The 144,179-nt window shown below is 38.7% G+C and overlaps 2 protein-coding genes across 2 annotated transcripts; both read right to left on the bottom strand.

Moving 5' to 3' along the window:
* Positions 1-274: 274 nt before the first annotated feature.
* Positions 275-43,585, bottom strand: COPB1 (COPI coat complex subunit beta 1). Its single transcript, XM_049890491.1, has 22 exons — positions 43,468-43,585; positions 42,626-42,768; positions 40,348-40,577; positions 39,732-39,901; positions 37,401-37,515; positions 35,907-35,999; positions 33,962-34,099; positions 27,790-27,909; positions 26,457-26,564; positions 26,228-26,374; positions 25,630-25,775; positions 24,384-24,480; positions 17,653-17,813; positions 16,631-16,751; positions 13,273-13,500; positions 12,948-13,127; positions 7,571-7,715; positions 7,006-7,125; positions 2,887-3,032; positions 2,185-2,274; positions 1,114-1,269; positions 275-614 (listed from the first exon to the last, which is right to left on the bottom strand). The coding sequence occupies exons 2-22, from the start codon at positions 42,714-42,716 to the stop codon at positions 555-557; spliced, it is 2,862 nt and encodes a 953-aa protein (XP_049746448.1). The 5' UTR covers positions 42,717-42,768; positions 43,468-43,585; the 3' UTR covers positions 275-554.
* A 4,539-nt stretch (positions 43,586-48,124) lies between these two features.
* PSMA1 (proteasome 20S subunit alpha 1) lies at positions 48,125-61,879 on the bottom strand. The gene is made up of 10 exons (XM_049890517.1): positions 61,770-61,879; positions 60,372-60,416; positions 59,998-60,099; positions 59,528-59,631; positions 56,864-56,952; positions 55,515-55,585; positions 55,272-55,401; positions 52,939-53,018; positions 49,899-50,009; positions 48,125-48,496 (listed from the first exon to the last, which is right to left on the bottom strand). The coding sequence occupies exons 1-10, from the start codon at positions 61,770-61,772 to the stop codon at positions 48,440-48,442; spliced, it is 792 nt and encodes a 263-aa protein (XP_049746474.1). The 5' UTR covers positions 61,773-61,879; the 3' UTR covers positions 48,125-48,439.
* Between the last annotated feature and the right edge of the window lie 82,300 nt (positions 61,880-144,179).

Consider the following 144,179-nt stretch of genomic DNA (forward strand, 5'->3'; position numbering starts at 1 on the left):
TTTCCCTGGGGCTAAATTCCAGAGAAAAGCTCTTTAGAATTTGATAAGCTGTTTTTAGATACTGATGTTGGAGTATTAAATAAGTAAAAATCAATCAAGTTAAATCAAGGCCTGTCTCATGTTATATCACTGAGTTTACATTAATAAAACTGCATATAGTCATAACTCATAGTAATTTAAATTTATAACAAACCTATAACCCAATTAAATAAATCATTGCTATATAACTGAAGTTATGTAATTATACATTTATGTATAAAATAACAAAAAATTTAGGAATAGATTTGTTTATTGTATTGTGAAAATGGTCTTGGTACATGTGAGACATTGTATACTTTGAGGTCAGCATTCAGAGCTGTTAAGACAAAAGATAAACTATAAATTTAAACTCAATCTTGATTTAAAGGAAAGACTATAAATTATTGGCTGGAATGCATTCAGCATGAACTCACATTCTACATAACGTAAATCATGTAAGAGTATAAAAGATGTTGGAGCTCAATAAGCCCATACCTAAATTTTAACTGTAAAGCTGCAAGGACTTTTTGTTTATTTTATATACTGGTTTTCTTCTGAGACAAGTTGATTTTATCTCCAAGACTTAAGGCCATTCCCTGTAAAGAAGAATGAAGATATTTACAACTCTCAAAATTATGTACAACTGATAGGTTATTCAAACTTAACTAAGCCTCCATTCAATGACATCATATGAACAGCAAAACCAAGGATCTACAAAACAAACTCACCAAAACTTTACTGGGTTAAGTACTTTTAGGGCTATATTTACAAATGCTCACTAGATTTGTACGCTGGATTAAAAAAATCTCTGGGGAATCCATTTCACAAATATCCCACAAGAATCAATCTATGTTAAGCAAATAAGTGCAAAAGATAAGCCATTTTAGTGAAGCAAAAGCTGTATTTCTATTCAGAGACTATTATATACACACATATATACACACACACACACAACGTATGTATCATACATACATACACATCTAACGCACAAAACGCTAGTATGGCAAAGGATACTACAGGCAGATATAAGAACGGCATAAATTCTTCCTCCCTTTGTTCAGATCAGAGATAATCTTCGAGAAGAACAACTGTTACCTGACTCTTTGCACGAATTCTTATATGGCCAGTAACAGGGGCCTCTGGTCCTTGGTGAATTGGCTTCTCAATGCTGACATTTGCAAGTGCGTCTTCTCCAAATATGGAGCGAGCGTAGAGGTTGGCTGCCATAAAGCCACAGTAACCAGAGAGGGCCTACAAGAAATTTGTGATAAATGTAATACTTTATTAAAGAACTACACATAGGCAAATAACACAGGCAAATTATGACTTAGAATAGTACTTATTGCAGTGGTAGTTACTCAACTGTATGAGTCTGTCAAAACTCACAGAGCTACGTGTGTAAAAAGTGTGAATTTTACTGTGTGTATACGCTTCAACAAGCCTGACTTTAAAAAAATAGTACTTATTTCAATTCATATATTGTTTGTTTGCCTCTTGCAACAGACCTTAAACTCCACAAAGGATGAGGCTTTTTATTTTGATCATTACTATGTATCTAACAGTTCACACAGTGCTTGGTACACAACAGGGGCTCAGCATTTACTGAATAAATTAATACATGAAATAAAACCTACTTGTCTGGGAGCAGACATTCTTTTATTGATAAAATTAATACTATAATATTAACAGAAATTTTACAAGGAAAAAAAATCCCTTAGAGCCCCACTTTCATTTCTTTCTAGTGTTCTTCATAATGCATATATACAGCACAAAATCAAATTACATCAACAATTCTGTATTTGAGAAGATACATTATGACCTACAACTAGAGGCAACAAAAGAGGTCATGCACATTTTCTAATCCAGTATTACAAATAAACTATCTTGGAATAACCCTCTAGCTAAAAAGGCAGGAAGATTAAAAAGAAAAAATTAGGCTGATTATTCAATTAGATAACTGCACTAGGAACAAGCTGGCTGGTGTTGGGTAGAGGGAGGTACGCAGATTTTTATATTCTATGGGAGAACCTTTTTTAGCTACTTCAGAATGACAGTGCTTTTCCCATGCTGAGTAACAGCAAAAATACACCAGAGAAAACACAAGAAAGACAGGAAGCTACCATAGTACTCTTTATCAGATTTAAGACGTTCCCAATCAAATCTTACCTTCTCTGGGGTAAGGCATTTCATATTGGTTGACTTTAATATGTGCTGTAAGTATTCATTTAAATCAATTATATTTGTGTTAACCGTCACCTGCAGAGAGGGAGAAAAAAAGTCAAGGCAATCAAAATTCTTACAAGGACAAAGTTGTGAATTTCTTAGTTTGGGATTGAGGAAACACTGGTATTTCATACTAGAACCTCCTTCCAACTGTCTGGTGGGAAGGGTAGACAACAAAAAAGTTAGTGACATCTTCTACCCGATGCAACGGCCTGCAGGATGGTATCAGTATTCTCAGATATAGATGACTTCACAGAAGAGCAACATGCATGTAGGCTATTTCTAATAAAACATCAAGGATAGAAGTAACGAAGTTCCTCAGCAGGTCCCTGACTTTCGTAGCCTCTTTTAGACATGAGATTCGATAGTAAATTATTATTCATACCTAGAAGGGACGGGATATTGTCTATACTGTTTTGATCAATCAGATTAATTACAGAAATGCTACTCTCCCCAATATACAATAGCAACTTACAAAACTACTTGCCTGGTTTCCACTTATGGCTAATTTACAAGAACAGATATCGAAGGTCTTTTTGCTTCTCACATCTGCCACTTTTTAACAGGACTAATTTTACATGAGAACTCCTCAACACTAGGCAAAAGCAAGAAAGAGAAGTACAAGAAAATCTGTTAGGGACTAACTTTGTTTTCCCATTCAAATTCAGCCCACATTTGACGGAACTCAGCATCAGTGCAAGTCGCAGGCTGGATATAGTCCATGATGTCAATGTGGATATCACTGAGGACCACACAATTTCTGTCACTTGCTGCTCCAGAGACATCATAAACTGCAACACAAATACACAAAAAGATTCCCAATCGTGAGAGTCAAATTTTAATTTTTAAAAGTTTTAATATTTCCAAATAATAATAATGACATTAACAAATATTTATATAATACTTATTCGGTGCTGGACTCTATTCTATAAGCTTTATAAATATTACCTGTTTAATACTCCCATCAATCCTATGTGACAGTATTATTATTTTCCATCTTCAAGATGAGGAAACTAAGGCACAGAAAAGTTAATTAAGTCCCTCAAGGCTAAGCAACTGATCAGTGGTGGGGCCAGGATTCAAACTCAGGCACATTTTGTTTTTTCTTTGTTTTTAAAATTCAGTAAGTACTTATATAGTAGTTGCAATGTGCTAGGCACTGCAGGGAATACAAGTAGTACAGCAGGTGTTTAATATTTTCGAATGAATATTGCTGAGGCATAGCACTTAATGATGTAAGATTATTTGTTTATATGACTCTCTCTTCCACAGTAGAAAACACACAATGACGAAAAAAAAACAAGTTGGCATCAAGTCAACTTCAACTCATGGAGACCCCATGCGTTTCAGAGTAGAACTGCACTCCACAGGACTTTCATAGCTGTGACCTTCGGAAGCAGATCACCAGGCCTTTCTTCTGAGGCCCCTCTGGGTAGGTTTGAACTGCCAACCTTTTGGTTAGTAGCCCAGGGCTTAAGCGTTTGCACCACCCAGAGACTCCACAGTAGAAAGGCCCTTCATAATCTGACTGAAGACTACCTTTCTCTTTCTAGCTTCCTCTCCTGATATCCCCCCACCCTATCTACTTTCAGAGAAAACTGAGGTTACCAAGAATAAGCTCCTTTAATTTTCAGTCCCACATTCAACCATAAATGTCTCTCTCTCTGAATTCCCTCTCACCACCTTCCCTTTCGTGTCAGAGAAGTGCTGTCTCTTCTCTTCAAGGTTAGTAATTCCTGCCATCTATGATCCCTGCTTTGACCCAGGACCTCACTCCATTAATCATTACCTCTTTCACTCTTAAGTCTTTACCTTCCCATTCTCTACTGACTTTCTTCCCTCGTAGTCTATAAACATACTCAAGGCTCTTTCATTTAAAAAAAAATAAATCTTTCTTCATCCTTGTCTTTTCTTCTGGCTACTGTCCTCTCTCATTCCTATCAAAGCCAAGGTTCTAGAAAGAAGTTTGTCTACACTCACTATCTTTATTTCCCCATCTCCTAGTCTTCAACTGATCACCCTTGCCTGAGACATGCCACAAATGTTTTAAGACCACCAATTGCTAAATCCAAAGGACTTCTCTTTCAGAGTTCATGTTACTTGATCTTTGCAACTTCAGATACTTCTTGAGGTTTATTCCTTACTTCTCTAATCACGCTTTACTCTGTTGGTTCCTCCTTCTCTGACCACACTTTAAATATTGCTGTTCTCTTTGATTTTGTGTTCAATCTTCCCTTTTTCTCACTCTTTAGCCCCCTTTAGGTAGTTTCTTCCACTCCTATGGCTTCAACTATTACCTGCATACTAAAGATTTAAACCAATATTTACCCCTAGTTGAGACCTCCTGTTCAAGTTCCAGGTGCACATCAAACTGCCCTTGGGTATCTGGACACTTTATTTTTTAATTAATTTTTACTGTGCTTTCAGTGAAAAAGTTTACAAATCAGCTCTCTCATACAAAAATTTACATACTTTGCTATACACTCCTAACTGCTCTCCCTCTAATGAGATAGCACAGCTCTCCCCTCCACTTTCTCTCCTTGTGTCCAGTCGGGTAGCTTCTGGCCCCCTCTGCTCTCTCATCTCCCCTTCAGACAGGAGATGCCAACATAGTCTCATGTAGGGTCCTTCTAGTCCCAGTCTGACAATTAAGTCTGGTCTTTTTATGAGAATTTGGGGTCTGCATCCCACTGCTCTCTTGCTCCCTCAGGGGTTCTCTGTTGTGTTCCCTGTCAGGGCAGTCATTGGTCATGGCTGGGTACCATCTAGTTCTTCTGGGCTCAGGCTGAGGTAGTCTCTGGTTTATGTGGCCCTTTCTGTCTCTTGGGCTCATAATTACCTTGCGTTATTGGTGTTCTTCATTCTTCCTTGCTCCAGGTGGGCTGAGACCAATTGACACATCTTAGATGGCCACCTGCTAGCGTTTAAGACCCCAGACGCCACTCTCCAAAGTGGAATGCAGGGTGTTTTCTTAATAGATTTTATCATGCCAACTGACTTAGATGTCCCCTGAAACCATGTTCCTCAAACCCCCAACCCTGCTACGCTGGCCTTTGAAGCATTCGGTTTATTCAGAAAACGTATCTAGACACTTTAATATTCAACCTGCCCAAGGTTTAACTTATTATTTGTCTCTCTCAAATCTGTTCTTCTTTCCTATATTTTTTGGTGACTGATACAAACAATAACGCAATAAACTCAATCCAGAAATCCTTGGGTTACTCTAGATACCTCCTCTTTAATCAGTAACCATGTTCTGGGCATTCTATCTCCTTAACATCTATTATATTCAGCCCATCTCTCCAATTTAACAACTACTGAGTTGGTTCAAGCCCTCTGTTATATTTCACCTAGGCTATGCAACAGTCTCCTACTATATTTTCCTGCTTCTTCCAGTTAATTTTCTATAGTGCTGCCACAGAAATATTTAATCATGTCACTCAATTCCTCAATGGCTCCCCTTTACATCAGGATAAAGCTCAAATATGGCTGCTGCTAATCTTAACTTCATTTTTTTTTTCTACCACCACCTCCAGCCCAGTCTAAACTCCAGGTATATTACACTGCTTGTTTTTGTTCTAGCTACATCCTCATCTATCTGGAGAATACCTCCTGATCTTTCAAAACCCTACTCAAGCATTACCTCCTCCATGAGTAAAAGCTTTCCCTGTGCTGCCCCAAGAAAAACGACCAAAAGTCTTCATAGATTCCCACTTCACCTGGAACAGGCTTTCATACTTGTTGTTGTTTGGTGCCATCAAGTCGGTTCTGACTCACAGCAACCCTATGTACAACAGAACGAAACACTGCCTGGTCCTGCGCCATGCTCACAATCACTGCTGTGTTTGAGCTTATTGTTGCAGCCACTGTGTCAATCCATCTCATTGAGGGTATTCCTCTTTTTTGCTGACCCTCTACTTCACCAAGCATTAACTCTCTACTTTACCAAGCATGATGTCCTTCTCCAAGGACTGGTCCCTCCTGATAACATGTCCAAAGTAACTGAGATAAAGCCTCACCATCCTTGCTTCTAAGGGGCACTGTGGTTGTACGTCTTCCAAGACAGATTTGTTTGTTCTTCTGGCAGTTCACAGTATATTCAATATTCCTCACCAAAACCATGCTTCAAAGGCATCAATTCTTCTGTCTTCTTTATTGTCCAGCTTTTGCATGCATACGAGGCCATGAAAATGCCACATATTGCACATATTTGTGTTTCCTTATGTGACTGTAATCTGAGGACAGAAATCTTGTTCTTCTTACCATGAAAGCTCTATCCCTAATCACAGAAGTAGCTAAAAAAATGCCTACTGACTGAAGGCCTCTGTACAAGCTAATCCCTACATCTGGGATAGCCTTGTGTGCCTGGCAGTAAATGCCTATACAAAGTTTTAGACTCAGTTCAAATGTTATCCTTGGATGATAACGTACCTTTCTTCTGTATAAAGTTTTCACTTTTTTCTCTCTATGATCCCAAAGCACTTAGTATATATAAACCAGCCGTTAACACATTGTATTGTAATGATCTATTTACTAACCTATCTTCTCCTTCTGCCAGATCATTTCTTGAGCACAGTGACCCTATCTGTTTCATTCTGTACATCCAGTACCTAGTACAATGCCTGGTACCAATGACCCCATACATGATGAATGAATGAATGAATGTATTAACTTCCTGTCCTCAAGCAATGTCACACAAGTATTCATCACAAGAAATTCTTCAATAAAATTATTCAAACGTCAGACACTATAAAAGTTTCTTACCTATATTACCAAAAATTATTCCATTTTCTGTTGATGCTACTTTGACATTAGCTTTAATATTTGCAAAATCATGAGGAGCCAGAGTCAAAGGAGATGGCTTTTCCACAAGTTTCAGATCCCCTGAAAGAAAGAGTTTGGACATGGTTAAAAAAAAATACATATATTAACCTCTTAAATCATAAAATCTTGGCCACACATCGTATGTTATGAGTTATGGACTCAGAAAATACCTAGCTCTGTTCTAAGCCAATTAAAAATTTAACTATGTGAGCTACTGGGTAAATCTGTTACCTTAAACAGCTCTTTTTTACATCTAGAAAAACTGACATTCGCTTGATCAAGCTCAGTGAATGACCCACCTAAGTGTACCAAGGACCTAAGTATGACAAAGGTTCAGAAAACTGAAGTTGAAGGGACTAAATGTTAAATGTAAAACTAAGCCTTGATTCAAAATCTCACAAATGTCTCAACATAATTATTACTCTGAAATTTGTGTACTTCTCTTAATAGTCTGTAATAAAGATCTACTATGCAACAATCTTTCCTTTATGGTACACGTCCTCACCTAGAGTAGCTAACTCTAATGTGCAGTTCTGCAAAGTATCACTGGTTTGGTTCACAACAAGTACATCCAGGACGATATCATACTGGTTGACATGAACATAAGCTTCTGCATATACAGGATCTGAGAAGCCCGTCAGTTGGGTGACCTGTCAAGCAAAAACAAAGAGCTAATCAAACAACGGCTGAGACACTTTAACCAAACATATCCTGGTCAAAGGACTAAGTATGCTAGGTAATTAACAGACGTGCTTAGACAAGCCATTTTGAAATAGATAAAATAAAATTGTTCCGTAATGCAGAAGTGGAAACTGAAACTGCGATATTAGAAAGATCGTAGAGTTAAAAAAAGAGTTCTTAAAAGAATATGGAATTCAAGATTTTAAATTAAAAACTGATACCCAGGGCTTCTATTGGTTTTGAAGCTCTGTATATAGATATCACATATGTTGGCTTCACGCTCAACAGCAGAAAGATGTTAAGTATGCTTAGTAAATATATTAACATTATCCCAGTTTCGTAAGTGAACAGATTTGGATATATTTTCAGATGAATCCATCAGTATCTAAACTCACTATCTGCTCTCCAAAACTCAGGAATCAAATAATTTTAGATTTTATGGTAGCCCCTATTATCCAAGCTCAAGAACCAAATTGATAATTTAAAAAGAGATGCTTGTAATGTGAAAAACATAAAATTTTAAATGTTTAAAACACTCAAAGTATAGCACTTTAAAAAATGTAATGTTGTTGATATCGATTCCTAATTTTAAGGGCAAGAAAGTGTTTTAGCAGTTCCAATTCTGCCACTAACTTTATCCTATACAATAAAATCAATTTGGGAGTGTTTATTCATCTAACAGATAAGAGGAATAAATTAGATAATTTCTTTTTTTTCTGGTAAGTATAAATAGTATATACATATATATATTAGAAAACGTTCATCACGTCAACATTTTTTATATGTATAATTCAGGAACATTAATTACATTCCTCATGTTGTGCAACCATCACCACTATCCACTTCCAAATTATTTCATCACCCTTAACAGAAGCTTGACGACCTCTAAGCAATGACTCCGCCTTTCCCCCCTCCCCCCTGGTAAGCACTATTAAATTTTGGTCCCTACATTGTTGTTAGGTGCCGCAGAGTCACTTCTGACTCATAGCGATCTTACGTACAACAGAACAGAACACTGCCCAGTTCTGCAACATCCTCACAACTCTTGCTATGTTTGAGCCCACTGTTGCAGCCACTGTGTGAATTCATCTCATTGAGGGTCTTCCTCTTTTTCCCTGATCCTCTACGTTACCAAGCATTATGCCCTTCTCCAGGGACTGGTCTCTCCTGATAACATGTCCAAAGCATGTAAGACGAAGTCTCGTCATCCTCTCTTCCAAGGAACATTCTGGCTGTACTTCTTCCAAGACAGATTTGCTTGTTCTTCTGGCAGTTCATGGTATATTCAACATTCTTTGCCGACACCCAAACTGAGAGATGTCAGTTCTTCTCTGGTCTTCCTTATTCACTGTCCAGCTTTCACATGGGTATGAGGTGACTGAAAGCACCATGGCTTGAGCCTGGTGCACCTTAGTCCTCAAAGTGAGACCTCTACTTTTTTAACACTTCAAAGAGGTCTTTTGCAGCAGATTTGCCCAATGCAATATTTCCTTTGATTTTTGACTGCTGCTTCCATGGGCACTGATTGTGGATCCAACTAAACTGAAATCCTGGACAGCCTCAATGTCTTCTATGTTTGAGGCTGTTTATCATGATGTTGCCTATTGGTGCAGCTGTGAGGATTTGTCTTCTTTATGTTGAGGTGTAATCCTTGAAGCCTGTAGTCTTTGACCTTCATCAGTAAGTGCTTCAAGTCCTCTTCACTTTCAGCAAGCAAGGTTCTGTCATCTGCATATAACAGGTTGTTAGTGTTGGTCCAATCCCGACGCCACCTTCTTCTCTACATAGTTCAGGTTTTGTTTTGTTTCGTTTGTTTTTTTTTATATACAGAATGAACAAGTATGGTTAAAGGACACAATCCTGATGCATACCTTTCTTGATTTTAAACAATGCTGTACCCCTCCCCCTTGCTCTGTTCCAACAATTGCCTCTTGGTCTATGCACAGGTTCCACATGAGTCCAATTAAGTGTCCTGGAATTCCTATTCTTCATAATGTTATCCATAATTTTTTATGATCTACAATGTCCAATGCCTTTGCACAGTCAATAAAACACAGGTAAACATCTTTCTAGTATTCTCTGGGTTCAGCCAAGATCCATCTGATATCAGCAAAGCTATCCCTTGTTCAATGTTCTCTTCTGAATCCGGCTTGAACTTCTGGCAGTTCCCTGTCAATGCACTGCTGCAATTGTTTTTAAATTATCTTCGGCAAAACTTTACTTGTCTGTGAAATCACTGATATTGTTCAATACTTTCCACATCCTGTTGGATCACCTTTGTTTGGAATGCACACAAATACGGATCTCTTCCAGTTGGCTGGCCAGGTAGTTGTCTTCCAAACTTCTTGGCATAGACGAGGGAAGCACTTCCAGTGCTGTGTTTGTTGAAACATCTCAATTGGCATTCTGTCAATTCCTGAAGCCTTGTTTGTTGCCAATGCCTTCAGTGCAACTTGGACTTTTTCCCTCAATACCACTGGTTCTTGATAATATGCTACCTCCTTAAATGGCTCAACGTTGACCAATTCTTTTTGGTACAGTGACTCAGCATATTTCTTCTGTCTTCTTTTGATGCTTCCTGCATTAGTCAATATTTTGCTCATAGAATCCTTCAAAATTGCAACTCGAGGCTTGAATTTTTTCTTTGGTTCTTTCAGCTTTAGAAATGCCAAGAGTGTTCTTCCCTTCTGGTTTTCTAACTCCAAGTCTTTGCACATTTCATTATAATACTTTACTCTGTCTTTTTGACCCACCCTTTGAAATCGTTTGTTCAGCTCTTTTACTTCATTTTCTTCCTTTTGCTTCAGTTGCTCTATGTTCAAGAGCAAATTTCAGAGTCCCTCCTCACATTCATTTTGGTCTTTTCTTTCTTTCCTGTCTTTTTTAATGACCTTTTGCTTTCTCATTTATGAGGTCCTTGATGTCATCCCTCAACTATCTAGTTTTTGGTCACTAGTGTTCAATGAATCAAATTGTATTCTTGCATTGGTCCCTAAATTCAGGTGGGATATACTCAAGGTTGTACTTTGGCTCTTGTGGACTTGTTTTAATTTTCTTCAGCTTTGACTTGGACGTGCATATGGGCAGTTGATGGCCTGCTACGCAGCTGGTCCCTAGCCTTGTTCTGACTGATGGTATTGAGCTTCTCCATTGTCTCTTTCCACAGATGTAGTCAACATGATTCCTGTGTATTCCACCTGGCAAGGTCCATGTGTACAGTCGCCATTTTTGTTGAAAAAAAGTATTTGCAATCAATAGGCCATTGGTCTTGCAAAATTTTTTCATGTGATCTCCAGCATCTTTATCACCAAGGCCATATTTTCCAACTACTGATCCATCTTTGTTTCCAACTTCAGCATTCCAATCATCAGTAATTATCAATGCATCTTGATTGCATGTCTGACCAATTTCAGACTCCAAAAGTTGCTAAAATCTTCAATTTCTTCATTTTTGGCATTAGTAGTTGGTGCATAAATTTGAATTAATAGTCGTATTACTAGGTGTATGAATATTATTCCATCACTCACAGCATTGTACTCAGGATGGATCTTGAAATGTTCTATTGACAATGAATGCGATGCTGTTGCTCTTCAATTTGTCATTCCCAGCATTGTGGACCATACGATTGTCTGATTCATACTGGTCCATACCAGCCCATTTCAGCTCACTAATGCCTAGGATATCTACCTCCAAGCATTCCATTTCACTTCTGACAACTTCCAATTTTCCTGGGTTCATACTTTGTACACTCACATTCCAATTACTAATGGATGTCTGCAGTTGTTTCTTCTCATTTTTAGTTATGCCACATCAGCAAATAAAGGTCCCAAAATCTTAACTCCATCCGTGCCATTAAGCTCTTTCCCAGTCATATTTTGAGTGCCTTTCAACCTGTGGGCTCATCTTCTGGCACTGTATCAGATAATGTTTTGCTCTTATCCCTAAAGGTTTTCACTGGCCTATTTTTCCAGAAGTAGATTGCCACATCTTCCTAGTCTGTAAGCTCTGTTAAAACCTGTCTGCCATGGGTGACCTCGCTGGCATATGAAATACCAGTGGCATAGCTTGCAACACCACAGTAAGACACAAACCACCACAGTATGACAAGCTGACAGATGAGTGGTGGGTCGTCTCCATACATTTGCCTATTCTAGATATTTAAAGTGGGATCACACAATATTTATCCTTTTGTGATTGATTTATTTAACTCAGCATGTTTTCAAGCTTCATCCATGTTGTACTGTGTATCAGGACTTCATTTCTCTTTACAACAGAGTAATACTCCACTGTATTATGTACCATTTTGTTTAGTTACTCATCTCTTGATGGGCATTTAGGTTGTTTCCACCTTTTGGCTATTGTGAATACTGCTGCAGTGAACATTGCTGTACATGTATCTGTTTTGTGTTCCTGCCTTCAATTCTTTTGGATATATGCCTAGGAGTGGAATTGCTGGATCATATAAGTCTATGTTTAACTTTTCAAGGAACCTCCTAACTGTTTTTCACAGTGGCTGTACAATTTTACAGTCCCACCATCAACGGATAAAGGTTCCAATTTCTCCACATCCTCAACACTTTTTTTTTTTGGTAGAGCATAAATTTTTTTAATTGTGGTAAATATACAGATAACAAAACATATGCTACTTCAACAATTTTTAAATTCACATTTTTAAAGAGTAGAATAGTTTTCCCAATAGAATCCTATAAGGAATTCAATGTATTTGGAACATAAGAGTAGAGTTGCTCTGTTTAAAGTAGAAGACAAAAGAACATGAAGTCAGGGTGTGGGGGAAGAAGTCAAACCTTAAAAATTAAAAACCACTGTTAGCCTCTGAGGAATCCCCAGCTCTATTTATTAGTCTAGTCTATGACTCCACAAGGTGCCCTAGTGCAACAGAAAAGCACTCAGCTGTTAACCCAAGGGTTGGTGGTTCTAACCCACCCAGTGGCTCCATGGGAGGAAGACCTGGAGATCTGCTTCTGTAAAGATTACAACCAAGGAAACCCTATGGGGCAATTCTACTCTGTCCTATATGGTTGCTATGAGTTGGAATCGACTCCACGATTTGACAAAAAATAATGCTATATAACTAGTTATTTGCCTTTTTAAAAACAACAGCAGATCAGCAACTTCCAGATTACCGCTTTTCTTAAATAGTCAATTTAAATAACCTACCAGTGTATTGGACATTTCATTACCTTGTTAAGTTTCGATGCCAGAGGATCTGCTGCCTCTTTCCTCTGTGTGTTACCCATTGCTGCCAGCAAACTTAGCTGAAACTGATCTTCCTTGCAGTTCATTTCATTCTTAGCAGTTAGTTGCATGAAGGAAATGGGGTCATCAGGCTGTACTGTCACATTCCTCTTTTCAGATTCTTTCTGTTTTGAGAAAACAGTACATCTTTTCAATATAGAAAGCTTTTTGTGGGCCGTTAATAGGGATAGTCCTCACCTAAGAGGCCTGAAAAATCAACAAAATAAAAACACAAAGCACTTTTATGACCTTATCATATATATACTTTACCTTCTGGGATAGTTTCTCTTCTTCAAGTTTAGCAGATAACATGTGAGAAAGGGACTGTCTGCATTCTTTATTAAAAATGTCATTCATTAAAGGTGAACATTCAGATAAGACCTTGAGGCACAGGGAAATTCGATCTACATCATCATCTGTAATCGGCTTCTTAGGAAGTGAGGATTTGCCCAAATGAAGGATAGTAGCCATGAGCAACATAGCCTCAGCAACAAAAGACTAGAAAAGTAGAGAAATGAGTTATTTATTGTCATGATTCTCCAATTGTAATGTCACTCACAATCCAAGAAATAAATCTAATTTTTCATTTCACCTGAATAAGATTTTAAATCCTTTAGATTGTATCTCCATAATATCTTTTTGCACCCTTCTCCTTTCTTTCTCTTCTGCCACTTTCTAAGACCTTCATTAACCCTCAGCAGAAATATAGCAATGGCTTTTTAACTGTCCTTACTTTAGTTTCTCACTTTAACCCCTTATATGCTGATGCTATCTTTTAAAATTCCAACTGCAGAAGAGTTAAAAGAACTGACACACTTCATCATTTGTTAACATTTTGCTTTGTTTGCTTTCTTATTCTACCTACACATATATACTTATTTTTTTTGGCTGAACGTATGAAATTAAGATTCTTCAACTCATAAATACTACAGCATCCATCTCCTAAGAATAGGGACAATTTTCTATATAATCACAGTATCATTATCTCACCTGAGAAACTTAATTTCAAAACACATTTAATATACACTCAGATTTTTAATTGTTCCAAAATACTTCTTACTTAAAATCCAGGATTAGTTTCATGCATTTTATTGGCTGTTATTGCCTTTGGTTCCTTTAATCTAAACTAGCCCCTCAGCCTTTTGCTTTGTTTTTTTATGACATTGACTTTCTTAAGCGTTCAAGCCAGTTGTTTTATATAATGTCTCATATTTCAGGCTAGAATACCATATAAGTGATATTTTCTCACTGTACTGCATTAGGAAGCAAATAATGTCAGGTTGTCCCATTATTGGTGATGCTAAGTTTGATCACCTGCTGCTGCTATCTCAATCGCCAACTGACTTCTTTAGTCTCATTTAGAATCATCCTGATACATATACTCTTGCCAAACTGTCTTTAGCTGAGTACTGATCTACACACATTTATTAAAAAACTACCAGAGGCCTGGGAAAGAACCAGAGGAAGAGTAGGTACAATAATCCCCTGAGCTTTGATACAGTCTCTAGAAAGAGAGGACAGAGAGGAGGGGATGGAAAAAATATGTGAAGAAATAATGATAATGGCCAAAATTTTCTGAAGTTTGATGGAAACTATAAACCCATAAATCCAAGATGTTTAATGAATCACAATAAAAGAAACACAAAAAAAACCACATCAAGGCATATTAAAATAAAGCTACTGAACCTGAGTGATAAGCAGAAAATAAAAAACCAGTCAGTGAAAAAAAGACACTTTCCACAAAAAGGCACAAGAATGACAGTAGATTTCTCATCAGGAAGGAAGAAAACAAAAAGAGTTATAACTTTACAGTAATGGAAGAAAAAAATTTTACACCTAGAATTCTACAGTCACAAAAATAGCTTTCAAAATGAAGGAGAAAAAAGACTTTTTCAGGCAAAAACCAAGAGAATTAATTACTAACTAGACCTGCACCAGAAGCAAGTTAAAGTAAGTTGTTTTAGGCAAAAGACATAATACCAGAGAGAAACTCAGACCAACATAAAGAAATGAAGAGTGCTCCAAATGGCTGATGAGGTGATAAACAACCAAACTGCCTTCTCCCTTGGACCAAATGTGAAAAACCTTATGAGCAAGATATGTTAAAAAAAAAAAAAAAAAAAAAGGCTCTTAAACATTATCAGCAAACGTTCTCCCAACTTCGAGGTGTAAAACAGCTATTTTATGAAGGGAAATCAAATTGGACTCTTGAGACACAAAAACGTTGAAGATTTTTTAAAAACATCATTAAAAAAAAGATAACACCACGAAAAAACCTGAATAAATAAGTAATGGTCACAGGAGAGTTACAAAATAAATTATTAGTCATAAAGAAAAATAAATCAGTAAAGTAAGAGATAATACGCTTTGTAAATTAATCAGTGCTCTAACTTTCACTTATGACTTTTTATGCTGGAAGTAAAAACGAAAATACTCTGAAAACTCCAAATCTTAAATGGAAATGTCCAAGGCCTAATGAAATGAAGGAATCATACACCTAATGGACTATAATGCAGCTATTAAATATTATGATTTTTATGGTCAAGAAGCGTTTAGAATAACATGGGGAAATGTTTGCTAAAACATGAAGTGAAAAGGCAGTATCGTAAAACACAGAATAATTACTACTGGGGAAAAAACTGTTTCATAGATAAGACCCACCTTAATTTTTTTCTGGAGGAAGGAGGAACAATGTTATTATATCTGGTAATGTAATAGTATTTCTATGATTTGATGTATTTCAGCACATTAACAGGATCCGTACTTAAGTGCTGTAAACATCAGCAATTTTTTTTAAGTATTTATTATATCACTCCTTGCTCATATTATTAAAAAAATATTAAATATTAAAAAAAGAAAAATAAAATATTCACAACTCTAAGACAGAGAATTTTTTTTACAAATGAAGGTCAAATAACCTTTTCAGGCAAACGAAAGTTGAAAGAATTTATCACCAGCAGACCTGCTTTAAAAAGACCAAGTTCTTCAAGCAAAGAGAAAATATCAGATAGAAATCTGGATTCACACAAAGGAACGAAGAGCATCATAAATGGTAAATATCTGGGTAAATATAAGACTTCTTTCTCATTTAAAAAAAATCATTAAAATATAATTGGCTACTAAAAGCAAAAATAACAACAATGTATCATGGCATTTAAAACCATGACATACAGAAGTAAAATGTAGGACAACAAGAGTACAAAGGATGGGGGTAAGGGAACGGAAGTATACTATTGTAAATGAATGTACAGTCAGAACGGTCAGAAGCCATGATGAAAATATGAGCCATAGAAGGGAATACACTTAAGAGATATTTCTGGGATAAAACAGGTAACAACTGACAGGATGAAGATGCTGGAGAGGCATTTCCTTCATCAGGCCCTGGCTAATCTGAGCAAACAGAAGTGACTTCATAAACCCTTATTTCTCTTCCACTTGACGAGTCACACTGTTATTACTTTGTCAACTTCACACACGTATTGTACCGCTGTGACCATCTCCCCTACTAAACCATAAGCTTTTCCATGACAGGAACTCTAGTATTCATTTTTGGGTCCCTCACTGTTGACTACCTACAGTAGGCACTCATCATTCATTTGTTGAGTAAACGTAGAATAAATGACCTTACATTTTGCTTCTTCTTCTCCTGAACCAAAGCTACATAGCGCAAGGCGACCTTGGTCAGAGTTGTGGCAAGAGAGGCAGCAACAAAGAAATCTCCATCCAGAAGGAATCCTCTCAGGGGAGGTCTGCAAAGAAATCAAGGAAAATGAAATTTACCAGCTTCTTAAGCAGCATGCAGCTTCTGTAGAAATGATTCAAATAAGCCTATTTAACACTCTCCCTTCCATCTGTCAGTGAAGGAGCTCAATTAGCCCCTTTTAGTTCTCAGAAGGAAAAAGAAAAAGAATATAGAGCTTTAAAATTTGTCTTTAAATGATACAAGAGCCAACTGAATACAATAAAAGAAAATGGTTAAAGGTGTATATACTGGAGCCAATGAAGTACATTCAAATCTCAAACTGTATATTTACTGTATCCCCTTGAGTAAGTTACAAACCTCTCTAAGTCTCAAATTCCTCTTCTATAAAATGAGGATAATACAGACTCTCTCAAAGGGTCGTTTTCAAGATTATATGAGACAAACTACTGAGCACAATGCCTACCAAATAGTAAGTATTCAGTAAAATTTTAGGCATTATTTTCTTCATCTTCACCATAAAAAATGGAGAGCAAAATCAAGAGCAAAATAACAAAATTTTATTCATCAATTAGAAATGGAAAGTCATCAAAACTTTGTAAATGCCTTCAAGTTAAAGCTATTTGTATTACCTAGATGCTAATAGGCAACAAAACTCAAATATCAAAGTTACTTCCACTTATCGTTTTACATGTGATTAAAATAATTTTATTTTAAACAGGACATGGCTATTTCAATTAAAACAGGTGTAAAGGCAGAGGATTGTATCTATCAACATAATTGGTAGGGGAAAGAACTTAAACACCTTCCTTCTTTAAAGTACCTCAAATGACAGAGACTTTCATTTTAGCCATAAAAGCAAACTGACAAAAGAAATCATTTCACCATTTTATACACAAGAATAATAATTAAAACAGTACAGCTGGAAGGGCACAGGTGCATTATGTTACCTGTCTTCCTCCTTCTTGGTGGGTCTAGAACTGCTAAGGGCACTCTGAGTTGCGTAGGTGCCCATCTCAGTTACCAATTTCTGAACTGGCCCCACAGTTATTTCTTCTTCAGGTTTTAATTCACCTGCTTCTTTCTTTATTTCTGATTCTACAATTGGGATCTAAAAGTCAATTGGAAACATCAATTTAGTATTAATATCAACAGTGTCATAGATTGTATTATGTCTCCCAAAAAGTGTGTGTGTATCAACTTGGTTAGGCCATGATTCCCAGTATTCTGTGGTTTTCCTCTATTTTGTGACTGTAATTTTATGTTAAAGAGGATTAGGGTGGAACTGTAACACTCTTACCACGTCACATCCCTGATCCAATGTAAAGGGAGCTTCCCTGGAGTATGGCCTGTACCACCTTTTATCTTCCAAGAGATAAATGGAAAGGGAAGCAGGCAAAAAGTGGGGGACCTCAAACCATCAAAAAAGCAGCAGCAGGAGCAGAGCGTGTCCTCTGGACAGCCAGGGGAAGATTGAGGACAAGGTCCTTCCTCCTGAGCCGACAGAGAGAGAAAGCCTTCCCCTGGAGCTAAAGCCCTGAATTTCGACTTTTAGCCTACTTTACTGTGAGAAAATAAACTTCTCTTTGTTAAAGACATCCATTTGTAGGTATTTCTGGTTATAGCAGCACTAGATGACTAAGACAGAATTTGGTACTGGGAGTGGGGTGCTGCTCTAACAGACACCTAAAATGTGGAAGGAGTTCTGAAACTGAATGGATAGAGGAGCAGCAGCGACAGAGGGCCAGCAGAAGCAGAGAACCTGCAGCGGAAGAGAAGCGGTAGCGACAGAACCAGCTGCAGCAGAACCAGGAGACCACCACGAAATGGCGCTAGAGGTGACCCATGCAGCAAGAGAGCTGAGTGCCTGTGCACAGGAGGCTTCCTAGTGGAGTGGGGTGCCTTCATTACTTACCAGTGGAGCTACAGAGCTGTGGAACACTTGCCCCAGCAGGGCAGAAGTGGGCGTGAGGCCTGAGAGCCCAGACAAGAAACAGAAGTTGAAGAGACAAGGAACACAAGAAGCCAAGCTGCCTCAGTCTCAAAAGGTATGGCCATGACCTCAAGGGTTCAAAGGTGGAGCCATGGCCTCTGGTGTTTCTAAGGGTGGAGTCGCCCTCAGATGGACTAGGATAATGATGCACTTAAAGCTTAGGGAGCATAGTTGCTGTCCCAGTGAGCCTGGAAGGTGGAGCTGAAGCCCAGGGCCAAGGGGCCTCCACTCAGAATCTGGAGAGTATGGCTAATACCTAGAGTCTGGAGGGCAAAGCCATTGTGTAAATTTCTCAGAGAACAGAGGATTATTTTCAAAGCTTTGAGGGCTAATGTAATGTGTTCTGCTGCCTTGCTTGGTGCCTGTTATGCCTTCTTTCCCTCCAATTTCTCTGGTATGTAATGGAAATGTCTAGCTTGTGCCTGTTCTGCCGTTATACCTTTAGAAGCAGATAACTTGTATTCTAGATTTCACAGATGAAGAGGAATTTTTGGATTTTGGACGTGGAGTTAAGACTTTTGCTATGATATGATGGAATGAACACATTTTGCATGTTGCAAGGATATGATTTTTTGGGGGCCAAAGGGTGGAATGTCATGGATTGAATTATGTCCCCCCAAAAATGTGTGTATCAACTTGGTTACGCCACGATTCCAAGTATTCTGTGGTTGTCCTCCATTTTGTGATTGTAATTTTATGTTACAGAGGATTAGGGTGGGATTGTAACACCCTTACCAGGTCATATCCCTGATCCAATGTAAAGGGAATTTCCCTGGGGTGTGGCCTGTACCACCTTTTATCTTACAAGAGATAAAAGGAAAGGGAGGCAAGCAGGAAGTGGGGGAATGCATACCACTAAAAAGCAGCACCAGGAGCAGAGCACGTCCTTTGGACCCGGGGTCCCTGTGCCTGAGAAGCTCCTCAACCAGGGAAAGGTTGAGGATAAGGTCCTTCCTCTAGAGCCAACAGAGAGAGAAAGCCTTCCCCTGGAGCTGAGGCCCTGAATTTGGACTTCCAGTCTACTTTACTGTGAGGAAATAAACTTCTCTTTGTTAAAGCCATCCACTTGTGGGTATTTCTATTATAGCAGCACTAGAGGACTAAGACAAATAGTAAGCAAAATCATATTTAAATAATTCAATCATTTCTATAGAGAAGGCAATCCCCCAATGGGGTTTTTGGAACCTGGAATTCTGCTTCCAATTCTTTTCTTTGCAGGATGACGAAGTGGAAGAACAGATTTTGGACTTGGATGTTCTTGGGTTGAATTCTTCCTTTGCCACTGACTAGTTGTATGGCCATGGGCAAGTTAAATAAAGCATGCTGAGCCTCAGTTTCTTTTTGGGGGTTAGATTAAGGTTTACGGAGCAAATTAGTTTCCCATTAAACAATTAATACACATATTGTCACATAGGTTGCCAACCCCATGACCTGTCAACACTCTCCCCTTCTCGACCTTGGGTTCCCCATTTAGTCTTGCTTTGTTTTATGGAGCCTCAGTTTCTTAATTTGGGTTAATGGGAAATATTAATTCTACACAAGTTACTTAATAGGGAAATATTAAGGGGAGTGCCTAACACCAAATAGACACTAAATTGTATTTTTTCTTCTCCATCCCTCCCTTGAAATACTAATGAAAAACAGCATTCATTCTTCAAAACTGAAATAAACATGACTCATTTGTACACAATAACCTAATCAACTATCTTAAAAAAAAAAAATGGCTGTTATGTACTGATTCCCTAATACCAGTCTATCATGTAATTCAAGAGCTCTAAGAGTCTTCAATCACTATCTATTCCAATGCCTTCATATTAAAGATTAAAAAACAAACAAAAAGAAAGCAAACAAACACAAAAGACAAAACTGGTATCCAGTCTGGTTAAGGAACTTATATCCAAGATCGTGGAGCTAATTACTGACAGAACCAAGATTAAAACTCAGTCTCCTGACAAGAAATCCACTGTTCTTCCTGTTCTACTACAAGTATAAGGAAATACTATTAGTTTTAAGACACAGACATTCTAAAGTCAGCCTTGTTCTTAAAATATTTACATTTTCCTTTCAGAACATATAGACTAAAACTGAGTTTTTTTGTACCTATCAACAATCAAACTAAATGTAAACGGTTTAAATGCTCTAGTCAAGAGACAGAGTGGCAGAACAGATTAAAAAAAAAAACCCAGACCCATCAATATGTTGCCTACCTGAGACACAAAGACATAAACATGCTAAAAATCAATGGATGGAAAAAAATATATCAAGCAAACAATAACCAAAAAGAGAGCAGGAATGGCAATATTAATTTAGTAAAATAGACTTTAAGTCAAAATCCATCAAAAGAGACAAAGAAGGACATTGTATAAAGATTAAAGGGTCAACCCACCAAGAGGACATAACCATGATAAATATCTATGCACTCAATGACAGGGCTCCAAAATACATCAAACTCCAACAGTATTGAAAAGAGAAACAGACAGTTCCACAATAATAGCTGGAGACTTTAACATACCATTAACGGTGAAGGAACGAACTAGGAAGAAACTCAATAAACATACAGAAGATCTAAATAACCCAACCAACCAACTTGACATCATAGACATATACAAACACTCCAACCAACAGCAGCACAGTAGGCATTCTTCTCTAACGCACATGGATCATTCTCCAGAACAGACCGTATTTTAGGCCATAAAGCAAGCCCCAATAAATTAAAAAACATCAGTAAAATGCAAAGCATCTTCTCTGATCACAACGCAAAAAACCAAAAAACCAAACGCAGTGCCGTTGAGTCTATTCCGACTCATAGCAACCCTATAGGACAGAGTAGAACTGCCCTATAGAGTTTCCAAGGAACGCCTGGCAGATTCAAACTGCTGACCCTTTGGTTAGCAGCCGTAGCACTTAACCACTACGCCATCACAACTCTATCAGACTATAAATCAATAACAGGAAGAACAAGGAAAAAAATGAAATGCATGGAAAATGAACAATACCTTAAAAACCACTGTGTAGCAGAAAAAATTACAAATGAAATTTAAAAATTCCTAGAATTAAATGAGAATGAAAACACAACATACCAAAACCTTTGGGACACAGCAAAAGCAGTGTTCAGAGGAAAACTTACAGCAATAAATGCACACATCAAAAAAGAAGGGCCAGAATCAACAGCTTAACTCTACAACTCAAACAAACATAAAAAAAAGCAGCAAAAGAAACCCAGGGTCACCAGAAGAAAGGAAATAATAAAAATATTAGGACAAAAATAAAAGAAACAAAACAGAATCAATGAGACTAGAAGTTGGTTCTTTGAGTGGATCAATAAAATTGACTAACCACTGGCCAAACTAACAAAGGAAAAGAGTGAAAAGATGCAAATAACCAAAATAAGAAATGGGAAGAGTGACGTTACAACTGGATAAAAAGGATCATAACAGAACATTATGAAAAAATTGTACTCCAACAAAGACTGGAGAAAAAAATTTGGCAATGACATATCTAACAAGGGTCTAATCTCTAAAGCATACAGAAAATTTCAACAGCTCAACAACAAAAAGGCAATCTAATTAAAAAATGGACAAAGGACATGATCAGACATTTCACCAAAGATGACATTCAGGCGGCTAACAAACACATGAACAGATGCCCACAAACATTAGCCATTAGAGAGATGTAAACCAAAATCACAATGAGATACCACCTCACCTCGGCAACAATGGCACTGACAGAAAAAACAGAAAACGACCAATGGTGGTGAGGATGTGGGGAGACTGGAACTCTTACACAATGCTGATGGAACTGTAAAATGCTACAACCACTAAGAAAAACAATATTGCACTTCCTTAAAAAGCTAGAAATAGAAATACCATATGATCCAGCAATCCCACTCCTTCATATATATCCTAGAGAAATAAAAGCTGTGACACGCCCACACCCATGTTCACTGCTACATTACTGACAATAGCAAAAAGATGCAAACAACCTAAATGACTGTAAATGGATGAATCGATAAACAAACTGTGGTACATGCAATGGAACACTTCACAATGATAAAAAATAATGATGAGTCTGCAAAAAATCTCACAACATGGGTGAATTTGGAGGACATTATGCTAAGTGAAATAAGTCAATCATGAAAGGACAAATATTGTATGATACCACTATTACAAAAGGTAAGAAAAAAAAAAGCTTACACACAGAAAGAAACATTCTTTGATGGTTACCAGAAACAGAAGGGGGAGGAAGGGAGAATCAGTAAAGAGTAGACATGTGTTAACTGTGGTGAAGGGGAAGTCAGCACAGTGTGACAAGGCAAAAGAAGATGCTGTGCAGTACCCAAGAATAAAGGACAACTAACATAAACACTACAGCATATACAATCCTGCAAAAAAAATAACAAACAATAATTTGTGCGATGATACAAAGGTAGATATGTATGCTAAATAGGTGTGGGAAGTCACACAGGAGTATACCTGCGTGCATATATAGGTATGACTATAGATATTTCTATGTACGTATTTGTATGTACTGCACATGTATTCATATACATAGTAGAGCACACAGAGGACACAGTTATGGAAACTTAGACAAAACCAAACAGCTTATAACTGAGTTAACTGGGCTGTAAGGCTAAGGACCATAATCTCAGGGACATCTAGGTCAATTGGTATAATGTAGTTCATAAAGATAATGTTCTACATCTTAGGTTGGTGAATACCATCTGGGGTCTTCTTAAAGGTTTGTGAGCAGCCATCTAAGATACAACTATTGGTCTCTTCCTGTCTGGGGCAAAGGAGAGTGAAGAAAAACTAAAGACTCAAAGCAGCAATTAGTCCAAAGGACTAATGGCATATATGAACAACAAACAACCTCTTCTTGCCTGAGATTAGAAGAACTGGATGGTCCCTGGCTACTACTTCTGAACTGCTCTGACCAGGAACACAATAGAAGGTCCCAGTTACAATGGGTGAAAAATGTAGGACAAAATTCAAATTCATAAAAAAGACCAGACTTACTGGTTTGAAGAGACTAGATGAATCCCTGGAACTATGGCCCTAGGACCCTTCAAACTTGTAACTGAAGCCACTTCTGGGGCCTACCTTTCAACCAAATGATAAACTAGACTTTAAAATAAACAGTAACACCCATGAGGAAATGTGGTCCATAGAACAGTCAACTATACGTGACCAAAAGGGCAACATTTGCCTAAAAGCAAAGACGAGAAGGTAGGCAGTGGCAGGGAAACAGGACTAATGGAAACAGGGAACCCTGGGTGGAAATGGGGACAGTGCTGACACATTGTAGGGATTGCAACCAATGTCACGGAACAATCTGTGCATGAATTATTGAATCAAAAACTAATTTGCTGTGTAAACTTTCACCTAAAGCACAATAAAATGTCAAAAAACAAAACAATTTTATGAGCTTTTTTCTTTTTTTTTTTTTAAAACACAGTACCCTTTGTTCAAACAAAATCTTATCCTGAAAGGTAAACGATATAAATACAAGAGCTGTGATGGTTCAACAGATGATGGGGGGGGTACTCCCTCTAATTGCCCACATCTTCTAGGGCTTAATTATCTTAATGTATTAAAATGCATTTTTCAGGGTTCATTAGCCCAGATACTACTAAATAAAAACACAAAGCAAGCCATTCCAAAAAGTAGGATTTATTAAAGTAAAACATACCTCCCCTAGGGACCTTCGGACCTCGGTCATCACACTCTGAATGTCTTCCTTGGTACTACAGTATTCTCCCAAGATCCATAATGCTCCTCGGTAAATCCTAGAACAAGAATACAAATTCTGAAACATTGACCTATCAAACAAATATTGACACAGAGATCTTTGTGAATTCAAGCTCAAGCAAGAAACTAAGATTCTGGATTATAAAGAACTATGCATGAAAATTTAAGAAAACATAGCAAATATATTATTAGTTTCTTTGACTCTTTCCAGAAAGAAAATAACTGCTCTCATTCATTGTTCCTAGGAACATTCTAAAATTGGGTAAACCCAGCAGTAAAAATAATACCAAAATGTTTCCCAGGAAGGGGTTATCTTCCATTTATGACAGTTTTAATGTAAAAAGTAATTTACTTTTTATCTGTCATCACTAAAAAGAGGCAAAGTGCTGAACAGACAATGGACAAAAAAGGAGTGTAAGGGATCAGTAAAAAACAAAACAGAAACTCCCAGAAGTAAAGAAAGCAACAAATTTCTAGTTTGAAATGTTAAACTTAATAAAAGCTTTAGTCATGTTTTTTCTAAGATTTTCATTAAACTTACGCAGGAAAATGTTAACTACAGAAACTGAAGCTCTAAGAGATTATGACCATCAGAGCAAAACCTTAATAGGATTTTATTTTTCCTCACGAAGGAAGCAAATCTTGTTCACTTATATAAACACAATTTCATACTGTAAAAATAATTTTGTATTGGCCATTTCCTTCCTATCTAGGCAAACTATAAGTCTGTTAGAGTCTATCAATCAGATGCTGTAAATGAAGCAAAATGTGGCTGCAACACTCCTTTTGCATTAGCAAAGACTATTTGAAAGGACACATCATGTCAGATTTAGGCTGCATTTTCAATCCTTCTCTTTAAATTGCTAAAGAAGGATATAAATGATAATGATATCCAAAAAGTGATGCCACCTAAATATGCGCTCCTTAGTCACTTAGGATTCAGATCTTTTGAGGAAATCAGAATAAAGAAAACTAGCCAAATTACTCCTGCTTAAAAAAAGCCTTCTGCCCATACAGTAGGAATCAACCAAGGGTGAGGTGACATTTATTACCATGCTTATTTTATTTTATTTTGGCTTGACTGTCTTGAATCTCCCTCCATTATATTTTCTATCAACTGACCCTTTAAAGACAGAAACTGATAAAATGCTTACTTGACCTTGTATTTTAAAGTACTGTAAACTTACTTGACAGATTTAATAGCATGAAAGACTTCAAGCATCTTTTCAACAATAAGCATTCTCAAGTTATCGAAGCGCTGAATGGCTTCACGAACAAACTCCAGGACATCAGCAGCTGCTGCTTCATTATTGTCACTGAGAAATTCCATTAACTAAACAAAGAATGAAAAAAAGTGGTGGGGGGAGGGAGGTAAATAGAACAACTGCATGATTTTCAGGAAGAAATTATGTAAGGCCAAAACTAAACTCACAAATCTACAAAGAATGTAATTTTCAAATACATAACAAAATCTGAGTTCAGAGACAGCATTATCACCTAAACTAAGCCACAATGGCTTTTTTTATGTTATATGCAGCAAAGTTTATTATAAAACTCACAATAAAGAGCAGGTGGAAATCCACAACTCACAATAAGTTGAATAATCGTAAATTATAACTAAAAGTAAATGACTTTAGAGAAAATTCAGAGCTGAAAGGCAAAATCTGGACCATGAAATTGAGTGATTTTGGACAGCTGAGATTTCTGGAGCTTAACTGGTGAATAACTAGATTTTTAAAAATTCTTGTAGAGAATTTCAAAATTAAGGCAGTAAGAATTACATACCACAGGAATGACATTTGCAGCCATATCTGGAAATCGGACAGAACAGGAATGCAATGTTCGCACAAGGAGTTGTCTGTATTTGTCAGTATCTTCATGCTCAGATACGTTATTGGTTTTAATCACTTCCTTTTTCAGGACAATAACGAGCTATAGAACAATGTAAAAATCAATCAGAATTACATCACATTTGGCCCAACAGCTTGTAAGTACTGTGAGAGTTTTCTTTTACCTCTTCAACATTCCTAGAAGACACAAGATCCAGTGCTAACTGTAGAGTTTTCTTGCGTACTTCTAAGTCCGGTGTGCTCAATACTCTTAGGATGTCCATAACCAGATCCTGTAAAAAGAGCAAAAAATCCAGAAGTTACACCAATCTTTCTGGTCCCAAGAAGAAAAACTTAACTGTAGAATAGAGTTCTGTCCATCGTCACCTTAATCTTTAGATCAATCATAAAATCACCAGTAGTGGAATAATCAGATATTTTGGGTCATCTGATGTGACGCAATCCAAGGTATACGGTATCATATATGGTCCGTTCAAGCTGAAAACGTTTACACTGAATTAAGCTTCAGATCCAACTTACAGTTTACAGAGATACAGAGGTTAGAAGAACAAGCTACACACCACCACAAGAAAGTAACCACACATATCCAAAAGGAGGGGCATTTTAGAGGACATTTGGCTTGGTCTCAACAAATCAGAATCATGAAAAAAGACACTATTCAGACTTAAGAGAGATACCAACCATACATGTTATCTGGCCATGAACTGAACAAACCACCCACGTAAAAGCAATTTTGGGACAAATGAGAAAATCTGAAACTGGACTTGGTAATTAGAGAATATTAGGAAATTTTTAACAATTTCGTTAAGTGTGGTAATGCTATTTTGGATCTGTAGGGAGGAATACTTTAAAAAATCTATGGCAGATAAGTATTTTCAAAACAGCAAAACTCTAACTTACAACTGGTTTTATTTTTTAAATTTTATATTTTAAAATAATTTGAAATCATTTTAAAGTAACAAAAATAGTAATTGTAAACACCTGCATACCTTTTCGTCTACAATCACCAATTGTTAGTATTCTGCCACATTTGCTTTATCATACTCTCTCTCTAATCCTGAACATCTCAGCCTATTTCCCAAGAATAAGGATACCTTCTTACATAACCGTAATACCATTATTAAACTCAGAATTTAATATCAGTAACACTATTAACTAATATACTGTCTATACTGACATTTCTCCAATCGTCCCAAAAGTCCCCTGTATAGCTATAATCTTGTTCTGATTCAGGATTCAATCCATGATCAGCATTGCATTTAGTGGTCATGAAGTTTCATCTGTTAACAATCTTTCTCATGGATTAAACAGGCATTTTTACAGCAAAGGCCATACTTCAAAAAAAATATGGTAATTCAAGAGTTACACTTTAACTGACCAAAATTTAAACTGCTTAGTTGCCAAACCTTCAAGTTAATCAAGATGGCAAGGCTTGGGAATTACCTCAATCGAAAAATAGATTATTTAGGATCGATCTCTCTTTTAGACAACACTTACCTGTAGTACTCGCTCATGAGCAGGATGTTCTTTTAATTCTATCAAACGATCCAGAACTATGAGCTTTACATTGTTATCACTCTCCTTAATAATTAAATCAATGTAACACTGAGCAGCAGCCTATATTAAAAACAGAAATACAATATAAGAACACATTGTTGTTGGGTTCCCAATAAAAATAAAATTTAAAAAACTAAAAAGCCAAAAATAAGGATTGAAACAAAGGAACAAGGCAGAAAAAAAGTAGACAAAGAATCTCAAAAAGCATCACTTTGCCCCAAAACCAGTTGTTTTGGGGCAAAGTCTAACACACCTGCATTACAACACAGAACAATTAACAATATAAAAATAACCACGGTTCTTAAATGCTAGCAAGTGGCTATCTAAGCTGCATCAATTGGTCTCAACCCACCTGGAGCAAAGGAGAATGAAGAACACCAAAGACACATGGTAATTATGAGCCCAAGAGACAGAAAACCAAAAAACCAAACAAAATCCAGTGCAGTCGAGTTGATTCTGACTCATAGCGACCCTAAAGGCAGAGTAGAATTGCCCCATAGAGTTTCCAAGGAGCACCTGGTGGATTCGAACTGCCGACCCTTTGGTTAGCAGCTGTAGCACTTAATCACTACATCAGCAGGATTTCCAAGACACAGAAAGGGCCATGTAAATCAGAGATTACATCAGTCTGAGACCAGAAGAACTAGATGGTGCCCGGCTACAACCAATGACTGCCCTGACAGGGAACACAACAGAGAATCCCTAATGAAACAGGAGAGCAGCGGGATGCAGACCTTAAATTCTTACGTCTGAGACTAGAAGGACCCCAGAGGCCACGGTCCTCAGACCTTCTGTTAGCCCAAGACTGGTATACCATTCCCAAAGCCAACTCTTCAGACAGGGACTGGACTGGACTATAACACAGAATGATACTGGTAAGGAATAAGCTTCTTGGTTCAAGTAGACACATGAGGCTATGTGTGCAGCTCCTGTGTGGAGGGGAGATGAGAAAGCAGAGGGGAGCAGAAGCTGGCTGAATGGACACAGGGAATACAGGGTAGAGAGAAGGAGTGTGCTGTCTCATTAGGGGAATATCAACCAGGAGTACATAGCAAATAGCAAGGTATATATAAATTTTTGTATGAGACACTGACTTGATTTGTAAACTTTCACTTAAACCACAATAAAAATTAAAAAAAAAAAAAAAAAAGACCGTGGTGATATCCTCCCACAAAGACTGTTGTTGTTAGGTGCCCACCAGTCAGTTCTGACTCACAGCGACCCTCTGGACAACCGAACAGATGCCCAGGCCTGTGCCATCCTCACAATTATTGCTGTTTGAGCCCACTAGTACAGCCACTGTGTCAGTTCATCTCATTGAGGGTTTTCCTCTTTTTCAGTGACCCGCTACTTTATCAAGCACGATGTCCTTCTCCAGGGACTGGTCCCTCCTGAGTACATGTCCAAAGAACATGAAAGGAAGTCTCGCCATCCTCGCTACTAAGCAGCATTCTGGCTATACTTCTTTCGAGACAGATTTGTTTGTTCTTCTGGCAGTTCATAGCATATTCAATATTCTTTGTCAACACCATAATTCAAAGGCATCAATTCTTCTTCAGTCTTCCTTATTCGTTGTCCAGCTTTCACATGCATATGAGGTGATTCAAACTACCATGCGTGGTAAGGGACACTTTAGTCCTCAAAGTGACATTTTTGCTTTTTGACACCTTAAAGAGCTCTTTTGCAGCAGATTTGCCCAATGAAATACATTGTTTGATTTCTTGATTGCTGCTTCCAGGGGTGCTAATTGTGGATACAAGTAAAAGGAAATTCTTGACAACTTCCATCTTTTCTCTGCTTATTATGATGTTGCTTCTTGGTCTGGTTGTGAGGATTTTTGTTTTATGTTGAGGTATAATCCATACTGAAGGCTGTTGTCTTTGTCTTCATCAGTAAGTGTTTCAAGTTCTCTTCACTTTCAGCAAGCAAGCTTGTGTCATCTGCATATTGCAGGTTGTTAATGAGTCTTCCTCTAATCCTGAGGCTGAGTTCTTCTTCATGTACTCCAGTTTCTCAGATTATTTGCTCAGCATACAGATAGAATTTAAGTATGATGAAAGGATACAACCCTGAGGCACACCTTTCTTGACTTTAAACCACTCTGTATCCCCTTGTTATGTTCAAACAGCTGCCTCTTGGTCTATGTATTTGGTAGTATCTATGTACAGGTTCCTCATGAGCACAATTCAGTGTTCTGGAATTTCCATTCTTCGCAGTGTTATCCATAATTTGTTATGATCCACACAGTCAAATACCTTTGCATAGTCAATAAAACACAGGTAAGCATCTTTCTAGCATTCTCTGCTCACAGCCCAGATCCATCTGACGTCAGCAATGACAGCCCTTGTTTCACATTCTCTTCTGAATCTGGCTTGAATTTCTGGAAGTTCCCTGTGGATGTATTGTTAAAACTGTTTTTGAATCATCTCCAGAAAAATTTACTTGGGTGTGATGGTACTGACATTGTTTGATAATTTCTGTATTTTGCTGAATTACCTTTCCTTGGAATGGGCACAAATATGGATCTCTTCCAGTTGGTGTCCAGGAGGTAGCTGTTTTGCAAATTTCTGGGCATAGACAAGCGAGCACTTTTTTGCAGTGTTGCATCTGTTTATTGAAACACCTCAATTGGTATTCTGTCAATTCTTGAATCCTTATTTTCAACAATTCCTTCAGTGCAGCTTAGACTTCTTCCTTCAATACCATCAGCTCTTGATCATATGCTACCTCTTGAAATGGTTGAACATCAACAAATTCTTTTTGGTACGGTAACTCTGTGTATTCTTTCTGTCTTCTTTTGATGCTTCCTGTGTCATTCAATATTTTGCCCTCAGACTTCTTCAATACTGCAACTTAAGGCTTGAATTTTTTTCTTCAGTTTTTCAGCTTGAGAAATGCTGAGCGTGTTCTTCCCTTTTGGTTTTCTAACTCCAGGTCTTTGCACATTTCATTTAATACTAATTTGTCTTCTCTGTTCAGCCCTTTTACTTCATTTCTTCCTTTTTCTTTAGTTACTCTATGTTCAAGAGCCAAGTTCCAGAGTCTCTTCTGACACACATTTTGGTCTTTCCTGTCTTTTTAATGAGCTCTTGCTTTCTTCTTGTATGATGTCCTTGATGTCATCCCACAACTCATCTGGTCTTTGGTCATTAGTGTTCAGTATGTCAAACGTATTCTTAAGATGGTCTTCAAATTCAAGTGGGATATACTCAAGGTCATATTTTGGCTCTCGTGGACTTGTTTTAATTTTCTTCAGTTTCAATTTGAACCTGCATATGAGCAATTGATGGTATGTTCGACAGTCGGCCCTTGGCCTTGTTCCGACGATGTATTGAGCTTTTACCATTGTCTCTTTCCACAAATGTAGTCGATTTGATTCCTGTTTGTTCCATTTAGCAAGGTCCACATGTACAGCTGCCATTTATATTGTTGGAAATGGGTATTCCCAATGAATAGGTCATTGGCCTTGCAAAATTCTATCGTGTGATCACTGGCACTGTTTCTGTCACTAAGGCCATAATTTCCAACTACCAATCTTTCTTGTTTCCAACTTTTGCATTCTAATCATCAGTAATTAATCTTTATTAATTTAATTAATCAATATATCTTTATTGCATATTTGATCAATTTCAGACTGTGAAAGTTGGTAAAGATCAATTTCTTCATCTCTGGTGTCAGCAGTTGGTGCATAAATTTGAGAATTAGTTGTGTTTACTTGTCTTCCTTATAGGGATATAGATATTATCCTATCACTGACAGCATTGTACTTTAGATCTTGAAATGTTCTTTTTAACAATGAAGGCGACGCCATTCCTCTTCAATTTGTAATTCCCAGCATTGTAGACCATATTAATTGTCCTATTCAAAATGGCTAATACCAGTCCATTCCAGCTCATGAATCCCTAGGAAAGTAACCTTCAAGTATTCCATTTCATTTTTGACAAAGTCCAACTTTCCTAGATTCATACTTTGTATATTCCACATTCCCATTATAATGGATGTTTGCAGCTGTTTCTTCTCATTTTGAGTCGTGCCACATCAGCAAATTAAAGTCCTGAAAGCTTGACTCCGTTCACGTCATTAAAGTTGACTCTACTTTGAGGAGATGGCTCTTCCCCACTGGTATTTTAAGTGCCTTCCAACTTGAGGGACTCATCTTTTGGCACTGTATCAGACAATGTTCTGCTGCTGTTCATAAAGTTTTCACTGGCCAATTTTTTAGAAGTAGATCACCAGGTCCTTCCTAGTTTGTCTTAGTCTAGAAGCTCTGCTGAAACCTGTCCACCAGGGGTGACCCTGCTGGTATTTGAAATTCCGGTGGCAGAGCTTCCAGCATCATAGCAACATACAAGCCACCACAGCAGGACAAACTGACAGATGAGCAGTGGCCATGAAGACTGTATCACTGAAAATCCTATGGGACAGTTCTATTTTGTTCCATGGGGTCTCTATGAATCGAAACCTACTCAACAGCACCTAACAACAACATTTAAAAGCAACAGACAAAGGCACAGATCTGAAAGAGTTTCCAATGGTCAAAACTGGAATGATGTGATCAGTAAAATAAATAATAACAGGATTAAAACTCATAGAATAAAATATCCATACTGAATATTAACAAAGTTGGAAGGGAAGGAGGGGAGAAAAAAAGGACAGCTTTTCCTTACAGAATAATTCCAATTAGTAAATGTAAAAAGAATGAGGGAGAGAAAATCATAATTAGAATACCACAGTAGTAACTGTTGTAGAGAAGATCTACCATGGATGCTAAAATTAGTGGATATAAGTTTGAGGAGAAACAGGTTATTTGCATAGTCTCAAAGTTATCTCTCCCACAATACTGATTGATTAGGGAGGGAAAAACAGTAACTCAGTAGTGGAGAAACCTGGCATATGTCACCTTAACGTAATGACCAAGGTTAACATTACCAGTAATTATAAGTAATGAGATATATCGACATTATGTACTCTGATATGATACGCTGAGAACAGCACATCACTTCTGTGGCATTCTTCCCCCCAAAATTGCATAATCTCAATTTAATCGTAAGAAAACACCAGACAAACCCAAACTGGGTAATATTTTATAAAATAACTGACCAGTACTCGTCAGAAGTGTCAAGATCATGAAGAACAAAACAAAACAAAAAAACCTGTGGAACTGTTATGGATTGGAGGAGACTAAGAAGATAATTAAATGTAGTTTAGGATCCTGGATTGGTTACTAAAACAGAAAAGGGCATTAAATGGGAAAACTGGTGAAATCTAAATAAAATCTGTAGTTTAGTTAATAGTATTGTACTAATATTGGAGTTGATTTCTTAGTTTTGACAATTATATATTGGTTGTGAAAGACATTAATATTAGAGGAAACTAGGTGAAGGGTACTTGGGAACTTTGCCCCTATTTTTATAACTTTTCTTTAAGTCTAAAATCATTTCAAAATAAAACCCATTGCTATCGAGTAGATTCCGATTCATAGTGACTCTAGAAGACAGACTAGAACTGTCCCATACAGTTTCCAAGGAGTGGCTGGTGGATTTGAACTGCTGACATTTTGGTTAGGAGGTGAGCTCTTAACCACTGTGCCACCAGGGCTCCCACTTCAAAATAAGAAGTTATAAAAAATCTTTTTAGGTATTGGTGGGTAAAGCAATAAATTCCCCTGTGTATAAAATGTTGGCTTTCTAGAACAATTCATTCTCTGAATATATTAGGGGTTCCTGATATGGTCTATACAGAATAAACTAAAGAAGGAAAATATTCCATTACTGAAAATACCAACTAGGACCTTTTTAGGATTCATCATTTAGAATACAGAACTCATTTTCCCAGATCTTGTTTTTAATGAAATTAAAGTTCAGGGAGAGATCTTAAAATGCCAGTATCATTTTCCAGAAACTAGAAATATCGGAATTCTCTGAAAATACATATACACATACACAAAAGGAGAAAGGATACAAGGACAGAAGGAAGAAATGAAAAACTTTAACAATCTGTAGTTGTTCCCTCTATGCCACCTAATGCCATGTAACACAGAGTGATCTGCAATGTCATAAATCATAAGTGATAAGAAAATATTTAATCTGGTCTCCAGAGAAATAAGCAGTACCTTGATTGCAGTTGGTGCACTAGAGAGTGTCACTAAGGTTCCAGCAGCTTCATATTTTACAGCAGGGCTAGATGACTGTAATAAGTTATAGATGCAGCGAATGAAACGAGCCCTTTCTGATGGATTAGCATGACAGACCTGAAGAAAAAAACAACTGACTTCAGGGACATTCGCTTTCAAAATGAAATTTTTTTACAGATGTCAGCTTATGGGATGCTGGCTTTCTTAAATTGAAAGCTAAGAGTATTCTTACTCAAGGACCCTTGAAAATGTCGGCCAACACTGGTGAGACACTGTGACACAACACTCGTAATTCCTGAAGTAGATTTTATTTATATTTATAATACTCACTTAATCATTCAATCACAATTTATATTTCCCCTCCTTCACAAAAGGTTTTTATATGGCTTATAATAAGATATACTTACTATACACAAGTCAAATAAGAAACAAAAATATAAGGTAACAAGAGCATAGACAGCAAAACACTTGCCAAGTACACTTAATATAGGTACTATGATACGATATTAAATTTGGTCCTAAATTTCCTGGATGCCATGCCAAAAAGGGAAACACCGTGGATTACACAAACTCAGTAACCAACAAAAGGGAAACATCACTTCATCAAGTGAGAATAAAAGCCTTTCATTCAAGTACTACTTGCTATTATTTGGCACCATTTTTAATATTGGATATGCAACTAAAATTTTCCATCCCGTTCTATATGCATCCTGATACCTTCACTTGTGAAGAAAAAGACCTTTATTTTTTCTCTCTTGAAGTTAGTATTTATATTAGATTTTCCTAAAATACATACAGTCAAATCTCTATTACTTGGGCATGACCAAAAGCTATTCACTCTTACTATAACCTGGACCCTAGAAGAAGTCAACGGATGGCAGAAAATCTTACTTTTGAGAACTTCAGTGACATTCCTAAATGATACACATGAATTAAAAGAAACTATCTTTACTTTCCTGGTTTCATCTTAATGCCAATTCAAAATGATTGGTACCCTTTTCTGCAGTAGCAAAGACTGCCGTGATCAGTTACCAGTGTCAACTATGGGTATTTTGGCCATATAAACCTGTTTAAGATAGCTATTCCTAATATGTATCTTTGCTGGTGTACAACTCTATCAGTAGCAAAACTAGATGTTACTGCATCTTTTATCTTATCAGAGTATTAAGATGCTACCAATTCTTTCGAAGGATATTATCTCATTAAAATGTTGGCAATAAAGTATTTCATTTTAAAATCCCAATTTCTAGCTGGTTTTAGGCTTCCCATTAATTAATGATCTACAATGTCACATCAACACATTTAATATGTATCTATTCTATTTTACAAACAAGGCGCATAAAAAATATTTAAGGCTTTTTTATTTGTTTTTAGGTTTCCAAACTAGTGTGGTGTATATATATATATATATACCCATTGCCGCTGAGTCAATTCCAACTCATAGTGACCCTACAGGACAGAGCAGAACTGCCCCATAGGGTTTCCATGGATCGGCTGGTGGATTCCAACTGCTAACCTTTTGGTTAGCAGCTGAATGCTTAACCACTGCACCACCAGGGCTCTGTGCGGTGTACACCCAAGAAAAGATCTTGAATTTTACTCCAAATCCTAATTCACAATCTAGTAAGTGACTAGGAGGAATACAATGATTTCTTTGCAACTCTAACGGGTCAAGGCATGAATTTTTACAGAATTTCTTATAGAGGTTTAGAAAGAATGGAAGCAACTACTTGGAAAATACAATAAACCAAGGGAAAAACAAAAAGAAAAAAAATAATGGGTCATGCTATAAAATATTTCTACTGCTACAACATATTATCCTGGCAATTAAACAGCATTCCAGAAAGAGTTATCTAACTACTTAACTTTGTTTTAAAGTAAAAGTTTAAAGTTTATTTTAGCCATCATCAATTAACATTCTTACCTTATAAATTAGTTCAACAATAACTAACTGAAGAATGTCTCCAAATGTTTGAACTTGATCAATACAAGTACTCAGGTAATCCAAAGCTCGGTCCTAAAAAAGGGAGAATATATTTATCAATCTCCAGTTCATTCAATAAAAGAACTTAAGGCAGCTTAAAAGAATACACACATTAACACTAAATATGAAACAAACCAGGAAATAACAGCAAATCAAAAATAAAGGAAAAAACAAAGAAACCAAGAATAAGGTTCAAAAAAAAAAAAAAAAACTCATTGCTGTCAAGTCAATTCTGACTCATAGCAACCCCAGAGGACAGAGAGGACCTGCCCCACAGGTTTCCAAGGAACGCCTGGTGGATCTGAACTGCTGACCTTCTGATTAGCAGCTGTAGTACTTAACCACTATACCACCAGGGTTTCCAGAGTAAGGTTAACACATAAAATAAAAGATACAAAATCAAACACATTTTCTAGAAATGAGCAAAAAACCTGGGTCTGAATTTTCTAGCAACTACACCAAAGAGAGAAACACTGTGTGTTACTTAATTTGGTGTATCAATACAACCAAAACAAACCAGCTGCTTCAGAGAGTAGTTATTCCTTATTACTGAGACCTGAAGGAAAAATCTCCTGAGTCCTCATAAACTGGACACTGTGATATACAGAACTTCAACAACATCTTCAGTAAAAGCTTCAGTATAGCTTCAACAACATCTCTACAGTAAAAATACCAGAAAATTTTATCGGACTATTTCTTATTATGCCCCTTAAGGTAGGCTGACAGCACAACACCAAAGCACAGTTCAGTAAAACCAATTCTAGCAGAGGACAAAACATTGTGATCTAAGTAAACAGCTTTCTCATAATCTTTTTTAATAAAATGACAGTATCAGGTTTTAGAAGAATGGAGACTCCATATTTTTCAGTCTTCATGTATATTATTTCCCACATTTTGATAATGTTGGACAAAATATTCAAGATTATGCGCCACCAAGGCGTGCAGGGTAGCTGCTAACCAAAAGCAGATCTATATTTGAAGAGACTAAAAAGAACATGTTATCTATATTGTCAGTCTACTTCTGCAGACAAGACTAAGATAGATCTCCATACAAAGCTACTATTTTCACTATGAAACCATTTTAGATCTAGATCAACATAAAGAAAAACAGGCAATCAAAGCCCCAAAGTTGGGTACCACACATAGCCACAATAATTTCAATCTTGAGAAACTGTAAAGTGGCCAATATTGAGTTTTCAATGTTTACTTTTTAGAAAGAATATATGCATAAGCTACATTTCACAGAAAGGTTAAGAAAAAAACTGTAGGTTTATACAAATGAAGTTCAGTATCTAAAAAACTCAAAATAAAATATACAAATCACATTATAATAAAATTACTGACTAAATTGCTAAAAACATGACTAGGCCTATGTAATACTTTTAATTTTCATTTAAATGCACCTATAAATGTATTTTTAAAAAAGTACTTCACCTGATCTGCATGAATTAGCATCATAAATGCATTCCTTTTGCAACTTGCATCCTTCTCATTCACCAGAAAATCATGTATCAGTTCAGGAGCATCAGGTATAAGATGTTCAAAATTCCTTTAAATAAAAACAGGTAATATCCATATTTAGTTAACAACCTACTTTGCTATTTTAGTAACTCTTTGGACAATACCAAAATTAAACCCTAACAAACTTTTTTGTGTGTGTGTATGCTTTAGGTGAAAGTTTACAGCTCAAATTAGTTTCTCGTACAAAATTTATACACACACAGTTATGTGATCTTAGGTGCTATTCCTAAAACATGGCAACACACTCATCCTTTCCACCTCAGATCTCCTGTCCATTCAAACAGCTCCCGTCCCTTTCTACCTTCTCATCTTGCCTCCTGACAGGAGCTGCCCATTTAGTCTCACTTATCTACCTGAACTAAGAAAGCAGCACACTCTTCATGAGTATCATTTTATGTCTTGTAGTCCAGTCTAATCTTTGTCTGAAGAGTTGGCTTCAGGAATGGTTTTAATTCTGGGTTAACAGAGAGTCCAGGGGCCATGTCTTCTGGGGTTTCTCCAGTCTCAGTCAGACTATTAAGTCTGAAAACTTCAACAACCTTTATAACACTACTGATTGTTTGCTTTTTAAAACTTTATAAACCAATTAAAGTTGTGCGCAGGAATCACAAGCTTCCACCCTCATCTACGAAATTATCAAATCAGATGTCTTCCAGTTCAACAGAGAAAAAGGTGGTCTATTCAACATACTATCAACTAAAAAAAGTCTAATAATTATCTTTCACATACTTGAAGAATAGCGATTCTCATGAAGATGACCTCAAGACACTGGAAGATCTTTCATTAAGGATCACCAGAGAAGAAAATATCATCTTTTGAATTTTATTAATTGTGTATTGCACTTTTATTTATTTATTTACTTATTGTGGAAACTTTTAAATATCTGTGGTACACAGAATAATGAACACCAGCTTCATAAAAACCACCACCTACCTTCAACAATTACTAATTTATAGCCAATTCTGTTTCATCTATACCCCTGCCCATTTACCCTTCTCCCACGTTACTTTGAAGCAAATCCCAGACAATTTACCATTGCATCTATAAATATATCAGCATGTTTCCCTAAAATTAAGAATTCTTTCTTTTTAAGTTAATAACAATACCAGTATCATACCTTAAAAAATTAACTATATCTTAATATCAACATATAGCCAGTGTTCAGATTTCCAATTGTCTTATAAATGTCAGGAAGCACTGGTGGCGTAGTGGTTAAGTGCTACGGCTGCTAACCAAAGGGCTGGCAGTTCGAATCCGCCAGGCGCTCCTTGGAAACATTATGGGGCAGTTCTACTCTGTCCTTTAGGGTCGCTATGAGTCAGAATCAACTTGACGGCACTGGGTTTTTGGCTTTTATGAATGTCCTAATTTGTGTGTGTACACTGTAGTTTAAATTCTGAAATTTGTGTAGTCTATATGGTAACTTTCAAAGAACTTCACTACATTAGTAACCAGAATGCTACTTTCCCTAACAGAAAATAAAATCTAACAGAACAGTAAGAGAACCATAAAATTATATATAAACCAGCTAACATATTAAACTACAAAGATGCTTATAAGAATTCCACCCTACTTCAACATGGTCTGACACAAGCAACTATAAAAATCAAGCAATCTAGCCTCACCTAACTGGTTCTCTGAACTGTTTTTAAAGTCCAAAATTTTCAGCTTTCCAAGAATAGGAATCACTGAGAAAAAACACGGCCCACATTTCACATAAAGAATTCTAAAACAGGGTCAAAAACTCAAAGCCTATAGGGGCTAAGCAAGAAAATAAATGAATTAAGTGGGCTGGAGTAATGACTAAGGAGCCCTGGCGGCACAGTGGTTAAAATGCTCGGCTGTTAACCAAAAGATCAGTGGTTCGAACCCACCAGCTGCTCCGTGGGAGAATGATGTGGCAGTCTGATTCCGAACAGATTTATAGCCTTTGAAAACCTTTGGGGCACTTCTACTTTGTCCTATAGGGTCACTATGAGTCGGAGTTGAAATCGAACCCACAGCTGGTTTTAGTTGGTCACGCAATTCCAGCAGACTGTTGTCATGCAAAAACTAGGGCCCGGTGTTTCCAAGTCTTTTGACCTTTCAATGTTAACAACTTAACTATAATAAAAACATACTGTGTAGGCCAAACGAAACATATCTGCAAGCTGCATATAGCTTACGAGCAGTAACTCTGGAACCCCTGGTCTAAAAGACTAAACGGTCCTCACAAAGCAAAGTCAAGGGAATACCTTCATTTACCTGTAGATAGTATAGATGGCCAAAACAGCATTTCTTCTAACATAGCTGTGTCGATGCTCCAAACAAGCACGAATAGCTGGCATTAAAGGTTCTAACAACTCTGCTTCTTTCAATTTGCAGAGAAAACGAAGAGTAGATCCTCTAATAAACTCATTAGGATGCTGAAGATCCTGATATAAAAATTTAAATATGAAATGGTGAGTTTTGGCTTTTTACAAAATAAAACTCCACTTTTTAAATAGAAAAATTTCCATTGAAAAAATCAGAACATAGGTTTGAGGAAAAAGACCTACATTATCAGACAGCTTCCTTCAGATTCCTGTCGATTAAAGCGGTTTTTACCTATGTTATCAATGTCTTCTATTCTATGTGTCACTGTTTTTTATTAATAACACATATACATAAAAATACATAGAAAAAACAATTAGAACATTTTACAGTAACTATAACTTTCATATATAAAAACATTTTAAACAATTTCGATTATCTGCAACTTACCATTTTATTCAAGATTTAATTTTAAAAATTAAAACAAAGTATATTTGATTTTAGATAATTTTATAATTATCTAAAATCAAAGCAATATTCAGAAATAATTATACATTGGCTGGTTTACCTTTCTATATGCATCACAAACAAGGATCATTTCATGTAAAAGTCTCCCATCTGGAGTTGTTTTAGGAACAATTTCCCAAAACACCAGGAGTAATTTTTTGATGGTGTGATCCTGAAGTGGGAGCACAAAACGAATGATTGTCATCAGAAGTCCAGGAAGCTTTTCACCATTCAGAATCATTATGATTACTTTCTTCAAAGCTTCAGTCTTTGACTTCACATCTCCTTTTTCTAATTCAAAAATTAAAAATGAAACAAAAAACACAATTATTTTGAAAGAAAATTCCTCAAATAATTTTAAAAGCAATTAAGAAAACATTTTACTTTGTTAGAGACAACGGTCATAAAGGTACTGACCCAAGGGATATGGGTTATCTACCTTGCTTTGCCACGAATAGGCTGTGTATCTCGGCACAAGTTATTTATCTCTGAACCTCAGATTCTTTAAATAAAATATGAAGACACTGATCAGCTCTCTAGTCCCTAATCAATGGGCCATGCAGAGTCCATGAATCTACAGGAATACCGGGAATATATGTCTCAAACACACATGTGGTTATTTTTCAAAATGTATATAGATGCTGTTATGTTAAGTGCTTCTGAATTCAACGCAGTTTTTTTACCAGTGTACTATCTCAAAGTTGCAACCATTACTAACAGGGGAAAATAATACATACGGATTAAAAGTAATGAGATTCAAAGTAAAAGGTAAATAGTTAAAGCAACCCAATATTTCACCAAACAAAAATATATTTGTTACTCAATACTAGAAACTTGCCCTAAAATTCTTTCTCATCTCAATTATCTGAGCTAAAGGAAATAAAAAACACAAAATTTGAGACTACTTATTTATTTATGGGTTGGGGAGGGTAGTTAAGGCAGATGGAATTAAGGATATTATTCCAATTCCAAGCAAGATTTTGTTCTTTACCAGTCCAGCTATAACTTTAAGCATTCTAGGCATCTAGTGATGAAAACTTTTACTACCAAACGTGAATGGTTAAAAAAAAAAAAAAAATGTGACTTTTGTGTATAATGGTATCAGTTTAAGTGTCATAAAAGACGGTTTCTTTTCCCGAAAAATAACCCAAAAAACCAAACCCAGTGCCGTCGAGTCAATTCTGACTCACAGCGACCCTATAGGACAAAGTAGAACTGCCCCATAGTTTCCAAGGAGCACCTGGCGGATCTGAACTGCCGACCTTTGGTTAGCAGCTATAGCACTTAACCACTATGCCACCAGGGTTTCCTCCCTAAAAACAGACTGCAATTAAAGAAAAAAAAAAACACTGCCCTCGAGTGGATTTCAACTCATAGTGACCCTACGGGACAGAGCAGGACTGTCCTGTAGAGTTTCCAGTGAGTGTCTGGTGGATTTGAACTGCCAACCTTTTGGTTAGCAGCTGTAGCTCTTAACCAGTATACGCCACGAGGATATCCAGATTGCAACAGAAATCTAATATAAAGTAGCCTAAAATTAGGAGATATTCCACTACTGCTGAGTAAAAGGTGGAAATAAGCCAGTAAAATATTAAGTCTTTTATCAAACTGCAAACTACATTCTGAAAGATACCTTCAGGTTTTGAAATATAATTTTCACTCTACTGTTTGGTAGTTATCAGTTTAAGATATATGTGTTTAGTAGTTCAATTAAACAAGGATCATTACCTTAGAATGTGCATTACTTCTCAAAATTTTTTTTCTTTATGGACTCACTCACAAATAGGAAACAGTATATACTTTTAGGTTTGTGTTTTCTTCTGTGCAGAATACTTTTTAAAAGGAAAAGCTTAACCTTTCTGGGAAATACATTTTTATTCCATTATTGACTTTATTGGTTCAGCAAGTGGGAAACCCACAGAATAAAGTCCTTTTGGTTTTATAATTCAAGTGACGTGTAGTTTAATTTCCCAAAGGAATTAAGACATTCAAATACACATTATCAGCCTATTATCTACAGACCACTGCCTGATACATTTAAGTATAATATGCTTAACTGCATAAGGCTATTATGTTATTTTGAGGAATATCTAACAACTAAACCATTATGTTTCTTTAGCTTTTACTAAACTGAAATGTTCTACTTCAAAATCCAATATTGCAAGTCTAAAGGTCACAACTTTTCATTTTAAATAAGACAAAAGGTCTACCAAAGAGATTCTACAACGAAATATTCAGACAAAATTAAGCATTTCTAATTATAAAGGAACTTAGAACGCAAATTAGTTTTCACTATCCTTTCTTTTCCATTTCATTTTCAAAATATTACTAAAATTCACCTAGATCATTCTTTAAGCTAATTTCCGATGGTGGTTCTGAATCCATTGGCACGTTAATTAACGTATAGCACACGTTCTCAGCAGCTGTCATGATTTCAGGTTATAATCGACCCTCGATACAAAATTTAAAGAAGGTAGAAAATCTAGAAAAATAAATACAGGATATCATTACACTGTAAAAAACAAAAACAATAACTACTGTGATCTTTACTGTCTAAAGTTCATTTAGTTTGGCTTATAACTTTAAAATATTAAAAGGGGAAGTCAATCTATACTGTGTTTCCATAAAACAAGTCCTAATATAATACAAAACGCACCTGTCAGCCCCAGCCTGTTTATTATCCCCCCCCCCCCCCCCACGGCTTGAGAATGCTGTACTGCAGAATTAAGGTCCACAATATATTGCCAGTCCTCTAGTTCCATCTCACCAACTCACAAACAGTGATTTTTTACATTTTATACAATAGACCTGTTCACGTTAAGAGCCCCTGTACACGAACACTACATCAAAATCTTAAAGCACTTAATCGCTTCTGTCGGTCCCTCAATCCCTGCGCTGCACCCCCGCCCCCACCCCACGCCCCCTTTTTCTTTTCCTCCTGCAAAGCAGATTCTGGCTTGAAAGGGCGAACTTCGGGGTCCTAGGGAGAAGACCCCCGGCCAGTAAGCAAACCGGGATGAGGCGTTCGGTCCAGAGCTCCCCAGCCCCCCGTTCCCCTTCGCAAGGCCCCGACCCGAGCGGCCTAGTCGCTCCCCTTCCGCATCTTCCTGCTAGAAAGCCAGTTCTTCCAGCTCTGTCCGGCCCTCCACGCCTCCAGGGTTGGGGGCCAGTGGCCTGCTACCTGGCTTTGAGGGGCAGCAGCTGGGGCAACGGCGGGACCGTCTATTCCGGTTCCAAACCGCGGCAGCGGCGGCAGCTCCCGAGTCCTTGGCTGACGTGGAAGAGGGCGGGGAGGCGGTCCAGGCCGCAGCCACCTAGCACCTACGGCAGCCCAGAGAGGACATGCCTTCTCCGTCCTGCAGATGCGCGCCGCAAGTGGGTCCGGCTCTAGCCCCCGCCCCTTGTCCGCGGATGATTCAGGTCGCCGAGAGTGGTAGCAGATACTTTGAGTTTTCCCTACAAGCAAAGCTAAACCGAGCGCTATGGTCACTTAAACGCTACTTGGAAATTGTTTCTTTTTCCGGGAAGTGTAATAGCCAAGTGCTAGATAGGGGAGATATTTTACAAGGTTTTGTGGTCCGGTGGATAAAGCTCTGAACTGGGAACTGGAAGCCCAAGAGTCTTTTCTAACTCACCCATTAATTAGAGGGAAACTAATTACTATTTGGGATAGTAACTCCAGTTCTTCTAATAAGAAACACTAGATTTTCTCGAAAATCCATTTCGGCTCTTAAAATGTACTCTGGATCTTAGCCTCTGCATTTGGGCTAGAGTAGCTTGAACATCAAAATCCCATTGATAATGTTTCTGCTCTCTTTATTTAGTAATAGTCCTTTTCGTAATCCCTTCCAAGCATCCAGTAGATTAAAATTATGGAAACTATGTATAACGTGGGACTGACAGTCAATATTTTAAAAATATTTTACCAATCTCCACAGATTGGTAGAGCTACGATCAGCCACAGCACTTTTGGTTTTGCTCGTTTGAGGTTCCTTTTTTTTTTTTACCCCGCCCCCCCCAAAAATTTTTCCCCGCAAATTGTTAACAAGTAAACATTGAGAGGCTTTTACAAAACATTCAAAGAGATTTGACAGAACCTGTCCTTGTAGTGCTGCATCTATCTAGAATCTGTCTATTTTGAGATTTCTCCTTTTGGAAACATTAAGCAAAAAATAAATTCTTTGAGCACCCAAAATATGTCACGAAGTCTATGTGTTCACTGCACTTTAATTACGAGTGCCCTCTGATGCTGTGTATTCATTTTTTTTTTTTAAGCTCTTTATCTTGAGATGATCCACATGTGGCTGTAAAATAACAGAGATCCCATATACCCTTCACCCGAATCCAGGAAGTTGGCTTTGATACAATCTACCCATCCTTATTGATTTCACCAGCTTTACATGCACTCATTTGTGTATTTAGTTCTATACACTTTTATCAAGTTTAGATTCATTTAACCACTACCACAGTCAAGATAGAGGAAAGTTCCATGACAAGGATCCCTCTTGGTACCCTTTCACAGCCAGTCACCTCCCCCTCTACCTTTGTCCCTAACCCGTCACAGCCACTAACATGTTCTCTATCTCTATAATTGTCATTTCAAGGATGTTATATAAATGGAATCATACAGTGTAACCTTTTGAGTCTATTTTGACTCAGCATAATTCCTTTGAGCTCCATCCAAGATGTATCAATAGTCCTTTCCTTTTCTGTGTATTTAACATAGAATCCTTACAAATGCAGTTATTTTGTCCCCAATCCTATTTGATTTGGCAACAAGTGACAGTCTGTCAGCAGAAAATTAGTGCTCCCCCCAAAAAACAAAACAAAACAAAACAAAAAACTAGACTCAGCAATAAGAAAGCTCAGGAGTTTGAAGCCACCTATAGTACAGAACCAACCATACCCACTTCAGATGCCCAAGGCTCATTTTGTTACAGAATAAAGCATGACATTTATCGAGGTGAGCCCTAGTCATTAAGGAAACTAAATATGAAAAGGCAAGAAAATGTAATATATCTTATAAAACTTTATTTTAGGTCTACACCTAAAGTTGGCTTGGACAGTGCATTTTTTTTTCCTTGAATACAGCCCTTGTCGAAGTTATCAGGACCTTATATGGCCTCGCTAATTCTTTTCCTGATACAACATGCACTTTGTTTTGAGACTTTTTATCCTAGCAAGTAATTACAGGATTTTGAATGCTTTTCTAGTTACAAATTATTTGAGAGCAAAGATCTTGTCATATTTCAAAAATCGTAATAATTTAGATGTCTAGGAAATTGACGCTTAGAGAGAAGTGACTCTCCCAAAAATCACAGTGGTTAAACACTGAAAAAGCTAGACCCAGAACCTGACCCTATTACCTACTTTAGTGCCTTTTATTTTTAACCATGCCAGTTCTTCAGAGCTGCACATATAAATGTTCACCAAATTCTTGGTGAACTGATTATCTTTACATCAAGGGGATAGGTTTTATGTATCATCTAATTGTTGACAGAGGGGACATTATCAGGAATTTTATTGTTTATAATTACTCAATACAGATTAAATAGAATAACTTTGAGTATTAACAGACTAGACACACAACACGAAAGGGCACCACAATGAATTTTGTACATATGGTATAGCTGAATATTATTGGGGTGGGGAGGATTTTAAGTTCTAGAGTCACTGGATAAGAACAAAATCACGTAGTATAAAAGATTACTAAAACTGCCCCTGAAGTACAATACAGATCACTGTTTTTTTTTTTTTTGTATTGTTTTCTTTTCAGCTGAGCACCGAAAAGTACAAAAAAAAAAAAAAAAACACAAAAGATGCACACACATATAGTCTTTATCTTTAAAAATAGAATCACTCAGCAAAGGCAGACACTCTCACAATGAAAGGCACAAGGGACATGAGACCTTGCTAAGGAAAAGAGATTATTAAACTTCCCACTTATACTCTTCTCCAGGCTGTAATCTCATTTTGGCAATGATGGCGGTGGAAAGAGTCCCTTTCCTTCACTAGTTATTTCTGTGTGTGTGTGTGAAAGTTGCACATGCTTGATGTTGGTTGTAGATCAAATGGCCACATGGTACCTGTGGCCTAGTCCCAAGCTTAAGTGGCAGACTGATAACCCTTGAGGCTACTTCTAGAGTAGAGGCCAACATCTCACCAATTCCAGTATAGTAAGAGGTCTTTCTCTCAGCAAGGCAGCCACTGATTCTCTCACCACACTCCCTTTAAGAAGTCAGAGACTTAAACTCACTAAAGTTTTTAAAATTTTGAGCAACCTGAAAAAAAAATTTAACATTTTACTAACTTTAGAGTTCACAAAACATTTTCACATAAATTCTCCTGTCTAATCTTCACAACCGAAACCCTTGTGGCATAGTGGTTAAGTGCTACCACTGCTTACCAAGAGGTCAGCAGTCAAATCCACCAGGTACTCCTTGGAAACTATGGGGCAGTTCTACTCTGTTCTATAGGATCTCTATGAGTTAGAATCGACTCGACAGCAGTGGGTTTTTTGTTTTAATCTTCGCAGTAATTCTCCAGGGTTTCCTTAAAATAGGGCTAAGTAACCTGCCCAAAGCCAATAGCAGCTAATTGGTAGAATTGGGATTAAAATCCAGGTTCCTATCTATAAACAAACATCTCCTCTCTAAAAAATGTAATATCTCAGAAAAAATAACTCCTCTATGCCTCTTGGCACAGTGGTTAAAGTGCTTGGCTGCTAACTAAAGGGTGGGTGGCTTGAAACCACCATTGGCTCAGTAGGAGAAAGATGTGGCAGTTTGCTTCCATAGAGACTTACAGCCTTGGAAACCCTATGGAGTTGGTATGAGTGGAATCTACTTGATGGCAGTGGGCAGTGGGTATGCCTCTTAGCCAGAGGCCTAATTGGGGGGGCGGTGGTCACAGGTAGGGTATGTGCCCTGGGTGGCCTGTGCTTGCCCTGGGCACCCGTTGAGGCAGAGGGACAGTTAGCAGTTTCTATTGGCCATCACAGATTCCATCGCAAGCTGAGAGATCATTCAGCAATTTAACACTAATTACCCTAGGTCCTATTTTTTGTAACTTTGCTTTTAGCAGCAAAAGTTTTGTATCGTTGATTTTTTCACAAAAGTCACATTTCCTCTAATTTGCAAAAAATATAAGTTATTCTGCAATATCTGGGTATGTAGCTCATAGGCAGGGATGGAGTACCTGATAAGCAAGGTTTAATTGTGCTTCTTTACTAATCTGTAGTGTACAATGTCACCTGGCTTTTGAAAACCAGTGAAACTGTGCACTACAGATTAGTAAGCACAATTAAGCCCCTGCATACCTTGCTTAATGTCCCTTGCTTACCGCAAGCTGGTGCATACCGTGCTTACTGGTTAATCTGCCCTGCTCATGGGAATGATGGGAAGGCAGTCCGAATACTATGCTGGAGTGGGGCTAGAAGGATGAGGAAATGATGGTTTTAGATTAAAATTTCCATTTTATTTTTGTACTAGTTGGCTACACTGAAATCAGAGCTATCACTACTGCCATCTGCTGGTTGAAAAGAAAAGCAGCTCATATGTTAATAATCTTGGTACATTTGTTAGGAAGTGGTAGTTTCTTAGGCTTTAATTAAGAATTTGTATTATGAACCATATATCCAGAGATTCTCATGCAGCCAGTCCATACATTGGGAAATTGTTTTAAGTCTGTGATAGATAGGAAGTATTATTTTTCCACATCACTAAAAAGAAGGTAATTTAATTTGGCAAACATGGCAAATACCAGTTGTAATCCCAGACTACTATTTACAGTTGAAGCTACTTAAAAAATAAACAAACAAAAATAAAATACCCAATACACCAGAAAGTGAAACAATTTTATTTCATAGTTGTCTTTGAAACCACAAAGACACTATGTTCTTCATATAAAAACATTAGTACAGGTACCCTATACTTTCTAGAAAATGATTATATAGGCCCTCTCAAAGAAAAAATGAACCCCATCACATGGTTTCAATTAGGTTGTTTGCAAAAAGCTCACATCTGGACTGATTCCTAAAACATACCATTCTACAACTCTGCATCTTTTGATTCTTAAAGTACAGATTACTGTCACCCAGTTCTCTTCCTGCATTCTTACATATTTGATGATACATATATAGACTGCTTTATCACTTAATGTTCCATCGGTTCATCAGCCTTTTCTGCAGGTTCATCAGAAGGTTGAGCAGGCTTAAGAGGGGAAGAAAAAAGAAAATATGTTAAAACAAACAAACAAAAAATACTTGCATGATCAACAGGTACTTCTAATCACAAATATTATAAGAATTATATAAAAATTATTTCTTAAATACTTTTTTTAAAAGGGGGTTGGGGATATTTCGGATATGCGATTTCAGTTCATTATCCTGCAAAATTTCTGAACAAAGGCTTTTCAAAATAGATATAATTACAGCTCTGAAAATCTAAATATCGTTGAATAATTCCAGCATTTTATCACACTTCACTCTTGCTCAAGAGTAGAGGCCTTCCTTATAGTATCACTATTAGCACTAAAATACAATCAGCACTTTTTGGATATTCTTACGCCCTCCACCACCAATCAACACAGCACAAATACCATCAAGTAAATCAGCTGTGTGGCACTCAACACCCTTCACAAACAACGATAGTTCACATAACCAACAGCAATTTAAATAATCCAAATAATACCAACAACATCCTTTTCAAGTTGAAAAAACTCATGCTGTAGAAGAAATTTCTGCACAGTATACTTTTTTATTTTCAATTATACAACTATCAAGTAAGCACCTATAAGTAGCAAGTGTGTATTCTAAACATCCACCAAGACCCCTATTTAACCTGAAGTTCACAAACACTTCCTGAACCTTTTTCTCAGTTTTTATGAAGAGCCAACTTAAGCATCCAAAGCTGGTTCTCAGCTAATCATTTCTCGTCTCCACCCAAATCAAATCTGGGCTAGCCCTGTGACTAGCTTTAGCCAAGAGAATGTGCAGAAGTGATGCTGTGCTAGTCCTCAGCCTCACATGAAAAAAGCCTGGCAGCTTTCACTTTTGAACTTTTGCAAGCCCTGAGCTGTCATGTAAGACCAGCTACCCTGCTATAGAAAAAAAAAAAAAAAAAAAACCTGGTGAAAGAGAGGTCCTGAGATGAGGCCCAGCCACTTACAGCTGAGGTCTCAGCCTTCTAGCTGCCCCTTTAAGGCACCAGACATGTAAGTAAAGCTGTCTTGGACATTCTAGTCTCATCCCCCAATCTGTCGGCAACATTTGAGACCCCAAGTGGGACCAGCAAAAAAAGCCATCCAACTGAGCCCCAGTCAACCCACAGAACTGTGAGAAATAATGTTTGCTGTTTTAAGCCCCGAAGTTTTGGGGTAGCTTATGATATAGCAATAGCTAACCAAATCAACTCCTTTCCCCTTTTTGTATTTATGGATATCACTGCCCCCTCAATGTTTTACTTTACTCAGTTCTTAATTTTCCTACTACCAGTTGAATGATGGACTTATCTTAATAGTTAAAGACAAAAATGGTAGCTTTACACAGTTGTTATGGGAACAGTAGCCTAAGAAGAAAGGGCTCTGGTATTTCCGGTTAGTTATTGTATGTACCTGGGCCTTTCTCTGTGGTCTTTCTTCAAGCCCTTCCAGGAATGGGGACACATCATCATCATCATAGATTGTAAACTCCAAGTCTTTACCAACAATACCAATGGAGACATTCTGAGGAGAAAAAAAGGGCGAAAGAAAAAAAAAAATCAAGAGAACTTAGGTTGGGAAAATATTTATGATAAAATTTTGGGTAAAAAAAAAGCAGAATAAAAATTTACATAGCATTTGAATAAGACCTGAAAAATACTTAAGTGCAGGAGACAAAAGCTAGAAGGAAAATAGTAAACCCATGTCATTTGCACATTTAATATCCAATTGTGATTATCATAAGTAACCTCTACAAGTTAGCAACCTGGCTCATAATGGGAACGTGCTAGAGATCACTGTGAGGGAGCAAGTCGCGCTAGGAAATAAGCTTAAGTCCTAAGAAATCATCTAATTTGTTTTCGTTTAAGCTAAGAAATAACTGATTCTTAACTAGGAAATAAGTTTTGGGTTACAGCGTGTTAAATTTGGTTGGGGGTGTGGAACTATATTATACACGGAAAAACTAAGGAGCAATTTTTTTTAAATGTTCAGTGAACACTAACCAGTACATGCGGTATTAAAATTTTCGTGAAAGCTTGAGGTATAAGGACATATAAGCCATTCCCCATGATTCAGTAAAATATGAAATCAGGAAGCCAGATGCTTGAACAAACTTTTCCAAATTGTAAATGTCACCAGTTAACTGTGTACCCAAATTTAAAAGCTAGTCGCCATGGGATAATTGCATTATAGGTACTTTGAACAAATAAAAGCAACAAAATTTTCCTAATTTCTTGAAAAGGATAGTTATTATTTTTATAATAGGAACAATAAAAAAAGATTATACAGGCTATAAATCATCACATAGATGGTAAGTAATAGTTCTCCAATAAAAAACTGAATTCATAATGCTGACTGATCTCACTTTAATGATCATTAACCTCAAGTAGGCCCTTAGTGGTTCCTGGGTCAAACTACGAAGTTCTCCAGCTCATTTAATTTCCCACTCTCCTGGACAACTCTAACATTCTCCATTCTCCTTTCAGCTCAGAACCTTGCTCCTATTTCACTAAACAAACAGAAGCAATTCGAAGAGAACTTTAATGAGCTCCCAGTGTATCTACTCTCTTTCCTGTACCTATGCCCTTAGACACCCTCCCTTCCTGTTATTCTGAATGAATAGTCTAAGTTCCTCAGGCCAAACCCTCCACCTGTATACTATTCAAGGACATGGGTCCAGCAATTTTTCACCATAGTGTTCCTATATAAATGCTTCCTTTTATACTGTATCATTCTTACAACCACACAGCAAACACACTGTTAAATTTCTCCCCTTTTAAAAAAACCCAAACAAAAAGCCCTTAGGACATCCTTTCCCAGCTGCCACCCTATTTCTCTGGATTCCCAACAGAAAATTTTCTCCAAAGAGTTTTCTTCACTTCTCTTCTCCCATTCTCTCCTGATTCCACCTCTATCAGGCTTTTGCTTCACCACTCCATTAAAACTGTCTTGTCAAGTCCCCAGTGACTACATCATTCTAATAAAATGGTTAATCCTCAATCTGCATCCTCCTTGATTAGCAGTTTTTCACATAGTTGAACATTCCCTCCTGCCCAAAATAGTTTCTATGGATGCCTCATTTTCCAAGTTTTCCTCCTACTTGGCCATCAGTCTCTTTTGCTGTTACTTATCTCCCAACCTCTAACAGTTAGTGTGCCCATGGCCCAGTCCTCAAACTTTGTCTTGTCCAATTCAGTCTCATGGCTCTAAATACCATTTCTACATTAAAAAACAAAAATCAGAAAACCAAACCCATTGCCTTTGAGTAGATTCCAAATCATAGAGACCCTATGGGACTGAGTAGAACTGCCCCATAGGGTTTCTAAGGAGCAGCTGGTGGATTCAAACTGCCAATCTCTCAGTTAGCAGCTGAACTCTTAACCACTACACCACCAGGGTTTCCATAAAGATTCCAAAATTTCTCTCTCTAGGCTAGACCATTCTCCCCTGAAAACCAGGGGGTACATGTCCAACTGCTTACCCTACATCTCCAATTAGACAACCAGACATTTCAACCTTTCATGTCCAAAACTGATATTCCCCCATAAGCCCTAAGCCAAAACCTGTTCCTCCCACCATCCTGCCCATCTCAGTAATCATGTATCTCTCCTCCTGGTTAATCAGGTCAGAAACTTGGGAGACATCTCCCCTGCACCCCAACACCACACAACCAATTTGTTAGCAAATCTTTTTGGCTCTAATTTCAAAACATCCAAAATTGAACCACTTCTCATTATCTCCAACTCTATCACTCTGCTGTAATCCACCATCATCTCTCACCTGAATTATTGCTAACAGTCTTAAAACTATTTCCATCCACTAACCCACTACAATCTGTTCTCAAAACACTCTTATAACCTAAAAATCAAATCATGCTATTCCTCTGCTCAAACCCCTCTAACAGCCCACTCAGTAAAATCCCACCTACCTACCTACACCCAACTGGTCATTTTTTCTCTTCTTAACTGCTTTCTTTCTTCTCGCTATAGTATTTATCACCTTCTTATATACTGTGTAATTTACTTATGTGTATATTGTCTATCTTCCCCTACTAGAATTAGAATGTATGCTCCACGAGGGCCAAGATGTTTGCCTATTGTGTTTACCAAATGCTTAATGCCTAGAAATTGCCCAGCACATGGTAGGTGGCTCAACATATATCTTTGTTGACGGAATTAATAATATCAAGATATACCTATCTGCTGAAGAAATGACGAACCTTCTGTATCACCTACAGGTTTTATTGTTTTATACCAAAAAGAAAGTTAAAAAAAAAAAAATTAGATTTCAAATCAGATCACTTAGTGAATAGCTTACAGGGAAGTAATGAGCCAAAGCAACCATCTACCAAATTAAAGAACTCTTAGTATACACTCTTTTCTATTACTTACATTATGGAATAAAGGGCTAAACTGTAATGTTAACATCTATTACTGGGAAATGTAATATTTACCTTTGTAGTTAGGTCCTGCTCGGCAGGAAGCGTCTCTCTTAAGGCACGCAGACCATGTTTAACCAGTTCATTCAAATTGCCTACATGTAATAAATTAACAATTATTTTTTAATTTCATCTTCAGTCTGAAGTCTTGGTTTTACCCACATACTAAGTATCACAACAAAAACAGCCAAAAGTTTAATGTCCAGTCATACACAACCTTTTAATAGCCATCAGTAACATTGCTGTTATTTTATTTAATGAGAAGATACATGATTTCCATCATTAAACTGAACCTTTTCTTATGCTAGGTTAAATCGAAGTACTGATTTACAAATAACGCAGCTCAGAATGATAGTTCTTGTATCTGCTCTTTAAAAATGCAGTCTCCAACTCATTCTCTGTGGCCAATATCACCCTGATACCAAAACCTGACAAAGACATCACAAGAAAACTATAAACCAATATCCCTTGTGAATACAGATGCAAAAATCCTCAACAAAATACTAGCAAACTGAATCCAGTAACATATAAAAAAGATTTTACACCATGACCAAGTGAGATTAATCCCAGAAATGCAGGGTTGGCTTAGTATCTGAAAATCAATCAATGTAATACACTACATTAATAAAATGAAGGAAGAAAAAAAACCCATACGGTCGTCTCAATAGACACAAAGAGAGTATCTGATAAAATCCAACACTCTTGCATAATAAAAATACTCAACAAACTAGTGATAGAAGGAAACTTTAACTTGAAAAAGGGCATATATGAAAAACCCACAGCTAAGGTCAGATTTAATAGTGAATGACTGTTTTCCCCCAAAGATCAGGATCAAGATAAGGATGTTCACTCTCACCACTTCTATTCAACATTGTAGAGGAGGTTCTAGTAACATTAGGTAAAAAAACAAGTATATAAAAGGTATCCAGATTGGAAAGGAAGAAGCAAAACTATCTGTTTGCAGGATATGATCTTGGGTCTAAGGAATCCACAAAAAAGCTATTAGAACTAATACACGAGTTCAGCAAGATTGCACCATACAAGACCAACACACAAAAGCCAATTTTATTTCTATACACTTGCTTGTACTAGAAACTACAAAATATCACTGAAAGAAATTAAAGACCACCTAAATACATGGAAAGACACCCATGCCCATAGATCGTTAAGACTTACATTGTTAAGATGGCAATACTCCCCAAATTGATCTACAGATCCAACACAATCCTTATTAATTTCACCTCCAGATTGACATATTAGGCAGAGGGTTCTCACATGACTAGCCCCCAATCAAAACCCTGGATGCTGAGTCTTTAATGTACTTCCTTGGACATAAATACCACACACACTGCTGCATTTTGTTGCTGAGTGTGCTCTGTGTGACCACTTATGGGAAAAAGAGAGCATATGGAAGACTGCACGTGGATTCCCCTAGACTCTGCCCTTTTGCCTAATGATCCAGGTCTGTATCTTGACTATATTACTATAATACATTTTAGTTACAAGTAAAGTTATATGCCAAGAAAAATCTCCAAATGTGGGGTGATCTTGGGGACTTCTGAACCAATTACCACAATTAAAAATGTTTAACCAGGCATCTTCCAAGCTTATCAGGCCAAGAAACCATTTTCCCCAAAGTTGAACCTATTATAAACCTACAAGAATTTGCTTTGAGTAATGGTTATGAATCAATTATTTCCATTAAATTCACTAAACTCCAAATATTTCCTCCACAGAATGTTGTATACTGTATTAAGGTGTCCTAATGCCACAAGAAAACAGATAAAAAGCCAAAGAGAAATATTAAAGCTCTAATACTAAAAAAAGTTTTTTTTGTGTGTGTGTTTTAATACTATACCCTCTTCCAATGTGAAGCAAAACCTGCCTTATCAGCACATCTTACATCTTCTACCTTTCTTTCCCACAGTTACATTGCCTTTTTACTTTTGGTTTATGGACTACTTGCTGCAGAAATGTCTGTGTGGTTAAAAAGAAGAGAATGGCAGAAAACTTAAAGTTATAAACAGAACTTACAATCGGTAGCTAGTAGGGTGGTGCTCAACTCTGGCTGGGGCATACTGCAAACTAACTGAATCAAGACATCTTTAAGGTTGAGGTAACACATTTGTATTTTGAAAAAGTTCGCTGCTGACCGAAACTGCTGTGGTAGCTGGAAGGGGGAAAACTAGTATGTGTGACAGCAACAATAAACACTTCATAGCTTAATTAAAAAAAAAAAACTCTGTAGGGCTGATCATTTTCTTTGTTTAGGATGATACTATTTATTCACTATATAAAAACTGGAAGGCAAAAAAAAAGAAACAAACAAACAAAAGGCTATCGCTTACACTCCATAAACTCAGACATATGTCTCTCCAAGTAAGTACGAGCTGATTGAGAGCGGGCTCCAATGGACATAGCTCTGCAGTCAAAATAGTTAGCAGATGGACAGGTTTGGAAAATGTGAGGGCCCATATCCTACAAACAGAAAAAAAATACATCACATAATTTTTTACTTTAGCTAAAAATTACAAAAATTTTTAGGTAGTTTTTTTAAAATCAAAAAATGTAATGATACTCTATGAACTTACATCATAACCAGCAATGAGCAGCCCCACCCCATATGGTCTCCGGCCATATCGCTGCGTTGGTATCTGGGTCTCTTAACTAGTTAAAGAGCCTGTTTTTAACGAGGAATAAAGTTCTACCTTTGTTTTCAATATAGCTCAAACTAATCAAACATTTTTTGCTTTTAATGGTTTTTTTTTTATAGCTTCTTTTTTAATTGCCGTATAATCTACCACATATTACACACAGGAAAAACAAAATAAAATACAGCAGTATTTCTTTGGCTTAATATTAAAATATACTTGACCCTCCACCAAATCCAAGAATGAATGCTAGTAAAATGATCTGTTTCCATGTAGTACCTCAATCGTTTTGGATATAAGAGGTCCAGGACATAGAACCACCAATGAGAAACCTTAAATTGTCTCGAAAAATGCTTGAATAGTTTTCTGGAAACAGGCCCACTGGTTTCCCCAGCTATCCGAAACTAGAGCGTGACTATGAAAACTTTTGTAAGCTAAATTGGTGTAAAGAGAAGAAGCAATTACCATTAATTTATATGAGAAAATTTTTTGAGTGTTCCCAGACCCAAAAAACAACCTACCAAATCATACCAAATAACACATAAAACGTAAAATAACACTAACATATAGTCAGAGTACGAATGATATAAAAAGGAGCTTGGCCATGCCACTCTCGCTGCTCCGGGTGTACGTTCCCTCTCTAACGGTTCGCTGCAAAACAAAGGCTGAATGCCATTTCCATTTTTCACCTTTTTCTGTAAAAGCTAAAATCCTCTTTGGCTTTCAGTTAGCAAAAACAGGTACCAATATAGGTCTTTCATAAAAGTGAAGTGGCATAAAGTGAACCTTCAAAAAGAGGGGGTACCTGTAGCTATACCTGGAAAATACAAATTGCTTACAAGGGCTGATGAAAGAGTCAACCCAATTCCTTACTTAGTACCCATTCTTCCAAGGGAAAATTTCCAAATCCTACACCCACACCCACACACACACTTAACATAACATTATGTGGAAATCCAGTTCTAAATTTAAATGAAAAATACCTGGCTTTAACATTTTCCCAAGCTTACTTATGTTAGGAAACCCTGGTGGTGTAGTGGTTAAGGGCTACGGATGCTAACCAAAGGGTCGGCAGTTCGAATCCGCCAGGTGCTCCTTGCAAACTCTATGGGGCAGTTCTACTCTGTCCTATAGGGTCACTATGAGTCAGAATCGACTCAACGGCACTGGGTTTGGTTTGGTTTTGGTACCTATGTTATGTATTATCAAATTCCTAATAACTAACACAAGGATTAAGTATCGAAATACTTTAAAGTTCACATCCATAAATGTTAACAAAAAAAGGATACTGCTTCCAATTAGAGATACAAGACGAGACACAGGAAGAGGTCTGTCAAACACAAATCTCGAATCCAAACACTCTTGGCGCATGAAATTACTAAAAAAGAAACAAGAAAAATTAGTAATTTCAAATCACATAGAGCAAGTCCATTCTAAATAAAATAGTTTAATTTCATTTTGCTTTCTTTCAGGCATTTACATGTATTACATCCACATAGGAAAATCAGAAAGGTTAAAAAAAAGACACGGCTACAGGGCTATATTTTTGAACCAAACTCTGGGGCCACAGGAGGTTTTTCTAAGACTGAAATATTCTGTAGCTTTAGAAAACTTCTGTCTCAGAGCACTTTACAGAACGGACAGAAGGCTGATCAAGGGAAGAGAAGCAATCTTCTCTTATCCTCCCTACCATCAGCAATCGTTTATCTTAATTCTAGGTCTTGAATAAGCAAAAGAGCACCTATGGTACTCTGCTTGTTTCTTGAGGACAGACTAAAATTTCCCCAATAAAGTAACTGCAAGAAATAGAATTCATACCAGAGAACATAATTATGAGTTCCTGCCAATGTTATTTCTATTCATAAGCACTATTGAGTCTCATTGTTAAAAATAATAAAATTCAAGTGAGTATAACTATTAAAGTCAAAAGGATAAACAACAAGAAATGGATATGTGCCTTTCTTTCCCGGTTACTTGGTCCAGCTTACTGTTTGTCATATCTGATCAAATTTCGACTGTAGGCACCAAGCTGTTTGTTCAATACATTTAATTAAGTCCACTTCCCAGTGATGCCTAAAACTGCACCGTCCAACACACCATTTACATGTGGCTACTGAGCACTTGAAAAGTGACTAGTCTGAACTGAGATGTGCTGTAAGTGCAAAACACACACCAAAGCTCAAAGCCTTAGCTTTGAACGTAAAATATCTTAATTTTTATTTTGGTTACATGCTGACATAGTAACATTTTACACAGATCAGTTTAAATAAAATAGATCATTAATTTCTCCTGTATCTTTAGATGTTTTTTAATGTGGCTACTAGAAAACATTAAATTACATATGTAGCTTGCATTATATTACTTTTTAGGGAGTGCTGGCCCAGAGGGCTGTGCCCAAGTCTCTGTAGTACCTGAAAATGTTTTCCATTTTCAAGAGCTGATACAAACCAACAATGCTGCCACTATATGGCTAACCTAAGAGAGGAAGTCTGGCTGGATAACTTGAAAATCTTAAACATCGGCACTACTATTTTTCTCTTAGTGTTTATATTCTTTCCTTCCCAATCAGATCATGGACTTAAAAGATAAGTGTGGGCTAATCACCTCCCACCTCCCAATACAACTCTCACATGCTACCTGAAAGGTACCATGTTTAGTGCTCTACATGTTAGACTATTTAAAACCCTTTCATAGTCTCTGGGGTATACATGTTCCAGTTACATTTTCTGCCCCTGGAGGTTTACTGGCAGGCATTTGAGCCACTTTAGTACATTCCGGTGTCACGGCAGACACTGGTGCAACTGCCTAAAAAAACAAAGAAGTTGGTCTGTGCCACATTTGACTGTTGAGAGCCATTCATATGAGAAGATGCTTCCTGGAGGAGTGATTGTGTGAAACTTCTGTATCTTTTGGCTTCTGCACAGCAAGAAATTGCTTGCAAGTGTGTTTACTATTTCCTTTGTCTAAGTGGGAAGGTACGGTTACCGGCATTTGGAAATATTCAAGTAAATGTGTTATTTTGGGGGTGAAACAGTTTATGATGCATTACTTGGGCCATGGGATACGTCCTGCATGTGTGATATGCTTCATGGCACATGGGACCAATATGTCCTGGTTGTAATTGGTACCCCAATTTTTCAAATAATAAAAAACTACCAATAAACAATGATTCTGCATCCGTTCCATTAGTGAAAAAATATGGCATCACCACAAAATTCCAAACAGAAAATAACTCACCCATGAAAAGGTTACCAATAACCTTTAAGAAAGAAAATATTATGGAAATTCAGAGTTGTAAGTAACTAGCCCCGTCTCAAAGTGGTGAAGGTAGGAACTGATCTCAATTTATGTGATTTCAGAGCCCCAGCTCTTCACTTACATATTGCCTCTCAACGAGAAATAATCTCTATTTCCTCCAGACTTTCACAGAAATTTACATGTTACTTTTTGAAAACTCTCCTCTTTCTACTTTGTATTCTATTAGGCTCGTTATATACAACTAGATTTTAAGTTCTTTGAAATCAAGATTCACGTATGATTCACCTCTGTATACTCCACAGTATCCAGGGTTGAGGTTTGCAAAAAATAAATGTCTAATATGGTAAATACTTATGAAAGGAAGCAAGGTGGTTCAGCTCATCCTTAGAAACCAGACAAGCGTCTAGCTCTTCTCAGACACGGACTCAAACAATATACATTGAATCAACAAGTATCATGTTATTCAACTTTTTCTCAACAGTGTTAATACGGTTTATCCTATTAGTTACCACACAGGGACCAAGCAATGGAACAGTTAGTAACTGAGCCCAAATCCACTAAGCCCACAATTTTAATTTATAAACATTCTGGCAAACAACTTCCTAAAATACTTTACCTAGATCTTTTCTAAAATGTAGACTAGTCAAATATGAATTAAAAAGGGTATTTCTTTTGTTCTTCATAATCATACTCACCATAACAGTCTAGCATCAGCAGTAAGGCCCGCAATTGAAATACCAATATGGTTATCAACATGGAGAATTTTTTTCTGATGAGCTGCAAGCTCTGACTGTGCCCTCTAGAGACATTATAAGACAAAAAGGCAAGTTTATGATGAAATAAGCAAACATACAGAAATAAAAGATTATTAATGGTTACAAGGGTAGGAAGGAGAGGGAAAGGAGGCACTTTGGTTTTGGGGGGGCACTGAGTTTATATTAAGGGTGGTGGAATTCTTCAGAAAAGGGTAGTGATGATGGTGGCACAATGTAATCAATGTCACTAAATTGTACATGGGGAAGCTGTTGTATTGGCAGATGTTTTGGTGTGCATATTTTACCACAACAATGAAAAAAAAATTTATGACTTTATTGTCTATACAGTGAAACTTATGTTTGGTAGTTCTGTTTCTAAAGGAGAAGGACATATTTATTGTTTTATTCACCTTCAATGCTACCAACACTGCATGGGTTTTTGATTTCAGACCAACTGTGGCTGAACCTTGTTTGACAGCTTCCATTGCATACTCAATTTGATGAATCCTGCCCTGAAGAGAAAAAAACGACACATCTTAGAGTCATGTTAGAAGACTATTACAAAGTAGAAGTTATTGTGGAGCTTCCAATCTTCAGGTGAGCATTGTTAAATCTCAAATGATTTTTTTTTTTAAACCAGGAAATATTTAACGAAAATTTTAAGTTCCAGAAATATCTAAAATGATTATATTCCATGTTCTCACAGCATACAATCTCATAACTTTCTAAACATATTGTAGCCACCAAAAGCCACTTCATAGAAACGGCACATGACTTATTTTACCTGAGGGCTCCAAACAGTGACATCATTGTCATACTGGTTGCGAAACTGAAAGTAAAAGAAAAAAGATTTATTAATTAAGAACATTACAAATCCCAATTCTCAATATGCTGTATCATTAAGAAATGTTCACAGATACGTTTCCATTCAACACAAACACAATGTTGTTAATACAACCTTATTGTAAGATTACTACTCTACTCAGTTGCAAGTCAATTTTACATACATTTGTCTTGGAGGGGAGTGTGTAAATCTGGATGGGTCATGGTTTCCCAACTTCCTATTCTACCACTCTCCATAGCACTCCCTTTCCAAGCCAAACCAAGCCCGCTATTATCAAGTTGATTCCAACTCATGGCAACCCCACAGGTTCAGTCAATTATTAAAGTTCATACAACTTTTTGGGAAGCGTCCAAGTCAGATCCCTATTTTCTCTTCTCTCTTCCCCATATATCTTTGTGTATGCTGTCCCCTTATACTGGACTCTAAGATATGGCCCATACCCTTCCTCTTCTTTAAACTAGCTCAAAGTCTCTTCCTTGAAGTCTTCTCCATCTTTTCTCCAAAAATCTTTCCAATGCAGACTCTCATAATTCTTTACCTACACTTCCCTTTTTACCTTATATTCTGATTAGGGACATACCTGATTTATATTTGAACCATCACGGCACTTAAAACAGTGTAGTGTGCATACATTCATATTGAATAAACAGAAAACTGTCCTCAGAAGTTGGAGGTGGATGCAAATAAGTGCAATAACAGAATTATTACTGCTGTAATGACAGTATTGACAAATTTATCAGCACAGTCCTTGACAGAATAACCATGGGGTGAGAAGGCTGAGCGCTGGAAAGGCAAACATAGTACTGTAACCCTGATTCCATCACTTTCCCTCTCATTTATTGAACTAGGTGATTAGAAAAGTGACTGAAAAGGGCATTTTCTGACTGAGTCGCAGGGGAGAGTAAATCACACAGGCCTACCAGGAAAATGGGCGCAGTCCTGGAACCCAAATCCTGGGGTCAAGTCCTCACTGGAGGTACTGGAAAGCCTCCAAATTAAATCCCTATTTTCTCCTCTCTCTTCCACAAACAGCATAAAGGGCCACTCTGGATTACTCGGAATCTACACCAGCGAAGGACTCTGAGGGGCAGACTCGGGTAGGAGGTGTTCAAAGTCCCGCGGGAAACGAAATAAACGCCCCGGAGTAAAGGCCGCACCGACTACCGACAGCTCCTCGCCCGGCCTGGCCGGAGATGCTGAATCACTGTCTAGGCTCTCCCGTCGGCTGAGGCTCCCGAGACCCCGGGGTGCTCAAAGCGTGACAGGAGAAGCGACTTGCCATCCCCCAAGATATCGGACCTCTACCCCAACCCTGCAGCGGCACGGGACCCAACGTACCATGGTTCCAGCTCGGGCTTTGCGGCGGCCTCTGGTAAAACGGCGGATCAAACAGCGCGGCCGAAACTATCGCTCGGCAATCGACAGAGAAGACTACGGGATTTGGGTGCTACGGCGCAGGGCAGGGCAGGGCAGGGCAGTCTATTCCAGAGACATCGATAGGTTCCTGATGCGTGCGGGCCCTCAAAGCCTGCAGCCTCCCTGGGGTGGGCGGGGCCTTAGAAGACAGAGGAACCGAGATTGGCGGGAAACCCTCAATCGAAAGTGCCCCGGGCGGCTAAGAGCAGCGAAGCGACCTTCACAACCTGGGCCTTCCTGGTGCCTTGGTGAAAATTTTCTGTGTTGCCGATTCCCTCCAGTTTCACCCGCCCGAGCGAATACACATGAAACCTCTGGAAACGACTGCTGCAATTCCTCTAGATCCTCTCATTCAGCCTCCACAGAGATTGGGTGTTGTGTGACTGTGAGAAGAATGAGGCTGCCAGAAGGACCACAAAACAATGGTCCCTTTGTGTGTGTTAGCCACGGCCTCCCTCTAGTGTCTTGTGTATGTACGGGGCTTTTCTTTCTCTTTAGAATACTCTACCCTATTCTCTGGAGAACTCATCTTTCAAGCCCTGTTGTCAGTTATCACTTTTTATTTTAAGTATTGATTTCTCCCACCAGGCTTTGAACTCTATGAGGGCACTAAAGTCTTTCTGAGCCCTCAGAACCAGGCACGTTGCCTGGTAGAGTAGGCTGCTGAGAAAACGTGGATGTTTTCTCTTTTGAGATCGTTTTTTGATAAATCTTTAAATGAAGTGGGTTAAATAGCTTTGGAAATACCTAACATGTGCACTGATAAAGGGGACTTTTACTTTCTTCCTTAAGGTTGAGCCCCGAGACTCAGGAAAGGTGAGTTGAAAGGGACCTTAAGGATCCTACAGGCCACTCTGAAGTTCACGGATGAAGTAACAGGTTCAGAATATTTAAATGATCCCCTCAAGTTCACAGCAATTTAGTGTCAGAACCTAGGTCCCATGCCCTTTCCTAGGTCAGCAAGTTTGTCTTCATTTTGTTTAAGTGCTTTCAAGTGTCCTTTCTTTAAACAGTCTCACTGCTGTTAAGAATTTCAGTATACTTTTAAATGTTTTCTTATTTCGAAAATAAAACAAGATCATTGTAGAAAATCTAAAATAAAATGAAAACTTCTGAATTCCACCACTCAAAAATAAGCACTGTGAATTTTCAATATTATTTGAGGTTTCGTTTTTAATTCTTTTTATGTACATATATTTATTATATTTTACAGCATGTGATAACACTGAACACACTCCTTTAAAACTTTTTCCACTTATATATTGTGGCTTTTAACATGGGAACATGTTAAACATGACTCCGGAGTCATTCTGCATTACGCTATTTTATTTATCAAAATCCCTAGAGTTGAATATTTAATTTTCCCCCTCTCTTCCATAAGCAACTCATCTATGGGTTGCTGTATACATATATATATATATATTTGTGTACATCCATGCTCTTTTCTTTAGAATAAGTTCCTAAAAATAGAATTGTATGATCAAATGAAATAGACATTTTTAAGGCTTTTAATAAAAGCTCTAAATTGCCCTCCAAAAATGTTTTCCCAGTCTATACCCTCGACATAGTGCATGACATTGCCTTCCTCCTTAACTCACCAATACTAGTTGTCATTAAAAAAAAAAAAATACTGTTAATTTAATGGATTAAAGTAAGATTTTAACTCATAGTTCTTTGATTTGTAGTGAAGCTAGCCATTTTTTTCTTGCTTATTTGTAATTTTTTGCAACTTTCTCATCATGGTCTTTACCTGTTTTTCAAGGTGTTTGTCTTTTTCTTTTCAATTTGCAAGAATTTTTTAAAATATTAATGACACTAACTCTGTCATATGTGCTGCATATATACATTTTTCCAAAAGATGAGTTTTTTCCCCTAAATGAAAATATCTTTTTCCTGATGAAAGTATGGTTTCCATTAGACCATAAGCTTTATGAGAGCTTCTTCTCTATTGTTTCCCCAGCACCCAGCATCATACCTAGAATATACCAAAAATCCAGTGCCATCAAGTTGATCCTGACTCATAGTGACCTTATAAACCTAAAACCCATTGCCATCTAGTAAAACTGGCCTATAGGGTTTCCAAGGCTGTAATCTTTATGAGAGGGGACTTCCACATCTCTCTCCCATGGAACGACTGATGGGTTCAAAACACTGACCTTTCAGTTAGCAGCTAAGCACTTAACCACTGCACCATCAGGGCTTCTTGCCTAGAATATACTACATGCTTAATAAATATTTGCTGAATGGATAGATAATAATATCAAATGCATGATTAAATAAATGCTCATTTTAAAATTGACTTACAGTACAGAAACATTTTGAAAATCATTTTTCACTTACCTATGTATACTTATGACTCACACAGAGATATAATAAACATACAATTTTTTTCACAGACAAGATCATACTAAGCTCTTCCATACTAAAAAAAAATAGCACACTTAAAAAGTTATGGCCATCTTTTATGTCTATATTATTTTCAATAGTCGTATAGTATTACACCGAGTGGAAATGCAGTAATTTACTTTACCTACTGGTGAGTAGATTATTTCCAAACTTTTGCTGTTATAGATAATGCTATAATTCTTGTACATTCACACATTTTGAGTACTTTCCTGAGTACTCAAGATGTCATCGAGTCGGTTCCAACACATAGCGACCCTAGGTACAACAGAAGAGAACGCTGCCCGGCCCTGTGCCATTCTCACAATCATTGCTGTTTCAGCCCGTTGTTGCAGCCACTGTGTCTGTCTATCTCCTTGAGGGTCTTCCTCTTTTTCGCCAACCCTCTACCAAGCATGATGAACTTCTCCAAGGACTGGTCCCTGCTGATAATATGTCCAAAGTATGTGAGATGAAGTCTTGTCATCCTCGCTACTAAGGAGCATTCTGGCTGTAATTCTTCCAAAACAGATTTGTCTGTATAAACCCATTGCTGTCAAGTCGATTCCCACTCATAGCGACCCTATAGTACAGAGTAGAACTGCCCCATAGGGTTTCCAAGGAGTGGCTGGTGGATTCAAACTGCCGACCTTTTGCTTAGCAGCCAGCTTTTAATCAGCAGTCCGTGGTGTACTCAATACTGTTTGCCAACACCATAATTTAAAGGCATCAATTCTTCTTCAGTCATTCTTACTCATTGTCCAGCTTTCACATGGATATGAAGAGATGGAAAATATCAGGGCTTGGATCAGAACCGCCTTAGTTTTCAAAGTGACATCTTTGGTTTTTTTTTTTTACACTTTAAAGCGATCTTTCGCAGCAGATCTGCCTGGTACAATATGTTGTTTGATTTCTTGACTGCTGCTTCCATGGGTGTTGATAATGGATACAAGTAAAATGAAATCCTTGACAACTTCAATCTTTTTCTGTTTATTATGATATTGCGTATTGGTTCAGTTGTGAAGATTTTCGTTTTCTTTATGTTGAAGTATAATCCGTACTGAAGGCTATAGTCTTTGATCTTCATCAGTAAGTGCTTCAAGTCCTTCTCACTTCCAGCAAGCAAGGTTTTGTCATTTGCATAATGCAGGTTGTTAACGAGTCTTCCTCCAATCCTGATGCCCCATTTTTTTTCTTCATACAGTCCAGCTTCTTGGATTATTTGCTCAGCATACAAATTGAATAATTATGGTGAAAGTATACAAACCTGACTCACACCTTTCCTGATTTTAAACCAAGCGGTATCCCCTTGTTCTGTTCGAATGATTGCCTGTTAGTCTGTGTATAGGTTCTGCATGAGCACAATTAAGTGTACTGGAATTTCCATTCTTCGCAATGTTATCCATAATTTATTATGGTCCACACAGATGAATGTCTTTGCAATAAAACACAGGTAAACATCTTTCTGGTATTCTCTACTTTCACCCAAGATCCATCTGACATCAGCAGTGATATCCCTTGTTTCAAGTCCTTTTCTGAAACTGGCTTGAATTTCTGGCAGTTCCCTGTCAATGTACTGCTGCAACCATTTTTGAATAATCTTCAGCAAAATTAACATTTGCATGTGATATTAATGAAATTTTTCTGTAATTTCCACATTCTGATGGATCCACCTTTTTTGGAGTGGGCACAAATATGGATCTCTTCCAGATGGTTGGCCAGGTAGCCGTCTTCCAAATTTTTTTAGCATAGATGAATGAGCACTTCCAGCGTTGCATCCAGCTGTTGAAACATCTCACTTGGTATTCCGTCAATTCCTGGAGCCTTGTTTTTCGACAATTCCTTCGGTGCAGCTTGGACTTCTTCTTTCAAGTTTTTGATCATATGCTACATCCTGAAATGGTTGAACATTGACCAATTTTTTTTGGTACAGTGACTGGATATTCCTTCCTTTTTTTTTTTTTTTTTGTTGCTTCCTGTGTTGTTCAGTATTTTACCCAACCAAAAACCAAACCTGTTACCATCAGGTCGATTGTAACTCATAGTGACCCTATAGGACCGAGTAGAAATGCCTCATAGGGTTTCCAAGGCAGTAGTCTTTAAGGAAGCAGGTAGCCAGGTCTTTTCTCCTGTGGAGCAGCGAGTGGGTTTGAACTGCCGACCTTTCAGTTGGCAGCCAAGCCCTTAATCACTGCAGCCACCAGGGCTCCTATTTTGCCCATAGAATCCTTCAATACTGCAACTTGAGGCTTGAATTTTTTCTTCAGTTCTTTCAGCTTGAGAAATACTGAGCTTTTAAATCAGGTGGGATATAGTCAAGGTCATACTTTGGCTCTCATGGACTTGTTTTAATTTTCTTCAGCTTCAACTTGAATATGAGCAATTGATGGACTCTTCCGCAGCCAGCCTCTGGCCTAGTTCTTATGGATGATATTGAGCTTCTCTATTGTTTCTTTCCACAGATGTAGTTGTTTTGATGCCTGTATATTCTATCTGGTGAGATCTGTGCGTATAGTCACCATTTATGCCATTGAAAAAAGGAATTTCCTATGAATAGCTCATTGATCTTGCAAAATTCCATCATGTGTATATGGCACCAATTCTATCACCAAGGCCATATTTACCAACTACCAATCCTTCTTCTTTGATTCCAACTTCACATTCCAGTCACTAGTAATTATCAATGCATCTGGATTGCATGTTTAATGAATTTCAGACTACAGAAGTTGATAAAAATCTTCAATGTCTTTACCTTTGGTGTTAGTGGTTGGTGTGTAAATTTGAATAATAGTCACATTAGCTGGTCTTCCTTCTACAAAAAAAAAAAACAAAACCCAGTGCTGTCGAGTCGATTCCGACTCATAGCAACCCTATAGGATAGAGTAGACTTATGGATATTATCCTATCACTGACAGTGTTGTACTTCAGGATGTTGTTGTTATTGTTAGGTACCAACAAGACAGTTCAACTCACAGTGACCCTATGTACAACAGTGTTGTGACACCCTCACAATGGTTGTTATGCTTGAGCCCGCTGTTGCAGCCACTGTGTCAATCCATTTCATTGAGGGTCTTCCTCTTTTTCACTGACCCTCTACTTTGCTAAGCTTGACGTCCTTCCCTAGGGACTGATCCCTCCTGATAACATGTACAAAGTATATGAGACGTAGTCTCGCCATTCTTGCTTCTAAGAAGCATTCTGGTTGTACTTTTTCCGAAAGAGATTTGTTAGTTCTTTTGGCAGCTCATGGTATATTCAATGTTCAGTACAAGTATCCCCTTGTTCTGTTCGAATGACTGTCTCTTGATCTATGTACAGGTTCCTCATGAGGACAATTAAGTGTTCTCGTATTCCCATTCTTTGCAAAGTTATCCATAATTTGTTATGATCCACACAGTCGAATGCCTTTGTGCAGTCAATAATACATGAGTAAATGTCTTTCTGGTATTCTCTGCTTTCAGCCAGGATCCATCTGACATTAGCAATGATATCTCTAGTTCCATGTCCTCTTCTGAAACTGGCTTAAACTTCTGGCAGTTCTCTGTCGATGTACTGCTGCAGCCACTTTTGAATGATCTGCAGCAAAACTTTACAAGTGTGTGATATTAATGATATTGTGTGATAATTTCTGCATTTGGTTGTATCACCTTTCTTGGAAATAGGCACAAATACGGATCTTTTCCAGTTGGTTGGCCAGGTAGCTGTTGTCCAAATTTCTTGGCATAGACAAGTGAGCATTTCCAGTGCTGCATCCATTTGTTGAAACATCTCAATTAGTATTTTGTCAGTTCCTGGAGACTTGTTTTTCACCAATGCCTTCAGTCAGCTTGGACTTCTCTCTTCAGTACCAGCGGTTCCTGATCTTATGTTACCTCCCGAAATGGTTGAATGTTGACCAATTCTTTTTGGTATAGTGGCTCTGCATATTCTTTCCATCTTCTTTTGATGATTCCTGTGTTGTTTAATATTTTCCCTGTAGAATCCTTCAGTATTACAACTCGAGGCTTGAACTTTTTCTTCAGTTCTTTCAGCTTGAGAAAGAGTATGTTCTTTCCTTTTGGTTTTCTATCTTCAGTTCTTTTCTCATGTCATCATAATACTTTACTTTGTCTTTTTGAGCCACCCTTTGAAATCTTCTGTTCAGCTCTTATATTTCATCATTTCTTCCTTTCGCCTTCACTACTCGATGTTCAAGAGCAAGTTGCAGAGTCTCTTCTGACATCCATTTAGGTCTTCTCTTTCTCTCCTGTCTTTTTAATGACCTCTTGCTTTCTTCGTGTATGATATCCTTGATGTCATTTCACAACTTGTCTGGTCTTCAGTCATTAGTGTTCAATGCGTCAAATATATTTTTGAGATGGTCTCTAAATTCAGGTGGGATATACTCAAGGTCATACTTTGGCTCTTGTGGACTTGTTCCAATTTTCTTCAGTTTCAACTTCCGAAGAGATCTTTAAATGTTGTTTTTGACCAAGAACATAACACTGTTCATCTTCAAGTTGTCATTCCTGGCACAGTAGGCCATTGATTGTCTGATTCAAATGGCCAGTACCAGTCCATTTCAGCTCTCTAATGCCTAGGATTTTGATCTTCAAGTGTTCCATTTCATTTCTGAGAACTTCCAATTTTCCTAGATTCATACTTTGTGCATTCCACGTTCTGACTATTAACGAATGTTTGCAGCTGTTTCTTCTCATTTTGAGTTGTGTGACATCAGCAAATGAAGTTCCTGGAAGCTTTACTCCATCCATGTCACTAAGAATGATTCTTTTTTGTAATCCCAGACAGAGCTGGAGAAAAATGTAGAACAAAATTCTAACTCAAAAAGAAAGACCAGACTTGCTGGCCTGACAGAGATTGGAGAAACCCTGAGAGTATGGCTCCTGGACACCCTTTCAGCTCAGTAATGAAGCCACTCCTGAGGTTCCCCTCTCAGCCAAAGACTGGACAGGCCCATAAAAAAAAGGAGACTAAAGGGGTACACCAGCCCTGGGGCAAGGACTAGAGGGCAGGAAGGGACAGGAAAGCTGGTAATAGGGAAACTAAGGTTGAGAAGGGAGAGTGTTAACATGTCTGGGGTGGTTAACCAATGTCATAATGCAGTATGTGTATGAACTGTTTAATGAGAAACCAATTTGTTCTGTAAACCTTCATTTAAAGTACGATTAAAAAAAAAAAAAAGATTAACTCTACTTGGAGGAGGCAGCTCTTCCCCAGTCATCTTTTGAGTGCTTTCCAACCTGAGATGCTCATCTTCCAGCAGTATATCAGACAATGTTCTGCTGCTATTCGTAAGATTTTCATTGGTCAATTTTTTTAGAAGTGGATCGCAAGGTCCTTTCTAGTCTGTCTTAGTCTGGAAGCTCTGCAGTGCCTGGAAGTTCACTTGTTTTGTACCTTCACCAACTCTGGATATGCTAAGTATTTTTACCTTTACCAAGTCCATAGGTGGAAAACCCCTCTTGTTTTAATTTTATTTGTATTTTTTTTATTACTAGTACAAATACCTTTTGAGATAGTTCTCGACTATTTATATTACTTTGAAGAATTTCCACTTCATTCCTTTTCTCAATTGTTAATTTTTATGTTAATCATTTTCTCATTGCTTTGTAAGAGCTTCCTACCGTTAGGGATGGCAACCTTGTATTGCTTGTTACTTGTATAAGAAGGAGCCTTTAGATACAAAGAAAAGAAATCTTCTGAAGTTAGTGCAAGTTAAATTTAAGGGAGAGGGAATATTATGAATAGATACTAGGGAAACACATAAACAAAAAAAGAAAACCGAAAACCAAACCCGTTGCTGTTGATTCCAACTCATAGTGTGATCCCATAGGACAGAGTAGCACTGCCACATAGGGTTTCCAAGGAGGGCCTGGTGGATTACAACCACTGACCTTTTGATTAGTAGCCATAGCTCTTAACCGCTATGCCACTAGGGTTTCCATAAACATAAAAAGAAAGGAATTTTAAACATTTTTATCTGATCGACAACAGGTTTGGTTTTTGGTAAGGTATCTTGTAGATCTGGTGGCATAGTGGGTAAGAGCTCAGGCTGCTAACCAAAAGGTCAGCAGTTCAAACCCACCAGCTGCTCCTTGGAACACTGTGGGGCAGTTCTACTCTGTCCTGTAGCGTCACTATGACTCAGAATGGACTCGATGGCAACGGGCGTGGTTTTGGTTTAAGGTATCTGTCTTAGTCATCTAGTGCTCTATAACAGCAATACCACAAGCAAATAACTTTATCAAACAGAAGTTTGTTCTCTCATAGTCTAGTAGGCTAGAAGTCAGAATTCAGGATGCCAACTTCAGAGGAAGGCTTTCTGTCTTTGATGGCTCTGGAGGAAGGTCCTTGTCATCTATCTTCCCCTGGTCTAGGAGCTTCTCTGCACAGGAACCCCAGGTCCAAAGGACACTCTCTGCTCTGGGTGCTGTTTTCTCGGTGGTATTATGTTCCTCTGTTTCTCTGCTCTCTTTTCTCTTTTGTACCTCAAAGAGATTGGCTTAAGAGGGAATCTAACATTATAGATTGAGTTCTGACTCATTAACATAAGTGCCACTAATCCTGCCTAAATAACATCATAGAGGTAGGATTTACAACACATAGGAAAATCACATCAAAGACAAAATATCACAATACTAAGAATCATGGCCTAGCCAAGTTGACACACATTTTTTGGGGGACATAATTCAGTCCATAACAGTATCCTAGTGCCTGGAAAACACACACGTGCACACACACACACGTATGTGCCTGGAACCCCCTCCCCCCCACGTGTCTGTCAGTTTGTCGTACTGTGGGGGTTTGTGTGTTGCTTTGATGCTGGAAGCTATGCCACCAGTATTCAAATACCATCAGGGTCATCTATGGTGGAAAAGCTTCAGCTGAGCTTCTAGACTGAGACTAGGAAGAAGGGCCCGGTGGTCTACTTTTGAAAAGAATTAGCCAGTGAAAACCTTATGAATAGCAGTGGAACATTGTCTGATATAGTGCCGGAAGATGAGCCCCTCAGGTTGGAAGGCACTCAAAACACGACTAGGGAAGAGCTGCTTCCTCAAAGTAAAGTTGACTGGAGTCAAGCTTTCGAGACCTTCATTTGCTGGTGTGGCATGACTCAAAATGAGAAGAAACAGCTGCAAACATCTGTTAATAATCAGAACCTGGAATGTATGAAGTATGAGTCCAGGAAAATTGGAAATTGTCAAAAATGAAATGGAACACATAAACATGGATATATTAGGCATTGTGAGCAGAAATGGACTGGTATTGGTCATTTTGAATCAGGCAATCGTATGGTCTACTATGCCAGGAATGACAACTTGAAGAGGAATGGCATTGAGTTCATCGTCAAAAAAACATTTCGAGATCTATCCTGAAGTACAATGCTGTCAGTGATAGGATAATATCCATACGCCTACAAGGAAGACCAGTTAATACGACTAATAATCAAATTTACACACCAACCACTAAGGTCAAAGATGAAGAAACTGAAGGTTTTTACCAACTTCTCAGTCTGAAGTTGATTGAACATGCAATCAGGATGCACTGATAATTACTAGTGATTGGAATGTGAAAGTTGGAAACAAGAAGGACTGGTAGCTGGAAAATATGGTCTTGGTAATAGAAATGATGCTGGAGATCACATGATTGGATTTTGCAAGACCAACAACTTTTTTATTGCAAATAACTTTTTTCACCAGAATAAACAGGCTATACACATGGACCTCACCAGATGGAATATACAAGAATCAAATTGAGGCGGAGCCAAGATGGCGGACTAGGCAGACGCTACCTCGGATCCCTCTTACAACAAAGACACGGAAAAACAAGTGAATCGATCACATACATAACAATCTACGAACCCTGAACAACAAACACAGATTTAGAGACGGAGAACGAACTAATACGGGGAAGCAGCGATTGTTTCCAGAGCCTGGAGCCAGCATACCAGTCAGGTACGGCACAAGCACAGAGACCTGCTCCACCCCCCTGAACTAACCCCGGGAGGGGGACTAGCCGGTTCCACGGGCGGCGTGGGACGCAGCCGTTAGGAGAAGTCCCCGGGAGGCAGTGACTGATCTTGGAGCAGAAAGAGTAGCATCCGAGCTGGGGAACCGTCCCACAGGGATTTGGACTGCACGCAGGTACGCCATAAACACGGAGAGTTGCTCCACCCCCTGAACTAACCCCGGGAAGGTGACCATCCGGGTCGCGTGGGCGGCGTGGGACGCAGCCGGTAGGAGAAGTCCCCGGGAGGCAGCGACTGGTATTGGAGCGGGGAGAACAGCGTTCCAGCCGGGACACTCGGTCGCGGCACAAGCACGGGGAGCTACTCCACCCATCTGAACTAACCCCGGGAGGGGGCCCACCTGGTTCACGGGGGCGGCACGGCCACGCGGCTGGAGGGACGAGAAGTCCCCGGGAGGCAGCGACTGATTTTGGAGTCGAGAGTGCACCGTCCCAGTAGGGGAGCCTTGACGCTGGGCGTGGGGCTGGAAGCGGAGGATCTGACCGTGACTCCAGCGGGCCAGACCCCCCGGGGGCAATCTCCACACAGACAGCACACATAGGCGACGCGCCCGCGGGAATCTCAGATATAAGAGTCATTCCAAGCAAGACAAGCAACTCTGGCTATATTCTGAGGTGCTACTCTCCTATCTCTCTGTTCCCTCCCCCACCCTCCCCAGGCGGCTTCATTAACATCTGAATAGCCTGAGCCAGAGGGAGAACTCTGATAGGGATCTGACTGCAGTTTTTTTTTAGCGGATTTTCTGGAAAAACTAGTTTCCCAGTGATGGCTCGGAGACAACAATCCATATCAAACCACTTAAAGAAGCAGACCGTGACAGCTTCTCCAACTCCCCAAACAAAAGAATCAAAATCTTTCCCAAATGAAGATACAATTTTGGAATTATCAGATACAGAATATAAAAAACTAATTTACAGAATGCTTAATGATATCACAAATGAAATTAGGATATCTGCAGAAAAAGCCAAGGAACACACTGATAAAACTGTTGAAGAACTCAAAAAGATTATTCAAGAACATACTGGAAAAATTAATAAGTTGCAAGAATCCATAGAGAGACAACATGTAGAAATCCAAAAGATTAACAATAAAATAACAGAATTAGACAACACACTAGGAAGTCAGAGGAGCAGACTCGAGCAATTAGAATGCAGACTGGGACATCTGGAGGACCAGGGAATCAACACCAACATAGCTGAAAAAAAATCAGATAAAAGAATTAAAAAAAATGAAGAAACCCTAAGAATTATGTGGGACTCTATCAAGAAGGATAACCTGCGGGTGATTGGAGTCCCAGAACAGGGAGGGGGGACAGAAAACACAGAGAAAATAGTTGAAGAACTTCTGACAGAAAACTTCCCTGACATCATGAAAGACGAAAGGATATCTATCCAAGATGCTCATCGAACCCCATTTAAGATTGATCCAAAAAGAAAAACACCAAGACATATTATCATCAAACTCACCAAAACCAAAGATAAACAGAAAATTTTAAAAGCAGCCAGGGAGAAAAGAAAGGTTTCCTTCAAGGGAGAATCAATAAGAATATGTTCTGACTACTCAGCAGAAACCATGCAGGCAAGAAGGGAATGGGACGACATATACAGAACACTGAAGGAGAAGAACTGCCAACCAAGGATCATATATCCAGCAAAACTCTCTCTGAAATATGAAGGCGAAATTAAGATATTTACAGACAAACACAAGTTTAGAGAATTTGCAAAAACCAAACCAAAGCTACAAGAAATACTAAAGGATATTGTTTGGTCAGAGAACCAATAATATCAGATATCAGCACAACACAAGGTCACAAAACAGAACGTCCTGATATCAACTCAAATAGGGAAATCACAAAAACAAACAAATTAAGATTAATTAAAAAAAAAATACACATAACAGGGAATCATGGAAGTCAATAGGTAAAAGATCACAATAATCAAAAAGAGGGACTAAATACAGGAGGCATTGAACTGCCATATGGAGAGTGATACAAGGCGATATAGAACAATACAAGTTAGGTTTATACTTAGAAAAATAGGGGTATATAATGAGGTAACCACAAAAAGGTATAACAACTCTATAACTCAAGACAAAAACCAAGAAAAACGTAACGACTCAACTAACATAAAGTCAAACACTATGAAAGTGAGGATCTCACAATTTACTAAGAAAAACGCCTCAGCACAAAAAAGTATGTGGAAAAATGAAATTGTCAACAACACACATAAAAAGGCATCAAAATGACAGCACTAAAAACTTATTTATCTATAATTACCCTGAATGTAAATGGACTAAATGCACCAATAAAGAGACAGAGAGTCACAGACTGGATAAAGAAACACGATCCATCTATATGCTGCCTACAAGAGACACACCTTAGACTTAGAGACACAAACAAACTAAAACTCAAAGGATGGAAAAAAGTATATCAAGCAAACAATAAGCAAAAAAGAAGAGGAGTAGCAATATTAATTTCTGACAAAATAGACTTTAGACTTAAATCCACCACAAAGGATAAAGAAGGACACTATATAATGATAAAAGGGACAATTGATCAGGAAGACATAACCATATTAAATATTTACGCACCCAATGACAGGGCTGCAAGATATATAAATCAAATTTTAACAGAACTGAAAAGCGAGATAGATACCTCCACAATTATAGTAGGAGACTTCAACACACCCCTTTCGGAGAAGGACAGGACATCCAGTAAGAAGCTCAACAGAGACACGGAAGATCTAATTACAACAATCAACCAACTTGACCTCATTGACTTATACAGAACTCTCCACCCAACTGCTGCAAAATATACTTTTTTTTCTAGCGCACATGGAACATTCTCTAGAATAGACCACATATTAGGTCATAAAACAAACCTTTGCAGAGTCCAAAACATCGAAATATTACAAAGCATCTTCTCAGACCACAAGGCAATAAAACTAGAGATCAATAACAGAAGAACGAGGGAAAAGAAATCAAATACTTGGAAAATGAACAATACCCTCCTGAAAAAAGACTGGGTTATAGAAGACATCAAGGAGGGAATAAGGAAATTCATAGAAAGCAACGAGAATGAAAATACTTCCTATCAAAACCTCTGGGACACAGCAAAAGCAGTGCTCAGAGGCCAATTTATATCAATAAATGCACACATACAAAAAGAAGAAAGAGCCAAAATCAGAGAACTGTCCCTACAACTTGAACAAATAGAAAGTGAGCAACAAAAGAATCCATCAGGCACCAGAAGAAAACAAATAATAAAAATTAGAGCTGAACTAAATGAATTAGAGAACAGAAAAACAATTGAAAGAATTAACAAAGCCAAAAGCTGGTTCTTTGAAAAAATTAACAAAATTGATAAACCATTGGCTAGACTGACTAAAGAAATACAGGAAAGGAAACAAATAACCCGAATAAGAAATGAGAAGGACCACATCACAACAGAACCAAATGAAATTAAAAGAATCATTTCAGATTATTATGAAAAATTGTACTCTAACAAATTTGAAAACCTAGAAGAAATGGATGAATTCCTTGAAAAACACTACCTACCTAAACTAACACATTCAGAAGCAGAACAACTAAATAGACCCATAACAAAAAAAGAGATTGAAACGGTAATCAAAAAACTCCCAACAAAAAAAAGTCCTGGCCCGGACGGCTTCACTGCAGAGTTCTACCAAATTTTCAGAGAAGAGTTAACACCACTACTACTAAAGGTATTCCAAAGCATAGAAAATGACGGAATACTACCCAACTCATTCTATGAAGCCACCATCTCCCTGATACCAAAACCAGGTAAAGACATTACAAAAAAAGAAAATTATAGACCTATATCCCTCATGAACATTGATGCAAAAATCCTCAACAAAATTCTAGCCAATAGAATCCAACAACACATCAAAAAAATAATTCACCCTGATCAAGTGGGATTTATACCAGGTATGCAAGGCTGGTTTAATATCAGAAAAACCATTAATGTAATCCATCACATAAATAAAACAAAAGACAAAAACCACATGATCTTATCAATTGATGCAGAAAAGGCATTTGACAAAGTCCAACACCCATTTATGATAAAAACTCTTACCAAAATAGGAATTGAAGGAAAATTCCTCAACATAATAAAGGGCATCTATGCAAAGCCAACAGCCAATATCACTCTAAATGGAGAGAACCTGAAAGCATTTCCCTTGAGAACGGGAACCAGACAAGGATGCCCTTTATCACCGCTCTTATTCAACATCGTGTTGGAAGTCTTAGCCAGGGCAATCAGGCTAGACAAAGAAATAAAAGGTATCCGGATTGGCAAGGAAGAAGTAAAGTTATCACTATTTGCAGATGACATGATTATATACACAGAAAACCCTAAGGAATCCTCCAGAAAACTACTGAAACTAATAGAAGAGTTTGGCAGAGTCTCAGGTTATAAAATAAACATACAAAAATCACTTGGATTCCTCTACATCAACAAAAAGAACACCGAAGAGGAAATAACCAAATCAATACCATTCACGGTAGCCCCCAAGAAGATAAGATACTTAGGAATAAATCTTACCAAGGATGTAAAAGACCTATACAAAGAAAACTACAAAGCTCTACTACAAGAAATTCAAAAGGACATACTTAAGTGGAAAAACATACCTTGCTCATGGATAGGAAGACTTAACATAGTAAAAATGTCTATTCTACCAAAAGCCATCTATACATTTAACGCACTTCCGATCCAAATTCCAATGTCATATTTTAAGGGGATAGAGAAACAAATCACCAATTTCATATGGAAGGGAAAGAAGCCCCGGATAAGCAAAGCACTACTGAAAAAGAAGAAGAAAGTGGGAGGCCTCACCTTACCTGACTTCAGAACCTATTATACAGCCACAGTAGTCAAAACAGCCTGGTATTGGTACAACAACAGACACATAGACCAATGGAACAGAATTGAGAACCCAGACATAGATCCATCCACGTATGAGCAGCTGATATTTGACAAAGGACCAGTGTCAATTAACTGGGGAAAAGACAGCCTTTTTAACAAATGGTGCTGGCATAACTGGATATCCATTTGCAAAAAACTGAAACAGGACCCATACCTCACACCATGCACAAAAACTAACTCCAAGTGGATCAAAGACCTAAACATAAAGACTAAAACGATAAAGATCATGGAAGAAAAAATTGGGACAACCCTAGGAGCCCTAATACAAGGTATAAACAGAATACAAAACATTACCAAAAATGATGAAGAGAAACCCGATAACTGGGAGCTCCTAAAAATCAAACACCTATGCTCATCTAAAGACTTCACCAAAAGAGTAAAAAGACCACCTACAGATTGGGAAAGAATTTTCAGCTATGACATCTCCGACCAGCGCCTGATCTCTAAAATCTACATGATTCTGTCAAAACTCAACCACAAAAAGACAAACAACCCAATCAAGAAGTGGGCAAAGGATATGAACACACATTTCTCTAAAGAAGATATTCAGGCAGCCAACAGATACATGAGAAAATGCTCTCGATCATTAGCCATTAGAGAAATGCAAATTAAAACTACGATGAGATTCCATCTCACACCAGCAAGGCTGGCATTAATCCAAAAAACACAAAATAATAAATGTTGGAGAGGCTGCGGAGAGATTGGAACTCTCATACACTGCTGGTGGGAATGTAAAATGGTACAACCACTTTGGAAATCTATCTGGCGTTATCTTAAACAGTTAGAAATAGAACTACCATACAACCCAGAAATCCCACTCCTCGGAATATACCCTAGAGATACAAGAGCCTTCATACAAACAGATATATGCACACCCATGTTTATTGCAGCTCTGTTTACAATAGCAAAAAGTTGGAAGCAACCAAGGTGTCCATCAACGGATGAATGGGTAAATAAATTGTGGTATATTCACACAATGGAATACTACGCATCGATAAAGAACAGTGACGAATCTCTGAAACATTTCATAACATGGAGGAACCTGGAAGGCATTATGCTGAGCAAAATGAGTCAGAGGCAAAAGGACAAATACTGTATAAGACCACTATTATAAGATCTTGAGAAATAGTAAACCTGAGAAGAACACATACTTTTGTGGTTACGAGGGGGGGAGGGAGGGAGGGTGGGAGAGGGTTTTTTTATTGATTAATCAGTAGATAAGAACTGCTTTAGGTGAAGGGAAAGACAACACTCAATACATGGAAGGTCAGCTCAATTGGACTGGACCAAAAGCAAAGAAGTTTCCGGGATAAAATGAATGCTTCAAAGCTCAGCGGAGCAAGCGCGGGGGTCTGGGGAACATGGTTTGCGGGGACTTCTAAGTCAATTGGCAAAATAATTCTATTATGAAATCATTCTGCATCCCACTTTGAAATGTGGCGTCTGGGGTCTTAAATGCTAACAAGCAGCCATCTAAGATGCAGCAATTGGTCTCAACCCACCTGGAGCAAAGGAAAATGAAGAACACCAAGCCCACATGACAACCAAGAGCCCAAGAGACAGAAAGGGCCACATGAACCAGAGACCTACATCATCCTGAGACCAGAAGAACTAGTTGGTGCCCGGCCACAATCGATGACTGCCCTGACAGGGAGCTCAGCAGAGGACCCCTGAGGGAGCAGGAGAGCAGTGGGATGCAGACCCCAAATTCTCATAAGAAGACCAAACTTAATGGTCTGACTGAGACTGGAGGAATCCCGGCGGCCATGCTCTCCAGACCTTCTGTTGACACAGGACAGGAACCATCCCTGAAGACAACTCATCAGACATGAAAGGGACTGGTCAGCGGGTGGGAGAGAGACGCTGATGAAGAGTGAGCTAATTATATCAGGTGTACACTTGAGATTGTGTTGGCAACTCTTGTCTGGAGGGGGGATGGGAGGATAGAGAGAGAGGGAAGCCGGCAAAATTGTCAAGAAAGGAGAGACTGAAAGGGCTGACTCAAGACGGGGAGAGTAAGTGGGAGTAGGGAGTGAGATGTATGTAAACTTATATGTGACAGACTGATTGGATTTGTAAACGTTCACTTGAAGCTTAATAAAAGTTATTATAAAAAAAAAAAAAAAAAAAGAATCAAATTGACTACATCTGTGAAAAAAGAAGTTGGGAAATCTTCATATCGTCAGGCAGAACAAGGCCAGGGGCTGACTGCGGATCAGACTATCGATTACTCATATGCAAGTTCAAGCTGAAACTGAAGAAAATTAGAACAAGTCCATGAGAGCCAAAGTATATCCCACCTGAATTTAAAGACCATCTGAATTTAGAGACCATCTCAGGAAACAGATTTGACGTGTTGAACGCTAATGACCGAAGACCAGATGAGTTGTGGAATGTCATCAAGTACATCATACATGAAGAAAGCAAGACGTCATTAAAAAGACAGGAGAGAAAGCAAAGGCCTAAATGGGTGTCAGAGAAGGCTCTGAAACTTGCTCTTGAACATTGAGTAACTAAAGCAAAAGGAAGAAATAATGAAGTAAAAGAGCTGAGCAGATGATTTCAAAGGGCTGCTTGAAAAGACAAAGTAAAGTATTATGATGACATATGGAAAGACCTGGAGATAGAAAACCAAAAGGGAAGAACATGCTCAGCATTTCTCAAGCTGAAAGAACTGAAGAAAAAATTCAAGCTTTGAGTTGCAACAGTGAAGGATCCTACGGAGAAGATACTAAATGATGGAGGAAGCGTTAAAGAAGATGGAAGGAATACACAGAGTCACTATACAGAAAGAATTGGTCGATATTCAACCATTTCAGGAGGTAACACGTGATCAGGAACCGATGGTACTGAAGGAAGAAGTCCAAGTTGCACTGAAGACGTTGGCAAAAAGCAAAGCTCCAGCAACTGACGGAATACCAGTTGAGGTGTTTCAACAAACGGATGCAGAATTGGAAGTGCTCACTCGTCTATGCTAAGAAATTTGGAAGACAGCTACTTGGTGAACCAACTGGAAAAGATCCATATTTCTGCATATTCCCAAGAAAGGTGATTCGACCGAATGTGGAAATTATTGAACACTATAAAAAAAAAAAAAATTTTTTTTTTTTTTTTTATCATTAACATCACATGCAAGCAAAATTTTTCTGAAGATCATTCAAAAGTGGCTGCAGCAGTACATTGACAGGGAACTGCCAGAAATTCAAGCTGAATTTAGAAGAAGGCTTGGAACCAGGCATATCATTGCTGATGTCAGATGGATCCTAGCTGAAAGTAGAGAATACTAGAAAGATGTTTATCTGTGTTTTATTGACTATGCTAAGGCATTCGACTGTGTGCACCATAACGAATTATGAATTACATTGTGGAGAATGGGAATTCTGGAACACTTAATTGTGCTCATGAGGAATCCGTATATGGATCAAGAGGTAGTCGCTGGAACAGAACAATGGGATACTGCGTGGTTTAAAGTCAGGAAAGATGTGAGTCAGGGCTGTATCCTTTCACCATGCCTATTCGATCTGTATGCTGAGCAAATAATCTGAGAAATTGGACTAGATGAAGAAGAACCCAGCATCAGGTTTGGAGGAAGACTCATTAACAATCTGCATCATGCAGATGACAAAACCTTGCTTGCTGAAAATGAAGAGGGCTCGAAGCACTTATTGATGAAGATCAAAGACCATGCCCTTCAGTATGGGTTACACCTCAATATAAAGAAAACAAAAATCCTCACAACTGGACCAGTAAGCAACATCATGATGAGCAGAGAAAAGATTGAGGTTGTCAAGGATTTCATTTTACTTGGATCTGCAATTAACACCCATGGAAACAGCAGTCAAGAAATTAAAAGATGCATTGCATTGGGCAAATCAGCTGCAAAAGGCCCCTTTAAAGTGTCGAAAAGCAAAGATGTCACCTTGAGGACTAAGGTGCACCTGACCCAAGCCATGGTGTTTTCAATCACCTCATATGCATGTGAAAGCTGGACAATGAATAAGGAAGACCAAAGAAGAATTGACACCTTTGAATTGTGGTGCTGGTGAAGAATATTGAATATACCATGGACTGCCAAAAGAATGAACAAGTCTGTCTTGGAAGAAGTACAACCAGAATGCTCCTTAGAAGCAACAATGGCAAGACTATGTCTCACATACTTTGGATATGGTATCAGGAGGGATCAGTCCCAGGAGAAGGACATCATGCTTGGTAAAGTAGAGGGTCAGTGAAAAAGAGGAAGACCCTCAATGAGATGGATTGACACAGTGGCTGCAACAATGGGCACAAGCATAGCAACTATTGTGAGGATGGTGCAGGACTGGGCAGTTTTCCATTCTGTTGTGCACAGGGTCACTATGAGCCAGAATCGACTTGACAGTACCTAACAAGAACAACAGTGTCTGGCATATAGTAAGCCCTCAATAAAGATTTGTTCAATGAATAAATAGAAAAATGGATGTGTCTCTCACTCAAAAACCTGTCCTTTTGGTTATTATGCCTGAAGCAAATATCTGGAACTTTGTTATGTATCATTTGTTTACTGCGATTGACTAGGCTTTTCAGAGTGGCTCTAAAGGGCCCCTTTAGACCACCAGCAGGGATATTTGATTGGCCTTTTCGTCAAAATTTCATATGACTTTCAGCTCCTCTATGCAAATTTTGGGGCTTTGTCTCAGGATACGTCTTGATCCTTAACTAGGAGCTGAAAAATTGATCAGTAAATATACTTTGTAGGAAGACAAGGCCAGAGCAAGTAGCACTACTTCTTTAATTTAAAAGTTATTGCTAAGTCGTGTCAGGCAGTCTTAGAATCAAATAAAAATTATGTTTTAAAGAAAAGCTAAGTTGAAACTTTTTCCCATGGACATGTAAATCCCATTGTGTTATTTTATTTAGCAACTGTAACCAATACACTGAACAAATGAAATGTATATGATGCAGTTAGAAAGTAACTTATTTTTTTTCCTCTATCTCTTCTAACGCTGCTTGTGGAGCTAGTTCCTCCTCCTTGAATGAAATATTGCACCAGTTTCATGCCTTTTCTGGTCAGTCAAGTAAAAAAGAGTTAACCAGTCAATTAAGCAGCCTCAGATCAGTAATTCATTTGTCCAGTATAATAACAAAAATTTTAAGGGTGAAGTTTCTTCCCTATCCCAGTTTGAGCTTACCATGGCAAAACGGGATATGGTTGACTTCCTCTCTATGTTCTTGTTAGTTGCCATTTAGTCAATTCCAATTCATGGTGACCCCACGTGTGCAGAGCAGGACTGCTACACAGGGTTTATAAGGCTGTGACCTTTTGGAAGGTGATTACCAGGCCTGTCTTTCAAGGTGCCCCTGGGTGGGTTGGAACCGCCAAACTTCTGGCTAGTAGTCAAAAGCTTATCCGTTTGTGCTACCCAGGGACTCCTCCCTCTGTGTAAAGCCAAATCAAACCAAACCCATTGCCATTGAGTCAATTCTGACTCAGAGCGACCCTATAGGACAGAGTAGAACAGCCCTTTGGGTTTTCCAAGGAGTGGCTGGTGGATTTGAACTGCCGACCTTTTGGTTAGCAGCTGAGCTGTTAACCACTGTGCCACCAGGGCACCTCCTTCTATATAGCCCTGCCTAACATTTCTCTCAAAAAGTCTACCACTACCGCACAGCTAGGTCACCTTGCTTCTTCCAAGATGAAATACAGGAAGAGGCAAGAAAGTTTTTACATGTGATTAAGGGTGTACTCTGAGCTTGGCTGCTGTTTAATGTTTAAAGTTGACACTTGTTACTTTATGGTCCTTCAGAAATACCACTATCATCCTCTTATCCCAGTGAGCAAATACTAGTAATCTCTCCCTTGCACTTGGGGAAATATATCTCATCTGGGTGGCAGATCACTGTTTTCTTTGTCAGCTCCTGGCATCTGTGGAACACCTTCAGCTTCTTTCTGTGGCGGTCTCCTCACCCTTTCAAGCGATCCTCTTTGGTAGCCCATGCCCGGTCCATAGAAACTCAACAAACTGATTTTGCCTCACACCTCTGGGAGTGCAGACTTTGACCCAGACCAAAACTCATCCAGCCAAAATTTCTTGCTATCTAGATGCCAGGAGAATGTTAGCTACATGAAGGCAGGGGATTTTAGTCTGTTTTGTTTGCCACTGTATTCACCTGTGGCTAGCATAGTGGCTGTCACTTAAAAATTGCTGCGAAAGTATTGAATGAGAGAATCCCTCAGACACGAGCCAGATGGCAGTCCACTGTGATCACCACCCCACTCCCAGCTCTAGGGGTCATATATCAAAGTTCCATTAAAACCTCTTTCCCTAGGCACAACATGAGGGAAAAATAATGTCCAGTCATAGAACACCACCAGCCTCTGCAAAATCTTCTGAACTCCAACTTTTTTCTAGATTACAGGAGAGTGGACAGTTAAGGGTTGCAAAAGCCGTGTTTGGTTTTTTTTTTTTCAGTTTCTTCTTTGGTAGTCTTCCAACTTACTGTGGAGCATGGGAGTAGTTGGCACTTCACTTTCTTGTAGCCTCAGCCAAAATTGAGACAGAAAGAGCCCCATTTTACCATCCTGCTGCACACCTATAATATTTCATTGCATATTGTCTCTATTTATTAAATTGCAAGCCTCTGGAGGGCAGGACTGTGTCATATTTACCTTTGTATATTTAGCTAATGTGTCATACAAACTAGGTAGTCAATAAAGTTTATTTGAAAGAGTTAGTGAATGAATAGAGGTAGTTTAATAATTGCAATAATTTCAAATACATTATGTAGCACCAAAGATTGAGATCTAGTGGAAACAACCCTAGCATCCGTCCATCGACAGGTGAGTGGATAAACAAAATGTGGTATATACATACAATGGAATATTATTCAGACACCAAATGAAGTTCTGATACATGTGACCACATGAACGAACCTTGAAAACATTACGTTAAGTGAAATAAGCTAGACACAAAAAGACAAATATCATAGGATCTCACTTATTTAAAATATCTAGAATAGGCAGATGCATAGAGACAAAAGTTTATTACTGGTTACCAGGGTCTGGAGGAAGGGAAGAATGGAACTTATTGCTTAAGGGGTTTCTCTTTGGGGTGATGAAAAACTTTTGGAAATAGTGGTGATGGTTGCACACCATGGTGAATGTAATCAGCGCCACTGAATCGTACACTTAATGGGTTAACGCGGCAAAATTTTCGTTATATATATTTTACCACGACTAAAAAAAAAAAAAGATTGACGTCCCAAAGTCTATGTTTCTAGTACCTTTCTAGTAGAAATATTTACATTTGCAAAGATTTACAGCAAAATTGTAGAATTGCTTGCACTTTAATTTCACTGTGCTAGCTGTCCTCTGCTGCCGCTGTACATCTGCTTCGCCCTTTACAGATCACATCTGCAAGCTCCCTTCCCTTCTGGCTTCCAGCTGGGCTCAGCTAATGGAAGACGTAGCAGGAGATCAGAAGGTTGTAGCAGAGAGGTCAGGGTATTTATTACCTTCCCGCCCTCCGTGCTTGCCACAGGTTGTCGGTGGTACTGCATCGTCCCTTGCTGTTTCTCTACCCAGGTCTTGATTAAACTCTCTTCGGTTGCTCCTTTTGAGCGTGCCATCTGTATTTTGCTGGGACCCTGACTGATACAGTAATATTTTTAATTTTTATAGGGTGTAGGAGGTATAGGAACCCTGGTGGTAAAGTGGTGAAAAACGCTCTGCTGCTAACCAGAGAGCCAGTGGTTCAAACCCATCAGCTGCTCCTGGGGAGAAAGATGTGACAATCTGCTTCTGTAAAGATTTACCACCTTGGAAACCCCATAGGGCAGTTCTACTTTGTCCTATAGGGTCACTATGAGTTGTAATTGATTTGATGGCAGTAGGTTTGTTTTGGTTTGGGTGGGTAGGAGGTATACGTTATATCTTTTTTTTAACATGAGAAAAACCCATCTTTCTTGAAGTTGAATTCATATAATACTTTTGGAATGTTAATATCGTTAGGTCTGAAACAGCTGGATAAATCGAACTCAAGATTATGACATATGACCTTCCCTGTTTTTTACCTGCTCAAATATACAGGAAAAAATCAGCTTACAGTTGGTTTTAAAATTTTTTTCCAATTATGAAAGGAATACACAGTTATTTTTAATTTTTTTTCAAATTCAAAGAGCATGAAAAACAACCCCTTAGGATCCACTAGAGAGATAAAGTCACTATTAAAATTTTGGTGGTTATTTTTTTCCTCCAATAGTATCTATCTAGAGAAGGAAGGGAAATTATCCTGAGCATGTATTTTTCAATATGTATAACACACACACACACACACACACACACACACACACATACACACACACTGTGGGTATGACTCATTCCATAGAAAGAAATATTGTATTTCTTTGGATCAGCTTGAATCTAACCCTGAGTTTCTATCCTGCCATGCTGGTAGGAGTTCAATCTTAGTTATCACTAAGCATTTCCTCTCCATCTAGAGTTGTGCAAAGTTCCTAGGGTCTTAAATATTGTGGAAGTGCCCCAATGTACCTCAAATTATTTGGTCATCTGTCTACATTGATTTACTGCTAAGAGACCCTTTTGTGCTATCTTCCCTTCAGGTCTGGTGTTTCTGATATTCCTTTATCCCCCTTGGAAGTCAAGAATCTTGAGTGAATCTGGGAGCCCCTGCACCCAGGGTGCAACCTCCCTAGGTGCCCTATTTGAGATTTTGCCACCTCTTGGGTTCTGCCAAAGAGCAAGATAGAGGTCTTCTTAGCTGTTCATTCAACCTATAGGCTTCAGACTTCTAATCTTGAAGAATCTCTCGTTCACCTTACCCTCAAAGGCATTCCTTTTTTTCCCTTCTCATTTCAAAATGTAAAGAAAGAGGGCCTCCATTATCTTTAAGCAGCTCTTTCTTTTCCTTTACAACTCCCCCCTTCCCCGGGTCTGGATACCTGCTTGGATGATGTTGGGGAGCGGGGAGAGCACATAGAAGTAATAGCTCAATAAAACAAACAGCCACAAAAAATTTGTGTCAAATTATATGTTTCTTTATAATGTGTTATGTGTTTCAACATTATACCACAAACATTTCTTCACATCACATGCATTTAAATGTCTGGATAACCATAAGGTATTCCATCATATAAATGTAACATCACTTATTTAACCAATATTTGATAGCCTTTAGATAGCTTACTATAAAACTAGCCTTGTCTGTACCTACTTCCACCTTATTTGTTTATTTATGAGTTATTCAGAAGCTAAGATTCTCTTTTGTAATAGACAATGCTTGAAATCAAGCAAATTGGAATCGACAGACATAATTCGAAAGAATACCAATTGTTTGTTTTATTCAGTTCTATCTAAACTACGTAATATAATTTTCCCACCTCTCTGTATGTGACCAAATGAGAAGCCTCTACAAAAGCTGCTGGCATACTTGAAAGTGGTTTAGAAATATTTTTTTCCAGAAATAACCAAGTATTACAGAATGTCAGCTTGTTAGTTGAGTAACACAATGACTATTACATGTCCATGGGAAAATTTTAACTTGGCTCTTATTAGGATTTATTTTTATTTAATTCTAATAGCTTTTAAATTAGGGAAGCAGTAATGCTTTTCTGGCCTGTTTTTCCTACAAAACGCTTTTCAGCTACCAATTTTTTAACTCCTGGTTAAGAATCAGGATGTATCCTGAGCCAAATCGTGCTTAAAAAACCACAACCAAACCCACTGCTGTTGAGTCGTTTCCAACTCATAGCAACCCTATAGGACAGAGTAGAACTGCCCCATGGAGTTTCCAAAGAGCGCCTGGTGGATTCGAACTGCCGACCTCTTGGCTAGCAGCTGTAGCACTTAACCACTACGCCAGGAGCTGAAAGCCGTTAAAACCCCAGGAGACCAAATGTCTCTTCTGTTGGGCCACAAGTGGGGCTTTGGCCAACCACCTTTAATTCACAGGAGCTCTGACTCACAGTGACCTTATAGGACAGAGTAGAACTGCCCCATAGAATTTCCAGGGAGCATCTGGTGAATTCAAACTGCCAACCTTTTGATTAGCAGCAGAATTCTTAACCACTGTACCACCAGGGCTCCATTCAACTCACAGAGCCACCAATACATGCATAGAACGTAATGTTCAGAATGATAGATTTTGGGTAGCAGCCTGAGCTCTTAACCACTGTGCCGCCAGGGCTCAATTATTACTTTTAAAAGTAGCATTTATCTTCCAAAATTTCATGCGTTGATTCAGTGATAATATACTTAGGTAACCAATGTGGTAGTGATGCCTAATTTTTTTTTTTTTTAATCTAGATAGTGAGTTGCAAACTGGACAATGGGCCACCCCCTGCCCCATATCTAATTTCTTAAATAAATTACACTTTTAGGCAAAATCCTTTTTCTTCTTGCTAGCTTTTGAGTTCCCTTAAATGTTTGATTTTGGCTTTAATCTCTTTTAATAGATTCACCTTTAAAGCTTTGACATTCAGGATGGAAGACTGCTCCAAAAATAAAAAATGGTTGGTGAAGTTTGAAATAAGGATATCCTTCTTTCACATATTTGAATAACTTGCTCTGGAAATTATTTCATCTTTTATAAAAAGTTTTCTAATTTTGAAAATAAACCTCCTCTTATTGTCTTGTTATTATCTTCACGTAATGAAAATCTGTTCTGATCTCATTTTTATAGCAACTCACCCCGAGATTATCTGGGAAACCCCTTTCAGTATTAAGACATGTATTTCTTCCTCTAATGGGCCAATGCCAGAATTTTTAAGCTTAGTGTGGGAGCTACTTCAGAATTTCTTTTCTTTTGGTCTATTGCTGGGGTGACAAGGGGGAACCACTGAGAAACAAAAGAACAGAACCATTTTATGATGGGAAAGAGTATTCTTATAAAATAAGCACACTTAACTGTTTCATTTGTTTTACTTTTCTTCCCTTCACGTTAAAAGAAAAAAAAAAAAATTCAGTTCCTAGTCTACCAAAACCAAAAAACCAAACCCGTTGCGGTTGAGTTGATTCCAACTCATAGCAACCCTATAGGACAGAGTAGAACTGCCCCACAGGGTTTCCAAGGAATAGCCGGTAGATTGGAACTGCCGACCTTTTGATTTAGCAGCCAAACTCTTAACCACGAAGCCACCAGCGTTTCCTCCTAGTCTATCAGTAGGCTAAAAACACCTAAGGTATTAGTCACAGTAACAGCAGTGTGCTGATTAAAACCAATGTTTTCTAGAATCTGTCATTTTGGGTCATAAGCTTAGCATGCAATTCCCTTCTCTGCTGCTAGGTGGCAATTAATGACTTGGAGAGAAGAAGAAAAAAAAAAAAAAATCCTCTCTCCCCTTCACCCACCCACCCTCTTTGCTCAGAAAGATACGTGCATTTTCTCTTCCTGAAGGTAAGAATTCTCTTAAGGGTAATATTCTTTTTTTTTTTTCTGCTTTACTTTGTCCCAGTGAATTTACATTCACCTTTTCCTTTAATTGTTAATAATAACACATACAAATCTAACATAGACTGCTATAGCTAAGGAAAAAGAGATCATATCTTTTAAAGAGGGTGGTTTCCAAAAAGAGTGTATGTTCATGAGTGATACAGAGGAGGAAGTTGCTATAATTTCCCTGTAGGGTTTTCTTTTCTTTTTTTCGATTTTACGAAAGAAAAATTTCCTGTGAAAAAAATTGCAACTGGCCCAGGATAACATTATGCCAAGCACAATTAATTATAAATGTAATATAGTTATAAAACAAAAATGGAGAAGAAAAATAGTTTTAAAGACCTAGAAGCAATTTAAATGTAGTAAAATAACTTTTTCAAGTGAACTATAGGAAGAGCAATAAAACAGTTCTTTATAAGAGTCGCAGAGGGATGCAATATAAAAAACCTAAAAGTTTAATTTTTAATTTTTTTTTTTTAGAAAACCTATCTAGATTTATCTATTCCTAGCAATATTACTTAAGGACTACGTATATTTTCTACATATTTTTAAGTCTGGTGAATCTGAGCTACATCTTTTTCTAAGTTTATTAGTGTACATATTACTCTTTCTGACCTTCTTTACCAAAAGAATATAGGTAGTGGAGGTTTGTTTTATTTAAAATCCAAAATATCAAATCCTTGTTCAAAAGAGACTCAGTTTGGGTCTTAGACCAAGGCTGTCTCCAGGCTGAACTTAATGAAGCCTAACACCAAAAAGAAAAGCTGCTTCTGGCATTCTAGGCCTCCCTGCATCCAGATGGCCGGTCTGTAGCCTGGCCAGAACCAAACCCTTCCTGCTGCCGTTTCAAGCTGGCTTTGGATGGCAGCCCCAGGGCACACCAGCTTCATACCCGTTTAACTCTTCAATGTTCAGGAATCTTAAGAAGAGATAGGACTTCCAATGTGAATTTGCTTGAAAGGGTAAATCAAGTTTGAAGTTTAGTTTATAAAACATTTATCCGCCTCACCACTCCCCTCCCATAGGCTTCCTCCCAAAGTAGCTCAGCCAGCCAATTGGCATCAGAGGAGCCCCGTTTGGAAAGGAGTGTGTGTGGGCAGCTTGCAGGTGAGGACAGGACTGCCAAGGCAGACCATGCGGTTTGTCCTGTGCCTACACCCAATACCTGACTTGTGCATCTCCAGAACATTTGTATACACACAACAGTTCTGCTGTTTGGGGTGTGGGTACTTTCAAAAGTATTTTTTAAAATAACTCGTTGACAAAACATACATTCAGCAAACAAGAATGTGTAACAGGAGATAAAAAATGATCTCGCATAGATTTAAATGGGAACGTCTCTGATTAGTTGTGCCGGAAAAACAAATCGACTCTGTGCTTTAAAAATACCCTTGGAAATCTTCCTAGTGGCATCCATTGTTTTCATTTGTGTTTTAAAGATTTGTTTCTATGTAGGAATATCACCAGAAGGTAATATACAAAGCAAGCCCAATTTCCCTATGGTTTTGCTTTTCTCCGCTTAGAGAAATATTAGCTGATTTTCAAAGGGGCTTCTCAGTTGGCCAAAATAGATATTTTCAGATGAAAGCTTATGACTCTATGTCATTTTCCTTCTTATTTTTGAATCTTATTTCTTAGTTCTGTGTTCACTGTTATTTTTAATTATTATTATGCCTATCGCCAAGCCACCCCATTTTCCACAGAGTTGATTAGAGTCTGGAAAAATCCAGCCCAACATAAAGTCCTGGTTTCCAGATCAGACTGCATGCACAAAGAAAAGAAAATCTTGGAAAAGTGCTAGCTTTTACAGAGCTCTTAAAACAAAAACAAAGCACAAACCCTAAAGGAACCTAAAGCTGTAGCAAATAGAGCTTAAAAACAGGACCCATGGAAGAAGAATTAAGGGATAAAAAGCCATATAGCACCAAAATGAAAAGGGAGTATATAGAGACTAAAACTTAATATGGTGTATCTAGATTTGCAGTGTCCAGCCTGGAGCTCTGAGTGGCTACTCTAGGTAGCTGAGCTACCTCCCCACAGCTACCATAAAAGGGGCACTCTGACAAGAGCTTCCCATTTGTGGCTTCAGTACTGAAACCCTTGCCTTGACCCTATCCCCACTGGCCTAGCTCTGTCCAGATCTTCACTCCCCTGGGTTTAGCTTCACTACTTGCTTTTGCCTGGCCCACTAATGCACAAAGTTGCCTTCTGTGTCATGACCTTGTCTAAAATGATGAAAACTGGAACTCTCCATCCAGTTGTGTTGTCTCAGGCCACCCTGGGTAACATTCTTCCCAGTTGGACCCAGTCCTTGGGATTCTTCTCCCCCATGAGAGACACAGTGAAGTAGACCCAGGCCTATAGGCCTATAGGAAATGTTATGTCCCCAGGAGAAGTATGATATCACTTATAGTTCAATGTATACTTCCAGAAAATAAGCTGGGGTTAGTTTTATACACTATGAGTTGGAATTGATTCAATGGCAACAGGTAACCAGTAACCTTGCTAATAACTGATATTTTACAGAATGCAATTAGGTTTTCCATAAAATACTGCACCCACCAAAAAATGAATGTGAGAAAGTTTATGAAAGCAAAAAAGGAACTAGAAAAGAAACTAACATGTGGAGTTAGAGGTCAACTTTTCCTCTTAAAAATCTGAGGAAAAGCCCAATTAATAACGAAAACTATTTTATAATAAGTCATCTAATGTAGGTTTAATGCTCTTTTAAAAAAAGTGTACATTTCATTTCTGTGAAAAGAATTTTACTCCCCCCTTCATTTTGGGGGCAAAAATTTCCATTTCCATGTTTGAAAAAGAAAAAATTACTGACATGAAAAATGCTATAAATTTTTAAAAAATAATAGTTTTCTCCCCTAATTAAAATGTAGTTCCCTGTATATTTTCCCATCACCATAAGAGTATATATATGGGTGTGTGTATGTGTGTGTGTTTCGGAAACCCTGGTGGTGTAGTAGTTAAGTGCTACAGCTGCCATCCAAAGGGTTGGCAGTTCAAATCTTCCAGGTGCTCCTTGGAAACTGTATGGGGCAATTCTACTCTGTCCTATAGAGTTGGAATCGACTCGACGGCACTGGGTTTGGTTTGGTTTTGGTGTGTGTGGCGGGGGGGTGCATATATATATATGTAAAACCCTTTTACCAGATTTCACAACTCTACTTCTGTGCTAACAAGTAACTTTTATTTAATTTTACTCTTTACAAATAAGCAGCAAATACCAGTTTGGTCCTCTCTGCCCTCTGTCCCTTGACACCCTGCTGAGATCTGTCTCCGTCTGTTCACCTAAAAAAGTAAAACTAGACCCTTTTTCTACAGAGCTTTTTTGCCTTTATGCAGGGGGACACAGAGCTGTGGGGAGCTCAACTCTAGCCCAGGAAGCAGATAGAGATTGGCTGCCATCCAGTTCAGTTGGCTCAAGAAAAGTACAGCTTCCTTGTCCTCTCGCAGACAGTCCCTTCCGTGCTGACCTTTAACTAATTGGCAGGGTTCTAGATCTTGGATCCTCCTTCCTCACTGCCCACAGTTTTCTTGTCTCCCACATTGTTGGTGCCCTGTGCCATCGAGTTGATTCCAACTTGTAGCTACCCTATAGGCCAGAGTGAAACTGCCCCATAAGGCTTCCTAGGCTGAAATCTTCATGGGAGCAGATCCCTCATGGAACCAAAGACGTTTAGGTTAGCAGCTGAGCCCTTAACCATTGCTCCACAAGGCTCCTGGACAAAAGAATGGTGCTGTTAATTTAAAAGGATGTCATGCAAAATTTGCAAGAACACAGAGAATTTAGCACAGCCTTTTTTTATGCACCAGAGTAGAGAGCTTAAAAAAAACCTCAGGAGAATATGCTAGTCCTTCTGCAAATATCCTGTAGTCTTCTTTAAACTTTATATTTAATGAAACTTTTGTAAACATAAACATTTTGCTTTCATTATATAATAATTATTATCAGCATTTCCACTGTATAGAGATAGACTCCAGGAAAAATTATAATGCATGCAGACAGTGATCAAATAGATTATAAAATTTGATGCAAAAGCTTTTAAGGAATTAAAATGATTTATCTCGTAGTCATTTAATTAATTTCAAAAGAGACCCAACCAATCTATATTTAACACCTCCCATACCATGTTTAAAATTTTTTTTTAATATGTAAATAGTACAGAATAACAATTGTAAAATTGTGAAGGTATTTTTGCAATTTTAAAGGTAAAAACTTGATTATATTTTTCTGATTTTTGTTCACCTGTGGCTCAATTGCATGCTTACCGTTTCTCCTTGTGGCAACTTTGTACAAACAACCCTTTCCTTCATTTGGAGGTGTCTGTAACTCATTCATCTAACCCACCCAATTTACCTTTTAAAAGCTGGCATGCAGCTGAAACCAGAAAAATAATGCTTTTTCCAAACAGTTTGTTGGCAACTTGTTGAAGGCAATTGACTGCTTTTCAATAGAAAACATTTCCTTCCCCTATTGTGTCACCTCCACCCCCTAAAACACTTCACAAAGCTGTGGCTGAACCCTTTGGTGATTGCCAGACCCTGGCTTCCTTTGAAAAATAACTCAGAAGCAGTTGGTGTCACAGACCTGAGCTAGTTTCGTAAGAGTCTTAGCTCTCCACCCATAATGTCTGCACAGGGAATGGTACGGCAGAGCCGGAAGGGGCTTTGAAGTCATTTAATCATATCCATGAATTTTTATGCAAAGAACCTGAGGCCCAGAGAAGTAAGAGTGTCATCCATGTTCTACAGCAGGATTTCTTTACGTTTTCTATGCCGCGGACTACCCTGGCAGTATGTGGAAGTGTGGGAATTCATTTTTCAGAGCATTAATCACATGAAGTTGGACCCGTCTCTTACACCATACACAAACAAAATCAAAATGGATAGTAGATCTAAATATAAGAGTTAAACCTATAAAACCCTCAGAAGAAAACATAGGAGTAAATCTCCATTACTGTGGATTAGGCAATTTTTATTTTTTTCCTTTTTAAAGCAGCTTTATTGAGATATAATTCATATATACCATAAAATCCATCCATTTAAGTATTTACAATTCAATGTTTACAGAGTTGTGCAACTATCATCATGATATAATTTTAGAATTTTATTTTTTTTTTAAACAATAAGGTGGGGGCTAAGGGCTCATGGGCAGTTCTACTCTGTCCTGTAGGGTTGCTATGAGTCGGAATCGACTCGACGACAATAGGTTTGGTTTGGTTTTTTAGGGGCTCACGTACTGAGAAGATCAAAATTAGGTCTGGATTTTTCTTAGCTTGTCCTTTTCCTCTACAGTATTGGACTTAAAAAAAAAAGATTTATTGAGATATAATTCACATACCATACAAATTACCCATTTAAGGTATACAATAGTTTCTAGTATTTATAGAGTTGTTCCACCATCACATAGGCAATTATTTCTTAGCTATAAGAGACGAAAGGGAAAAATAGATAAATTGGATCAAATCAAAATGAAAACTTTAGTGCTGCAAGTGATACCATCAAAAAAGTGAGAAGATAAAAATTAAAAAAAAAAAAAAGTGAGAAGACAGTCCACAGAATTGGAGAAAATATTTGCAACTCATATATCTCAAAAGGAGCTGTATCCAGAATATGTCAGAAGAACTCTTACAGCTCAATAATAAAAAAAGACAAACAACTCAATTAAAAAATGGCCAAAGGAACTGCCCCATAGAGTTTCCAAGGCTGTAAATCTTTACAAAATCAGACTACCACATATTTCTCCTGCTGGTGGGTTCTAACTGCCAACCTTTTGGTTAGCAGCCAAGCGTTTAACCACTGTGCCACCAGGGCTCCTTCCAATAAAGATATATAAACAGCTAATAAGCCCATGAAAAGATGCTGAATATGATTAGCCATTAGGATAATGAAAATCAAAACCACATTGAGACACCACTTTATACCCACTAGGATGACTGTAATAAAAAAGACAAGTGAAAACAAATGTTAACAAAAATATTAAGAAATAACTCTCAACATCACTAGCGGGAATGTAAAATGGTGCAGCTGCTTTGGAAAACAGGCCGGCAGTTCCTCAAAAGGTTAAGCATAGAGTTACCATAAAACAAAACAAAGAACTGTTACTGTCAAGTTGATTCCGACTCGTAGCTATACTATAAGACAGCGTAGAGCTGCCCCATAGAGTTTCCAAGGAGCAGCTGGTGGATTCGAACTGCCCACCTTTTGGTTAGCTGCCTAGTTCTTAACCACTGTGCCACCAGGGCTCCAAAGTTACCGTATGACCCAGCAATTCCTCCTAGGTATATATTCAAGGAAATGAAAACATATCCACACAAAAATTAGTACATGTGTTTTCATAGCAGAATTGTTTATAATTGCCCCAAAGTGAAACAACCCAAAAAACCCAAACATTCATCATAGATTAATAAAATGGAATACGTCTTGGCAGTAAAAAGAAATGAAATACTGGTATATGCTATAATAAGGATGAACCTTGAAAGCATTATAAAATACTTTCATAAAAGACCATATAACATTTGATTCCATTTATGACATGACCAGAATAAACAAATTTATAGAGACAAAAAGATTAGTCATTGCCTAGGTCTGAGGTGGGGAGGGAGAGTGTGGAATGACTGTTAACGGGCACAATGTTTCTGTTGGTGGTGATGAAAATGTTGTAAACTGAGATTGTATTGATAATTGCACAGTTCTGTGACTGTACTAAAATCATTAAGTTGTACACTTTAAATGGCAAATTTTATGTTAGATGAATTAAATCTCAATAAAATAAAAAAAACAAACTCAATGCCATGGAGCTGATTCTGACTCATAGAGGCCCGGTAGGACAGAGCAGAACTGCCCCATAGGGTTTCCAAGGCTATAATCTTTATGGGAGCAGACCGCCACATTCTCTCACAGAATGCTGGCAGATTCGAACCACTGACTTTTCAGTTAGCAGCTGAGTGCTTAACCACTGCACCACCAGGGTTCCTTAAAATCTCAGTAAAGGCGTTTATAAAAATAAAATGCATAATATTCCAAAGAAAACAAATTCTATTGAAACACAATGATCAAAATACATTAAAAAACCAAATTTGTGGTAGAGTGATATACGTGCTTTATTAACACATTAAGTTATAAAATGTAGCAGCAGGTCTATTAACTACCATAATTTTGAAGTAACGATGAATGTATATATTTTGAGATATCTGCAAAAAACATAAAAATAGTAAGAAAATATCTGTGATTTCTATTGGTAACAAAGCACTGCTAATACTCTATGGTTTCTTGTCTACATTAATAGTCAAAGGACTACACGGTCAATCTAAGCCTACAAGTGGGAGGAGGTGAAAGATGGGACAGAGGTGGGGGAGATCCTGGAAGAAAAGCTAAATTTCCATTAGAGGTCTGTCTTAGTTATCTAGTGTTGCTATAACAGAAATACCACAAGTGGATGGCTTCAACAAACAGAAGTTTATTCTCTCACAGTCTAGTAGGGTACTGGTCCAAATTCAGGGCGACAGCTCTAGGGGAAGGCTTTCTCTTTCTCTCGACTCTGGAGGAAGATCCTTGTCATCAATCTTCCCTTGGTCTAGGAGCTCCTCCTCGAAGGAACCTCAGGTCCAAAGGATGCACTCTGCTCCTGGCGCTGCTTTCTTGGTGGTATGAGATCCCTATGTCTCTCTGTTCACTTCTCTGTTTTATATCTCAGAAGAGATTGATTTAAGACACAACCTAATCTTGTAGATTGAGTTCTGCCTCATTAACATAACTGCCTATAATCCCACCTCATTAACATCATAGAAGTAGGATTTATAACACATAGAAAAATCTTATCAGATGACAAAATGATGACCAATCACACAATACTGGGAATCATGGACTAGCCAAGTTGACACACATTTTGGGCGGACACAATTCAGTTCATAACAAGGACAGTGAAAATAATGATGTAATTTTTTTTCCTTTTCAAGTTCATGGACACCTTGAATTCCATCTGTTGATCCCTTTGGGGATCTGTGGATACAAGGTTAAGAAACTCCGTAGAAGGTTAGTGATAGTACTGGTTTAAAATCAAGATCTCATGACTTAGTCCAGTGCTCTTTCTATCTAATTCTACCCTTTGTGTCTTTTTAGTGAAGGAGACCTGCTGGAGGAGACTGAGTCACTTTTTAAAAGAGCGGGCAAGAGAGTTCCATTCCTTGTGTGTGAGTTTCAAAAGAAAACATGATTTGGCTGTGACCCTCCCCTTCCTCCTCCACCTCTGCCCTGCCCCCACAGTCACCACCACCCTTACATGCATACCACTGCCACCAAATGATAATATAATGCTCATTCCTTTAATAGAAGACATTAACTTAGAGAAACAGCTATGGTTTAGCACTCTGGTGGAAATGTGGATTTTGAAGGTTACCCAGAGGCAATGTTTTCTAGAGTCTGCCTTTTTAATGCTTGATGAGGCAGAAAAACTGGCAGCAGAGATTGAGTCAGTTGGAAACAGGGTGGGGTAACAACTCAAACCACTGATTTAGGATTTTGCAGAAATTTAGACATTTCTTAGTTGAGATGGGAGTTTACCAGGGCAAGCCATCAGATAAAAGATTTAGATAGACAACTGCTAACACACATGGAAAACGAACAAGTTGTTTGGCTCCATTATATTCAAATGATAACACATATCAGATAATTACAGTATGCACAGACAAATAGACAGAATCATTTTTAAATCTGAGAATGGAACGTGTATTTTCCTGCCATTGTTTGAAAGTGGGAGGAAGGGTTTTTTTTTTTTTTTTTTTTTTTGGTAATTCTTCCTCTGAACTGTGCCGTCTTTCCAATGACCTCTACCATGTGATACTGTACTGCTTATTAGTAGTAGAGGAGCCCTGGTGGTGCAGCGGTTAAGAGCTCGGCTGTTAACCAAAAGGTCGGCAGTTGGAATCTACAGGTACTCCTTGGAAACCCTGTGGAGCAGTTCTACTATGTCCTATGGGGTCACTATGAGTCAGAATCAACTCAACGGCAATGGGTTCTGATTAGTGGTAGAACCTGAGCTCTGGTTTGGGATTGGGCATTAGAAAATGTGGGCACTTCAGTATTGGAACTTAAAAGGTAGTTGTTAGAAAACCATGATCATATTTTCTGAATTAAAAAAAAAGACATTTGACAATGGGGTCTCGTAGTTCTTTCTGTCATCTAACATTGTCTGGGCAATATACTTTGTATGTCAAAACACTAGAGTCAAAAGACGTAACATTAAAAATTGGCACTTTTGTGGAAAACATGGATTGAAAACACCATGGCTTGGGTCAGGCAGACCTTAGTTTTTAAAGTGATATCTTTGCTTTTTAACACTTTAAACTCAAGCCTACTAAGTGTTAAATGGTCATCAAAATTATAGATTTCTGGTCAAGCATCCCGGATGAAGAGAATTTGGGAGCCCAGTAAGAATGGTTAAAAACTGGGGCAGGTCCAGAACAAGGTCATCAGTCAGGATTCCAAGCAGATGGATGTGAGAAAAAGCATATCAGGTATTGTACATGCATTAAGAACTCTGTCTCTCCCTGCTTGCCCCAGTCCCTCCAAGTTATTGATAAAAACAAAAACAAAAAATAGTTGCTGTTTAGATGATTCTGACTCATGGCAACCCCATACATGTCAGAGTAGAACTGTGCTCCGTAAGGTTTTCAATGGTTGACTTTTCAGAAGGAGATCTCCAGGCCTTTCTTCCGAGGCACTTCTGGGTGAACTCCAATGGCCTTTACAACAAGCCTACTGTTGTTGTTTTTGTTATTAGGTGCCATGGAGTCAGTTCTGATTCATAATTATCCTATGTACAACAGAAGGAAACATTGCCCCATTCTGTGCCATCCTCATGACCGTTGTGCTTGAGCCCATTGGTGTAGGCACTGTGTCAGGCCATCTAACTGAGGGTCTTCCTCTTTTTCGCTGACCCTCCATTTTACCAAGCATGATGACCTTCTTTAGGGACTGGTCCCTCCTGATAACATGTCCAAAGTATGTGAGATGAAGACTCACCATCCTTGCTTCTAAGGAGCATTCTGGCTGTACTTCTTCCAAGACAGATTTGTTCATTCTTCTGGCAGTTCATGTATGTGCAATATTATTCACTGACAATGTAATTCGAAGGCATCAATTCTTCTTCGGTCTTCCTTATATTCATTGTCTTGTTTTCACATGCATATGAGATGATTGAAAACACCATGGCTTGGGTCAGGCACACCTTAGTTCTTAAAGTGATATCTTTGCTTTTTAACACTTTAAACTCAAGCCTACTAAGTGTTATTATTATTATGGTTATTACGCAGTTGAGGAAACTAAGGCACAGAATAGTCAAGTGATTTGTCCAAGGCCATATAACTGAGTGAGTGGTAGACTTGAAATTTCAAGGTAGGCACTGACTTCACTCCTCATCATTACTCCATAAACCTCTTAATGAGGGTATTTGTACACACCCATACCCACAGGTATATATATGTTTGTGTGTGTGTGTACATATATATATATATATATGTACAGATACAACGGTGCGCTGGAGCCTGTTTGTACTGGTTCACATGAACCAATTGCACATATCTCTTCCTAACTTCACATCCAGTGACATATTGGTAACTTGAAGTCAGCCATGATGGAATCATTTACAGTATTGAAACAGGCAAAGGCAATAAATCAGGCTTTTTTTTTTTTTTTTTTAAAGAGTTGGTTTACTAGTATACCATTGGATGTAGATATCACATAGATGCACAGGTAGATATACATATGTAACATATATAATGAAAAACATAATGAAATTAATTCACACTATAAACCACAAATAAATTAAAAATCCCCAAATATAAAACAAAGTTAAAATATACTAACTACAAGAAATTTATTGTCTTTAGTTGACTGTGAAACAGGGCTTCTAACTGATTTTTCATGATTCAGTTATGGCTGACGAAATAAACCTGGAACAGACCTGAATTTGTAAAATGTGAATGAACTTGGATCATAACAAGAATGGGAAAAATTATGGGTTGATGCCCTGCTAGAAATTTAATCTCTTCCTTAGAAAATAAGGGGAGCATGTGTGTTGCATAGCAACCAAATCTCTTGACCAGCATTGTCAGTAACAGTGGTGTCCAGCGCAAAGATGGTGCCTACTGCACCGCATTAAATGTGTTTTGTTCTCCACATTATAATCCAATCTCCCACATTAGGTTCCCGAAAGAGGTCACTACATCTCTTCCGAGTCTCCCATTCCAGGGCTTTGACCTGCAATTTTTCCCAATCTGGTTGTCGTTCCCCTACATCCAAATTTTAAAAATTTGCATCTGTTCCTATTTCTCTTCCTTGGCCATGACTGAACCAGTCTGAACTGGTTTGAAGCCCTGCTGTGAAATAACTTTATTTTGACCTACTTCCTCTCACTTGGAAACTCTGGTGGCACAGTGGTTAAGAGCTTGGCTGCTAACCAAAAGTCAGCAGTTTGAATCCACCAGGTGCTCCTTGGAAATCCTATAGGGCAGTTCTACTCTATTCTATAGGGTAGCTATGAGTTGGAATCAACTTGACAGCAATGGCTTTTTTTTTTTTCCCCTCACTCAGCCTATACTGGTTAAAAGATCAAATAAAGAGATTTGTTTAGAAGATAAAAGTGTGTTATAAAATGTTAAATTAAATTTCATTATAGAAAAATATGCCTCGATACTGCTCTGTGGACAACACTATATCCTAGGTCTGTGGCAATCCTAGATCTGCTATGTTGCTGAAAGAAAAATACTGATGAAGAAACATATCTGCTATTAATGTCTGATTTTCAGTTAGGCTCATGATAGAACCAGTAGCTAAAAAGACACATTACAATGTCTATTTGTGGCTTTTGATGAAATATGCCCATACGTTGCTGTGAATTTTAATAGGAAACTCATTGCCTGGGATGTGCACAACTTTTGCTGTTTAACTAATAAAATTCTTCAGATGTGGATTAACTTCCTTTGCTGAATATTTATTATTGTTTCATTGGCAATGAAATGGGGGCCGTAAGCATTTTGATAAGTGGGCTGCAAGGCCTCTAAATCTCACTCTAGCCTATTGCAGTGAGCCCTATTATGTGCAGTAACCTGATTTTGTAATTTCCTGCAGTAAAAATCAAATCTAAAGAGACGCTCTTGCCACCTCATAAACACAGCAGCAGTAGGCAGCTCCCTCACTCCCCCTGCCCTGCCCCTCCCTCCTGCCCTTGGATCCTCTTGGTAAAATGAATGGCACAGAGTGTGCTCAAGGCTAGTTCTCTGCACAGTGAGAACTTGAAAAGATTCTGTCCTGATGCTCCAACCCCAAGAGGGTGGAGTCGATAGTTAACAATGCGAAAGACTGGCTCTTTTTTATTTTAACAAAACATGTTAACCCTTCTGAGCCTCATCGTCTCCAAAAGCCTGGTGTTCTGTGTTTAACAAAAATGTACCTGAGGTGAAATGGCCATCTGAACAAATCCTGAGCACAGTCATTACTTGAATCATGCTGAGAGGCAATGGAGACCATATGACTACCCTCTGGGGCTATGACTGCATCTCTTCATCTAAATAGACAGAGCTGAACACATTTAGCTTATTATTTCAAGTTTAAATGAAAAAAAGGGTCGTTATGCATGAGCTGGAGGAAAACAACTCTCAGAGTAAATATATTCATGTATTTCATAAACATTCATGTGTTTCATAAATAGTCAAGGAATCAAATTGAAATAAAACAGCAAAACTTGATAGCAACATTATGCTAAATTTTACTCCCAAACCAGTAGAAATGAGCTAAAACAAAAACAAAAACAAAAACAAATCTTCATTTTCTCAGGTACTACATATGGAATCTAAAATGGTACTGGAATTATTTCAGAAACCCTAAGATGCTACAATAAATCCATTTATCTGGATAGAAAGAACTATTACAAAATCATTTTTGAGGCCAATTGGCTGGTATTATTTCTGGCTTTATTGGGTATAATGAATTGATTAAGATTGGGAAGAGCTCATTAGTAATAAGGGGTACCCTGCTTATGCTGTTTTAAGAAAACTAGAGAAGAAAAAAAAATTGAAAAAGAAATAAGACAAGCAAAATGTTACTAAAGAATATGACATAACTAAACAGAGTTTGAAAAAAGTTAATAGCACACGCAAGCAAAATTTTGCTGAAGATCATTCAAAAGCCACTGCAGCAGTATATTGACAGGGAACTGTCAGAAATTCAGGCCAGATTCAGAAGAGAACGTGGAACCAGGGATATCATTGCTGATATCACATGGATCCTGGTTGAAAGCAGAGAATACCAGGACATTTACCTGTGTTCTGACTATGCAAAGGCATTTGACTGCACAGATCATTATAAATTATGGATAACGTTGCAAAGAATGGGAGTTCCAGAAGGCTTAATTGTGCTCATGAGGAACATTTACATAGATCAAGAGGCAGTTGTTCGGACAGAACAAGGGGATACTGCATGGTTTAAAGTCAGGAAAGGTGTGCATCAGGCTTGTATCCTTTCACCATACCTATTCAATCTGTAATCTGAGCAAATAATCTGAGAAGGTGGACTATGTGAAGAAGAGCGGGGCATCAGGATTGAGGAAGACTCATTAACAACCTATGTTATGCAGATGACACAAGCTTGCTTGCTGAAAGCAAAGAGGACTTGAAGCCCTCACTGAAGAAGATCAAAGACCACAGCCTTCAGTATGGATTACACCTCAACATAAAGAAAACAAAAATCCTCACAACTGGACCAATAAGCAACATCATGATAAGTGGAGAAAAGATTGAAGTTGTCAAGATTTCATTTTACTTGGATTCTCAATCAACAGCCGTGGAAGCAGCAGTCAAGAAATCAAAAGAGGAGGCAGAGCCAAGATGGCAGAATAGACAGATGCTTCTGGTAAGTCCTCTTTACAACAAAGACCCGAAAAAACAAGTGAAACGAGTGTATTTGTGACAAACTGGGAGCCCTGAGCATCAAAGGCAAACTTAGACAACGAACTGAGGGGCAGGGGGAGGAAGAGACTGTTCAAAAGTGGAGAGGAGTTACTGGACCTGAATCACGGGGAGCCCTCAGGCACTATTCCCAGAGTGGCGATGGCGGTCTGGTACTAGTGTTCGGCTGCAGTTTCCTCAGGGAGAAGCAGCCAGCCACACAGCCTACTCACGCCTCTAGAACCTGAGGAGAACAGCGCTTTCGGCAAAAGCTAAGTACCTGGGTATATTTTACCACACCCTCCTCCACCCCCAAGCAGGCTTCAGCGGCTGAATCCCTGGGCCTGAGATAGACCCTGGTGAGCACCTAGAGCCACCCTCCCAGCCTTGGGGAAGGAAAAATTTGCAATTGAGGGGAAAAGATAATTTGCTAGCTCCATTAACTTGGGAAGCTCAGAAGTGGCTCCTGTCCAGGCATAAACCGTCCATGGACCTTCAGCAACTTTCCCTTCTGCGTGGACTTGTTTGGGCCTATTTCGGGAGAATAGGCCCTTGTTGGCAAACTCCAACCATTTCAGCTGTCTGGTGGAGAGGTGGGTGTTTGACATTTGACATTGCTTTGCCTATTAAACAAGGTCCTCACCTACCCACATCAGGGACTTAAGGACTGGTAGCTCCACTTAGGTCAACCAGCCATCCACGACAGGGGTCCAAAGGTAACTGGTACCTCCCGTCCTTACAACCAAAAACTTTGGGCGCCTATGGTCCCTCTGCAGAACCTACACACTAGCATGCTGTAGGGAACAGAGACGCATTTTCCTCAGAGACACTTGGGGGTCAGTTGTCAGCCCCCTACCTTGTTCAGAGTGTGACCCCCTGCTGCAATCAGATACCGGTATATACACCAATCACCCCTGCCCCTCTAAGACTGTAGGACAGAGCTTGTACCACACACTTGATGATCAGCTACCTGGAAACCTGAGCCGAATTCATACAAGAGAACTAAATGGACTGCTAGACTGATATACTTGTAACAGCTCTAGCCAGCTGGGGACAGGACACCAGAGCTCCAAAGGCGAAAATAATCAAGCTAGCTCACTCAAGCAACCCATGGGGTATACCAAAACAAAACAAAGCAAGGAGTTACAACACAGTAAGCAAGCATAAACTAATACAATAACTTATAGATGGCTTGGAGACAACAGTCAATATCAAGTCACATAAAGAAACCATGATCACCTCAACAGGCTCTCAAAACAAAGAATCCAGGGATCTTCTAGATGAAAGTGCATTCCTGGAATTACCAGATACAGAATACGAAAGTTTAATATACAGAGCCCTTCAAGACATCATGAAGGAAATGAGGCAATACACAGAACAAGCCAAGGAACACACAGATAAAGCAACTAAAGAAATTAGAAAGATTATTCAGAAACATAATGAAAAGTTTAATAAGCTGGAAAAATCCATAGACAGACAGCAATTAGAAATTCAGAAGATTAACAATAAAATTACAGAATTAGACAACTCAATAGAAAGAGGAGCAGAATTGAGCAAGTAGAAGCTAGAATTTCTGAGTTCGAAGATAAATCATTTGGCACTAATATATTTGAAGAAAAATCAGATAAAAGAATTAAAAAAAAAATGAAGAAACCTTAAGAATCATGTGGGACTCTATCAAGAGAAATAACCTACGAGTGATTGGAGTACCAGAACAAGTAGGGATAACAGAAAATACAGAGAAAATTGTTGAAGATTTGTTGTCAGAAAACTTCCCTGATATTGTGAAAGATGAGAAGATATCTATCCAAAATGCTCATTGAACTCCACATAAGGTAGATGTTAAAAGAAAATCACCAAGACATAATTAAACTTGCCAAAACCAAAGATAAAGAGAAAATTATACGAGCAGCGAGGGATAAATGAAAAGTCACCTACAAAGGAGAGCCAATAAGAATAAGCTCTGATACTCGGCAGAAACCATGCAGGCAAGAAGGCAATGGGATGACATATTTAAAAAATTGAAGGAAAAAAAATTGCCTGCCAAGAATCATATATCCAACGATACTGTCTCTTAAATATGAAGGTGAAATTAAGACATTGCCAGATAAACACAAGTTTAAGGAATTTGTAAAAACCAAACCAAAACTACAAGAAACACTAAAGGGAGTTCTTTGGTTAGAAAATCAAGAATATCAGGTATCAACCCAAGACTAGACCACTGGACAGAACAACAAGAAGTCAATCCAGACAGGGAAAAAAAAAAAAAAAAAAAAGCAAGATTATATTAAAAAAAAAAAAAGCCCAAAACAGGGTAACAGCAATGTTATTATATAAAAGAAGACAACATTAAAATAATAAAGAGGGACTAAGAAATGTAATCATACACCTTCCATATGGAGAGGAAGATACGGCAATACAAAGAAATAAAAGTTAGTTTTAAATTTAGAAAAATAGGGCTAAATAATAAAGGTAACCACAAAGCAGACAAACTATCCTACTCGTCAAAATAAAATACAAGGGAAAAATACAGACTCAGCAGAAACAAAATCCACAACAACAAATATGAGGAAAGGACAATATATAAAGAATGTCTACTTTGCACATAAAATCAAGTGGGAAAAAGAAACTGTCAACACGCAAAAAAAGACATCAAAATGATAGCACTAAATTCATACCTATCCATAATTATCCTGAATGTAAATGGACTAAATGCACCAATAAAGAGACAGAGAGTGGCAGAATGGATTAAAAAACAAGATTTGTCTATATGCTGCCTATAAGAGACACACCTTAGACTTAGAGACACAAACAAACTAAAACTCAAAGGATGGAAAAAAATACATCAAGCAAACAACAATCAAAAAAGAGCAGGAGTGGCAATGTTAATTTCTGACAAAACAGACTTTAAAGTTAAATCCATCAGAAAGGATAAGGAAGGACACTATATAATGATTAAAGAGACAATACCCCAAGAAGATATAACCATATTAAACATTTATGCACCCAATGACAGGGCTGCAAGATACATAAAACAATCTCTATCAGCATTGAAAAGTGAGATAGACAGCTCCACAATAATAGTAGGAGGCTTCAACACACCACTTTCGGTGAAGGACAGGACATCCAGAAAGAAGCTCAATAAAGACATGGAAAACCTAAAGGCCAAAATCAACCAACTTGACCTTGTAGACATATACAGAACACTCCACCTAAAAGCAACCAACTATACTTTCTTTTCTAGTGCACATGGAACATTCTCTAGAATAGACCACGTATTAGGTCATAAAGCAAGCCTTAGCAGAATCCAAAACATTGAAATATTACAAAGCATCTTCTCTGACCATAAGGCCATAAAAGTGGAAATCGATAACAGGAAAAGCAGGGAAAAGAAATCAAACACTTGAAAACTGAACAATACCCTGCTCAAAAAAGACTGGATTATAGAAGATATTAAGGATGGAATAATGAAATTCATAGAATCCAATGAGAATGAAAACCCTTCCTATAAGAACCTTTGGAACACAGCAAAAGCAGTGCTCAGAGGCCAATTGATATCAATAAATGCACACATCCAAAAAGAAGAAAGGGCCAAAATCAAAGAATTATCCCTACAACTTGAACAAATAGAAAGAGAGCAACAAAAGAAACCCACAGGCACCAGAAGAAAACAAATAATAAAAATTAGAGCTGAACTAAATGAAATAGAAAACAGAAAAACAATTGAAAGAATTAACAAGACCAAAGCTGGTTTTTTGAAAAAATCAACAAAATTGATAAACCACTGCCCAAACTGACAGAAGAAAAACAGGAGAGGAAGCAAATAACCTGAATAAGAAATGAGGGGGTTGATATTATAACAGACCCAAGTGAAATTAAAAGAATCATATCAGATTACTATGAAAAACTTTACTCAAAACAAATTTGAAAACCTAGAAGAAATGGATGAATTCCTAGAAACACACTACTTACCTAGACTAACACAAACAGAGGTAGAACAACTAAGTAGACCCATAACAAAAGAAGATATTGAAAAGGTAATCAAAAAACTCCCAACAAAAAAAGCCCTGGTCCAGATGGCTTCACTGCAGAGTTCTACCAAATTTTCCGAGAAGAGTTAACACCACTACTACTGAAGGTATTTCAGAGCACAGAAAAGGACGGAATACTACCAAACTCATTCTATGAAGCCACCATATCCCTGATACCAAAACCAGGTACAGACACCACAAGAAAAGAATGTAGATGCAAAAATCCTCAACAAAATTCTAGCCAATAGAATTCAACAACATATCAAAAAAATAATTCACCATGACCAAGTAGAATTTATACAAAAAAAAAAAAAAAATTTTTTTTTTTTTTAATGCAGGGATGGTTCAACATTAACAAAACAATTGAAGTAATCTGCCACATAAATAAAAGACAGGAATCACATGATTTTATCAATTGATGCAGAAAAGGCATTTGACAAAGTTCAACACCCATTCATGATAAAAACTCTCAGCAAAATAGGAATAGAAGGAAAATTCCTCAGCATAATAAAGGGCATTTATACAAAGCCTACAGCCAACATCACCCTAAATGGAGAGAGCCTGAAAACATTCCTACTGAGATCGGGAACCAGACAAGGATGCCCTTTATCACCGCTCTTATTCAACATTGTGCTGGAGGTGCTAGCCAGAGCATTAGGGTAGAAAAAGAAATAAAAGGCATCCAAATTGGTAAGGAAGAAGTAAAGGTATCTCTATTTGCAGATGATAGGATCTTATACACAGAAAACCCTAAGGAATCCTCCAGAAAACTACTGAAACTAATAGAAGAGTTCAGCAGAGTATTGGGATACAAGATAAACATACGAAAATCAGTTGGATTCTTCTACACCAACAAAAAGAACATTGAAGAGGAAATCACCAAATCAGTGCCATTTACGTAGCCCCCAAGAAGGTAAAATACCTAGGAATAAATCTTACCAGAGATGTACAAGACTTATACAAAGAAAATTACAGTACACTTCCACAAGAAACCAAAAGAGACTTACATAAGTGGAAGAATATACCTTGCTCGTGGATAGGAAGACTTAACATTATAAAAACGTCTATTCTACCAAAAGCAATCTATACATTTAATGCAATTCCGATCTAAATCCCAATGACATTCTTTAATGAGATGGAGAAACAAATCACCAACTTCATATGGAAGGGAAAGAGGCCCTGGATAAATAAGGCATTACTGAAAAAGAAGAACAAAGTGGGAGGCCTTACTTTACCTGATTTTAGAACCTATTATACCGCCACAGTAGTCAAAACAGCTTGGTACTGGTACAACAACAGATACATGGACCAATGGAACAGAATTGAGAATCCAGACATAAATCCATCCACATATGAGCAGTTGATATTTGACAAAGGCTCCAAAACAGTTAAAGGGGGAAAACACAGCCTTTTAAACAAATGGTGCTGGCATAACTGGATATCCATCTGCAAAAAAATGAAACAAGACCCATACCTCACTCCATGCACAAAAAAATACTAACTCAAAATGGATCAAAGACCTAAATACAAAATCTAAAACAATAAAGATCACGAAAGAAAAAGTAGGGACAATGTTAGGAGCCCTAATACATGGCATAAACAGTATACAAAACATTATAAAGAATGTAGAAGAAAAACTAAGTAACTGGGTAAAAAGAATCAAACACCTATGCTCATCCAAAGACTTCACCAAGAGTAAAAAGACTACCTACAGACTGGGAAAAAGTTTTAGCTATGACATGTCCAATCAGCGCCTGATCTCTAAAATCTGCATGATACTGCAAAAAGACAAATAACCCAATTAAAAAATGGGCAAAAGCTATGAATAGACACTTCACTAAAGAAGACATTCAGGTGGCTAGCAGATATATGAGGAAATGTTCATGATCATTAGCCATTAGAGAAATGCAGATCAAAACTACGATGAGATTTCATCTCACTCCAACAAAAAGGCTGGCATTAATCCAAAAAATACAAAATAATAAATGTTGGAGAGGTTGTGGAGAGATTGGAACACTTATACACTGCTGGTGGGAATGTCAAATGGTACAACCACTTTGGAAATCGATTTGGCGCTTCCTTAAAAAGCAAGAAATAGAACTACCATACGATCCAGCAGTCCCACTTCTTGGAATATATCCTAGAGAAATAAGAGCCTTTACACGAACAGATTTTTTGCACACCCATGTTTATTGCAGCACTGTTTACAATAGCAAAAAGATGGAAGCAACCAAGGTGCCCATCAATGGATGAATGGATAAATCAATTATGGTATATTCACACAATGGAATACTACGCATCAATAAAGAACAGTGAGGAATCTGTGAAACATTTCATGACATGGAGGAACCTGGAAGGCATTATGCTGAGTGAAATTAGTTGCAAAAGGACAAATATTGTATAAGACCACTGTTATAAGAACTTGAGAAATAGTTTAAACTGAGAAGAAAACATTCTTTTGTGGTTATGAGGTGGGGAGGGAAGGAGGGTGAGAGAGGGGCATTCACTAATTAGATAGTAGATAAGAACTACTTTAGGTAAAGGGAAAGACAGCACACAAAACAGGGGAGGTCAGCACAATTTTACTAAACTAAAAGTGAAGAAGTTTCCTGAACAAACTAAATGCTTCGAAGGCCAGCGTAGCAGGGGCAGGGGTCTGGGGACCATGGTTTCAGGGGACATCTAAGTCAATTGGCATAATAAAATCTATTAAGAAAACATTCTGCATCCTGGCGTCTGGGGTCTTAAATGCTAGCAAGCAGTTACCTAAGATGCATCAATTGGTCTCAACCCACTTGGATCAAAGAAGAATGAAGAACACCAAGGACACAAGGCGATTACGAGCCCAAGAGACAGAAAGGGCCATATGAACCAGCGACTACATCATCCTGAGACCAGAAGAACTAGGTGCTCGGCTACAACTGATGACTGCCCTGACAGGGAACACAACAGAGAACCCCTGAGGGAGCAGGAGAGCAGTGGGATACAGACCCCAAATTCTCATAAGACCAGACTTAATGGTCTGACTGAGACTAGAGGGACCCGGGTGGTCATAGCCACCAGACCTTCTGTTGGCCGAGGACAGGAACCATTCCCAAAGTCAACTCTTCAGGCATGGATTGGACTGGACAATGGGATGGAGAGGGATGCTGGTGAGGAGTGAGCTTCTTGGATCAGGTGGACACTTGAGACTATGTTGGCATCTCCTGCCTGGAAGGGAGATGAGAGGGTGGAGGGGGTTTGAAGCTGGCGAAATGGACAGGAAAAGAGAGAGTGGAGGGAGAGAGAGAGCTGTCTCATTAGGTGGAGAGTAATTGGGAGTGTGTAACAAGGTGTATATGGGTTTTTGTGTGAGAGACTGACTTGATTTGTAAACCTCCACTTAAAGCACAATAAAAATTAAAAAAAAAAAAAAGAGAAATCAAAAGACAGGTTGCATTGGGCAAATCTGCTGCAAAAGACCTCTTTAAAGTGTTGAAAACAAAGATATCACCTTGAAGACTAAGGTGCTCCTGACCCAAGCTGTGGTGTTTTCACTTATCTCATATTCATGCGAAAGCTGGACAATGAATAAGGAAGACTGAAGAAGAATTGATGCCTTTGAATTGTGGTGTTGGCGAAGAATATTGAATATACCATGGACTGCCAAAACAATGAACAAATCTGTCTTGGACGAAGTACAACCAGAATGCTCCTTAGAAGCAAGGATGGCAAGACTACTACTCACATACTTTGGATATGTTGTCAGGAGGCATCAGTCCCTGGAGAAGGACATCATGCTTGGTAAAGTACAGGGTCAGCGGAAAAGTGGAAGCCCCTCAATGAGATGGTTTGGCACAGTGGCTGCAACAATGGGCTCAAGCCTAACAGTGATTGTGAGCATGGCGCAGGACCGGGCAGTGTTTCTTCTGTGGTACACAGGGTCACTATGAGTCAGAACCAACTCAATGGCACCTAACAACAATAGATAGAGTTTGAGGGAAGGGACTCAGCCTAAATTTTATTCTTTCTCCCATGGGTTAAATTTTTTATGGGAAAAATAACCTTGTATTCTATTATTATTTTTAATTGCTTTTTCTTATTCACCACCTGCAAGATAGAAAGGATAATATTTTCTATTCACATAGATAAATGTACAGGGAATTACCATCAAAATTACTTTTAAGCGCTTTGCAAATTTGGAGTACAATACTTTCATTAGCACGTCTGCTATTTCTCTGCAGAAGTGGGAGGAAATGTCATGGACTTGCCTGTCCTATACGAGTGCCATTCTGTGAATCCTCTTGGACATATGCTAGTGACCTTAAACAGTGTGTTCATGGATATGTGCACGTGTGCAAACACACACACAGACGCACATGCAAGTGTTCCTCTTTGCTTTCACCATTTTTTGAAAGGAGCACTATACTTTAACAAATTTTTCCTAACCCCCAAATGTTTAAATTATTATTTTATACAATTTATAAAGAAGAGGTTTTTTTAATAAAGTAAAATTCTGGTATCCACGTTTGTAAGGTTTTATTGTAGCACACACCTAAAATTTTTCTTAAGGTTTATTTTTAAAATGTTCTATTTTATAATAATTGTAGATTCATAGAAAGTTGCAAAAACAGTAAAGAAGGTCCCATGTACCCTTCATCCAGTTTTCCCCAGTGGTCAACATCTTACATAACTATAGTGTAATGTCAAATCCAGAATATTTACATTGGTACAATCCACAGACCATAGTCAGTTTTCATCAGTTTTATATGCATTGGTGTGTGTGTGTGTGTGTAGTTTTATGCACTTACATCACTTGCATCGATTCATATAACCACAATCACAATCAAGATAGAGGACTGTTCCATCACCACAAAGACCCCTCCTGCTACCCCTTTATAGTTATACCCATGTTCCTCCCTTTTGCCTCCTCCCATTCCTGATTTCTGATGATGACTAATCTGTTTTCCATCTCTGTAACTTTGTCATTTCAAGAATGTTATATGAATGGAATCATATATCGTGGTCAGTTTTTGAGATTGCCTCTTTTTTACTCAGCATGATTCCCTGAGATCCATCCAAGTTGTTGGCATATCGACAGTTCATTTCTTTTCATTGCCGGGTAGTATTCCATGGTATGGATGTACCACAGTTTGTTTAACCATTCACCCACTGATGGCCATTTGGGATGTTTCTGATTTTTGGCTATTACAAATAAAACTTCAATTAACATTCTCGTACACATTTCTATGTGGACATAACTTTTATCTCTCTCAGTAAATGCCCAGGAATGTGATTGTTGGGTCATGTGGTAAATGTACGTTTAGATGTTTAAGAAATTGTCAAACTATTTTCCAGGTGACTATACCATTTTATATCACCGCTAGCAATGTATGAAAGACTCATTGTATTTGGTATTTTCTCTGTTTTTTATTTTAGCCATTAGCTCAGTGGTTAAGAACATGAGGGTTGGCATTCTGAATCCATAAGTCTTCCTTGGAAACCTTATGGGGCAATTCTACTCGGTCCTATAGGGTCACTATGAGTTGGAATCTACTCCACTGCAATGAGTTTGGTTTGGCTTTTTGCTAATAGATAAGTAGTTATATCTCATTGTGGTTTTACTTTGTATTTCCCTAATTGTTAGTGATGTTGAATATATTTTATTTGCCTGTTAGACTTTTGTATGTCCTTTTTGCTGAAATGTCTTCTCATGTCTTTTGTCAATTTTTGAATTGGATTGTTTGTTTTTATACTGTTGAGTTTTGAGAGTCTTTATATGTTCTAGATATGGGTCTTCCGTCAGATATTTGTCAGATATTTGGTTTGCAAGTACTTTCTCCCAGTCTGAGTCTTATCTTTTCACCTTCTTAACAGGGTCTTTTGCAGAGCAGAAGATTTTCAGTTGGATGAAGTCCAATTTATCAGTTTTTTCTCTTATAGATGGTGCTTTTGGTCTCAAAGATTTTCTCTTACGTTTTCATCTGTAAGTTCTATAGTTTGACATTTTGCATTCAAATCTATAATCTAATTTGAGTTATTTTTTATAGAACGTGTGAGATTTATATTGAGGTTCATTTTTTTTACTATGGATATCCAGTTGTTCTGGTACCATTTGTTGAAAAGACTGCATTCCTCAACTGAACTGTTTTTGTACATTTGTAAAAAATCGGTTGTCCTTCCTTGTATGGATCTATTTCTGGGTTCTCTATTTTGTTCCATTGATAATATGTGTATAGCCCTCTGCCAATACTATACTGTTTTGATTACTGTAGTCTTAGCATATAAGATCCATTAAAAAAATATTTTTTGTCTGATTGGATAAGCAAAATGTGGCATACCCATACAATGAAATATTATTCTGCCAGAAAGAGAAGTGAAGTTCTGATACACACTACCACATGGACAATCCTTGAAAACATTATGCTGAGTGAAGTAAGTCAGATGCAAAAGGATAAATATTGTATGATTCCACTTATATGAAATATCTAAAAGAGGCAAATGCCTAGAGATAACAGTTTATTAGTGATACCCAGGGGCTGAGGAGAGGGAGGAATTGGGAGTCATTGGTTAAGGGGTACTGAGTTTCTCTTTGGAGTGATGACAAACTTTTGGAAATGGATAGTAGTGATGGTTGTGCAACATGGTGAATGTAATTAATGTTAAAGAATCATACACTTAAAAATGGTTAAAATGGCAAATTTCTTGTTATGTACATTTTACCATGAAAAAAATTAATTTTTCTGAATAGTAGCTATCTTTTTTTTTTAGTGTTCATATATGCCAGGTATTGTTTTAAGTGCTTCACATGCATAAACTCATTTTATCCTTACAAAATCCTAAGAGGTGGGAATATTTAGGTCCATTTTACAGATGAGAAAACTGAACACAGAGTAGTTATGTAACCTGCTCAGTCATTAGTTGACAGACAGTTTGAAACCCAGGCCTATGTGCTAACCATCATACTTTATTGCCCCTCTGAAGTGAACAGATTTTTATCTTCTCACAGAATTGTTTTTACTGGACTCTGCACTGGCATTTTGCCATCGACCTGCGTTGCGGGACATGGTGAGAGACAGCTCTATGAAATTTATTATTGCATATACTACTGTAGGCAAGTTGATGAGGATGTGGCTCGCTACCTCACATGATGTCCTCTTTAGGAGGACAGATGGGAAAAAATGTCTCTCAGCTCTCAGTACCAGGAATAGATGCATTTCTCCTAAGTGGTTTTTATCTCTCAGACATTGTGAAATTGTATAAGTGATTATATTTTCCCCTTTGTGCTGGCTGCTAAAAAGCTCAGAACCAAAATTTCAGCCTATCTTTAGCAATGATGTACACTGAACCTAATACTAATTCTGGCTTCATCTTATTTTTTCTACCCCAATTTTCTCTTGTCTCTTACTTCTTCTCTAACCTATTTTTAAAAATAAAATGAAAACATACAGGCACATAGTATAAACAGTAAAATATAAGACTTCTAACAACAAAAACAACAATGACAAAAAATGGCAGGCAGTCTCTTTATCTATCCTCTGGTTCTGATTTCTGCTCTCCAGAGCCAACCATCTTTTAGCCTTTTCTTCTGGTGCTTATACTGTTTTTTTCTTTGACCTTCCAGTTTCAGATATTATCTCTTGATTTCCTAATGTGGAAGGTGAGATTTTAGCTCTCTTACACCATGCTCTACAACACATATCCTTCTCCTATCCCCATTCTCCCATTACAATTATATCACCATCTTAGTTAAATAAATTTTTAATGTTTACATTATTGTGCCCATGGAAATATTGTCCACAAGCGAGCTACTTGGTGTATACTTCCTATCTCATACAATAATTTTGTTTTCCCTTAGGTCAATAATTGCCTTTATTTAACTTCAGTTTTCATGCAACAATCACTAATTTCACTCTAGCGCCTCTGGCAGAATTGCTGATCTCTCACTCTGTCGGTTTTACTTGTTTCCACATGGACATCTCTTCTTGATGTCATCTGAAGCTTTCACTCTCCAGGTCCTGGTTATTGGTTGTTCTTAGGCCAGCTGCCCAGCTGTCATCCTGAGACTTCTCTTTTTCATCATTTTGGGAATTCTTTCTGCATCATCCTTTTGTTGGAAATCCTGTTTCCTAGACCTCATGTCTTCCTTTTAATTTACTTACTTGTTTTGGAGGCGCTCATCCTACAACACTTTCCTGTAAAAAAAGTCTTGAGAGGTCATTTTTTTTGACACCTGGAATGTCTTTAGCATCACAATTGAATAATAGTCTGGTATAGAATCTAGGTTGGGAATAATTTTCCCTCAGAATTTTAAAGGCATTGCTCCTTTGTCTCCTAGCTGTCCACCATGCCATTGAGAAATTTGACACCAAGACCTATTATGGGACTTGGGGTTTGTTTGTTATTGTCTACTCTGGAAGCTTTTGGGATCTTCTTTTTATTCCTATTGTTCTCATATTTCACAATGATACGACTTGGAATAGGGTCTTTTTTTATCCACTATGTGGAATGAACCTCAACACAATGGGCCCTTTAGAGCTGGAAGCACATTTTCTTCTATTTTGAGAAATTATCATGTACACTCTTTCATTACCTCCCCTCCATTTTCTCTGCTCTCTCTTTCTAGAAGTTGTGATTTGGTTGTTGGATCACTTGATCTTCTAGCTTTCTTATTTTTTCTTTTTCTTTCTGTCATTTTATTATTACTATTTTTTGGAAGACTTTCTTAATTCTTTATTCTCCTATTTTTCTTTTCCAAAGCTTTTTCTGGTTCTCTGAATGTCTCCCTCCATGGTTTTTATTTTGCTTTGCAAATAGCATTCTGTTGTTTCATGAATGCAGTATTTTCTCTTACCTCCCTAAAGACAATACAGGTTTTTTTGAAGTTTTCTTCTATTTTCTACATTTTCATCTTCCTCTGAATTCTTTTTTTAAATTCTTTTTCTTTATAAACGCTTCACCGAAGTTGATCCTTGTCTACCATCTAGCTGGGGATTTTCCCGTCTCCCTCCCCACCTTCATAACTATCAAAGAATGCTTTTTTCTGTGTTTAGACCTTTTCTTGAGTTCTTACCATAGTGGACTCATACAATATTTGTCCTTTTGTGACTGACTTATTTCACTCAGCATAATGCCATCTAGATTCATCCATGTTGTGATATGTTTCATGGATTCATCATTGTCCTTTACTGTTGCATAGTATTCCACTGTGTGTATGTGCCATAATTTGCTTATCCATTTGTCTGTTGATAGGCATTTAGGTTGTTTCCATCTTTTTGCTATTGTGAATAGTGCTGCAGTAACATGGGTGTCCATATATGTATTTGTGTGACAACTCTTATTTCTCTCAGGTATATTCCTAGGAGTGGATTGCTGGATCATACAAATTTAGAGACCATCTCAAGAATAGATTTGATGCATTGAACACTAATGACTGAAGACCAGATGAATTGTGTATTGACATCAAGGACATCATAAATGAAAAAAGCAAGAGATCATTAGAAGACAGGAAAGAAAAAAAAGACCAAAATGGATGTCAGAAGAGACTCTGAAACTTGCTCTTGAACATTGAGTAGCTAAAGCAAATGGAAGCAGTGATGAAGTAAAAGAGCTGAACAGAAGATTTCAAAGGGTGGCTCAAGAAGACAAAGTAAAGTATTATAATGACATGTGCAAAGACCTGGAGGTAGAAAGCCAAAAGGGAAGAATACACTCGGGATTTCTCAGGCTGAAAGAACTGAAGAAAAAATGCAAGCCTCAAGTTGCAATATTGAAGAGTTTTACAAGGAAATTATTAAATGACAAAGGAAGCATCAAAACAAGGTGGAAAGAATATACAGAGTCACTGTACGAAAAAGAATTGGTTGACGTTCAACCACTTCAGGAGGCAGCATATGATAAAGAACCGATGGTACTGAAGGAAGAGGTCCAAGCCGCACTGAAGGCATTGGCAAAAAGCAAGGCTCCAGGAATTGATGGAATATCAATTAAGATGTTTCAACAAATGGGTACAGCACTGAAAGTGCTCACTTGTCTATGCCAAGAAATTTGGAAGACAGCCACCCGGTCAACTAACTGGAAGAGATCCATATTTATGCCTATTCCCAAGAAAGGTGATCCAACTGAATGCAGAAATTATCAAACAATATCATCAATATCACAGACAAGTAAAATTTTGCTGAAGATCATTTAAAAGCAGCTGCAGCAGTATATCGACAAAGAACTGGCAGAAATTCAAGCCGGATTCAGAAGAGGACATAAAGCCAGGGATACAATTGCTGATGTCTGATAAATCCTGGCTGAAAGCAGAGAATACCAGAAAGATGTTCACTTGTGTTTTATTCATTATGCAAAGACATTCAACTGTGTGGATCATAACAAATTATGGATAACATTGCAAAGAATGAGACTTCTAGAACACTTAATTGTGCTCATGAGGAACCTGTGCATAGATCAAGAAGCAGTTGTTCGGTCAGAACAAGGGGATACTGTGTGGTTTAAAGTCAAGAAAGGTGTGCGTCAAGGTTGTATCTTTTCACCATACTTATTCAATCTGTATGCTCCCAAATAATCTGAGAAGCTGGACTGTATGAAGAAGAACGGGGCATCAGGGTTAGAGGAAGACTCATTAACAACCTACATTATGCAGATAACACAACCTTGCTTGCTGAAACTGAAGAAGACTTGAAGCACTTACTGTTGAAGATCAAAGACCACAGCCTTCAGTATGGATTACATTTAAACATAAAGAATACAAAAATCCTCACAGCTGGTCTCAACATTGTGAAAATGACAATTCTACCCAAAGCAATTTACAAATACAATGCAATATTGATCCAAATACCAACAACATTCTTTAAAGAGATGGAACAACTTATCGATAACTTTATATGGAAAGGGAAGAAACCCTGGATAAGTAAAGCACTATTGAAGAAGAAGAATAAAGTAGGAGGACTTGCACTACCTGATCTAAGAACCTACTACACAGCTACGGTAGTCAAAACAGCCTGGTACTGGTACGACAACAGATGCATTGACCAATGGATCAGAATTGAGAACTCAGATGTAAATCCATCCACCTACGGTCACCTGATCTTCAACAAGGGTCCAAAGTCCAACACATGGGGAAAGGACAGCCTTTTTTAACAAATGGTGCTGGCAAAACTGGATGTCCATCTGCAAAAAAATGAAACAGGACCCGTACCTCACACGATATAAAAAAACTAACTCAAAATGGATCAAAGACCTAAGTATAAAGCTAAAAGCCATGAAGTTCATAGAAGAAAAAATAGGATCAATGCTAGAGGCCTTGATACATGGCGTTAACAGTATACAAACCACAACCAACAACACAGAAGTGCCAGAGGATAAGCTAGATAACTGGGATCTTCTAAAAATTAAACACTTATGCTCATCAAAAGACTTCACCAAAAGAGTAAAAAGAGAACCCACAGACGGGGAAAACATTTTTGGCTATTACAAATCAGACAAAAGTCTAACCTCTAAAATCCACAAAATACTGCAACACCTCAATCACAAAAGACAAATAATCCAATTAAAAAATGTGCGAAGGAAATGAAGAGACACTTCACCAAAGACATTCAAGCGGCCAACAGACACATGAGGAAATGCTCATGATCTCTAGCCATTAGAGAAATACAAATCAAAACCACAATGAGATACCATTTTACCACAGCATTACTGACACAAATCAATAAAACAGGAAATAAATGTTGGAGAGGCTGTGGGGAGATTGGGAACTCTGATGCACTGCTGGTGGGAATGCAAAATGATACAATCATTTTGGAAAACAATATGGCACTTCCTTAGAAAACTAGAAATAGAAATACCATATGATCCAGATATCCCACTCCTAGGAATATATCCTAGAGAAGTAAGATTCGTCACACGAATAGACATATGCACACCCATGTTCATTGCAGCATTGTTCACAATAGCAAAAAGATGGAAACAACCTAGATGCCCACCAACAGATGAATGGATAAACAAACCGTGATACATATACGCAGTGGAGTATTACACAATGATAAAGAACAACAGTGAATCTGTGAAGCATCTCGTAACATGGATGGATCTGGAGGCCATTATGCTGAGTGAAATCAATCAATCACAAAAGGGCAAATATTGTATGAGACTACTACTATAAAAACTCATGAAAATGTTTACATACAAAAAGAAACAATCTTTGATGTTTACGAGCAAGGGAAGAGGTGGGGATGGAAAAACACTTAATAGACAATAGATAAGTGGAAACTTTAGTGAAGGCTAGGACAGTACACAATACTGGAGAAGCCAGCACAACCTGTACAAGGCAAGGTCGTGGTAGCTCCATAGACACATCCAAACTCCCTGAGGGAGAGAATTTCTGGGCAGAGGGCTGTGGGGACTATGGTCTCGGGGAACATCTAGCTAAATTGGCATAACAGTTTATAAAGAATATATTCAACATTCTACCTTGGTGAGTAGCATCTGGGGTCTTAAAAGCCTATGAATTGTCCTCTAGAATATTATACTGGTCTCACCTCTTCGGGAGCAAGGAAGAATGAAGAAAACTAAAGACACAAGGGAGAGATAGTCCAAAAGACTAATGGACCACATCTACCACGACCTGCACCAGACTGAGGCCAGTACAACAAGATGGTACGTGGCTACCACCACTGACTGCTCTGACAGGGATCACAATACAGCGTCCCAGACAGAGCTGGAGAAAAAATGTTGAACAAAATTCTAATTCAAAGAGAAAGACCAGACTTGCTGACCTGACGGAGACTGGAGAAACCCTGAGAGTAGGGCCCCAGGACACACTTTCAGCTCAGTAATGAGGTCACTCCTGAGGCTCACCTTTCAGCCAAAGGCTGAACAGACCCATGGAACAAAACAAGACTAAAGGGGCACATCAGCCCTGGGGCAGGCACTGGAAGGCAGGAGGATAACAGGAAAGCTGGTAATAGGGAACTCAGGGTTGAGAAAGGAGAGTGTTGACATGTTGTGGGGTTGTTAACCAGTGTCATAGAACAAAGTGTTTACTAACTGTTTGATGAGAGATTAGTTTGTTCTGTAAACTTTCATCTAAAGTACAATAATAATAATAATAAAAATCCTCACAACTAGACCAATAAGCAACATAATGATAAACGGAGAAAAGACTGAAGTTGTCAAGGATTTCATATTATTTGGATCCACAATCAATACTCATGAAAGCAGCAGTCAGGAAATCAAAAGATGCATTGCATTGGGCAAATCTGCTACAAAAGACCTTTCAGGTGTTAAAAAGCAAAGATGTCATCCTGAAGACTAAGGTGTGCCTTAACCAAGCCATGGTGTTTTCATCTGCCTCATAAGCATGTGAAAACTGAACAATGAATAAGGAAGACTGAAGCAGAATTGACACCTTTAAATTGTAGTGTTGGCAAAGAATATTGAATATAATACCATGGACCCCCAAAAGAACAAACAAACCTGTCTTGGAAAAAGGACAACCAGAATGCTTCTTAGAAGCAAGGATGGCGGGACTTTGTCTCATATACTTTGGACATGTTATCAGGAGGGATCAGTCCCTGGAGAAGGACACCAGACTTGGTAAAGTGGAGGGTCAGCGAAAAAGAGGGAGACCTTCAAAGAGATGGATTGGCACAGTGGCTGTGACAATGGGCTCAAGCATAAGAATGGTGAGATGGTCAAAGACCAGGCAGTGTTTCCTTCTGTTGTACATGGGGTGGCTGTGAGTTGGAACTGATTGGAGGGCACCTAACAACAGCTTGTTCTTTCTGTTTCTAGCTTTTTAAGGTGGCGTCATACAGTTTTCCAAAGTGGTTGTACCTTTTTACCTTCTCATCAGCAGTGCCCAAGAGTTATACTCTCTCTACAACCTCTCCAACATTTGTTATTTTGTGTTTTTTGATTAGTGCCAGCCTTGTTGGGGTGAGATGGTATCTCATTGTAGTTTTGATTTGCATATCTGAATGGCTAATAATCATGAGCATTTCCTCATGTCTGTTTTAGACACCTGAGTATCTTCTTTGGTGAAGTTTCTGTTCATATCTTTTGCCCATTTTTTAATTGGATTGTCTTTTTGTTGTTGAGGTGTTGCAGTATCTTGTAGATTTTAGAGACTAGACCCTTATCGGATATGTGGTAGCCAAAATATTTTCCCAATCTGTAGGTTCTGTTTTTACTCTCTTGGTGAAGTCTTTTGATGAGCATAAGTGTTTGATTTTTAGTAGCTCCCAGTTATCTAGTTTCTCTTCTGGTGTCTATGCATTGTTAGTTATGGTTTGTATATTGTGCCATGTATTAGGATGCCTAGCATTGTCCCTATTTTTTCTTCCATGACCTTTATTGTTTTAGATTTTACATTTAGGTCTTTGATCCATTTTAAGTTAGTTTTTGTATATGGTGTGAGGTATGGGTCCTGTTTCATTTTTTACAGATAGATATCCAGTTATGCTTGCATCATTTCTTAATGAGACTGTCTTTTCCTTGTTTAGCAGACCTTGGGCCTTTGTCAAATATCAGCTACTCATAGGTGGATGGATTTACGGTCTGGGTTCTCAATTCTGTTCTGTTGATCTATGTGTCTGTTGTTGTACCAGTGCCAGGCTGTTCTGACTACCATGGCAGTATAAGGGTTTCTAAAATCAGATAGAGTGAGGCCTCCCACTTTGTTCTTCTTCATCAGTAATGCTTTACTTATCCAGAACCTCTTCCCTCTCCACATAAAGTTGGTCATTTGTTTCTCCATCTAGTTAGAAAACGCTGTTGGAATTTGGATCGGGATTGCATTGTCTGTAGATTGCTTTGGGTAGAATTGACATTTTCACAATGTTGCTTCTTCCTATTCCTGAGCATGATATGTTTCTCCACTTATATAGGTCCCTTTTGGTTTCTTGCAGTAGTGTTTTCCTCTGGATTCTTGTTGCTTATTTGTATTTCATACTAGTGACTTTTCATAAATGACTGTCTCTTCATATTTAAGAGTGAGGCACTTAAATGCTCTCTGTGAAGGGACAGAGTTTGTTGACTGTTGGGTTTCAGAGTAGGCTCGCAGTCTTTTTTTGGTGAGGGAACTTCCAAATTGTCATTATTCGAAGATCTTTTCTCTTGGACTCATCTAGTCCCCCTCAGAGAAATCCTTTTGCCTTTTATATTTGCGTTTATAAACCAGGGGAAAAGGGATGGGGGGGGTGGCAGTTCTCATCATTCAGTGTGCAGGCTTCCATTTAACTCCTCCATTTTTAGCTATGGAAACCCTGGTGGCGTAGTGGTTAAGTGCTACGGCTGCTAACCAAAGGGTCGGCAGTTCAAATCCGCCAGGCACTCCTTGGAAACTCTATGGGGCAGTTCTACTCTGTCCTATAGGGTCGCTATGAGTCAGAATCGACTTGACGGCACTGGGTTTGGTTTTTGGTATTTTTAGCTATGTCTGGTGTATCAGGCCCAGAGACTTTCATTTGGCCTTTCAAGAGAATAAACCTCCAGTCCTCTTCCAGGGTGGTGGGCTATATTGTCAACTAAGTGGTTGTTATGAAGACTTTCAAACAATCTTCTGTTTCCATGCCCACACCATACCCCCATCTTCAGAGACACCTGAGGCCTCCAATTTCAGTTTTCCAGGGTTCGGTAGTACAATCTGTCTTCCTCCTTTTGGGTTTCTCTGATTTGTTCCATCAGTTTGAATTCTTCCCTGCTTTCTGACTTCCAAAATATTATTGCTATCTCTTGTCTTGTCTTCTCTATTGCTCTCCTTATCCTTGTGGACTTTGCCAATTTAATTCTTTTCTTGTTATTTTAATGCAATTTCTTGAGGGATCAGTGTTTAATCTGAAGTATCCTTACTTACTTTTGAAATCTATGTCTCAAATCCTTTGGAAATATTGTAGGAAGGAATAGAGAAAGAAAGAAAGGAAGGAAAAGAAGAAGGTAGAAGGGAGGAAAGAAGGGAGAAAAGATTGATTTATTGATTGATTTTTGGAGGTGTGGGTGGTGAGCTTGTTCAGTTGGAGCCTCAATAAGTTTACCAGAAGTGGCTAAAAGCAGACTAATATGAGAAAGCCTGGATTCTGATTCAGAAGCAAAATAAAAGTTTGAAGTGAAAATCAGAGAAATGATACCCATGGTCAGATATAAAAGACGAGCAAAAACAAGACAGGCTCTGCAACTGGAGGAGTAATCATATTAATGGTCACAGTCTTTGTCTACTTTCTCTACACATTTATCGGTTAACAAAGACTTCAATTTGAGATAATGTGCTGACCGCAAATCATGCTCTGGGGAAGAAGGAAGACGATAAAACAGGAGAATGAATCGTGAGGTCAAAGACCTAAAGACTGGAGAAAGGTAGAGAAGTGTGTTCAGGCCTCAAGACTAAGGTCAGTTGTAATATGAGGATGGAAAAGAAACAATTTAATGTGGTTTTTGATTTAGAAGTGCAGAAGAGCATCTGATGTCTTAAAGCAGCCACTGGGGAGGGGGCTGGGTTGTGATTCAGAGCCTTTCTGTTTAGCTGGCCTTTGAAGACTGGCTGATAGATAGAAATCTACTGATTAGTTCCATTTTACTATACTAAGTAGTGGGCCTTTAAAGCTTCGAGGCTTTCCTACACAAAGAGGACACTGTTAATATACTCTCCCTCCAAGAGCATGAATTCTGAGTTATTGTTCCAGTGGAGTTGCCACAAGACTCAGCCAGCCCAGCAATCTGCAGCCAAGCTTGAGCACTACAGAGGTTTTGAGAAAGAATGGTTGTATCTCCAGTGTCCACCTTAAAATAAGGGTAGTAGCTTCACTTAAGGGATGACTCAGAGTGGGTGCTCAAGAAACATTTGTGAGAGGAAGGAAGAAAGGAAAGAAAGAACTTAGTTGCCATGTATAGCTTTGTCATTCAGAGTTTTGAAAGTATAATAAGTCACTAATGCAGGAATTTACTAGGAAAAAAAGTGTTGAAATCTTGATGGGCAGAGGAACTTGAAGACACAGTGGGATCAGGAACTAACTCTGATCGTGAGAGAAAAAGTGATGTGGCAAAGGAAAGAATCAGAGAAGCAAGAATGTGACTGTTAGCCAGGGGAATTTAAGTTCCCCTCCTTCTGGTGACACTAGGGAGATTCCCACAACTCTCTTAGTGTCTGGAACTAATTTGACTGTGAGTGGATGAGACAAGCGACAGCTAGTGGGACCAGAGGCTTTCTTGAAAGATTGAATGAAAAAGCTCAGGGCCTGACACACCAGAAAACTAAGGGAGAAAGAAGATGGCCGGCCACTAGACAGAAGCAAAACTGAGAAGATTCCTGGATGCTGTTGGTATTTAGCACATGCAATAGAGTTCCAGGGAAATGAGATCTCAAAGACGAGAAGAAATAGTATCGATGTTACTGGCAAGGTTAAGGAGCTTTCCAGACATGTATCACCCAGGGGTTCTTAGTTCTCTATAAACACTCACACACTTAAGTTTTGTGTAGGTGTTAGATAGCGTTTCCTGTTAAAAACAAAACAAAAACTCCTAGCATGACGGTGGCATGTTTAGTTTCTGGGAAACAGCTCGGTTACAGAGATTTGCGTGCAGGAAGTTTATTAGGGATTGTCCTGGGACTCAATACCTATAGAGGAATGAAGGAAGTAGGATTGGGCAGAAGAAGGAGTTGAACTTTAATGCAGTCATGACAGAGGTCTTTTAGGCAATCCTATGAGGAGCTCTGGAATTATCCTGTCTTGGGGCAAATAGGGCCAAGCCTTCTTGAAGTCTCATTTTTTGACACCAAATGTGTTGATCAATATGAATCAATTTATTGTTAATTCTATTCCCCTTCTGTTCTGACACCAGCTGTACGTGCGGCACTTCTTCCTCTGACCCTAACCACCTGGGTTATCTCACAAGTTAAAGGGCACAGTTCTCTAGACTGCAAGTCTGCCCAAGACCGCAGATGCCAGCTGCAAGCTTGGGAGTCTGTGCAACACCCTCACTTCTGACCTGCTGATTACAAATTCAGAGCTTTCACACTACCCCTTCAGAATGCCAGTCATAAGCTAGGTTGTCTCCAGGGCTCCCCTTACTTCTGACCTGCTGGCTTTCATTACTACCTTGGGTTCAGTAATTTGCTAGAATGACTCAAAGGACTCACAGAAAATGCTGTACTTCTGATTGCAGTTTTATTGTAGCAAAAAGGATAGAAATGAAAAGGCCTAAAGGGTGAGATCTGGAGGTTCCCAGTGGGAGCTTTCATGTCCAGAGCCTTTACTGAAGCCTCATATGTAGGTATGATTGATTGAATCAGCCCCCCTCCCTTGAAGTTGGGCTAATATCACATGGTGGGCCTTTCTGGCCTGGTCAGCTCTCCCACCCCAAGCAGCACCTCATTAGCATAAACCCTCAGGTGTCACCTGGAAGCCTCATCAAATACATTTCAGTCACTGAGGAGAGATTCTCTCTGAGGAACCAAGCACAAAGACCAAATTCTTAGGGTAAAGTTAAATTTTTTATCCCACAGTGTAACCTAGGCATTGGATACGGGATGCTAATGAGCTTAGGTGAGGTGACTCTTCAGCTGAGGACAATGTCTGAAGAGAGACTCAGCTGAGAACGTTACCACCTTTAAGACTGAGAGAATGAATGTGAAGAGGTGGTATGAAGTGCCTCTAGAGCTGCCACTGCTTCAGGGGCTGGAACTGAGGAATGGGGGTATCACTCGACCGGTGTTCAGACGTCGGAGGAGGGGACACCATGAAAGGTTCTGAGATATGGAGAGAGTGTTTCATTTCTGTCCTCAGATGAGGAAAGATAGCTCATTATATTCTTAAAATAACCCCTCTTTTGCTTGAGCTACCTTGGAGGTCTCTGTTCCTTGTGAACAAAACAGCCCTCCCATTGCCTCTGAACGTCTTTAGCCCAAGCCTCTTCCCCTACGTTTTCCCTCACCGTGTTGACTTAGAACAGCCCCCTCATTTGGCAGTTGAACTGTCCAGGAGTTTTAATCATTGCTGTTTTATAATATCACCATACTTTTAAATTCAGGAAAAGGAAGTTCTGCAACATTACTGTTTATCCTCCTGGACACTAACATTTTTGTATGCTTCTTTTCATGTGCATTTTACCATTATTTGTCAAGTTCTATTTTATAAAACTCTTAATACCTCATTCATCAGCATTGCGTTGAATCTATTAATATAGGGGATGTTATCATGTCATTTGTTTAGGCTTTCCAGTTATGAGAAAGGATAGCTATCTATCCAGTCTGATTTCCTTTTACTAGGTCATTAAGGTTTTGGAATTTTTTTATAGTTCTTGTTAGGTTGACATTAAAGTATTTAATGAGGGCTTGGGGGTCTTGATTGTGAAAGAGATTGCTTTTTATATTTTCTCTTCTGACTGTTCGTTGTCCTACTGGTAACACTGTATGAGGAAATGAGGAATTGCCCAGTGTGAGAAGGGGCGCTTAGCAGCGATGGATTTGTTCTGTCTGTTCACTCTCACATGTTTGTGTCTTTTGTGTACAATGTTTGTTTAATACCTGACTCTTGTAAGCTACATGAGTATGTACCTTTACAGTTTTCCTCTCCGAATAAGCCAAATTAATTGACTTATGCTAGGACTGAACTCATGTCCTTAATCCTCCTGAAGACATAGGCAATACAGACTTTTGCTTTCAACAACTCTCATTTCTCATAATTAACGCAGCCTGGGCTGGAGCCCTGGTGACACAGCGGTTAAGCACTTGGCTGCTAACCAAAAGTTCGGCGGTTCAAACCCACCGAGTTGCTCTGTGGGAGAAAGACCTGGCAATCTGCTCCTGTAAATATTACAGCCAAGAAAACCCTATAGGCAAGTTCTACTCTGCCCTATAAGGTCACTATGAATCAGAATCGACTCGACAGCAATGAATTTGGTTTGGGCTGCTTTAGAAGTCACTGGGTTCTATGATATTAACGGCTAAAACAACTAATTATTATTAGCATGTTTTCAAGCAATGGATTAAGGGTCAGTCTAAACAATGTCTAAAAAATACGGTGTGATTTAAAAATTACACAAGTAATATGAGTTCGCTGTAGAAAAATGAGAAAATTCAGATAAACTAAAAAAAATTTAAAATACCCATAATCGTACCATTTGGAGATGATCACTGTTGTTATTCTGGTGTATTTTCTTCCAGATGGTTTCCAGTGTCTGATATATATGTAATTATGCAAATAGACATCTACATTTGCTGTTTCTAAGTTATAGTTTTTCATATTTTAACATTCTGAAATTGAGATGCATTTTTATAAGCAATAATTAAATTTAATGACGTTTTTATCTTCTTCCTCCAAAACAGTTGTAATTAAATATACTCCATGGTATCTTAAAATTGAGATATATTTTTAACTGAAATTCTATTTTTCAGACAATTGTTGTAAGAAATAATACAGAAAGATTCCTGTACCCTTTACCTAGTTTCCCCCAATATCTTATAAAACTATAATACAGTATCACAACCAGGATGTTGACATTGATACAGAACATATTTATCACCATAAGGATCCCTCCTGTTCCCTATTTATAACCATACACACCTCCCTTGTATTCTTCCCACCCCTGCTTGGTCCCTTAACCCTATTGTTATTGTTAGGTGTCATTGAGTAGGTTCCAACTCATAGCCCCCTATGTACCACAGAATGAAAAACTGGTCACGCGAATCCTCACAGTCATTGTTGTGCTTGAGCCACTATGTCAATCCATTTCATTGAGAGTCCTCCTCTTTTTCACTGACCATATACTCTACCAAGCATGATGTCCTTCTCCAGGGACTGGTCCCTTCTCCAAAGTATGTGAGATGAAATCTTGCCCTCTTTGCTTCTAAGGAACATTCTGGCTCTACTTTTTCCAAGACAGATTTGTTGTTCTTCTGGCAGCCCATGGCATATTCAAAATTCTTTGCCAACAGCATAATTCAAAGGCATCAATTCTTCTTTGGTCTTCCTTATTCATTGTCCAGCTTTCACATGCATATGCAGCAATTGAAAGCACCATGGCTTGGGTCAGGCACACCTTAGTCCTTAAAGTGACATTTTTGCTTTTTAAAACTTTAGAGAGGTGTTTTGCAGCAGATTTACCCAATGCAATGAGCCTTTTGATTTCTCGGGTGTTGCTGTGAATCCAAGTAAAACGAAATCTTTGACAAATTCAATCTTTTCTCCATTTATCATTATGTTGCGTATTGGTCTAGTTGTGAGGATTTTTGTTTTCTTTGTGTTGAGGTGTAATACATACTGAAGGCGGTGGTCTTTGATCTTCATCAGTAAGTGCTTCAAGTCTTCTTCACTTTCAATAAGCAAGGTTGTGTTACCTGCATATCGCAGGTTGTTAATGAGTCTTCCTCCAATCCTGATGCCCCGTTCTTCTTCATATAGTCTAGCTTCTCAGATTATTTGCTCAGCATACAGATTGAATAAGTACGGTGAAAGAATACAACCTTGACACACACCTTTCTTGACTTTAAACCACACAGTACCCCTTGTTCTGTTTGAACAACTGCCTCTTGGTCTATGTACAGTTTCCTCACGAGCACAATTAAGTCTTCTGGAATCCGCATTCTTCCCAATGTTATCCATGATTTGTTATGATCCACACAGTCAAATGCCTTTGCAGAGTCAATAAAACACAGGTAGCATCTTTCTGGTATTCTCTGCTTTCAGCCAGGATCCATCTGATATCAAGAATGATATCCCTTGTTCCATGTCCTTTTCTGAATCAGGCTTGAATTTCTGGCAGTTCCCTGTTGATGTTCTGCTGCAGCTGCTTTTGAATGATCTTCAGCAAAATTTCACGTGCGCGTGATATTAATAATATTGTTTGATAATTTCTGCATTCTGTCGGATCATCTTTTTTGGAATGGGTACAAAATATGGATCTCTTCCTCTTGGTTGGCCAGCTGGCCGTCTTCCAAATGTCTTGGCATGGACGAGGGAGTGCTTCCAGTGCTGCATCCATTTGTTGAAACATCCCAGTGGGTATTTGATCAATTCCTGGAGCCTTGTTTTTTGCCAATGCCTTCAGTGCAGCTTGGACCCCTTCCTTCAGTACCGTTGATTCTTGAGCATATGCTACTTCCTGAAATGGTAGTACAATGACTGTGTATTCCATCCATCTTCTTTTGATGCTTCCTGTGATGTTTCATATTTTCCTCATAGAATCCTTCAGTATTACAACTTGAGGCTTGAATTTTCTCCTCAATTCTTCCCTTTGGTTTTCTATCTCCAGGTCCTTGCACATTTTATTATAATACTTGACTTTGTCTTCTCGAGCTGCCCTTTGAAATCTGCTGTTCATCTCTTTTACTTCATCATTTCTTCCATTTGTTTAGCTACTTTACTTTCAAGAGCAACTTAAAGAGTCTCTGACCACCTTGTGTCTATCAGTTTGTCATACTGTAGTGGCTTGTGTGTTGCTATGATATTGGAAGCTTTGCCGCCAGTATTTCAAATACTAGCAGGGTCACCCTTGGTGGACAGGTTTCAGTGGAGCTTCTAGACTAAGACAGATTAGGAAGAAGGACCTGGTAGTCTACTTCTGGAAAAATTGACCAGTGAAAACCTCAACCTTGGCAACCACCAATTTTTTCTCCATTTTTATTATTTTGTCTTTTTAGGAATGCTCTATATTGTCCTTTGGATGTCTGCGGGCCTTGTAGTGATATCCCCTGTTTCATTCCCGATGTTAGTAATTTGTGTCTTCTCTCTTTTTTTCTTTGTCATTCTTGCTAAGGTTTATCAATCTAATATATTTTTTCAAAGATTCAGCTCTTTGTTTCATTAATTTTCTCTGCTGTTCTTCAGTTTTCAATTTCACTGAAATTTCTCTTTGTTATTTTCTTCCTTCTCCTTTAGGTTTATTTTGCTCTTCTTCTAGCTTCTTTAGTGGGAGCTTAGATACTTATGTGAGACTTTTCCTCTTTTCTAATACATGCGTTTAGTGCTCAAAGATATATTTTATATCGCATAATGAAAGCTTTAGTGTATCTGCCATATTCATAGCACTGCACTGAGGAATTCAATCTAATTCAACCAATATGTATGGAATGCTTGTGCCAAACACTGTTTTAAGTCCTTGGTACACATCACTGAACAAAGTAGACAAAGATCCCTATCTTTGTGGAGCTGGCATTGTAGCAGGGGGAGACAGACAATAAATAATAAACATAATTAATATAATATATGTTGTTGGTTGAACTGTGTCCCACAAAAAGATATGTTGAAGTTCTAACCCCTACTACCTGTGAATGTGTCCTTTTTTGGAAATAGGGTCTTTGCAACTGTAATCGAGTTAAGATAAGGTCATAGTGAATTATGGTGGGCCCTAAATCCAATGACTGGTGTCCTTACAAGGAGAGGGAGATTTGGAGACACGTGCACAGGGAAGAAAACCATGTGTTAACAGAAGCAGATACTGGAATAATGCAGCTACAAGCCAAGGAATGCCAAGGATTTCTGACAACCACCAGAAACTAGGAGAGAAGCAAGGAGGGATTCTTCCCTAGAGCCTTCAGTGGAAACATGGCCGTTTTGACACCTTGATTTCAGACTTCTAGCCTCCAGAACTGTGAGAGAATAAATTTCTGTTGTTTTGAGCCACCCAGTTTGTGGTAATTTGTTACAGCAACCCTAGGGAACTAATACAATATGCTAGAAGATGATAAATGCAGGAAAAAAAGATACTGAAGTTAAGAAGGCATGGATGTGTGGGGAATTGTAGTATTTAATATTACAATACTTACTATACAGCATTTAATACTATAGCTGTAGTACTAGGTAGGGCAGCCATGTAGGCCTTGTGAAGAAGGTGAGATTTGAGTAAAGACCTAAAGGAGTTAAGGGAGTTAACCAAGCAAGTATCTGTAAGAAGTGTGTTTCAGGCATACGGGCCAGCTAGAGCAGAAGCCCTAAAGTGACAGTATGCCTGGAATGTCTGAGGAAAAGCAAGGAGGCCAGTGTGAGCCAAATTCATGAGGGTACGAGGAAGCCAGAGAAAGCAGAGGAAACCTGTCTGCTGAGAGAAGCACAAAAGTGTAGCAGGCACTTAGAGAGAAGCATGAATGGCAGACCTTGCAGCCACATGAGGGATGGGCCTGTTTCGGATCTTCCAGTTCTGGTCTTCCTATTTCAGTCCCATCCCATGGTGGCCTGGCTGGGCTGACCCTTGCACTTTAGTGCCCCAGGAGATTGCTTCTTGTATCCTTTCAAAATACCTCTTTTTCTATTTGAGCTAGTATGAGTAGGTTTTTTATTTATGCTACAGGGATGTAGATGATGTACTTGGCTAGAAGTTTTTTGGTATCTACTTATCCATCAGGATTAAGCATGGAAGACAAAGTATAAAAGGCAAAAAGCTGAGGGACACGGAGAGAAGGCATAAAGTAGAAGAATTAACTGAAATCATGCCAAGCATTTACCTGTAATAAGAGGGAGGTACCATTATCCCTAAGGAGCCGTGGTGGTGCAGTGTTAAGTGCTCGGTTGCTAATCAAAAGATCAGTGGTTTGAACCTGCCAGTGCTCCATGGGAGCAAGATGTGGCAGTCTGCTTCCGTAAACATTACAGCTTTGGAAACCGTATAGGGCAGTTTGACTCGATGGCAATGGGTTTGGTTTATTTCTTTTTAATTTAATTTTATTTTTACCATTACCCCAATTTAACACACAAAAAAGCGAAGGCTCACAGAAGTAAGGTAACTTGTCCAGGATCAGGCAACCTGTGGAAGAGTGGTGTGCCCAGCTCCAGAGCCATGCCTCTTTGATTCTGAGCAGCCTGTGATCATTCTATCACACCATGCTACCTTTCAGAAGAGAAAGAAAACCTTCTCTGCATAGCTTCCAGAGCTCCTTCCACTGCATAATGCTGCCTTCTCTAGAATTTGTTACCTAGCGAAGAAAAGAACAGATTTGAAACTGAAAAATGTAAGTCTACGTTAGGGCTGGGATAGTAATGTGTAACATGTTTGTCTTCTCTCATCCCTTACATACATGTGACAGACATTGCCATTCTATCACAGCCCTTTTTCCTGCTGAGCCCAGATGGGATTTCACGATCTTTCTCAACATAGCTCTCTAGGCAGCCACTACCAGTCGATCAGAGTTGGCATCTAAGATGAAACCTTTATCTTCTTCCATGATGGCCTATGCCCTTTTTAAGATCAGGCGTGGACTTGGAGGATCTGAGTTGCCAGGCTTAAGGGACTTCAAGTACAGACAGATTTATCAGTCTGTTTTACTAGACCAGTATGGTTGCTCTGAGTATCTCAGCTGACTCTGCTTTGGAAAAGCTTTCTGGATTCCATTACATAAGACTTTGTTCCTGCAAGATTCATTTTGGTGAGAACATCTTTCTTGTTCATCTGTGAATCACTTGCACCCAGAACTCTGGCTTAGATTTGGTGATAAATGATGGTTGTTGAATGAATGCCGATGCACCTACACTGACACCTACCTTCCCCAGGGAGAAAGAGCTCTAATGTAGACCAGTGACAAAATGCAATCCTTAAGAGTGTGCTTACTGGGGCCACTGTGGCAGGGGGTGGAGTTTTTGGAGGAGGTAGTCAAGGGATTAGAAATGAAACTGAACTGGAGCAAGCATTCTATTGAATCTCACTGCTTCTTTTCTCATTCCTCTTAATGTTGTCTCCTATTATAGCATACCTCTTTACCTCTGGTAAGAGGAACCTAGGAATTCCAAGCAGAAATGAGGAAGAGGCATACAGGGAAGAGCAGGCATGAGGTACACTATGTGAGATGGAATCTAGTCTTGGCTCTGAAACAAAGGACCTCAGGCTTCAGTTTCTGGACCTCCTGGGCACCAGACTGCCCAGTCTCAAACTGCCTCACATAGGGTTCAGGACTCTTACCCCTTTACCTGCCCAGCCACTTCCTCTTCCTCTACTTCATCTCCTTTCCCCTCCTTTCCTCTATCAGTCATGGCAAGCAGGTTTTGAGAGGAAATATGGGGGGCGGGGGGCAGGATGGGATGCCAGACCAGGAAGAGGTGGCTGTTTTGACTGACAGACTGAGGAGGGAATATCCCAATGTATCACTGGAGTCAGGATTGAATGAATGTTGCCAGATTTCTGACCCATATTTGTTATTTTATAACCCTGGATTTTGGAGGTGATTTTCAGTTAAAACCTGTGCCCTTGTGTTGGGAGAAGTATAGAAAGCTGGAGCTTCCCAACCTGCAGCTCGTTCTGGAGTAGTGTAGTACTTAGGAGACCCTGGGTGGTGCAAACGCTCAACTGCTAGGTGAAAGGTTGGTGGTTCAAACCCATCCAGAGGTGCGTCGAAAGACAGGCCTGGTGATCTGCTTTCAAAAGTCACAGCCTTAAAAACCCTATGGAGCAGTTCTACTCTGCACACAGGGGGTTGCCATGAGTCAGGATATAGTACTTAAAGCCTGGACTTTGGAGTGAGATTGAGTTGGGTTACCACTTGCTAGTTTTATGACCTTGGGTAGGCTCTTTAATAGTTCTGAATTTTAGTTTTTTTCTTCAATCTGTAAGATGCGAATGATAATAGTATGTACCTCATAGGAATTGTGGTGGTTAAAAGAAATGAGGTCTGTAAATTTTTTTTGTAAAGTGTGCTTAGGAAACTCAAATGTTATCTATTGTTATCATAAATAATACTATCATCTTGTGGTATTTACTTGCATGTGATAATGCATTTCCTTTTCTTCTCAGCTCTGAGAAAGAAAGCAAAATAGACTGAGTTGCTGAGAATTTACAAGATGAAGGCAGGAACTCACAGGGACCTGTGAATCTGTGTCCAAAAATCAATCCTTGTGCTGTAAGTGTCAGGAAGGCTGCAGCAGTCCCCAGCAGAGTGGGGGATGTGGAGAACAATCGTTTGCAAGAGCATAGGGTGACAGACCAGAACAAGCATGAAAGGCTTTGGAAAATTTGCCCATTGCCTGCTGCCCTACTTCTGGGTCAGGCCTGGAAGATAAGGAGTGGCCATCTCTAGCTTAGCCAAGAAATGTACCAATAAGCCAGAGGGATGACTATTAAGCCACTGTAAGCCTTGACACAATTGTCCTTACCTCTCCAGCTTCTGTGATACTCAGTTTCTCACAGCTGGACTCACTGATATCCATTTACCTCATGCCCCATCTCCATTGTGTATGATGCCCCCGTGTTTGCCTATCACCCATTGTATTCATTTTCCATTGGTGCTGTGACAAATTATCACAAACGTGGTGGCTAAACAACTTAAATTTATGGTCTTACAGTTCTGGGGTTCAAAAGACCAAAATGTCTCTCTAGGCTAAAGTCAAGATGTTGGCAGGGCTGTGTTCTTTTTTTCTTTTTAAGTATTATTTTTATGCTACAGTAAAGGCAGGTGGAGTCAAATATTAATAATAGTTAACATTATTGAACACTCACTATGTGCCAGGAGACATGCTGAGCACTTTGCCCTCGTTATCTCCTTCAATCCTTCTAAACGCCTATGTGCTCCGTTCCATTATTATTATTCTTTTTGCCATTTTTTTTTTATTGCACTTTAGATGAAGGTTTACAGAGCAAATTAGTCTCCTCCTGACTTCTTGTCCTTGCCCCTTGGCTGGTATGCCCATTTAGTCTCATTTTGTTTTATGAGTCTGTCTAATTTTTAGCTGAAGGGTGAACCTCAGGAGTGACTTCAGTACTGAGTTAAAAGGGTATCTGCAGGCCATAATCTCAGGGTTTCTCCAGTCCTTGTCAGACCAGTAAGTGCGGTCTAATCTTTTTCCTTGCCTTTTCCAGCTTCTAGTGGCTGTCCTCCTTCTAGCTTCAAAGCCTGCAATGGGGGGCTAAGTCTTTCTCTCATCAAATCACTTCAACTTCTGCTTTGTTATCACATTTCCTTCTCTGACTCTGACTCTGACTCTTCTGCCTTCCTGTTCCCTATTTAAGGACATACGTGATTACATTGGGCCCATCTGGGTAATCCAGGATAATCTCCTTATTTTAAGGTCAGCTTGTTGGTGTTGTGTGCTGTCAAGTAGATTTCAACTCATAGAGACCCTACAGGACAGAGTAGAACTGTCCCATAGAGTTTCCTAGGCTTTTTAAAATCTTTATGAGAGCAGATCGCCAGTTCTTTTCTCCTGCAGAGCCTCTAATGGGTTCAAACTGCTGACCTTTCATTCAGCAGCTAAGCACTGAGCCATCACCTCACCAGGGCTCCTATATTAGCTGATTAGCAACCTTAATTCTATCAGCAACCTTAATTCCCCCTTGCCATGTAACATAACGTTAATGGATCACAGAGATTGGGACCTTTGAGGAGTCATTATTCTCTTTACCATACCCACCATCCACTATGCCCTGCTCTCTGATTGGGACTGAAACTAGTGAACTCCTTCAAATACTGGGCCTGGGGATTCTACTCTGTGATGGTGTCTGTGAAACCCATGTACAAGGCAGCTGATCTCTGTTTGGCCTGGCTGGCTCCCTCCCCATCATTTGACCTTTATATCAAGTGGCCCATAGTACTTTCTCTGAGCATGAGGGTGCTGTGGCTGCTTTGCCTAAACAGGTAGGTGGGAGAAGCTATTCTTTGTGTTTTCAGATTCCTTATTGTGATAGCCAGGCTAATAGGTCCAATTTTTCTTTAATGAATATTTTCAAACAAAGGAAGCCTGTCCATTCGTCCATACTATGTCACAGCCTTATCTGATAGTACTTTCATTAACTCGATTAATGCCTGGGGACAGTTTACACTAACTACAATAGTTACTAGCTGCCAACTCATAAAACAACCCAGAGTGACCTGTACTTTTTTAGACACAAACGTAAAGGCACACTCAAGTTCAGTGTACAGTAGTCAGTGTGGTGGGGAAAAGATATTAAACATTTGTTAACTATATGTTAGATGGTGTCTTGCTTTAGAGCAAGGCAAAAAGGAAGAGAACTAACATTTATTGAGAGCTTGCTCTGTGCTGGGAACCTTATAGTCATAAATTCACTTTAATTCTCACGACAAGAGAATCATCTCCATTTTACAAATGGGAAAATTGAGGTCCAAGGGTCACACAGCTAAAAAGAGGTAGAGTTCAATCTTTGAAACCTAACCTGTCTGATTCCAAAAGCTTTTTTCTTTCTCCTTTATCAGATCTGCACCTAAAGCAAGGGAATGGACCGGAATAGGAAAGTTGAAACTGAGATCAGTGGAGAGAGCATAGGGTTCTCTGGAGGGCCCTCCTGGGACTCTACACGTGGGAGTGAGGATAAGCAGAGTGGGCTGAGTTTTTCCCTACCACCATCAGACCTGCTCTGCTATTATCAGTTTTACATACTGGAATGCAATGTAAGATTTCAGTAGAAAAAAAGTGGGGTGTGGGCTGCTAAAATAGCCACTTGAAGACCATTAGACTGGAATTTGACCACCACAACCCGTGATTCTGGGCAGTCTGTCCTAGGCATCCACAGTTAATTGATCAATTTTTCTAATGCCTTAGTTATTGACTAATGTGCATCAGGGGCTTTGGGAGGGATGGTGCTCCCTAGGATGGAAGAGATCATGCAATGCATCTCAACTGGAGAGTGATACAGGAGATACTAAGATAGAGAAGAAACAAGATTCTCCAGGAACTTGTCTATACCACAGTCAGAATGTGAGCTGATGGCAGATGGGAAATCAGACCATGTTTTAAGTAGTACTGATTAGGCCATAGACAATGGAGATTGCTACACAAAAGGAAACCTTCACCTTGATGATGAATAGGATACGAGGAGGTATACATAGCTTTCACGAATTGCCGCTTTCAGAAAGTCTATCTGGTTAGACTCTCAGGGTGCTCCCTTCTGAGAGTCTGCCTTGACATGTTACCAGGGGGTACTGATTGACTCATGGTGAGTACTAGATATATTCTCAAAGCAAAAAAATTCCCATTAAAGTATCACTAATTTAAATCTGTGAAGGAGAAGGAGATAACAACTGTGAAGTTTTTAAGTCAGTGCCTCATAGGCCATAATACCTAGGTGAGTCACCATCTTATCAAAGAACAGAGGGTAAAATGAAAGCCAATTCTTCCTTCGTTAAGGGGATCCCTCTCACCACTGGTTCTCTAAGTTATTCCTTAGCAATCTCTAAAAGAATAATATTAAAAATAGCCAAAATTGATTCATGGAACACTTTAATCTTTACAACAAATAACTTTTGTAACAGTCTCAGAATTGTCCCCTCAAATCCACCTTACCGTTCTTGCATAGTAATAGGATTCTTAATTTTCAGCTGGGCACAGGCTGCCTGAAAATTCCCAGCCTCCCTTGCAGCTAGGCATGCCCATGTGGCTAAGTTCTTGCCAATAAAATACAAACAAAAATATTGTATGGCAGATTCTGACAGCTTTCTGAAAAGACAGATGCTCCATCACCTTTGTCTGTTTTTCTTCATCCCTTCCTCCATCTGCTTCCTGGAACACAGATGTGATGGTTGGTGTTTTAGTCACTATCTTGGACCATGAGAGGGAGGACCACACCTGAGTAGAAGAAAGCATGAGATGAGACTGCATTCCTGTAGACATGGTGGAGTAGACTCACCATACTTGCTTTGGACTATACTTTAGGACTTCTGTGTGAGAGAGAAACAAAATATATGTTTAAACCATTTTCTGTTTCTCACAGTCAATACTAATCCAAACTGAGATATACACACACATATACATACTCTATGTTGTTGTTGTTAGGTGCCGTTGAGTTGGTTCCGACTCATAGTGACCCTATGCACAACAGAACGAAACACTGCCCAGTCTTGAGCCATCCTTACAATCGTTGTTATGCTTGAGCTCATTGTTGCAGCCAGTGTGTCAGTCCACCTTGTTGAGGGTCTTCCTCTTTTCCACTGACCCTGTACTCTGCCAAGCATGATGTCCCTCTCCAAGGACTGATCCCTCCTGACAACATGTCCAAAGTATGTAAGATGCAGTCTCACCATCCTTGCTTCTAAGGAGCATTCTGGTTGTACCTCTTCTAAGACAGATTTGTTCGTTCTTTTGGCAGTCCATGGTATGTTCAATATTCCTCACCAACACCACAATTCAAAGGCGTCAGTTCTTCAGTCTTCCTTTTTCATTGTCCAGCTTTCACATGTATATGATGCGATTGAAAATACCATGACACACATACTCTATAAGTTAACCAAAAACAAAAACAAAAAGGTGTTTGCCTTCAAGATGATTCTGACTCATAGTGACCCTATAAGTTGCTGTGAGTAACTCTATACATTAGGTATATTATTATTCCAATTTTGCACATTATAGAACTGTGGTTTAGCTAGATTAAATCATTTGTTAATGTCATCCACTTAGGAGAGGAAAGAGTGAGGATTTGAACTCTGATTTGTGCCAAAGTGCATGTGCTATGTTCTTTTTCAATGTTCACTTTCAGACCATGAAGGAGCTCATTTTTGACCTCCTGTGGCTTGCAAGAAGCCTTTCTGCAAAGCCTCCTGCCAGTGACTGGCAATGGGACTACAGCCTCCAACTTGCCCTTCTATCATTTTCTTCGAAAATAAAATTCATGAGCCACAAGGGTCATGATGAGACTCAATTATGTTATCACCTTGAGAGCTCTGGGATGTCATTGCAGCCACCAAGGGTCTTATTTGCATGAAGATTCTTAGGTCTTCTAAAATAAATAGTAAAAAAAGACCTTGGGAACTAATGATTGAAACTCCAGAGAGATGGTTGATACCCTTTGTCTTAGGCTGGGTTCCCTAGAGAAGCAAAACCAGTAAAGTATATAAATATATATGTATATATATAGAGAGAGATTTATATCAAGGAAACAGCTCACACGATTGTAAAGGCTGGAACATCCCAAGTCCATAGATCAGGATAGAGGCTTCTCCTGATTCACAAAGCCACAGGGGCTGGCAAACCCAAGATTGGTAGGTCAGAGAGCGGGACTGTTGCTCACCGGCTGCGAAGATCAATGAATCCCAATATCAGCAGGTAAGCTGCTAGCTCAAGTCCCAGGAATCAGATGTCAGATGAACAGGAGACACCTGCAGGATCCAGACAGGACAAAAGCCAAAATGTCCACTTATATTTGAGTGCAGGCTACACACCCAAGGAAACTCCCTTTCAGCTGATTGGCTATTCATAGCAGATCCCATCACAGGGGTGATCACATGAAAACACTGAGAATCATGGCCCAACCAAGTTGACACAAAATCTTAACCACTACACCCTTGAAAAAGAGGGGATGGAAAGCCAGAGAGCTATTTTGAAGTTGGGGTGTGGTGGGTAGTGGAAGGGCATGTTCATCTTGCTTTGGGGCATAGAGTCAGATAGGTGAGGGAGGCTGAGGTAGAGTGTCACAGAGTGAGTCCCAACCCAAACCTTAGTTAATTAAAAGAGCTTTATGGCCATCTGTTTGAGTCCATATGAGCTTGTTTAGATGCCAGACCACCTAAGGTTTGTTGAAACAACAGTCACTCTTTAGAGGGCAATTTCCTTCCATTATGGGCATAGGGAGTGTTGTGGTGTGATTAAACAGAGGTAGCCTTGGCAGTGGTGATCAAGGTTGGGGAACAGAAGAGGAGAATGGCAGTGTCTTAGGCTGAGTACTCTAGAAAAGCAAAACCATATAAATATGTACAGAGAGATATTTATATCAAGGAAACTGCTTGCGTGCTTGTAGAGGCTAGAAGTCCCAAGCCCATGGATCAGGATAGAGGCCTCTCCCAATTCACACAGCCACAGAAGCTGGCGAACCCAAAATCAGCAGGTCAGAGAGCAGGGCTTCTGCTTACAGGCTGTGAAGATGGATGGATCCGAAGACTGACAGGTAAGCTGCTAGCTCAAATCCCAAGAATAGGTCAGACAAAAGGCAGCTGCTGGATCCAGAACAAGCCAAAAACCTTGGCAAGGCGAGAAGGAAGGAAGTAGGTGGTGGAGAGTGGAGAGATGAAGGCTAAGGAGGTGGTGAGCTGCCAGAGACCCTGGCCCTGCCGGTACCACTCAGGAGATTCCATCATGGGGGTGATCACATATCAAATTTCAACAGGGAAATGATCACAACATACAACTGCCAAGAACACTGAGAATCATGGCCCAGCCAAGTTGACACACAATCTTAACCATCACAGGCAGCACCAGCAGAAACAATGGAAAGGGAGAAAGTGGACTCTCTCCAGCTTGACTGCATACATCCCCATCAAGAGGAGGGTCAGAACCAGTGACAAAGGAGGAGCGGAAGGTTAGTTTATTTGAAAATCTACTAGGGACATGACTGGAACACATCTGACAAGATGATACTTAGGAACTTTGAGAGGATGTTAAAAAGATATGTTTCAATATGCAGAGTATACATTTCCCCCCCACCCCCAAACTCTACTTCTCATTGAGGAGAGGGAGCCCCAGGTAACCTAGGACTGTGGCTAGAAATCTGATATCTTTTGTCTCATTCTGCTCTGTTCCTGCATTTGACTGCTTCTGACATTGAGTTTCTTCTCTCATTTTTGTCCATTCCTTGTTCCTTGGACTTACCACAGATTTGGCTCAATTGCTGACATATATCCCTGGAATCTAGATTTGTTCCTTCCTTCTGTCTCTATCGTACTCCAGCTACTCTGGAGAGTTTTGGACTCTTGCTCCCCAAAGCTGTTCCTATCTCCTGGGCCCCACTTTTGCCTGTTGCCCTGCCTGCCCTAATCTGGCCCCCTTAAGGGCAAATCAGATACCTAATCACTCAGGTCCACATTGATGTCTCCCTTCCCTAACCCCCTAGGACCTATAGCACTTATCATCTACATACCTCCTTGTGACACCCCTTGGGTGGCGATAAGAGCTGAGGCAATAGCCAAACAGGCCACTCTGGGAATGAAAACATAGGACATCAGGTGGACTAGTCCCAGACACAGGTTATACTAGCAGAGAGGCCCATGGATGGGCAGTCTTGCATGTGGCCAGCCTAAGGGTTAGGGACCGCTGGGATCTTATGTTGTTTTTTTTTTCTTCTCCTTGTGTCATAACCCAGATGAAAGCTGGGGCCTAGCTGACCAATAAGAGCTAGATAAGATTGCCTCAACTACCTGATTCCACAACACTGGGTAGCACAAAATTTTTCCCAGCTTTTTGAGAATTCTCAGAGTTTAGACTCCCCTGACCTTCCCCAGGTGTGTCTATCTGCATTCAATATTCTGAGCTCTACTTTGCCCCTCGTAAACCCAAGTGGAAAACTCAGCCCTTTTACCAGCTCCCACAACCAAAAAATTGAAACCAAACATTTATGATTTGGGGACTTTATCAGACTTTTATGGGGGTTTAGGGAGTGGAGAACAGGGCATGCTGTCACATTACATGGTGTTTAGCCCGCTGCTGTTTTGCATAATTCCTCTCCCTTCTCCTTTCTTTAGATCCCTGGTGGTGCAGTGGTTAAGAGCTCAGCTGCTAACCAGGAGGTCAGCAGTTGGAATCTCCCAGCCACTCCTTGGAAACTCTATGGGGCAGTTCTACTTTGTCCAATAGGGTAGCTAGGAGTCAGAATAGACATCCACAATGGTTTTTTTTTTTTTTGGTGGTGGGGGAGGTGGGTCTTTTCTCTACCTTTACTTCTTCCACCCCAGCTGTTGTTGTTAGGTGACACCTAGTTGGCTCTGACTCATAGCAACAATATGTGTAACAGAACTAAACCTGCCCAGTCCCGTGCCATCTTCAAGATCGTTGGTATATTTGAGTCCATTGTTTCACCTATTGTGTTAACCCATCTCACTGAGGGTTTCCCTTTGTTTTCTTTGGCCCTCTACCAAACATGATGTCCTTTTCTGGTGATTGGTCTTTCCTGGTGACGTGTCCAAAGTAAGCAAGTTGAAGTCTCATGACCCTTGCTTCAATGGAGCATTCTGGTTGTATTTCTACTAAGACTGATTTGTTTATTCTTCTGGCAGTCCATGAACACTCTCAAGATTTCAAATTCTTCTCCCCTTTTATGCAGAGATTCTCCTTCTTTCATACCTTTGGGTTCAAGCAGTTATCAAAGTATTTCTTTTCAAGCAGTTAGTTCTTTCCCTAATAAGAACACTGTTGTTAGGTGCTGTCAAGTTGGTTCCGACTCATAGCAACTCTTTGTACAACAAAACACTGCCCCGCCCTGTGCCATCTTTACAATCGTTGTTATGCTTGAGCCCATTATTGTAGCCACTGTGTCAATCCATCTCATTCAGGGTCTTCCTCTTTTTTACTGAATTGCTACTTTACCAAGCATGATGTCCTTCTCCAGGGACTGATCGCCATCATTGCTTCTAAGGAGCTGTACTTCTTTCAAGACAGGTTGGCTCATTCTTTTGGCGGTCCATGGTATATTCAATATTCTTTGCCAACACCATAACTTGAAGGCATCAATTTTTCAATTCTTCTTCAATCTTTCTTATTCATTGTCCAGCTGTTGCATGCATATGAGGCGATCAAAAACATCATGGCTTGGGTCAGGCACACCCTAGTCTTCAAGGTGACATCTTTGCTTTTTAATACTTTAAAGAGGTCTTTTGCAGCACATTTGCCCAATGCAACATGTCTTTTGATTTCTTGACTGCTGCTTCCATGGGTGTTGATTGTGGATCCAAGTAAAATGAAATCCTTGACAACTTCAACTTTTTTTTCCATTTATCATAATGTTGCTTATTGGTCCAGTTGTGAAGATTTTTGTTTTCTTTATGTTGAGGTGTAGTCCATACTGAAGGCTGTGGTCTTTGATCTTCATCAGTAAGTGCATCAAGTCATCTTCACTTTCAGAAAGCAATTTTGTGTTATCTGCATAATGCAGGTTGTTAATGAGTCTTCCTCCAATCCTGATGCCCTGTTCTTTTTCATATAGTCCAGTTTCTTGGATTATTGCTCAGCATAGAGATTGAGTAAGTATGGTGAAAGGATACAACCTTGACGCACACCATTCTTGACTTTAAACCACACAGTATTCCCTTGTTCTGACTAAATAACTGCCTCTCGATCTATATACAGGTTCCTCATGAGCACAATTAAGTGTTCTGGAATTCTCATTCTTCACAACGTTATTCATAATTTATTATGATCCTCAAAGTCGAATGCCTTAGCATAGTCAATAAAACACAGGTAAACATCTTTCTGGTATTCTCTGCTTTCAGCCAGGATCCATCTAGCATCAACAGTGATACTGCTTGTTCCACATGCTCTTCTGAATCTATCTAGGTTGAATTTTTGGCAGTTCCCTGTCGATGTTCTGCAGCTGCTTTTGAATGATGTTCAGCAAAATTTTACTTGGGTGTGATATTACTGATTTTTTTTTTTTTGATAATTTCTACATTCAGTTGGATCACCTTTCTTTGGAATAGGCATAAGTGTGGATCTCTTCCAGTCAGTTGGCCAGGTAGCTGTGTTCCAAACTTCTTGGCTTAAATGAGTGAGCACCTCCAGTGCTGCATCCATTTGTTGAAACGTATCAATTGGTATTCCGTCAATTTCCAGAGTCTTGTTTTTTGCCAGTGCCTTCAGTGCAGCTTGGACCTCTTCCTTTAGTATCATCACCTTCTGATCATGTGTTACCTCCTGAAATGGTTGAGCATCAGCCAAATAAGAACACTAATACCAACCTTTAAAGTAATACAATTTCCTCTGCTCTTATATTCTTTCATTTTTAATTTTCTTACATCAACCAAATCAAACATTTTCAAAATAAAAACCTATCAGTGTGATCCATGTCACTCAGAATAAAATTAAAAGTTTAAACACTCCCAAATCAGATCCTATATGGTAGTATTTCCTATATTTAACCAATACCGATACGCTTTTTCTTTACCCTCCTTAGATTATGCAATGATTTCTAAGCCTGGCTGTATATCTGTCACCTGGGGATCTCTGGGGATAGCACAGTCCCTGGGCCAAACTGCAGAGATTCTAATTCATATGTGAGGGTAAGGCCTAGGATTCTTCATTTTAACAAGTTCTTCAGTGATCTACAGACATTTGGGTATTTAGGAACACTGATTGCACTGACCACATTTCAAGGGCTCAATAGCCACTTGTAGCTAGTGGCTACTAGTGAAGATACAGAACATTTCCATCACCACCCAAAGTTTTAGTGAATAGAGCTGGTCTAGACCATTTACTGTTCAATGTGCCTACTATGATGTTTAGCAAATGTAGCTTTACCCTGTTCTTCCATCCTTCCTCCACCTTTTAGACTCTTATGGTACCATCTGGATTGCCATTCCCTAATCAGAAAACTCCCCTAATGCCTCAGCATCTTCTCTGACTGTTCCATTTACCTTTTGGCCTTAATTTATTTCCTCGATTCAGGGCCAGGACGTGATGTTGGGTCTTCTTTGCTCCCAGGAGGTGCTTACACCCTCTTGTGAAAGACTGCCATTTGGAGGCTAGTTATATTTGGCTATGATAACTCCTTCCCTTCTTATTACTCTACTACCAGCCCCCGGTCATCTCAGTCAGTCATGGAAGACATTTACACCTGGCTCACAGTCTTCCGTTTACTTAAGACCTTGTTGTCATCTTGGATAACATCAATGATCAGCTAACAATTGGCCCTTCAGTTCCTTGACCTTCTCATCTCCAATAAAAATGATAAGAGTAAG

This window comes from Elephas maximus, chromosome 7 (genome assembly GCF_024166365.1).
Source record: "Elephas maximus indicus isolate mEleMax1 chromosome 7, mEleMax1 primary haplotype, whole genome shotgun sequence".
NCBI classification, from domain to species: domain Eukaryota; kingdom Metazoa; phylum Chordata; class Mammalia; order Proboscidea; family Elephantidae; genus Elephas; species Elephas maximus.

Bases quoted from the DNA above. Each gene is read 5' to 3' on its own strand.
- COPB1 (XM_049890491.1), bottom strand. From the start codon at position 42,716: ATGACAGCTGCTGAGAACGTGTGCTATACGTTAATTAACGTGCCAATG. The intron at 13,501-16,630 runs GTAAGGTCATTT...CTACTTTTCTAG, and splicing joins AGGAGAAGAAGAAGCAAAAT to TCTTTTGTTGCTGAGGCTAT. The intron at 7,716-12,947 runs GTAATGAAATGT...TTTGCTTGACAG, and splicing joins TGGCATCGAAACTTAACAAG to GTCACCCAACTGACGGGCTT.
- PSMA1 (XM_049890517.1), bottom strand. The intron at 56,953-59,527 runs GTGAGTATGATT...TTTCTTTTTTAG, and splicing joins GCTGATGCTAGACTGTTATG to TAATTTCATGCGCCAAGAGT. The intron at 50,010-52,938 runs GTAAATATTACA...TTTTCTCCTCAG, and splicing joins AGCAGGACCTAACTACAAAG to AATGTCTCCATTGGTATTGT.